General features: G+C 36.8%; 2 protein-coding genes, 2 long non-coding RNA genes and 1 other non-coding gene across 7 annotated transcripts; 3 read left to right on the top strand and 2 right to left on the bottom strand.

Moving 5' to 3' along the window:
* Positions 1 to 29,224: 29,224 nt before the first annotated feature.
* LOC134472088 (uncharacterized) lies at positions 29,225 to 36,812 on the bottom strand. Its single transcript, XR_010041920.1, has 2 exons — positions 36,653 to 36,812; positions 29,225 to 31,387 (listed from the first exon to the last, which is right to left on the bottom strand). It is a non-coding gene; the product is annotated as an uncharacterized LOC134472088 (long non-coding RNA).
* Positions 36,792 to 111,266, top strand: Hbs1l (HBS1 like translational GTPase). Of its 3 annotated transcripts, XM_063232974.1 has the most exons (18): positions 36,792 to 37,029; positions 40,181 to 40,246; positions 47,015 to 47,140; positions 50,162 to 50,356; positions 83,863 to 83,971; positions 85,695 to 85,954; positions 86,336 to 86,501; positions 89,363 to 89,480; positions 93,062 to 93,208; positions 95,070 to 95,144; positions 95,677 to 95,794; positions 96,334 to 96,402; positions 98,824 to 98,928; positions 102,057 to 102,147; positions 102,474 to 102,582; positions 106,856 to 106,956; positions 109,262 to 109,406; positions 110,647 to 111,266. In XM_063232974.1, exons 1-18 carry the CDS (start codon positions 36,987 to 36,989, stop codon positions 110,656 to 110,658), a joined length of 2,055 nt encoding a protein of 684 aa, XP_063089044.1. In that variant the 5' UTR covers positions 36,792 to 36,986; the 3' UTR covers positions 110,659 to 111,266. The 3 variants fall into 3 exon arrangements, with proteins under 3 accessions (XP_063089044.1, XP_003468500.1, XP_063089045.1); XM_063232975.1 differs by lacking the exons at positions 36,792 to 37,029; positions 40,181 to 40,246; positions 47,015 to 47,140; positions 50,162 to 50,356 and adding an exon at positions 51,892 to 51,964; XM_003468452.5 differs by lacking the exons at positions 83,863 to 83,971; positions 85,695 to 85,954; positions 86,336 to 86,501; ... (9 more) ...; positions 109,262 to 109,406; positions 110,647 to 111,266 and adding an exon at positions 51,749 to 53,901 and having other exon boundaries at positions 36,823 to 37,029.
* On the top strand, positions 76,528 to 76,600 carry Trnaa-ugc (transfer RNA alanine (anticodon UGC)). Its single transcript has one exon. It is a non-coding gene; the product is annotated as a tRNA-Ala (tRNA).
* Positions 111,267 to 121,156: 9,890 nt separating the features above from the next.
* Positions 121,157 to 139,848, top strand: Aldh8a1 (aldehyde dehydrogenase 8 family member A1). Its single transcript, XM_003468449.5, has 7 exons — positions 121,157 to 121,345; positions 124,420 to 124,567; positions 125,837 to 125,992; positions 127,514 to 127,663; positions 133,465 to 133,721; positions 136,914 to 137,075; positions 138,666 to 139,848. The coding sequence occupies exons 1-7, from the start codon at positions 121,208 to 121,210 to the stop codon at positions 139,116 to 139,118; spliced, it is 1,464 nt and encodes a 487-aa protein (XP_003468497.1). The 5' UTR covers positions 121,157 to 121,207; the 3' UTR covers positions 139,119 to 139,848.
* Positions 121,216 to 130,446, bottom strand: LOC134472087 (uncharacterized). The gene is made up of 3 exons (XR_010041919.1): positions 130,147 to 130,446; positions 126,462 to 126,555; positions 121,216 to 125,086 (listed from the first exon to the last, which is right to left on the bottom strand). It is a non-coding gene; the product is annotated as an uncharacterized LOC134472087 (long non-coding RNA).
* Positions 139,849 to 144,179: the final 4,331 nt, after the last annotated feature.

Below are 144,179 nucleotides of genomic sequence, written 5' to 3'. Positions count from 1 at the left end.
ATCTTTTTATTCTCTTGAAAAGTGAGCTAGAATGGAAACTCAGAAGACATCCTGTATTACAAAAGTGTAACCAAGTCTCATGTCAGACTTGAAAGGCTCAGAGTATTTAATCTTATTTACATTAAACAATGGAATAAAAATCCAACAAAGCCTCAAGGGTTTTAAAAAATTGTTTTTGGAAATAAGAAAAGCTTAATTTAAGTAGTAAAGATAATTATCACACTTAAAGAAAAATAAGTAGCAGTGAATCACCAAGGACTATTTTACTATGAGTCATAATGATATGTGGTCAGAGGTATACTTTTTTTTTCCTTTTTTAAAAGAATATTCTTCAGTGGTTTTCTTCTGCCTCCGGATTTTTCGTAGTTTGGCCTTACTTTCTGGGTCTCAGACTTTTCATCTCTAGAAGATTCACTACCCTACAAATAGAGTGCTTGTGGTTTACATGGTACAGCAGGGCTTGTCCTCCATACACGAGTCCCCTCAGTGTCATCTACTCAGCCTCTTTCCCCACCCCATCCTGTCTCATGTGCATACACAGAAAATGTTCAGTTGATAAACAGGATGGCTTAAGGTGAAAAACGAGACGGAAGAAAGGATAACATGAACTATTTCGAGGGTAGACGTATTACACCTTTTGTATTACACCTTTTGTATTAACCTTCCTCCAAATGACTACCACAGTTCCTTTCCTGTAACAGATCAATGAATAGCTGTCAACAAAGGGAATGAACAAATTGATGTTTGACACAGTTGTGGCCTATTTCGTGGCATTTAAGACAACAACTGAACTGAGACAAAGTTGTAGATGAGGATAAGAGATAACATGTACTGTAATGCTTTAAAATACCTATTAAACCTATCACGTGGTTTATCTCACTTGAATCTTGCAAAACCTTTGCTAAGGAGACAGATGTTCCTAAACATGGAAAAATACAAGGTTTGCAATTCAAAGATGACAGTATTTTCCTTTAGTCTGTCACTAACAAAGCACCAGCCTGTGGGAGTAGCCTGTGGGATAGCATATTATTAGTGGTCATCATTGGGTGAGCAACAAACCTTTCTGATGATTAGAATTACAGGAGAATAGGAATAAAAAATCAGTGTAACAACTAGCCTTTACGCATACATGAACAAAGTGTTGAGGAGAGGGCTGGAATAGCAGCTCATAAACTAATATTATGTAAGTAATAAACATTTAATGGGTTTCCATGCCAGGCACTTTAATAGACCCCTTTGCATACATTTTTATTCATTTTGCAAATGAGGAAATTGAGGTTTTTAAGAGATTCAGTAACTTTATATCCCAAGGCCATATAGCATGTATGTGGTAGGAACAGAATGCTAATATCCAAAAAGCTCAATAAGTATTTTATCTGAAGAACTTGAGGCCAGGAGCGGCAGTGCATGCCTATAATCTCAGCACTTTGGGAGGCTGAGGTAGGAGAACTTCAAGTTTGGATCCAGCCTGGGAAACTTAGAAATTTATAAAAACCTATTTCAAAATAAAAATTAGAAAAGGGACTAAAAATGCAGTGTTAAAGCCATGGGTTCAATTACCAGTACGGAGGGAGAAAGAGAGGGAGAGAAACAGATAGAGATAGAGAGAGAGAGAGAGAGAGAGAGAGAGAGAGAGAGAGAGAGAGAGAGAGAAGCGAGAGGGAGAGAGGAAGAGAGAGAGAGAACTGACTTTTGAAAAATAGTCAATAGGGGTTGGATAAGTTACACAGAGGGAGATACAATTATTTCAAGTGAAATGCATTAGTGAATTGCCAATACAGAGGTAAAAGCATTGTCAAGAGTTAATACAAAGCTTTGGAAGATTTCTGTGATCATTAGCAATGGTCATGATCTAGTGTGATTTAAGGCATGTAGGTAGATATGTCAGAAAACTAAAGATGCAATAGACAGATGACACAGGGTCAGAGCAACCATCAAGGACTAGGTTTATTGATAAAAGATTCCTTGAGAAGTGGACTTTTGTGCTCTGTAGTAAGAAAATTTAGGATTTAGATATGCATAGAGGGACACAGAGAGGAAGAGAATGGTCCTGGTAAAGACACACTGGGTTTATGGTGTGTCTGACAGGGAGAAGTATTGCTCTGGGCCTTGGATACCAGGCCAAGAGGTTTGCACTTTTAAGTCAAAATTAACAATGATTAAAAGTTTGGGGAAAGGTTGTCTACCAAGAAAGATGTGGATAAGGCTGTGCTTTACAGGGAAGCAGCAGCAGCCAGGGTTAGAATCATTAGGAGACTATTAAAATAATTGAGCATTAGAATGTGGAATCCACAGTGGGAAAGAAAAACAGACATGGAAAGATTTGGGGCCTACTAGTCATGGAGGACAAGAGGACAGAGGCAAGGAGAGTGCCAGGCCCGAATGATGAACCTGTGGAGTGGATATTGTTTTCTCTGTCTACGAAAGAACTGATAGTTGATCCAGGGCACATAAAACCAGTAAGCATTACAAGTGGCAAGGGGTGCGTGGAGCCGGAAGCCAATCCTAGTCTTCCATTTGTCGTAGCTTCTATCTGGTCACATTTTCCTTTACTTTGGAAAATTGTTGTATTTAAATGTAAATTTTAAAATTTAAATATATGTCTTTGAACAATCAGAGAAACTCCACTGTTAATGAATGAGCCTACCAAACATAGGTGTCACGTTTAGTCCATTGTTCCTATGAGAAATTTTAAATATTTTCCAAGTGGGGTGTCCTTCAAAGGAAGACTGTGGCCTAGGGATGTAGCTCAATGATAGAGCACTTGCCTAGCGCGTGTGAGATCTTAGGTTGCATCCTCCACAACACACACATGTGCATACACACACACACACACACACACACACACACACACATTCAATAAAAAAATAAAGGAGAACATCATGTGATAAGGTTTCTGAAACTGGAGTGCATTTTACCACCCTAGCTGTTTGTATTATGGCTGACTCAATGAAATACACGGGTTTTTGTTTGTTTGTTTTTGTTTTTGAAGCAGGGTCTTGCTGTATAGTTCAGGGTGGCCTTGAGTTCTCTATGTAGCCCAGGCTGACCTCAAACTCACAGCAATTCTCCTTCCTCTGCCTCCTGGGTGCTGGGATTACAGACGTGCACCACCACATCCAGCTCATACACAGTGATGCTACTGTTAATTGCCATAGATGTCTTTTAAGACTTTACTATTAGTTGGCATTGAAAGTAAAGTGTGTATAAAGAAAGGCTTAATGAACAAAGCAGTGAGGAACACATTTGATACTAATTACATTGGTTTTCCATTGATTCCATAACAAATTTATAGAAATTTTGTGGCTTAAAGTACACATTTATGATTTTTCAGTTTTAGAGGTTAGAAGCCAGACAGGCTTCACTGGGCTAAAATTAAGACATTGGCAGCATAGCGTTCCATTTTTCAAGCTCCCGAGGAGACTGCTTCCTTGCCATTTCCAGTTTTTAGGATCTGCTCACATTCTTTAGCTCAGAGCCTTCCCTTCGTCATCAAAACCAGCAACAGTGATTCCTAATCACACGTGTCTACCCCTTCTGCTATAGAGGCAGCTAAGGCTGATCCTGACTTTCATCAGGAAGAGTTCTTTGCTTTTCAGGACTCATGCAAATAGGTTGGGACCCCTCTCCCTATCTCTGGATCCTTAACCTTAATCACATCTGCAGACTCCCTTTTTCCATGTAAACTGACATAGTCTCAGGTTCCAAAGATCAGGATATGGACATCTAGGGAGATCTTTACTCTGCCTCCACATTAGGACATATTTTCTTTCAAAACACAAACCAATACTTCACGGATTCCCCCCTCCACACCCACAGGAAATTATCATTAAGTTGATGTTACTCTACTAAATTTTATTAGTGAGATACATGGAGAAGGTTTTATTGCAAGACAAGCATTACCAGTAAGTGAAAGGGAGATGGTCCACACCCTCAAAATGGAAATAAGGTAATTTCAAATCCAAGAGTCTCCCCTAATAGAGATGTACTTCATCAGAGGGCCAATGATTTTCTACCTAGTTTAAAATCTGAGCCATGTTACTTCTTAAAATCTTAGTGTCTAAATAGGTTCTTTTGCTCAGTTAGGTACTGAGGTTTCAATCTGCTCTGATAGAATTGTAAGTTGCCCTTTCTCTGCCCCTTGACCTCTTTTTACTGAAAGGATAAAAGAAAAATACGAGCTTTACAAGCTGGGGTATGTGTTATTCCTGGGCAAGGGTACGTTAGTGACAATTTCCAGTGTGGGTGGATTTGAGGTTCTGAAGGATGAATGAATATTTTCCAGTTTGCTGCTCTATCAGCATCAAAGACTCTCTTGTCACATGTGCCCTGTTGCTGCTTTGGTCTCATGCCTATTATGTCATATGTTCTCAAACTTAAGCTCTCTCACAGAAGTCTCATTTCATATATTTGTAGTTAATTAAAAGAAAATGTTTTGAGTAGCTACTTGTGGCAAAATTGTATAAGAGACTTTGAAGTGTGCAATGTATAGAATGTAACCCTTAGAATGTGCCAGGGGAATATACTCCAGTCCTGGGAGGCAGACCTCATTTATCCCAGTCCTATTTCCCCAGGTTTAATTGGCCCTTATGAAGCTGGCTATATCCAGCAACATCAAATCTGCAGTGTCAAAGATTGGCCAAATCACCAAAGGTTCTGGTAGATGTTAGATATATTATAATACTTATACAGGTTCCTAAACTAGTGTTTTTAAGAAAATGATAGTCAAGCTAGGTGTGTAGTACACTTCTGTAATCCTAGCACAGGAGGAGAATTGCAAATTTTTGAGCCCTGCTTGGACGACATAGATAGAATTTGTCTTTAAATTAAAAAAAAAATTTAAAGACAGTATTGGAGGTGTAGCTCAGAGGTAGAGTGCTCCCATGTTTGATTCCATGTAGTGAAAAAAAGTAGTTATTTAGATATTTAGATTCCGGTTCTTTCATTTTTAAAAAAGATCAACATTGTTATCTTTTAATTATATTTGTGTAAAAGTTATGAGAAAAGCTAACCATCTTTTAAATCTACATGTTTAACCTCTATAATTTTTTTATTAAATGTGAATGCTCCATTAATGTTAGTATAAACACATGACTGCAAAATAAAATATCAGGCATTACAAAAACAAAGAGAAGTAGCTGACTAGACTTAGCATAAATAGATAAAATAATGTAAAAGGATAGGTTGTTTTTGAGATGAAGTCTCCCTATGCAATTCAGGCTGGCCTTGAACTCACTATGTAGGATTGGATGACCTCAAACTCATGGCAATCCTCTTGCCTTGGCCTCCAAAGTACTCAGGTTTCAGGCCTGTATCACTTTGCCCAGCTGAAAGAGATTATTATTGCAAAATTTCTAATTCTCCTTCCAAACTTCTGCTCTAATATTTTTGGGCCCACCAACCTTGTTTCTGTTTGTTCCTACTCTCAATTATAGTGGATGTTGGCCAATAAAGGATCAAAATGGCAACTGACCATGTCAACTATTTACTTTTACAATGACTTGAAGCTCTAGTAAGGTTTTTTTTTTGTTTTTGTTTGTTTTTGTTTTTTTTTTAATTTAAGGCCAAATGATGTTAGAAGGAATATAAACTAGGGCATAAAGATTCCTATTAAGAGGGCAGGGACACAATTCAACCGCAGAGTGCTTGCCTAGCATGGGCCAGGCCTTGGGTTTAGTATTTAGCAGTGCGAGGAATCTTTATATGAAGTGCTTCAAATCTTCTTTGTTAGTTCCATATCAAGCTGAATTTTTAGCTACCCAGTCAATAGAGAAAAAACCTGATTTTATTCACATATAAGATGCTAAAATAAGAGTCAATATTCCTAAGTCATTTTTTCCTCGAGAGATCAAATACGAGTGTATATTCTACCAAACAGAATGAAGCTATAATTTTAATACTGTTGCAGATTTAAAAAAACAAACAAACACACGTTCAATTCCCAAGGAGGTCGAATTTTCCTGTTGAATCCTTGCTTGAGACTATTTCGTAGGGTCCTTAATGACACGCTACCACAAGATAAAAGGTGGTGTAGGCAGCCTTTGTGTCTACAGTTATGATAAACTGCGGCAGAGGTGCAATATTTAAGAAAACCCGTGGGTGGGAGGCGGTGGTATGCGAGTGCTGGTTCAGACTGGCTTGTGAGAGCTGATTGTGTGCATTTCCTCCCAGCTCCAGTTCTGTGACTTTATTTTGGCAGTTTGAAGTTGGCTGTGGTGGAAGTATTGACACCATGGAATCTAGCTAACCATACAAGTAAAGCGATCCATTTATTTGTTTGCTTATAGAGCAGGCTTACTATTCACAACTGGGGTAATTTATATCTCCAGTTAATAATTATTCATTTTATCTCAGCTGATTCTAAGCTGGGTCAGCTGAGTTATGGCTGCCAGAGCATAAAGACTGCAGGGCAATATAAAGATCTGTATTTGCTGATAAATACCTGAGTGCCTTATAAGCATTGTGGATACAGTGGAGACCAAATCTGGTACAGCCCTTGTCTTTCTGGAGTTATAGCTCAGTGGAAAGGAAGATGTTAATCAAAGACTAACATAAATACGTAACATACATTCATGGTTAAGAGCTGTGAAAGAGAGATAGCACTGTCAGAGTATGTAAGAGGAGGATGGATTTGAGTTAGGGAAGGAAGGAAGGAAAGAAGGAAGGAAGACAGGGATTTTCTAAGATACTGATGATTGCTGCCTGAGATTTAAAGAAACAACACGATTGCTGTCCAGATACGGAGGTGAATCAGCGTCGGCACATAGTAGGGGCTCAGTAGAGATTTAAGGTAGGTAATCAATTGCGCTCTGCCTGTGTACTGGAATCTCTGTTGAACTTTGATAGCAATTTCCTGGAAAACAAGTTTCTTTCAATTTCAAAAGCATATCATGCTTGGATCTTTTTGTCCCCTCAGCAATCTCTTTTAAAAAGCTGGTTTTCAGGGACCGTTAGCACCTGCTCGCTGGAAGAGCTCCAGCTCTCTGTGAGATCATGTGATAGGAGAGCTGTGGCCTTTGCTACACGCCAACCACACAAGTAGCTGTGGTTTACCTAGGTAAGGGGAAAAAAGCATTCTGCTTTAGCAGCCCAGAAACTGCCAGCCTCTGGAGGTGTTGTGACTGTCTGCCTTCACGTCTGGATATTTGTTCCCATGTGTACTGTGACTCATGGTTCCTCGTGTCCCTTTGCCATATGGTTTGCAGAGGTAAAAATCCCTCCAGGGAAGAAAATAACACAACCACATGATCACTTTTAAAGTAGCAGAACCCAGGTTTTGAATGTAATTGTATATAGAACGTCAGCACATTTTTCTTAGAACAACAAAATAAACTCTAATGCATATTAAAGGTGCTTCATTGGGTGGGCCAGAAACAGGTGTTGGGGCAAGGAGTAGAACCCAACTGTACTTCGGTGAGAATCACTGAGGTACATGAAATGGTATCTGTTGTGAAAGAACATGGTGGCCTCAGACACGAAGTTCACACTAGGGGCAAGATGTTCTAGGATTTGGAATTGGGAAGGGTAAGGAAGGTCATCCTCAACCATCTAGCACCATGTGGTACAGCTGTGTTAACTTAGTCATCACTGTCATAATTGCTTATCCTCAGAATTGCTGGTTGTTTATTTATCATTGAGTTTCATAAAGGGCTTAGAAGGCTACATGTCTGGGCCAGGAATTTAGCTCAGCGGTGTAAGCGCCTGCCTGGCAAATGTGAGGTTGTGAGTTTGATCCCCAGTACCAAAACAAAAAACAAAAACAAAACAAAAAAGCCTACATGTTTTAATTATGTCCACGCCATCCCTGTAGAAGCCTGTAGAATGATCATTTGCTATATCTTGGATCCTGAATGACCCTCAAAGGCCCATGTGTTGAAGGTTTGGTCCCGAGACTGTGGTTCTACTGAGAAGTGATAGAAGTTTAGAGATGGGATTCAGTAGAAAGAAGTTATGTCATTGGCAGCATACTCTTGGAGAGAAATTGGGTATCATTCTTTGACGCCTGGCTGCTATGAGGTAAACAGGAATTCTACACCACATGTTCCTTTCATGATGCTCTGTGTCACAACCGACCCAGTGCAACAGGGCCAAGAAACCATGAGCTAAAACCACCAAAACAGAGACAAACCTTTCTTTAAAATTTGTTATCTCAGGTACTTTGTCACAATAACAAAAAGCTGACTAGCATCACCATAACTACTCTGGTCTGGTATTTAACCACCATTAATATCGTGAACAGGAAAAAGCTCTCCTAATACTGACAGTATCATTTATTGAGTGTATACTATTTAACAAGTTTTACAGTTCAATTGTCTTGCTGTAATCCTGACAGTGATGCAATAGAGGTGGCATTATCTCCATTTTATACATAAGAAAGCTAAAGTGAAGTGATTGATGTAAAGTAATTTCACAGAATGCAATTACCCCATGAAGAATCTGGTGTGTGTGTGTTACTAGAGATGAAACATGGGGCCTTTACACCAAACTGTATCTGTAAGTCCACTCCCCATGTAGTTTTTATTTTGAGATAGTCTTTTTTTTTTTTTTTTTTTTTTTTGGTACTAGGGATCAAACTCACGACCTCACACTTGCAAGGCAGGCGCTTATGGTTGTTTATTTATCATTGAGTTTCATAAAGGGCTTAGAAGGCTACATGTCTGGGCCAGGAATTTAGCTCAGCGGTGTAAGCGCCTGCCTGGCAAGCTAAATCCTCCGCCCTTGAGATAGTGTCTTAAGTAACTAAGTTGCCCAGGCTGGGTATAAACTTGCCATCCCCCTGCCAAAATCCTGGGATTACAGGAGACTACCACCACGCCTGGTTGCCTGCATTCTTTCTACGTTGCTAACGTAGTGCTTTTGTTTCCCTGAGTTCTCCTCCTCCTTTTCTCTCCCTTCCTCTTCCTACTCTTTTTTCACCCTCTCCTCCTTCTCCTCATCTAGTCATTTGGATACAAATTTCAGAGAAATTATTTATTCTTTCCAAATCTCAGACTGTTTTTCTTTAGTTTCAATAGTATAGTAACCTTATTGATGGAATTCAAAATAAATTTTTTACCAAATATGGCTGAAATGGAGTAAAAAGAGGAGCCATTGATTTTTAAGTTTGTTTAAATTTTTAAATAAAGAAACTGGTGCTTATTTTTCATCAACCTGACATTCGTTTTGTGGAAGAGCAACTTAACACTACTCTGGTTATTTGTACCATTCACTGAGCTGCAGCCCAGTGTTCAGTGGTGGCTGGGGGCTCCAGTAGTCACTGGGGACCTCTGAACAGGTGCAGAGGGCCCCTGCCCACATTTTCAGACCAGTTAACAACCACTCAGTACAGAGGACAATTTGTGTTGTATCAGCATCAGTAGACAGGCTAATGTAAGGCATCTCTGTGAGAAGCGAGCAGTCAGTCTGGGACCAGTGACCACTGGAAGATGTGGCTCACAGAAAGCTGCTTCAGTTTGGTCAGTGTAAGTCCCAGCAGTGAGGTGGTCAGCAGCAGAAATGGTTCTAGTGATGGCAGCAAACTTTAGCACACCTCACTGACCAGGATTCCTGACTTCAACAGGGTTTGCAGTGGTTACATTGATACCAGAAGAAGCTTCTCCCAGATTCTCTTCAGCTTTATGGTGTAGATGCCAACACTTTTCCTTTTGAGGATGTATTATCCCATCGGGAAATCAAGGTAGGTGCTACCAAAGCAGGTGCTCACTGGGAAGAATCTGAGGAGATCCTTTTTCTTCATTTTCCAGACACTGTAGAAGTTTCCCTTTTAGTTGTGATGAGAATCTGGGACAATGCTGAATGGAATCCCCCTCCCTGGGTATCACAGATGAGACTGTTAAGGGTTTCTGAGAGCCTGTGGTATTCAAGTGAAAGTTATCCTCCCTGAGTTCCTGCTGATGGAATATTTACATAGAGCCCCTGATGATGACTGACTGTGATCATATTTGAGACTTTAAAATCCAGAAATGCATAACCACAACAGTAGTAACTGATGCAAAGTGTGTAATATAGAAACATGAAGTACAGAGATTTTACCAAATTCATAATAAACTTAGAACCTTGTCAATCTGGGGGAATTTACGACATCAACAAAAATAGAAAACACTGGCAAAGCTAGTTCACGTGAAAGCAAAGTGAAAGCAGTTGAAATTTATGGTGTGGCTGCTGTACAGAAGCTCGTGAAAGCATCACTTTAAATTAATGTATCTTGATCAATTCATCCTCACAGTCAGTCCGTGGCAGTGTATTCATCTATCTGTTCATCAGCACATTCATCCACCCATCAGTATATCCATCTTTTTACAGCCATGAATAACTCCAGGAGATAGGTGCTGGGGATGTCAAATCTGATTGTCTGGTCCCCCAAATAGTAAAGTAGACTTCTTGGAATTGGCCCCAAACCCTTAGGATTAAGCCAAAAGCCTAATTTTTTAAGTATTCAAAAATATTAAACACATTATCTATCATTGTTGCTGTTTTTTCTAGCATTTGACTGCAGACAGATATATTTCTTTTATTTAAATGACCTACCAAAATATTCTAGGAGTTAGCACTCAAAGAAAAGTTGACTCAATTTTTACATAAATTCATAGTGATTTTGAAGCCCAATGTCAATTGGGAAATGTGGGAGCTCCTAGTTTGGCTCAAAGACATAAACCATGGTTGCTTTTTCAAAAAAAAAAATGAGCTATAATCATCAACCCCCAATTTTATTTATCCTAGATGGTATAATTTGATAACCCAAAGTCAAAAACATAGATTCTGGGTTTTTTCTCAGTATTTTCTTGGCAAAATATGTTCAATATATGTAACTTTTAGAAGCACCTTGCTTTAAATTTGTAACATGCATAATTCCATTCTCAATACCCTGTGTAGAGTCTGGGTTGAATTTCAGAAACTGCCATCTATCTCTCTGTTTCTGTCTGTCTGTCTGTCTGTCTCTCTCCTCCTTTGCCATTCTTCACCAAATCATAGGTTCTTACATATGACTAATACTGTAAACACTATTTTTAATTAGATTGGTTTTTATATTTATTGCATTATAGTCAAAATACATTGATTTCAGCAAGTATTTGGGGGCTTTTCTTCTGAAAAGATGAGGTTAGAAAGTTTAAATTAAAACATATAATATATTTAAAGAACTATTTATTTACAGGCTACCATAACACAGATGAGCAATATAAAGTTTGTTAAGGGTTCCTGAGAGCTTGTAGAAGTCAAGGGAGAGTTATCTTCACTGACTTCCTGCTGATGGAATATTTAAGTAGAGCATATGATAATGACTATGATTGTATTCAAGACTTTAAAATCCAGAACGTATAACCACATCAGTGGTAACTGAATAAAATTACTGTCATAGTTGTCCTTCATAGCAGGAGCCATACTAATCGCTTTGATAACCAGGCTGAAGGGTTACTTTGCGTATTACCCCAATAAGTACGTCTAATAATTTGCACACTTTATAAGAAAACCTGGTAGCCTGGGATTGCTGAAGAAGTTACTTGTGTATGAAGAATGTACTTAGTTCTAACTTGCAATTTATTCTTAGATGAACTTTCTGGTTTGTGGTAAAAGATGGGAAAACAGTAAAGCATGTGAGAACTGAGTTCAACTGTTGAAATTCAAGATATCATAACAGAATGAAGATATTGCAATAAGAATATTAAGTTAAAATAAGTCAATTAAAAAGGGTTTTCATTGTAATTGTAAACTTTTTAAAAACAGGATAAGAAAGACATAACCAGCCTATTTTCCCAGTGCATGCTGGCTGCTCCTCTCTGAACCTGATGGTTGGCACCAGTTTGCAGCTCTGTGGGAACTTTTGGCACTGCTTCTGGCTTTACTCTTCATTGATGTTTAAACGATTCTGTGAGAGCATAAGCCATGTTCTCTGCAGTTGATGACTTTGCAAAACTAGCTTGTTTTGTTGGGTTTCTTTTATGTGAGTGCATTCTTTTTGCTAGGTCCTCTAGAGAGACGCTAGTCGTTCCAAGAACTTGCTATAAATCATTCTTCTCAATGTCAAGCTTTATGAAGATAACCATGGTGTGCTGTTGGTGGCCTTGCAAAAGATCTAGCCATAATATCTTTTTACTTTGCTGTTAAGCAAAAGTATGCATTTCTTTTAGGGCCAACATTGCTATACTGCATAGCAATGAAAATAAACAAAAGAATAGACATGATAGTTTTTTTTTTTCCAGTGTTGGGGATGGAATCCAGCGTGTTGCATGCTGTACGTAAGTGTACTACTACTGAGCTACATCTCCAGCTCTATTGTTTCAAGTGAGTAGAGTTTAAATAAATATATTGTTGTATATAAGTGGGTTGTGTTGAACAAGATGCAAAAAGGACTTGGCAAATTGGAAGAAAAAGTTAACTAGCTATATCAGTATGCCTGTCATGCCAACTTGAAAAGAAGTAAGGGACTGTGCAGAGTGTGGGTACTTCTCACAAGACAAAGCGTTAGAACAAATAAAGGAGATTTTACCCAACAGGAAGAGCTCATGAAACATTTTCGTTTTCAGTATTTATATGATTAGTTCTGAAAATGAAACAATATTGATGTACTATATAGTCTTTCTGAAATGGATTTTCTTCCTAATTTGAGAAACCCATTCAAACCAGCTTAGACAAAGGCTAACATGACATTGCCCAATCACTGACCTACTGGGACTCAACCCTTATGTTTGCAGATTTCTGCTACTATGAATGAAGACTGCAGTCAACATCTTTGCACATGTGTCTTTATGCTGGCTCTGAAACAGATTCCTAGCAGTGAGATAACTGAATCTATAAACACACACATACTCACTCACAGACACACACACACACACACAATTCAAATTTTGATAGAAATTATCAGAATACTTTCCAAAAAGATGTCAACAATTTTCACCTTCAAATACAATTTATTTTCTCATTAATAAGTATGTGTTAATATTATAGATTGTAGCCTCATCTGCAAAGGCAAAAACAAACAAACAAACAAGCAACTCTCCTAAAAAAACCCTGCTGTACATAATAAGTAAATTTGCCAAGGTTGTAGGAATTAAGGTCAACATGAAAACCGAATTTTGGCAGGGTGTGGTGGTGGAACACATCTATAATCCCAGCACTTGGAGGGCTGAGGTAGGATTGCTCCAAATTCAAGGCCAACCTGGACAAATAGTGAGTTCAAGACCAGCCTGAATCACAGAGTAAATTATAAAGCAAAACAAAAACAGAAAACAAATTTTATGTGTTTGCATGAATAATAAAACAGAAACAAATTACAATAGGATAAAAACATGGAATACTTGATGATAAATTCTGTTAGCTTTCAGTTACTTAAAAAAAAAACCACCTTAGGATTACTAACCACTTTAAAGAGAAAACTTTGCCTCATAGGTTTGGAGGTTCTGGTTCATGATCAGTTGGCTCCACTGTGCTGGGCGCGTGGCGGGGCAGCACATGGTGGGAGCATTTGGTAGAGGAAAACCTCTTACCTCGGGGCAGGAACCTAGAGTGAAGAGGCGATTGGGGTTCCATAAGCACTGATTTTCTTCATGGTATTTTTCTTTCTGTTCTTTGGATCATCAAATTAAATGATTCTCTCTGCTACTAGGTTGCTTTTAGTAAGATTCTCATTTTGGTTCGTTGCTTTTCAGTTTTACTGTTTCTTTTTCCTTTTTTCTTCTATCCTTCTCTCCCTCCCACCCTCTTTTCTTATTTTCTCTTCTCTTCCCCTCCCCTCCTCTCCCCTTCCCTTCCCTTCCCTTCCTTTCTTCCTTCCTTCCTTCCTTCCTTCCTTCCTTCCTTCCTTCCTTCCTTCCTTTCCTTCCTTTCTTCCTTTTTGCTGGCTCTGAAATCCTTCCAGATCACCCTGAAACTCCTGAACTCAAGCTGTCTTTGTCTCCAGTGAGACACGGACAACAGCTGTACACGATAGTGCCCAGTTTACTTAGTTCGTTTTCAAGTAATTCTTGCCTTTTAATTAATTTTTTAATTTGAGGAGATATTCTCATATTTTTATTTAATTTTTTAGTCTTAATTTTCTTTCTTATTTATAATAGTGATTTAAAGTTCTTGTATGGGCAGTCTAGTATTTGCTTTTACTCAGGAACAGTCTTAATAGACTACTTTTTCTCCTTGTATCAGTCATATGTTCCTATTTCTTTGAATGTCATGTGATTTTTGTTATTGTCGTTATTGAAGATTGAGTACAATATTTAAAGTACTTTAATGTGACAACTCTGTAAGTCAATTACCTTCCATCCCCCATGGTTATTATTTGTTCAGAAATTTTCAAACTAATTCTGTAAAGTGTGCATTTTGTTGTTGGTGTTGTTGTAGGCAGTCTCTGCTTGATTAAGTTAGTGATCAACTAATTATTGGTTGCTTTAATGTATTAGATAGTGTATCTTGTATCCTTTGCTGAAGTGCTGTATGTGTGTGTGGCCATGAAGGCATGCTTTCAACTCTGAGAGAGAGAGAGATCTTATTACGTAAAAAAGGAATTTCTTCTATGTCTCAAATTAAAAACAATGTAAAATCCCTAAAATATTTTCAAGCAATATTTATTCTCTCGACTCTTTATATTGTCTTTGTTTAAAAAACAAAGTACAAACACAAAACAAAACAAAACTCTTACGTGCTCAGACATTCTAAGGACCATGTAGCAATGCTTACAAACACCTTTTCTCTCAGCAAATGCTTCTGTTCACATAAATAAATGTGTCGGGCTTGCATTAGACTTAGAATATAAATAATTGAGCATGCAACAATCTTGAACAGATGGTGTGCTAAAATATCATTGTTAGTATAAGAAGTGTCAGAGTGAAATCTCATTTCCAACAATCCACTGTAAAAGTGCAATATTTCCTATAGCATATGGAATGGCAATTTTTCACAACATTTAAAAATATTTTATTGCATTTGGTGTCATTTTGTGTACACTCAAAATATGATTAATGTTTAATGCTCTTTATAATTGGTAAAACTTCTAAAGATACTGTAGGAAGTATCATAAAGACATATTTAATCTAAGGTAAGATGGAAAGGTTTTTAGGGAAATTCACAGTTAGAAGTTGATGGTCCAGCTTTTGTATTCCTTTTTAGACATCTTAGCACATCATATTTTACAACTCAACACACATTTGACTGCTGTCTTTCGCAGATGCCTACTTGAGAGAACAAACGCAAGGATAATCGCCTCCAAATAAAGGACACCATGAATACAAACACCACATTAATTTAGTCTCAATATTTGTGGCTTGTGTTTTCCATATCTCATCTAATTAGTAGCAATGTTTAATGCAATCAGCACATATTTAAAATTAATCAAAATTTCATAGCTCAGATATGCATTATTAATGTGTTCTTATGAAAGTTTCTAAATCTCATTCAAAATGTTGTGGTGTAAGTTAAAAGTGTCAACAGCTACTGCTACCATCGGTGCATGGGTGGTTTGGCAGCAGAATTCTCGCCCCCCATGCAGGAGGTCCAACTTTGATTTTTGACCCATGCAGTGCTCTGTTGCTTGTATTGCTGGGAATACAGCTCAGTGAGAGGTCCTGAGTTTGATTCCTGGTACACCTCCCCCCCAAAAAATACATCACTGAGAGATCAAAATGTAACTTTCAAATCCATTTATAAGGTACAGAATACTGAGGGAAGAATCAAACATTGAGGCATCTACTTATCTTCTGAGCTATACCCTTCATTCTGTTCCCTGTTGGACGCTTGTGTTTTCTGATTTTCAGTGCTATGGTGACAGCACTGTATGCTGAACAGCACCATACGCTGAACAGCACCATATGCAATTTTGCAATTTAGCTTTTAGCCTGCAAATGTGATGAAATATGCATCTCAGAGACTTTTGGAGGTGTGTATCTTTTTTTGGAGGGGAGTATTGGGGATGGAACTCACAACCTCACGCTTGTCAGGCAGGCACATATGCCACTGAGCAAAATCCCCAGCCCTCAGAGGTGTATCTTTTTGATACATTTTGCCATATAGGCTCCATATGCCTAGTGTTCCGAGTTTTAAAAAGATTCTCATGAAATGCCCTCTTCTGCCTGTTCACAGTCTCCCTCTCTTCCTATAAGGTTCATCAAGGTTTATCAAAGAGACCAGGCTAGAATTAAAAGCCACGCTGGGTTCTTTATTTTTCACTCTTTCTCCGTAACACTTGGTCGTCTATTTTGTTCTCTTGAGCCATTAAAACCAATTTTCTTTGCCTTGAGAAAAAAAAAAACTGCAGACAACTAAAATAAATAAGCAAGGTGTGACTGAATTGCTCTTCCTCCCTTTAAACACACTTATCCCGTTGTTCTTGCCCCTTTCTGGAGCAGTTCTGAGAGTCCTCTTTCGTGACTGTCTTTATGAGGCATGATAACAAAAGGTGAATACTGCTGCTGATCACGATTCAATGGAAAGGTGGGCTCGTAAAAATATAGCTGGTGTCCTCATCCACCATGTTCACTGTATCTGGCGTGGTGTGACTTCTGGCTCTTCCCTGAAGTCAAAATGACCAGGAAAGGCAAGTGTCTTGAGTTGGTTCAGGACACTGAGGCAGCTGTGACAGCACAGCTAAAGACACTCACAAAAGAAGACTTCTAGAACTGCTTCAGAGAGCGGCAGGAGTGATGTGATAGTATGGACAAACAGAGGAGGCATTTGTAGGTATTTTACTCATCTAAGGCTGTAAAATCGGAGGTCTTGGTGAAGAAGAGGGTTTAAGGTGGAGTCTGAGGAGGACTAGGAACTAAACAGGAGTTAAAATGGTGAGTAGGGTGAGAAAAGAAGAGAAATATGAAACCACTTGTTCTAAAAAAAATGGAGAAGAATATTCCAGATGAAGAACAGGTCACACACAATGAGAAAGTTCTCTTTAGACTGTAAACCCTCTTTGTATTATTGTGGTTTTGCCTTTTTACTATTTTTATATTATTTTTCCTTTTTTCAGTTTTGTATCTCTGATTTCCAAAGGAAATCAGCAGCTATGTGAAAAATGTAAGAGTGAATAGTTTTTCATTTTGCAGTTTTCCTGGATACTGATGTTCTAACTACTAGGTAGTCACATTTTTTTTGGTTCTAGACATTTTTTTTATTTGGGGAAGCCCAGTTTAAAATCCAAAGCTCTAAGGCAGGTGTGGTAGCTTGCCCACGTAACCTTAGCACTTGGGAAGCTGAGGCAAAGGATTGATAAAGATACATAGTGAGTTCAAGGCCAGCCTCAGCTACATAGAGCAATCCTGTTTTTTTCTTTTTTTAAAAAAAAATCCAGTCAGGTGTGGTGGCGTACACGTGTAATTCCAGTACTCAGGAGGCTGAGGCAGAAGGATCACTGTCACTTAGAGGCCAGTGTGGGCTACAAAGTGAGCTCAAGACTAGTCTAAATTGTTTAGTGATACCCTATCTCAAAAAAGAAAAAAGAAAGAAAGAACGAGAAAATCCAAAGATCTGGGGCTGAGGGGAGGGCAGTGAAGCACAGATCAGTGATAGATTATTTGCCTACCATGCCAAGAGGCCCTATGTTCAAGCTCTTGCACTGCAAGTAAATAGGTAAAATCCAAAGATCCTATCCCTAAAAAGAAAGATTGCATTAAGTCATATGTAATCAACAATAAATTTTTGAGATAATCTTAGCATTTGAAGGTTCACTGAGTCAGAACTTCTGTAGGTGAAATCAGATGCTGTCTTATTTCAGCATTGCCTAAAATATAAACCACTTAAAATATAGTTTTGTAGTTACAGATAACCATAAAATATCATTATTTGCTCACTTCAAGATAGAATTTAAAAACACTGCACTTAAAGAAAGAAAACAATGCCTTTAATTTATTTAACATTGTTAATGCTCACATTTTAAGTGGCCATAAAAGAAAAGCTATTTATTACTATATATATGAATGTAAGTATATATATATGTATGTATTTGTGTGTGTATATATATACATGCATATATATATATATATATATATATATATATATGTATGTATTTTGTGTTTGTATGTGTGTGTGTTTTGAGATAGGCTGTCAATTTGCAGTCCAGGCTGGCCTTGGGCTCACTGTGTAACCTAGCCTGATCTCAAACTTGGAATATTCCTGCCTCTGCCACCAGAGTGCTGGTATTACAGGTGTGCACCAATATATCTGGTCTCTAACAAAAGTTTTAAAATGTGAAATGTTGCTCTATGACTATAACACTAAAATAGCACATGAGCAATTTTACAAGTCTATATAGTCAAATTCCTAACTAGACTAATTAAGTACACATATTAACCAATGAAACAAAAACATTTTTAGTAAGTATTTTATATACATTTATTTTATTTAATTGTATGCAATAAGAAAGAAGAATGGAAGGAAAGAATAAATAAACAAAATTTATAGGAGGCCTGTTTTAAATTAAGATTCTGTTTTGGTCCCAAACAGATCAAATTAAAAACCAAAATGGAGTTACATGTGTTTAAATTCCGTATCGCCAAGCAAAACTAAGCTGTTTATCCAACTTTCTGTGAAATCAGGAATAGAGAAGTAAAAGCTAAATTTCCCAGACAGGCATAAAGCTGAAGTTGTCTCTGCTTTAATCTTTATACAAAAGAAGTAACCTGAAATAATCTGATGTTAGCAAATTGGCGATTTTTCTATTGTTCTGTCTCTGTCCACCAGAGACAGAAAAATAAATAATTTTGAAATGACCAGTCTGCTTTTTGTTTTTGCTTTCTTAAAATGCTTTTCTGTCTGTAAAACCAACAACTTTATCTATTTGTTTATTTATTTTTCAGTAGTGAGGATCAAACTAAAACCTATCTCTTTTCTTGGCTGTCTGGAACACTTAGCTTATTTTAGGGATAAAGTGTCTGATTCTAGTATCCAAAATAAAGTTAAAGTCAATTAAGATCTTTAAACTAAATAGCACACTTTTCTTTTGACATACTGAAGGAAGAAAAGAAAAGACTATTCTTGCCACATAGTATCATAATAGTCAAGCCAAGGTCAGACTCAAGTGAGAAAAGTTAGCTACAAAGTGAGAATAAATATCTGAATTTAGTATAATTAAAAAATAATTTAGATCCCTGGAATAATAGATCAGCTTGACCAACATATCAAATAATCTAACATTATTTTCTTTGACCTTGCATAGATCTAGTCTCTTAGGGAAGATCCAGTTAAGTTATTTTGGAAAATGTGGCTTTTAAGGACTATACCTTCCCAATTTTTAATATGTTCCTATCCTGGACCTGCTTAGATTTCAGAAGAAAAGGGTCTCATGTGACCTCAGACATAAATTAAAATACATTCATAAATTGTTAAGGAATGTATAAAAACTGTCACTTCCAGTTATAGGCTATTGAAATTAGATAATGGTTTCTACATGGTAAAAATCATATTGCACACATACTGTATTCACAAATAACTAAAGTTTGGAGCAAGAAAATCAAGGTAAAATGAGAAATGGTAGAGAGATAAAATACAGTTTATTCAAGTAAATTTAAGAGATAGTCCTCACTTGCAAACTAGTATACAGAACTAAAATATATTGTTTGAAGCAAGAAAGAGTTATATTTCCAACCTCAAAAGTTATATGTCAACTTTATTTAATAATGAGTCAGGACAATGTTAAATAGCCTCAATTTGAAAATAATGACAATGATCGAAGTAAATAAAACTTTCTCAGGTTTACTAATTTTCAGGTAAGTTGACAGTTCTCTTTGTATTCAATTCAGATAGTCTAAAAGACTCATCAGACAATTTTTGGCCTGGACTATATTTTGTGGCTAATGTCTTCCTATTATCAAGACACTGCATGTTTTTAACACCCACCCACTCCCATCACAATATTTTTCAGGGGGTTGAGGTCTGAGTGACAAGTACATTGATATAATTGAATCATCCTTCTGCAGGCATGTCTTTGCTATCAGATTGGTTTTCAAGTAGATTTATACATTTAAAAAGTGCATCCGTTGAACAAGATTAGTGTTTGCATGATATGACATTCAGCCTAGCAAAGGGTGACAGAACTTTATACTTTCGACATGTGAACCAGACTAGATAGTAGGCTGACACATTGCTAAGCACTTCTTTTCTTCCTGGTTATCAGATTAAGCCACCAGAATGAAGCTAAAAGAGGGCTGTCATGAAAGGTTATTGGATTATAGCCAAGTTTCCACCCTTCTATGATGCCAGGATTTTCCCACAACCAAGTCGAGTTTGGTCTTGCCTTATTCAATATAAAAAGAATTTTTAAAAACCTGGCAATTGAGAGGTGGCATAAAGCAGCAAGCAGAAGTTGATGTTTTCTTGGGTTTCTATGGTAACTCTAAAAAGCATTCCAAAAAGAACTACACAAAATACGAGAAACATGTCTGAGGAGGTGGTTCAGGGGCATAGTGCTGGCCTAGCCTGTGTGAGGCCCAGGTTTGATTGGCAGTACTAAAAACCAAACAAAAACAAGACAAGTTGAACAGAAGCATTCTAACAGTGTAACGTTATAAACTGTGTCACATTGCTGGATAAAAATAATCAGATTATACTCCTTAATCCATATGTTTTATAAAAATATATTTATGATAAATAACCACTTACAGGATTTTGCTGGTAAAAATGCAATCCCCCCCCCAATTTAAAGAACCCTTTTTGAGGGTTATAAAGAGTTTTATAAACATTAAAATCTAAGAATCACATTATAACATACAGTGTAATAGTACAAACAATTCTAGACATGTTTTATTAGCTTTTAAGGAAGTGAAATATGCCTTCTTTCAATTAAACAGTAGAGGATTTAGATAGGTAGAATGAAATTATTTGACTTGGAACTTAACCAGAATGTCGGGATATAAGCATACCTCCTTGAAAGAGTTTATAATCTCTAATGAGTGCAGATGTATAAAGTGTCTGAATTTTACTTACTTTTTGAAAGGGATTCCCTTTTGCTTGGTGAAGAAGCATTGCATAAAAATGTTATGTGTAACACCTCTGCAGGCCTTCTGGAAAGTTCTTTCCCCCAGCTTCACATCAGTCCTCGTAGTTCCTTATCTACTCATTTTTCCCAGTTTCCTCTTCCTCACATAGCATGCATCTCATTGGCATGAATTACCTGAAAACAAATTCTCAGGGATTCAGTCTACATCCTTTTCCTCTTAGGCTACATTTCTCTGATCTCAAAGGCACTGGATGCCTATCTGTAGTATGAGTTTTGTATTTCAATGCTAGGGCTCCACCTCAGGGCCTTGTACATACTGATAGATGCTGTACACTGAGCTACACCCCTAGCATGTTTTAACATTAACCACACGGTTTGGGGGCATCATACTCACTCTGATTTGTCCCTTTCTTTCCCAGTCAGTCTATCAATTTGTTGTAGAACTTTGGATCAAGGTTCCAACCCTCATTCTAAAAGTCCAAATCATTGATTACCCCTGGCTAATTTCTTTCCTGATCTTGCCTTTTCCTTACTCACGTTTCTGCTTCACTCCCCTTACATAACCTGTTATTTCCCTAATACAGACCTTTTCCTCACTCCTGATGCTTGAAATCCTCCCTGCCCTCTACCCCACCCTATACAATCTTTTGGCTTTTGGGAGCCCCGGGTCTTGCTATGTTCGGCCTCAAAACTTTACAGCCTCCTCCTCACCTTCCTGAGCGCTGGAATTACAAGTGTGTGCCACCATATCCAGCTTCAAAATGTCTTCTTGCCTTAGTTTACTCTTAATAGGAGGGAGAGAGAGACAGAGAGAGAGAATATCAAAACTAGATAGAGCTGCAGGAGTTCTTAAAAGGACATCTGGTTCAATATCTCCTCAAATGAAAATATTTTCTTGAAAGTTTCTTAGCAGAATGTCTTACACAATGGGAAATTCACTGCCTCTTAAGACTCTCCATTAGACTGATGGAAACCTTATTTTACACTGTCCTCATATTCCAAAGAAACCTTCCCCCTTATGGAGCCTAGCCTTCTAGGGCAACACAAAGGGATTGTGTATTAATGGGGTGCTTCTTAAAAATTAAAAAATTAATTTTAAAATAAACCTTTGTTAATCGCACAGTCTGCCCTTGAAATTGCAATCTTTCTGCCTCTCAGCCTCTTCAGTAGGTGGGACTAGAGGTGTGTGACACTGTGAGGAGCATCTAGTTCTTTTTTTTCTTTCTTTCTTTCGTTTTTATCAGTACCAGGGATCGAACTCCCGACTTGCTTGCAAGGCAGGCGCTTATGCCGCTGAGCTATATCCCCAGCCCTGAGCATCTAGTTCTTAAAGCATTTAATCACAGAAATCACATCTTATTTTGGTCTTTTATTCCTCTAGGCTAAATAAGGCAATGTCATTTTTTCTATATCATGATATTAATCTTATTTTGTGATTATTAAGTTTAAAAAATTATTTAAGTTTATTGGTACTTTTTAGGTATACATAATGATTACATTCATCATAGGGAATTTGCACCTGTAGATATTAATCTTCTTATATCCTCTTGGTTTCTAACTCTGAGTCTTCATGGCTCTGCATATAATCATCTGATTCTCATGACTTCCTGTCAGTCCATTTGGGCTGCTATAATAAAATACTGTAGATTGGGTGGCATAAGCAACAAATATTTAATCTTCAGTGCTGTGGAGGCTGGAGGATCTATTGGGTGCCAACAGATCTGGGGAGTTCTCTGAGGTCTCTTTTAGAAGACCACTAATCCCATTTATAAGGTTTCTCTTCCTATGACTCAGTTGCTTTCCAAAGTGTCTACTGCCTAATAGCATCACATTGGGGATTAAAATTTCAACATACTATTGGGGTAGGGCTGGAACCCAAACATTCATTATGTAGCATTTCCTTTCATCAATTTCCCAGTAAACTTTTATTTCAGTGCAACACTTGTTTGGGTTCTTTAATTGTTTTGTGTTTTGTCTAATGTTCAAACTTAAACACATTGTTTATTAACAGTTTTGGAACTGGAAGTATGTTGGCCCTTACATTTCATTTGTATAACTTGTATTGCTCTCCTTTCTTGTTGGAACAAAATATCTGACAGCCACAATTTAAGGAAAGGTTTTAGTTCATAGTTTCAGTTTTCACTCCGTGGTTGGCTGGCTCCAAGGCAGAACTGTCATGGTGCAAGGGTGTGGCTAAGGAAAGCTGCTCACCTCTTGGTGGTTGGGAAGAATGTCATAGAGAGATAGGCACACCCAAAGACACACCCCTGTGACCACCTCCAACTGGCCCTAACATCCTACCAGGACACTCAGCTGTGAATGTCAGCGGGTTAAACCATTGATAGTACAGCATCCTCATAATGGAGTCACTTCTCTGAAAGTCTCTCAATCCAGTGACAATTAACTGGCACGCACATTATAGGAGACAATAGGGCAAATATGCAGGGCACAATTTCAGTTCTAAAATAATCAAGGGGGATATCAGGATAAGAAACATTTCAAACAGCTTTCTATTCATGGAAGTTCACCTCTGTAACAGTTTATTATTTACTGTAATTAATAAGTGTTTTCTTATAAAAAGATGAGGTTGTGCTGCCATTCCTTGGCTTTGTAAGCAGTGAGGTTAGAAATCTTCTCACATGTCCAGACCTAACAAAGAGTCCCATATATGTACCTTCTGTCCTTGAATTCAGAGATGGTATCGCTGTGATTTAAAATCATGCAAATTTTGTGTCAGTGTTTAAGGTCTAACCTAGGGCACTGTGAATGAATACCAAGTGAGGACTCTACCACTGAGAGCTAACCCCAGCTCAAGAATAATGTAAATGTGGACCAGGGACATAGCTCAGTGACTGCTAGCCTGGCAAGTACGAAATCTTGAGTTAAATTCCCAATACTGCACCCCACCAAAAAGAATAATGTAGATGTTAAGCTTGAAGGAAACTTAAAGGTCATGTAGCAAAACCTGTTTAAAAACAGCTAACCAACCAAGAGGCAGGCAAAATGAGACAACATAAAGTTATTGTTGATTTACAACTAGGAGAAGAACCAGGGTTCCTGAATTATAGTCAGGGATTCTTTCCCTTGCCCTAGGTTGATCCTTCCATGCATTTCTCCATTTACAATATATTCTCACTGCTTAGACTAGTAAATGAAGAACTGTTTGAGGTTTCCTGGACATACCCTATGACAATGACATATAATAGAACTGTCAACTTGGTTGCACTGAAAAACACCTAAGAAACTAGTGAAGCATGCTTCTACGTGGTTCTGTAAGGTATTTTGAGAAATGATTGAATTATGAGGGTTTTAACTCCATCAGTGGATAAATCCATTCGTGACACACAATTTGATAGCATTATTGGGAGCCGACAGAGGGGTTGGGTCTTAGTTGAAGGTAGTGGTGCATAGGTGCATGACTTGGGGACTAATCTGGTCCTAAGGCCCTACCTCTGGCATATTTTTGCTCTTTGTGCTTTCCAGATGCCAGGAGATAAACCATTTGGATCTTCTGTGCTTTTCTGCCATGACCTTTCTGCCTTGCTATGGGCCCATGGCAATGAGGCATGGACTAAAACCTCTGAAACTATGAGCCAAAATAAATCTTTCCTTCTCTAAGTTTTGCGAGTTATTGTGCCACGGCAATAAAAAGCTGACCTGCTAAACACTGGAAATTTGCTGTTGCATGAAGGACACCAGAATTCTGTCCTACTATAGGTGCACAGAGTGGTCTAGATTATTTCTGAATGCCTGATTGATGTCTTACTCTTGACAACCTATGCTATACAGAGAATGTGTTGAGCTTCAGCACATCACCCAAAGCTTCTTTTGCCTCAGTAGGACCAGAAACTCAGGAGATAAAATTTCTATATAAGGAGATCAGTACCTAGAAAGGGCTCATTCATTTCAAAGCATTTAACTGAAGGTTTAAGAACTTTCTTTTAGAGAATGTTCTATGTTTATTAAACTTGATTAGGACTATCAATGACATAACTAATTGTAGGCTGCTCAATTTCCTGCTGTTTCTCAATCGGTGTTAAAAATCAACTTCAGGAACAAACAGTCCTTGGGATAAGTCTGAATCAGTACAATTGAAATATAGTAACAATAGGGTAATTTAAAAATTATAAATGACCCACATTAATATTACTTAGGAAGGGGACACTTTATCAAAAGTTTCTTTGTTAACTGCATGCTTTTTAAAAAAGCATAAAACTTTGAATAAAATATCTATTCTTTAAAGCTTTCAGGCAATTAATGTGTTGGGTAACGTGAAATAGTGGGGACTATCGAATTTCATAACGTGAATTTTCTACTCAGAGAAGCAAGTCCTTGTTACACTAGCCTTCCTGGGTCATTTCAGTATAAAGTTTCAATGGAATGGAATTAAAAAAGTCTTCTGTGATTTTTTTATGGTAAACCTAGGAGACAGTTCTCAGAATTATGACTAGTGACAAAAGAAAATCTTACTTAAAGCAGACTTTCTAAACTTTTATTCTTTGTCATACGATTATAGTCAATAATATTTGTCATTAATAATTTAACTATCATTAATATTTTTTTGAATGACAAGTATCCAAAGGCATGAAGCTCTTAATTAAAACAGAGGTATTTATTAATGTTCACATGAAAATATTTTTGAGGTGATAATTATTTTAGTTATCTATTGCTACATAACAAATCACATATAAGTTAACAACTTAAGATAAAGGCTTTATAATATATATATATATTATATATATATATTTCTTTTTTGAGACAGGGTCTCATTATGCAGTTCAGGCTGGTCTTGAGCTCACTTGCAACAATCCTCCTGCCTCAGCTTCGTATGGTGTATGCAACCATGCCCAGATTTTTGTTTTCGAAATTTGTGTTTGTTCATAAGCCTGCAATGTGGGTTGAATAAATGAGTATAGATTATCTTTATTCCACTGAACTTCAGCTGGGGAGTCCAGAAGGCTGGATGTAAGGAGTATCTGAGGCTTTATTTGCTCAGGTCTGGTCATGGATGCTGGCTGTCCTCTGGGACCTCAACTAAGGCATTGCTGGAATATTATATGTGGCTATTCCATGTAACTACATGGATTCCTTATAATATGGTGGCTGAGTGCCAAGGTTGAGGACATCCCAAAGGAGCTATGTGGAAGATGCATCATCTTTTATGGCTGCTATGGTTTGGATATGAAACGTTACTCAAAGGCCCAGCTTGTGATGCTACTGGGAGATGGTAGAATCTTTAAAAGGTGGGGCATACCAAAGGAAGTGAGGTCATTATGTGGGATGGGGGTGTACGAATTTGAAAGGAGTATTGGGACCTTGGCCCTTTTTTGTCTCTCTCTTTGCTTCCCACTTGCCATGAGGTGAACAGGCCTCCTCTGTCATGAGTTCCTGTAATGCTATACTGTGCTGCCAGAGGCTCAGTGCAATAGGATCAACCAACCATGGACTGGAATCTCCAAAATTATGGGGCAAAATAAGTTTTCTCCTTTTTAAGTTGATTTATCTTAGGTGTTGGTTATAGCAATGATTTCCTTGTCACTGAAAAAAATATCCAACACCCATAATTTAAAGGAAGAGACATTTATAGCTCATATTTTAGAAGTTTCAGTGTTTGCACAACTGGCTGCATGATGGAGGGGCTGGGCAGGGGAAAGCTGCTTACCTCACAGTAGCCAGGAAGCAGGAGCTAGGAAGGGAGGAGTTGGGTATCGAGAGACACCATTCCAGGCCATGCCTCCAGTGACCGACTCTCCTGACCAGATTCCACCTAACAGCAAGTCAGCTGTAATGCCCCCATAATCTAATCACTTTCTAAACCTGTGAGGGGTTGGGGGTCATTTGAGATCTAAACTATAATATCTGACAAATGCAATGTGCTTCAGCAGGCACCTAACATTGATTCCACAGACACAAAAGTCCAGTCTACCCAGTTTTAGTACATGCTGCTGAAGTGAGTGTGAGTCCACCTAGTTTTAAGGGGAAGAAATAGCTCTCAGTGAAGAAATATCTCTCACTGGAGGAGAGTCCTAACCTTCAAGTGGAGGAGGGTCAGTATCATATGGTGAAAACATATTGTATGGAAATACATTGGAAAATATATCTACATTTTAGGAAAATATAATCTATGCTGGTAATGGGAAATCCACCAGATTAACTTGCTCAGTATTCTGCTTGAAAAGGAGCTGTTCTATTAACATAAATGAAAATGTGGCTATAAATCTTGTATCAATGTGCCTATATGTATATCAATCAGAGTCAATGCAATTTTTGCCTAAATGAAGTCAGGCAAGAAGAAGAGTAGGAAGAAGTAAGAACAAAATGATCAATCACGTTGATTCCTTTTCTTTTTTATTTTTAAATCTTTTTTTTTTTTAATCAGTACCGGGGATTGAACTCATGACTACATGCTTGCAAGGCAGGTGCTTATGCCACTGAGCTAAATTCCCAGCCCATTGATTCCTTTTCTGAGAGATAAAAATCAGAAGCCAAAGTAATCTAAGTGACTCTTCATCAAATTACATAACAATAGTACCAATTCCCCTCCTTTCAGGTGGTATTTTTGGAGGACAGATGGCAAAATCTGTGGTCCAATACACAGGCAATGCTGTTGTGTGATTGACTCATATTCTAATTCTCAGGTTGAGCAACATCTCTAACCTTACATAAATATTGAGGTGAAGAGAAAACATATATTTCCTTTCTGTTTTTCCCAAATTCCAATTTGCCACTCTTAAGAAAATCTGAGAGCCATCTCATGTGGCTCAAATGGTTTTACCCTTATCTTCTCAGTTTTTCTAGATTTAGGGTCCTAAACAATACATTGACACTACCTATATATTCTGCTTTTCAAAGAAACAGAGCATGACAGGGCAGTGAAGGGAAATTCCTTACACAGTTCACTATTCTAAATGACTTCTAATGAGAGCCTTTTGTACCTTTCTAAACTCTGCCTTTCATGTTGATGCTTTTATTCTGCTTTAAATTTGAGTTGCAAATTTCCTTTGCTTTGAATTTTCCTTTGGGATTTAAAAGCATTTCACCCTTTGATTTGTCATGAATATTCCGTTAGTGCCTCACAGCATTTTGTACAGTGGGCACATGTCTTCTCTATGGGTAAGGGCTAAGTTATAGATACATAGGCAGCACTCAGGATAACACTCGGAAACTGAAAGCCTACAGATCCTGGAAGTTATGCATGCACTATCTAGGGATGTCCAGCCAGCCTGGATATCCATTCAAATCTGATAGATGAGACCACAAAATAAGTTATTTCACACACTTTAGTTTCTTAAAGATCCTTCTGTCAAAAACAGTAGATTCTCTGTGACCTAGGTTCTATTCAGCCTAGGTGGGAACTGTTGCATAAAAGACATCTAGATGGAGCTGGGCACAGTGGTGGGGTCCTGCCACTCAGGAAGCAGAACAAGAGGATCATTTGAATGTAGGAGTTTGAGGCTAACTGGAGCAACATAGTGAGACATCTCAATAAATGTTAATTAATTTAAAAGTTCCAGATGATTTGGATATATCCAGGAATATTGGAAACTGGGCTTTACTTGTTGAGCATAGGTGGTCAGCCTGAAGTCCTCATGGTGGGCTGGGCAGGAGGTGGATGCAGTATTACTGGGGTAGGGGCTGCAAGCACTGGGTAAGGGCAGACTCACTACTGCCTCACAGTGCTGAGAAAACACTGGCGAATCCTTTGTCTCATCCATGGAGCAAGAAAGGGCTGTAAGTTCTACTGGACCAAGAGCCTTAATAACAACCAGGCGGGGAGCTGTCATCACTGAGGCAGCGTAAAGCTCCAGGGTATCAGTGTCAGCACCAAGATACCAACCAGACCACCTCATACACTGTGTCACTGTAGCAGAAGTCAGGGGGCTGAAGAAGCGCACAAGCATTTCTGGAGCACTTTCCACACGTTGAGGACTGTTTGAGATGCACCTATGAATTAAGTCATTCAAATCCTCATTACTGTGCAAGAGCATTCAATTTCTATCCTTCATCTTGCAGTACAAAATGAAAGCATGCAGCAGAGAAGCAAGTGCCCCCAAATTCTACAGTTGGCAAGTGGAATAGAGTTTTTTGTTTAAATGGCTTTTAACCCTGACAGTAAACAGCACATGGGCCAGACCTGCCCCTTTCTGGGTGGCGGAGTTACAGAAGTTACAGAAGCTTCTCACTGCAGTCACACAGGTGGCAGAAACTCTGCCTTCAAATTGACTGAATGTTTGTCAAGCTTCACTGAAAGGGACTTTCTAAAAAAGATAACAAGACAGTGTTATTAATATATAATTAACATACAATACAACCCACCTATTTAAGTGTATCGTTTTATTGTTTTGTTTGGAGACAAGATCTTGCTATGTAATTCAGCCAGGCCTCCAACTTACAACTTTGCCTCAGCTTCCTGAGTGCTGAGAAATGGGAATATACTGGCATGCCTAGAAAACATATGAATTACATATGAATATAATTATACATGAAAATATATGAATATACTTTTGTAGTTTTTATAAAATGATTTTTCTTATATTTACAGAATTACGCCACAGTCAATTTTATAACAGTCCCATCACTCCCCAAAGAAATTTGTTCATAGCTGCCATTCTCTACTCAGTTCCAGTGCTAGGTGGCTGCTACTCCACTTTTAATCTCTAAAGATTTTCCCAGGCTGGATATTTTATATAAATGGAATCACACAATACGTGGGTTTTGGTGACTGACTTCTTTCACTTAGTGTGACGTTTTCACGTTTATATCTATGCTGCAACTTATTATCAGTACTTGATTCCTTTTTACTGCCAAATAATATCTTGCTGTACTGTATCTCAATTTTATTTATTCATTCATCAGTTAATGGCATTTCAGACCTACTTTTTGAGTACCATGAATAATACATGAATATTCATGTACCAGCTTTTATGTAGACAAATCTTTTCATTTCTTTAGAGGTACTATTCATAGTCTTCATCTCTCTGTTATTTACATTTTCATTCTCTGCAGTTTCTTTTACAGAATCTTATCAATTTTTCTAGGCATGAATTTTTTGTACCTTATAAAACATATTTATTTCACATGTTACATGTATTCTATGACCATCCAACAAAATTTATTTAACTCAGTACTGGATGTTGGAAAGACAAGATAAAGAGTATAGGGATCAAAGCAAATCTTGAATTAGAATATTTTTAATATGTATTATAGCACAGACAAACGTGGTGTTTTGAGGGTACAGAGAAGGGAAACCTTCTTGCCAGTCAAGGATGTATTACAGCATGTGTGATACCTGTGTAGCTCCTCTGAACAGTAAAGAGAGCGTGGGGACAGAAGGGTATTGTAGGATGAAGGACAATATGTGCTAATGTCCTGGGACAGAAAGAGCACAGCTGAGTTTGCAAATGTGGGGGTAAAAGCTGTGGCATACAGTGCCTCCAGTGGGGAGGTAGCGTGGTGGCAGGTAAAGTGAGAAGCCAGGCAGAGATGAAATCACAGTGGAACTCCGCGGTCTTTTTAGGGGCTTGGATTTAAAGTCTGAAAGACTTCACACTGGAGGATTAACTATTACTAGAGCATTAAGGGCAACATGAACTTCTGAAAAACTGAAACTTGCAAAGCACTTCTGAAATAGCTTTATTATTATATTTCATGATAGAGTGCTTGACAGCCAGACAGCCTAGGATGGTAGTTGAAAGAACCTCGTGCAGAGGAAGAAGGTTTCGCCAGGTGTGACTGCTTTGCTGGTATTCCCCATTTAGTAGTGCACGTCTCAGTACGGAGCACTTTAAGTTCTGTTTTGTTCTCGAGGGGATCACTTCGCTTAATAAAGTTCATGACCCCACCATTACCTTTCCACGGTTTTGATATGTTCTGCATTAAGCTCTACAGTGCCACACAGAAATGAATAACACCCATGGACTCTTCTTTGAAGATCTGTTTCAGCTTCTCCAATGCCTTCTTTGAGTTCTGCAGTCAGCATTTCTGTCAAACAGGGATCCCTGGACGGCCTCACATCCTTTAAGGGCAGAGCTCTGCCTTGACAGAAGGACCAGCTCACTGAATCTTGCCAATTTTTACTCAGAGTTTTGCCATAAAAAAGAGAAAGTCAGAAAAAGAAAGAAATATATAAGAATATCAAGGAAAAGTCCACAAAAGAAGATAATAATATAATTAATTCTGACAGAGGGTTGTAATTTGGAGATAAATAGAAAAATAAAATAATTGATTTTAAATTTTATAGACATATGTATACAATAATCCAGATGAGTATATTTTAGTTGTTAATATATACATTGCAAGTCCTAAAACAATCACAAAACTGCAAAGAATCCCCTGGCACTTTAATAGTTTGTAGCAAGGCTATGTATTCTTACTCATTTAATTAGAAAACTCTGGAATTTTTCTTATATGTCTGTCTAATATCATAGTTAGTATTACCTTCTGTCCCTTCCACTCTTCCTTCTTAGTGGTTAAGATCAATGCCTGTAAAAATTAAGATGTGTTATGGACATGTACAATCTCCTCACAATGAATGTAATCACATGTATTACATACATGTACTAGTAAAAATTTAAAAATCACAAAGATCATTCTTTCCAGTTTAATAATTATGCACTATAGAGTTCACTATAATTTATCAAAATTCATATGGATATTCAAGACTAATGCTGTTTCAGGAACAACAAAAAAATTTTCATTCAAATGCAACTAGATCAGTTAAAGTTCAGTTTACCCTGGAAAACAGAAAACAGTTTGCACCAATGGGAACTACTGATACGTTGCTGAATTTTAACCAGATGCATCCAAGTTATGTTTTTATTTATATCTTTAAAAGAGGACATTATGAGGGCATAGAGGAAATAAATGAAATACTTACATATACTTATATATACATATATTAAACATATATTAAACATCATTTAAATATATTTGCATTTTCTTATTTAGTATTTGCTGAGGCATAACTTACACAGGATGAGGTACACTAATCTTAAATACACAGCATAAAATTCTACATATGTACAAAAGCTTCTAATTCATGCAGATCAATATATATAATATCTCTAGTACCTCATACCTCCAAATGCATTAACTCACCTCAAGAGTAATTACTATTATGCCCTTAGTGTTTTTGCCTACTGTAGAGTTCTGTCTAAATGGACTCAAACAACACAGACTCTTAAGGTCTGACTTCTTGTGCTCATATTGTGTCTATGAGATTCACTTATGCTTTATTTATTTATTTATTTATTTATTTACAATAACACCTGGTCAGTTTAAGTCATTCCCCTATGATTTTTTTTTCATATAGTCCTGAATACTCTAGATCTTTGCATCTCCATTTAGATTACAGAATCTGACTGCAAGTTTCCATTAAAAAAAACCCCAAACAACTACCCCAAAATGGCTAGGATTTTGATTGGGGTATCATGGAATATAGACTAATGTCAACTGATATCTTTAACATAAAAATGGTGACTGTTTAATCCATGAACATGGTATATTTTCTCACTGAATGTGATTTTCTTCATTTCTCCCAGCAAAATTTTAGTTTAGGTCTTATAGATCTTTCCTTATATTTACTCTAGGTATCCTAGGATGGTATTTTCTATGCCAATGAAGGTAATTTATTTTAATTTTTTTTCTATTGTTTGTTCCTATGTATAAATTATAAAAGTCTTCATCATTTAATAGCATATTTTCTGGGTTTTGCTGAGGATTAAACTCAGGTCCTTGTACGTGCTAAGCAAGCTCACTACCACTGAGCTATATCTGCAATCCTAACTGCTTATCTTTACCTTGAAAATATAAAAATTATCATTTTTAATTGCACTGAAAGTTATCAAATGTTTAGAATCAAATTATCAAAAGTTGTATAAGATCAATCTTTGAAAACTAGAAAGCATTACTCATTTAAAAATTTAAAAAAACTATGTAAGTGGAGAGATATTTGTTGTACATGCGCCGACTCAAAGTTGTCAGTTTTCTTTAAATTGAACTTTAGAGGCAGCAAAATATACCACTTAAACACTCAGAAAGACTATTAATAACCGTCTAAAATTCACTTTAAATGTTATGGTTTGTATCTAGCTATCCCCCCAAAGCCTCAGGTGCTCATACGTGGGGTTTTTGGAGGTGGCTGGATCTAGGGTGTGTGAATGTGGATTAAAGGTATATTAATATGGATTAGGGGTGTGACAACTGGATTAGTCAACTGATTGGTTAGCATAGTCCTGGGTGTGGATAATGAAGGCCCACCCTGGGTGTGGGTGGCACCAACCAGTAGGTTTGTAGTATGAATGGATTTAAAAGGAAAGGAAGACTCACTGCTGTTGCTTTGGTGATTTCTCCCTGCTAATCAGTTGACTAATCCAATTGTCATGCCCCTAATCCATATTAATACACCTTTAATCCACACTCACCATATTATTGGTGTTAAACTACATAAATCACTACATGAATAAACAGAAAGGAGAGCCTCAAAATAGGCTCATATTGGACAAATAATTTTTAAAAGATGCAGATGCAATTCAGTGGATAAAGGACCCTTTTAAAATAAATGGTGCAGGAACAATTAAATATTTTTAAGGAAGAAACTTCGGTACAAACTTTATGCCATGTACAAAACTGAACTGAAATGTATACGTTATAAATAAATCTAAATGTAAAACCCAAAACTAAGGAGAAATTTTTTCCCTTGGATCAAGCAAAGATTTTCTTAGATACATAATCAGTAACACAATTAGTTAAAGAAAAATTGATAACTTTGCATCAAACTAAAAAAACTTCTAAATATACTGTTAAAGAGATTGAAAAGTTGAATTCATACTGGAAGAAATACTTTCAAACTATGTATCAAATACAGGTAATATGTTTAGAATATGAAAAGTACCTTTCGAGCTCAACAATAAAACATACATCTGTGTTGATGATATGGTTCAGTGACCCCAGTACTTGTGGAGAATGAGCAAGGCCCTGGGTTTGATCCCAGCACCACACACACACACACACACACACACACACACACACACTCAAAACCACGTTAAAACAAACAAACCACAAAAAACCAAAAACACAAAAGGGCTGGGAATGTAACTCAGTAGTAGAGTACTTGACCATTTTATGGGAGGCCCTGAATTTGATCTTTAGCACCAAGACAAACAAAAGACCCCATTACACATTAATGAAAGATTCAAATGGATTCTTCACCCAAGGAATATAGGATTCTCAGATAATTACAGCCAAACAATGACAGCACAAACCGTTCTTTTTGATGAACTAACACAGATTAGTAGCATAGTTATCATTAGTAATATAGTTATCTTGTACATATACATACATACATTTATATATGCATACCTATATACATATAATCTTTTCCTCTTTTCCTTTTCTCATTTCCCCTATCCAAGTTGTTCTTTCCTTTTGAGAACTTTCCCTTTTATTATTACAATATCTATTGTACATTTTGGATATTATTCTTTTGTTTTTAAATTTTTTTTACACTAGGGAGACTATGATAATTATAAATGTGAGTTTGATTTATTTCACTTATGAGCATGATCTCAAGTTGCCTTCATTTACCCATAAAACCCTCAAGATTATCCCTTCGATAGCGGAGTAATTCCATTGTATAAAAATACCGCATCTTTTTAATACTTTGTATGGTTGATGGACATTTGGGTTGTTTCCAAAATTTAGCTATTACAAATTGTGCTGTTAGAAACACAGGTGCACATATATTGCGATGGCATGAAGTTTTCGTGAGTAGCTTCTTAAAAAGCTAAAGATAACCTGTCACATCATCTAATCATTGTTTCTAGGTGTTTACCCAGGAGAAGTAAAAGTTTATGTTTACACATATATTTGTACACAAATATTCACACTAGTCTTATCTGTAATAGCCCAAATTGGAAACAAACCAAATATCTATCAACAGATTGATGGAAAAACAAATTGTTGTATATACACACACTGAAATCTTCTCTGCCAAAAGAAGAAAATAAAAAGGAATGAGCTATTAATTGGAGTACCTACATAGTTGAATCTCAAATAATGATGAGTTAATAAAGATTAAAAAAAAGAATACAAGCACTCTTCATTTAATGACCTGTTTAAGGACTGTTCCTACTTATGACTGAGGCATGCTGTTTGGAAGTCTGACCAGCCACTTGGGACTCATGACTCATCTTTTTTTGTACAATTCTGTACATCTTGTTTATATAGGCTCAAATGTTTTTTCACAATGCACCTTGTTTATACAGTACTGTAATATTTGCTGATCACACTATAGCACAGTGCTATAGTTTTATATTGTTATACATTATAACAGTGCATGTAAGTTATGCAAATAAAAGCACAGTCATCAAGGTGAAGTTCCGTTTGACCATTTCTTTGTTCTGAATATTGTAATGTAGGGTTGTATCATTGCTGACATAGAATCGAATTATATACCAGCTCCTAGGCAGGAACATTGTTTCACAACTGATTTACCTCAGTGATGTATTTAAATCGGTTATTGGCAATTACAGTGGGGTGGAAGCTGCCACTGCATGCTCAGGGCCTTGCACAAGCTAGACAGCCACAGGCTACACCCGCAGCCTTTTCTAACATTTTAGAGAAGGTCTAAGCTGCCCAGGTTGGCCTGGAACTTGTGATTCTTCTGCCTCTGCCTCCACTTCAGCCGAGATTACAGGCTTGTGCCACCAAGTTAACTAACAACAATATTCTTTCAAACACCTGTGTTTTGTGCTAAATCCTTTTATGTGAATAAATTATTATTCATAATGCTATGAGCTACATACATGGTATTACGATATTCACTTGGGATGAAATTCATTTGATAAAGAGGCTGCAATATTAAAATTACTTAAAAATATAAAGTAAACATTTAAAAGATACACAAAATTAGCAACTAACTGTCTTTTGTATAAAATTTTGTCTTGGGGCCATACTAAACAGCAATCAGTGATAAGAACTACCATTTGGTGTCATTCAACAGCATGTATAAATTTTTATGCAAATCACTAATGTGAATTAAGTTTGTATTATTCTTATTTCTATTGTAAATTTTAAAAAGCCGAGTAATCTCTCAAGTTATTGCTATAAAGTGACATCGGTTTTGACGTAAGTATCACCATTTCAAAATACAAGGTAAAATGAAGATGTTTATTCAGTACAATTTTTTTCCACAGAATTATTAATGTTCTAAGGAATGAGGACATTTAATAATACGTTACAATAACAGGTATCCACGTTTTATCACGACCACCTAATGCCAGTGCTATGTCTAAAGAGCTACATTTTATAGTGTTAGCATCATACACATGGTTACGTGTTCAATGAACGCTCAGTGAATAATTCTTCCTGCTAATGAGGATCATGTACATAGCTAAGGGCTGAGAGTTATTTAAAGATATTAATGCTGGATCAGGTTTATTCGTGAAGCCATACAAAAGCATGGTGACTTACTGTAGCTACATTCTAAATTTAATCACCTTGCTTATTTAAAAAAATCTTTTTTCTTTCTAACGTGTGGACTAATTGTTATACCACATTCATGTGTTTGTTGAATGACCATCACATCCCCAAATAAATGAAATAAAAAATGAAAGTCAGATAACAAGCCCCTGTTATTGAGCGCACAGGCAGTTTTTCCAGATTATCAGAAACTAAACTAAAAAAAAAAAAATAGTCCAGAATGTCAGCCTAGATCTAAAATACCCGCTCCCGACATTTAGTCCAAACCATTAAACTGTAGGTGGTGGAATTTCCCGATTTTGAAATCCAGTTCAGCCAACCTGCCCTTAACCCAGGAACCACAAAAAGTGTTCCTCCCGGCTCCCGGATCCCGCAGTATGCGCAAGAGTGCGCATGCGTACCCTGGGAGGCGCTCTGTGACCCTGAGAGGTTGCCGTCGCGCACTGCGCAGATAAGACGTCGGCGTGCGCAAGCGCTCATCGCAGCAGCCTGTCGGAAGCCAAGATGGCGCGTATGGGGTCTCCAGGTCGTAGTTGGCGCCTTATCGGCATCTGAGCTAACTAGTTTGGAAGGGGCTGTGGCAAACACCTTCTCCACCGTCATGGCCCGGCATCGGAATGTCCGAGGCTATAACTACGATGAAGGTAGGTGACAGGGCCACGCTGGGACATTTCTCCGTTCAACTGGTATCTGGATTGTTGGCATCCGTTTGGATCAGTGTTTCTTTACAGTGGCCGGGACTGATACTTCGGGTGGCTCCAAATTGGGGAAAATAACCAAGCATTTGAGAGCCAGTGAATGGAGTTAAATTGTTGTTTTTGCCCTCTGGAATCGATCTTGTTTAGGAAGAAGGAGGTGCAGTACAACGTATGGGACGGATACTTGGCGTATTTGGTATCCTGTGCTATTAGACACGAAGCACAGTCATTTATTTCATTGTTTTTTTCCGAGGCTGGCAACTCATGTGCCTAGTTCCAGCTTCTCTTCCCAGAATCTCTTAAAAACGTCCTGGAAACTTTTTACTTGTAAAACAGATTGACCTAGTGCCAGTGTTAGCTAATCTGCTGTAACCATGCATTTACATGTTAAAAACTTTCCAATGTCTCTTAAGTTTTTAGTACAGAACATAACTTGACCTGATCTTTTTTTAAACACGTTTCAAACTGGGGATGTAGAAGACAGTAGAAAAGAATTCCATCAGATAATCTTGAGGGGTTTACTCAGATTTTGACTGATAATGCGCAATATAAATATACGTTGAAATGGAAATAATCAACAGTAGAGGAAAAGACAATCAGAACACTGATTTTAAAAATGAAATAAAAACCTGTATGTGAATATTCTCTAGGAGTTTAAATGGAGTTAGAGGTTTTAGGAGGACATCATATAGTAGATAATTATAGCATCACCAAGCATCATAGAAACTAAAAATATAAATAATTATTACTAATGTAGGAGAGAAATACAGACCTGTTTTTTTTTTTTTGTACAGTGCAGAGCAGACAGTGCTTACTGTATTGGTAGTTATTATTAGTACCCCTGTTCTAAATTGTTCTAGAACATTAGTATTAGTGTACTCTACTGGTGGTGGGGGACCAGCAACTCAGGCTACCTTTAGAGATTGAACCAGTGTACCTGGTATGAATTGATTTTTCTGGTATTTGTTTTAGAGTGGAGGTACTTTTAAGTAAGTATTGTGTCTGTAAATATTGACGTAGTGGCCACATATCACCTGAGAGATGGTTTTAGACTGAGAGATGATTTTTTGTAAATGTGAAATAAAGGAAATGAATGAGGCTTATTGTTATTTCTTTAATAATTATTAGTTTCTCAACCAATGATAATTGAGTGCTTAGAGTACTGTTCCAAGGCTGGCAAATAATATTATGAGGAGGTCTCTGATGAGATAAGAGTAACATATGTTTGAGAGTATGAGTGATACTACAGAAAGTAATGACAGTGAGGGCTATTTAGAAGACCCTGTAAGGGTTATATAAAAGAACATCTGAACTGAACGTATTAGGGGTTTAAGAGGGATGTCTACCGCAAGTAAAGCTTGCTGGAAGAGAGGTGTTTGACCTCAGGGAATGGTGTAAAATGTCTTCTCACCTTGAGTACTTGAGATAAGATTGTCTTGATTCTTTGGAACAGTTGGTGACATCATAACCAAGTTGTCCTGTAGCATATGAGTTTCATCCCTTTTTTCTGCTTAGAAAATTTACTTATCTTCAGGGTCCAGTTTCTCTTCTTTCCAGTGAGGCTTTTCCTTGGAGTTTCAGAATAATAAAGTGAAAATCTGAAGAAATAATTTAACTTCATTGGAATCTGTGTTCTAAATTGTTAGCTTCTGATTTATAACTTTCACTTTCTTTTTCTCTGTAATTTGGCTAGTACTTTATATGACTGCCTCAGCTACTAGTTTAAAAGTTCCACTTTAATTTTATACTTAGCCTAGTAGGCTGGCATAATGTCTTCTATTTAGTAAACACTCCAAAATTTTGATGTAGAAATCAATCACTTTACCAAGATTGCAGGAGAAAGAATTTTATTCATCTTTTTATACTGTGGCACTTCAATTTTAGTATTGACATATTGACCTGGTAGAAATGATGCTTGTCTTAATACCTAACATACCTGTTTGTGAGTAGTCCCTCATTTATTTGCTAATATATTGTTTTTTTCTCTGCCCATAGCATTTGGTCTTAGCTTTTGAGCGTGCTATGTCTGCTGCACGAATACACTCAAATATTGACTAACTTGTGTTGATCATACTGGCATATGCCTAATAATCCCAGCATTTGGAAGGCTGGGGCAGAAGGATTGTGAGTTTGAGAGTTTGAGATCAGCTTATGCTATACATGGGGGTTGTCTCAGAAATCCAAAGTGGGAGTGAAAGAGGCAGGAAGTTTAATTCTGTTTTTGTGGTTTGTGGATGTTATTATATTCCTGGGTATCTTTTCTTAACCTTCTCATTACTAGTACTACTTTTGTTCATATGTTTTTAACAAATTGTTCAGTGTTTCTTATACTGATTGCTTATATGATCTTGTAAGTTGTCTATATTCTTAACTGTATTCTCTGTCAGAATTTTGGTTTGGAGAGAACTGGGAATGTGCCCACTTTTACACCAAAGGCCTCCCTCTCTCTGTCTCCGTCTCCGTGACCGTCTCTGTCTCTGCCTGTGTATCTTTCTGTCTGTCTGTCTGTCTGTCTCTCTGTCCCTGGTATTCATTTTAGAGTGTTAGTATTTGTTGAATCATTTAGTGAATAAATTTACATAATATTAATGCCAAAAGTGTGACAGGTAGTTTACTAAAACAACTCTTGCCCTGAAGGAACTGATGGTTTCACAAAGTGAAACAGGTGTGGTGATTCAAAGACAGTAGATTGGAGGAATGTGCTAGAAGGTAAAGATAACAGAAGGGCTTGCCACATTACACAGAATAGTCAGGGAGGATTTCTACAAAGAGGTGACATTTAAGCTGCATCCTTGACTGGGGGAAAAAAAAAAAGAAAAAACAGCTTTAGGAAAATCTAGGCAAAGAGCATATTCTATTAAATAAGAAAAAAGGTCTGTTAGCTGTCAACTATGAACACAAGGAGACTTAGGGTTCAACTGGCTTATGTAAAAGTTATGTGAAAGAATATGGAATATCAGTAAATACCTACTTTGTAGGTAAAATTCTTAGAATTGTTTGAAAAGTAGATCTGAGTTCCTTTAATTTTGATAATTTTATAGAGAAGCATATAAAAAAAGCTTTGTACATAAATTTGTCTCTTTTGTTTCTGTTTCAGATTTTGAAGATGATGATTTCTATGGCCAATCAGTAGAGGATGATTATTGTATTTCACCATCAACAGGTGAATTTTTAACAATAACTTGATTTCCTTGATTTGTGTTTAAAAATATCTGGTAAATATTGTTGTCATTCTAGGACCAGAGTGTTCCATAAGACTTAACATTTAAAAAGAAAAAGTAACATTTAAAATGATACATATATGTTAATTTTTAAAGATATGTATAGTAATTTCTTTAACCATGAGTTTTAAACATTTTTATTTCATCATTTAATTTTAAACAGTTTTAGTGCACATCTGTAATCCCAGGACTTGGTAGGCTAAGGGCAGAGGATTGCTCTGAGTTTGAGACCAGCCTGGCCTACAAAGTGAATTCAAAGCCAGCCTGATCTGCATAGTGAAACCTTGTCCCCAAAAGACAGCAGAACAAAACAAAAAACTCAAAAACTCCCCCAGAAAATTCTACAGACTGGTTTTTCCATATTTATTGCAACATAGAATTAATCTAAATGAACCATAATGGTAATTTAGTTGATAGTGAAATTCTAATACTTCTGCAGATAGATAGCAGTTGGTTTTGTATTCCCAAAATGGGATAGACTTTGCTTATAATGCAGGACTCTTAATTTTTTTAATTGCTATACATATTTGCAGGTTATAGTGTGATATTTAGTATTTTAGCTTAAACACTAACAGCTCTGTTGTTAAAGTCTTGTAAATACACTGTATATATGTACTTCAGGCTTCTGATAGATCCACAGATGTAAAATTTGAATTCCTGTGTGATTCTGCATCATCTACAACTTCTATCTCATCTTTCAGAGATCCTTCTGTCATCATACAAAGAAAACATCCATGTTCTTTGTAGCAAAGATTGAAGTTTTTACCTTTCATGCATTTCTCTAACCATATTTTTATTTAAATTTCAGCCTACTGTATAAAGAGTGAGTGGAAATGCCTTGTTAAATTTTAATATAGTATTTGAACCAAGGTACAGTTTACTTATAAATAGGTGTGGCATAAAGTATAGAACTCATTTTCTAAAAGTCTAAAAACTTAATATAATTAACATTACTCCCTGGGTCCAGTGCCAGTGTTGTATGAGAGTGAGGCTCTAGAGAGACTCCCTTTGCCTTTGTTCCATACGAGCACGCAGTAAGTCGGAACTCTCTATGAGCCAGAATCTGCCTTGATCTTAGACTTTCTAGCCTTTAAAACTGTGAAAAATAAATTTCTGTTGTTTATAAACTTTTTATATTGTATTTTGTTACCATCTTAATCTTCAGACATCTTTCCTATTGTTTTTAAATGAAATAAATAAATTTTTAAGGAATTTTACATGTAGTTCCTTTAGTGTTCATCAAGATCACTTTATTGAAGTTATCCTTGCTTGATGATAGCCATTGTTAAAAGAATGATGCTTTATGCAGTCATCTTATCTGCTCACTTTTTTTTTTTTTTGTATCTCCACTTGAATTATGGACAAACAATGGCAGCTTCAGAATTCCTGGAATCTTAAATCCAAATTTCTTCTAGCAATTTACACTTTAGGAACACTCAGGGTAGGTAGATCTGCCTTGCTGTGACACTGTCTCTGAACATGCATGAATTCATATGCATTTCCTAAGCTATTCACGGTGGAGTTTTATGGATTTCTAGGATATTCAAATATCTAAAGTTAAAAAAAGTTAGATTTTGCATACTTTCTTCTGTCTTGTGTGCCTTATCACAGGTCCAAGAAATAGACTTGTGGGCAAAGCAAAACCATACTGTTACTCTATAAGGCATTTCCAATCCTTCATATCTTACTTACACTATGGTCTGCTGGACTGTCCTATAATTTGTACCCACTTTGATCCTATTTTTAGTCCCTAAAGGCCAAATATATTCCTTGTGATTTTCATAATTTTTTTTTATTTGTAAAGTCATAGATGCTCTAGTACTTGTCTTCCATACTTCTTCCTGTCCTCTTTTTCCTACTGTATGTTAATCTGACACGTTCCTGGCTTTTTGGGTCGACTGCTTTTCTCGTTAAGCCTAATCATGACCTTTTGTCTTTTTCTTCAGTGTCTCACAGACATCAGTCAGGAATCTGGCCTGACAGACAAAAATTATATCTGTTACTAGAGGGAATTTAATATAAAACTTGTTAACCAGGTATGACAGAACAAAGACGCAAAAAGAATAACCAAAATTTCAAGATGTTTGTCACTTCAGAGAGTATTTACCATTGCTGGTTCTTAGGAAAACTCATGGGCAGGGTTGAAAGCAGCGTGTTAGAAGCTGTGGGTGCTTGGTGGGGCTGTGACCTTGATGACACGGAGAGGGTCCTGCTTTGCTCCTTTTCCTCTAACTTTGCCACAGGAGGGACTGTGGAGCTGCCACTTAGACCTCCGAGGAGGGAAGCACTGCCTGGCTGATGCAGGTGCCTCTGAAGGGACCCTTTGAAGCTGAGATTCAGTCTTCTGAAGAGAGAGCTCTAACTTGGCTGGTTGTGTGGTATGGGGAGGGAGTAAAAGGGCAAGTGGATGCTGCTGGTTCTGGTAATTTTGGAAAAACCGAAAACTGATATTAATTGCTGTTTACTGGAACAAGCTGCTTCTGCTAAGTGAACTGTTGTCAGGTTGATACTGACTAGAACAGGAAACAAAAAGAAAGATATGCCTTCCTTCTCTATCCTTGTTAAAAAGGAGTCAGTTGTCAGCATGATAACTCCAGCATGATAAGGATGATGCAAATATGGGTTAGAAGCTGAGATCGCTTAGTAAATGGCACTCCTTTAGAGCTTCTAATCGAGGGACTCAAAGGAGGGCAGTCTTGCAGATGGGCATAGTGGCACATACCTGTAATCCCATTCCTTGGGAGATAGAGTTCTGAGCCTGAGCCCGAGCTACATGCCAAGTACCCCTTCCCCGACACCTCTCTATTCCAATAAAAAGAAAAAAAGTCCACTTTTCCCAAGGAATCCCCTCTGACTTTCCCTTTGGAGTTTCTACAGTTCAGCATCATAGTTGGTGAGTTAACTTGCATTTTAGAGGCAACAAAGTGAGGTCTGGTAGCACTGCCTTCAGTCTCTGTTCAGGAGGGAAAATGGCATGTTCATGTCACTGAGGTCTAATATTAGAATTGGGTTTCTACAAACCTCTCTTCTACATGGTCGATAGGGTCGGAGGGGGCACACAAGTGGCTGGCAATAGACTAGATGACTATTAATATCTATCTAGAGGAGATAAGCTGTTTAGAATTGTGTTCTTTTTTTAAAAATTAATTAATTTGTCTTTTTGAGATAAGGTTCACTATGCAGGCTTTGAGGCTGGCTTTGAGTTCACTTTGTAGTTCAGGCTGGTTGTCGATCTTGCAGTGATCCTCCTGCTTCAGCTTCCCAAGTGCTGGGAGTACAGGCATGCGCAGCCTCCCAAGTGCTAGGATTACAGGCATGCGCCGTGACGTCCGGCTGTAGAATTGTGTTCTTGAAATGCAGTCTTGGTACCATCAGTATTACTTGAGAGTTCTGTTACAAGTGCAGTTTGGGAGCACCACCCAAGAATCAAACTTGTAGCAAAGCCCAGCAGCTGTTTTCACAAGCTGGCTAAATTGCTTGGTTTGGAAATTGTTTAGGGCAAGAGTGGTAGTATTGGATTCGGTGGAAGATTACCAGAGTCAAGGACCCCTGTAGGTCTCCTAGAATGATTACTGTTGCAGATGAACGTACCCTTTAAATGGGCCTATTTGGACAAATAACATTTAATCTTGAGCCAGTAGTACAAAGGTTAGACCTTTGGAAGGTGTTTTTCTAGGATTTGTCTTTGTAGCCTAATTTTTTGAGGACAGGATCAGATTTTGCTTGTCTTTCTTAAATATTATTGTGTGTTCTACATGTTTCTGGACAGTCTGACTGAGTGTTACTTTTTTACACATCAGAAAGTCAGCTGTCTTTACCAAAGCAGGAGATGGTTAAGTGGTTTTGAGTTTCTTGTTTACAAACTGGTATTTTAGCAAAAGTATCTGAACTTAGATTTATTATTTTTAAAAACATTTACAGAATTATAACATCAGATCAGAAAAGATGTTCCATGTTAGTGGTATGTTTTCAATTAAAGTGAATTGTTTTCAATACTTTCTATTAAGCAGTTTGCTGTAGCAGCAACAGTAAGATTTGCTGTCAAGGGATTCTTTTGCTTCTTTGTGAAATTGATATATATGCTTTTAATAACATTATTGTTGGTAGCTGAATACTTTTCAGAAGAATTTCAGAAGAGTTTTTATTTCTCTTGGGATTAATGAAAGAAGTGAAAGTTTGAGATGTTCAGTATAATAAACATTTGCCTATGTAGTTTTTTCTTTATCCCCTTTAAGGTGTTTTCTACTTCCAAAAGAAAATAACTTCCAAAAGAAAATACTTCCAAAAGAAAATACTTCCAAAAGAAAATAACTTCAGAGTAACACAAAAAAAGAAGTAACTATTATGTCATTGAAAAGATTATACTCACAGTCTAGTGAAGTCTGATAGTTGAGTTATGTTATCAGTTAGTACAGATTTTTATGTAAAATTTATCAGCACATGTATTAATTTTTTTAAGTATCAAGAATGATGGAAAGGTAATTTCCAGACATTGAGTCGTCTGTAAACCCAGCTGGTTGGGAGGCTGAGACAGAAGGATCACAAGATCAAGGGCAGCCTGGGCAGTTTAGCAAAAGCCTGTCTCAGAATAAAAAAATAAAGTGTAGGATGTAGCTCACTCATAGAGTACTTGCCTAGAATGTATGAGGTCCTGGGTTTAGACCTAGTACACCCCCCCCCCCCGCCCCAGCCACACACATACACACGTGCAAGTGATTCTAAATTGTATAGATTTTTGATACTGGATGTTGGATATATGTCAAAAGTAGGGATAGCTTATATATAGAACTTGAGTTGAATGATAATATGTTTTAAAGAATATGGTTAAAGATGTAATCCTTACTTGAACCATTCCTGCTTCAGCTGTTATTGAGTATCAATTTATGTGTTTAAGAATAAAAACCAACTTTGCTTAAGGTCTTGTTTGCACAGCTTGCTGCTACCTCTGGTGAGTGGAGACCGTAATCCTGACAGGAAGACTTTGGGAAGACTCTGGCAGGAGGTAGTATTGAGGCAGGTGAATTTGGGATATTGACATTCTAGATAAAAGAAAGAACGTTGCTTAACCAGTGGCCTCTGTGTGAGGCTTATTTTGAGAGATTCAAAGGATTCAGCAAATTGCAGCAGAAGAGGGTTAGGAAAGGAAATAAGAACCAGACTCTGGAAGTTGTTTTTGATTTTGTGTTTGTGATATCAATAACGTATACACCAATAAGGGTTTATTTAATAAGGGGGCTAGTATTTTAGACAGAGAACTGAGGACAGTGTGAGAAATATGCCACAAAAATGGTAGGACTTCCTGAGAGTGTGTACAGATATCTAGGATGATATGAATCCATATGATGGGAGAAATCGTTAACACAAATTTCCTGATCCATCCCAACACCACTGTGTCAGAATCTCCAGGGGACGAACCTGTTACCGTTAGTAGTGCACATATAATTTTCATTTCAAGATGTTTAGGAAACAATTTTAGGTAGTTTCAGTTGTTCAGGTATTGAACTCTTTGAACTTTTATGTTTGTCAAAATGCCTTAGTTAAAAATAAAAAGCCACTATGGGTATCTTTTCTTGGTAAGCACTTTATCAAAGCTTATGATTTAAAATTTTAGAGATTAACATTTTGTGTTTACTGTTTCTTGTACTTTTTCCCCTGTCATTTAATTTTTATTTTGTTTCTGCCTTTTGGGCTGCCATTTCAACTTAGAGGTTTGGACAGCTTCCTTCCTCCCCTCCTTAATGGGTCTTTTTCCTGTAGGAGTTTTTCTATCCTGCTTTCCTCTCTGGCAAACCCAACCCTCATGGCTTCTGAAGCCATGTCATAGTATAGGTTTATGGGTTAGATTTATATACGAGGGCGGTCCTAGTGGTATTTGGAAACCTCTTAGAGAAATTAGTTCCTATGCTAGAGCTTTAAGGACTCCTCTGTTAGTATTTCCTAAGTGAAACTTCTTGAGGGAAGTATCTATTTTCTTATTTTTTTACTGGTTTGATGGGTCTCTTCCTTCACAGTTAAAGGTATGAGAGGAAGTTTGAGGAGGTATATTTGTTAATTTTAGGCTAAACTGAATCTGACTGTTAGGTTAAACTTCCTATGTTGCTCAGGGTTGTCTTGAACTTTTTTATCCTCCTGCCTCATCCTCTGGAGTAGTTGGGATTACGGGCATGCACACCACACCTGGGCTAGTGCTTTTGGATTATATTAAGTGTAAGATTCCTTGGATTTTAAAGCATGTCCTTAACTTTATAGACCACTTTAAAATAAAAGGCTATCAATCTAAATATTAATGCTAAGATGTCCTTTGATCATATGATACACCTCTTAAGATTTTACCTGAAAAAAGCGATCCTCTTAGAGAATTTATGAGATAAAAGTTTTTATTTGCTATTTAATCATGATGAATTATAATACTTAGCCTGGTAGTAACTCCTTATACAAGAAGGGAGAAAGAAAAATTTAGTGAAATTGTCTTGTATGTTGGGGGAAAGAATGGAAATCATAAAATACTAAAAAGTAGAATGTGTAAGGGCATTTGAATAATATTTTGGCTACGTTTTGTGCTAGCTTATTTTTGTTTTTATCCATTGTTATGAAGTGTTAGTCACTGGTTGTGAATGGTAGATCAGAATCTTAAATTTTTAATTAACTTATATTAGAGATTAATGGGAAACAGTTATACTACAACATTCTTCAATCATTTTATTTTCTAGCTGCTCAGTTTATTTATTCACAGCGTGACAAACCTTCAGTTGTTGAGCCTGTAGAAGAGTGTTATGATGATTTGAAAGATTCTGCTAATTCTGTTTCAGACCAACAGCTAAGTGGACTTGATCAAGGTATAGTAAAAAACTATATATTTATGTTGTTTACTACAAAATAATAAATATAATACTTCGTGAATTTTATTGTGATTGTTCATAGTAATACAAATATCTTTTATCTTTAAAGAAAATTTACATTGAATTGAATGTATTTTATGAGTATTGTATTTAGCTGTGTGATTGCAAAGTTGGTTGTATGGATATTGTTCAGCATGAAATTTTTGATTGAGCTATTCCATTCTGTCATCTTTTCCTTAGGAAAAAAACACAAGTGATTTGTTGTAAAACCTTCCTAGAAATTTTTTTCCATAGGTGCTATGTGGAACTCCTGATAGATTACAGAAATGACTATTTGTAAAGAAGTTAAGTACCAAAAGGCTTTAAAAAAAACAGTGGAAGACCAAAGTGACAAGTATCTTAATTGCTTACTTCTGTGCAAATTAACTTTTAATATAAAACTTGTAAATGGTAGTGACAGTGGTTAAGTTTGCTTATTTTCAACTTGTATTTTGGCTTTCTTTTATAAGAAAGTTCCAAATGTAATATTGTTCCAATGGTATTCAAGCTGTGGATGGATAGCAGAACTGAAAAGGCCCAATAAATTAGGGGTTTTTTTGTTTTTGTTGTTACCGGGGATCAAACTCATGACCTAGCACTTGCCAGGGAGGCTCTTATGCCGCTGAGCTAAATCCCTGGCCTCTAGGGTCCCAGGGCCCTATCTGTTGAGCTGATTTCCTCTTACTCTAAATGTGACTTTTTCTATAAATGCTTTCAAATTGAAAATTTATTATTAATTTGAAAACAGAAGAAATGTAGAAACCTGTGAGCTGATTTTTGAATATGTTAGTGAACTTATACCAGTTGTTAAATCAAGAAAAAATGGAAAGCATAAATATACAAAATTAGAAAGCAGAAAGAGAGACAACAGAGATAGCCAGAATTCTTTATCAACTCTGCAATTACATTTGTAAATCTAATAAAGTTTGTAATGGAGGTATTCTGTAAAATTCTGAGTAGTATTTAACTGAATTTTTAAAGTGTTGTGTTACTGTTCTGGAATGAGAGGATAGGAGTGGAGTAGAAGCTTTGTACTTTTGCTGTTGCATTTGTCTCAGTGGATAATAAATAAGTAGTGAATGAATAAGTAATGAAATTCAGTCATATTTGAGAGGGAAGTTAATCTCTCAGCCAAACTTACGTAAGTAATTATGTGGTGACTATGCAATGATTATGGCTCCCTTTTAATAAACGTTGTCCATGTTTTGTTCTAGGGTGCTGTTCATAGTGCTTTAAGATATTTATAACAACCTTATGAGGTGGGATAGTTACTATTCTCATTTTACAGGGGAGGAAAATGAGACAGAAAAGAATTTGGCTGAGTTGCACCAGCTAGTAAGTGGTATTTAGGATGTGAACTAAGCCAGTCTGTCACTGTAATTTCTACTTTTCACCTCCTTAGTCCACTGCCTCTTTGTGTATGTGTAGAATATAGTATAATTAACTAAAAATTCTGATGCTAGCTGTGCCAAGCATTCTGTTCCAGTTTCAATATTCATGTTTTTATCAAATAGGTAGTATTTCCTCAATATACTTGCTTTTTAAAAACTTGCATTGAAGCAAAACAGAATTGCCCAACTATTTGATAAACTTGTGTGGTGTTTTTTTTTTGTTGTTTTTTTTTGGTTTGTTTGTTTGTTTATTTTTGAGATACAGTCGAGGCTGGCCTCAACTATCATGATCCTCCTGTGTCAGCCTCCCAAGTGCTAGGATTATAATATGCCATTATAATATGTACCTGGATCTTGAGGCATTTATTTTAAATAATTAAAAAGTGGAGCAAAGTATCAAATATTCTTTTTAAAAGAAGAAAAGTTATCACTAGTAGATTTCTTGTACAGCATGTAAGCATTGTGAAATACAATGTAAACTGCATTGTGGATTGGTTTTATGGAATAGGGAGTTCAAAGATCTCAGTCATGTTTGAGTGTTGTTAACTTAGTAATATTCTAATTCTCCCCTTCTTATCTTTACAAATTAGAATTCACCTGATATGTCTAGCTTGTAGAGTGATTGTGAAGTAAACAAAATACAAAAGGTTTGTTGTGTATGTGTGGAGTGTGTATATGTGTGTTGTGTATGGTGTGGAGATATGTAGTATTTAAATTTATTTTTATTGTTTTATTTTGCGGGGCTGGAGGTTGAACTCAGCTTCATGACTGCTTCATGGATGTAGATGCTCTACTGCTGACCATTCCCAGCCCCTCAATTTCTTATTTTAAAAATAAGTGTTCATTCTCTTAATTTACTGGAGTCCTTATTTTTATGTCTTTCTTGTTTTTAAATAGTCATTAAGAATGACTTTACTTGTCTGGAGAAAACTTAAGTTAGTGTTAAGGAAAATTTAAAGAATTTTTGAAATGTAAGAAACAGACTTAGTGACCAACTGTGTTCAGTAGCAAGTTAGAAATAGTCTCACATTGACTTCCTTTCTATGCAGGTGAAAAGTGGTCAGTGCATATACTGTCACCCTCCTTGTCCGTGAAAGTAGATATACTAGGGTAGTAGTGGCGAAATTATGACACATGTGTTACGTGTTTTTTCTATGAGTTGTTTTTTTTCCTAAGCAAAAACTTCAGTGTTCAGGTTTAATTTCAGTTTTAATAGTTCGGGTAAAAAAGTAAATTTTTGGTTGCAGTTTGGATTCTTGCTCTCTAAAAGTTTTACCATCCCCGCAATAGGGTATACCATTTATACTTTTTTCAAGTCTAAGGGTTGTTCAGGAGTGATGTATCATAATCTTGAACTGAAAATATATATTAAGATACACAGTTTATATTCTCCCCCAAATATTAGTGTCATACAGGAACATTTATTATAGTGACTTCTTCATCTGATAGGGGATATTTTAGGTGAAAAGAGTATAAATAATTTTTGCTGGAGAAAAATTAATTTTAAGTCCTTCAACCAGTTTTGAAGATTGAAGGTTCTTTCATGGCTCCTTTCAGTCTAGTTTTAACCTTTTGTTGTTTGTTCTAGCTCGTCTCTATTCCTGTCTTGATCACATGCGAGAGGTGCTGGGGGATGCTGTGCCAGATGAAATACTGATTGAAGCAGTTATGAAGAACAAGTTTGATGTGCAGAAGGCCTTGTCATTTGTTTTGGAACGAGATAATGGGCAGAATTTGAAGGACAAGAGTGGGAGAGTCATGTCTACAGGAAAGATACCAAAAGGTATGCCTTTACTTGTTCTCTTTCAGTTATTTTACTTATTAGTTAATGCTTAAAGAGGTGTTTTAATTTGCTCAGTGTTACAAAAATTTTTAATTTGCATGAGCTGTTAAAATCTTGCATGTTACAATTAACATGATTATTACCAATTGATTTTTCTAGTTTGTGAATTTTTAAATTAAGTACTGTGTTTCGTTCCCTCTGTCACAAACTATTTTTTGGTTATTTCACTACTTGTTTGAATAACTGATAGCACATAAGGGAAGTAAAATGGTATAAAACAAGACTTTTTTCCCCCTCACTATTAGTATCTTAGAAAACTTTATAAGTTTTTAAACTCTAATGATATATGAGATAGAAATTAGCCATTTAATGTTAAATTCTTTTGTTTGTATTACTCATATAGTTCATTTTATTTAAATCCATTAAATATTATAAGTATTATAATTACACTGCTGTTGTATTCTCTATACCTTTAGTTTTAAATTTGTAGGATTTGAGGTAATATTTTGAATATAGTTGTCAGAAGGGAAAAGGTATCATTATATTAATTGGCATGATATCTGTTGGTTAGAGCATGATGATTTGTTAACTGGGTGGATATTTATTACATTTATTATAACATGTGGTCTAGAATATTGCTATAATATAGTTGCATACAGTCTATTACCAGGAAATAAAAGTTTTTTGTAGGGGAGAAACCCAAATCTGTGTGTACTTTTAAGTGACCATTATGGGAATAAGTTAATATGTCATCTAAATTAATAATGTAACCCAGGTCACAATATAAATTACAAGTTGTTACTTGGGGATTGAACCTATGGCCTGAAAAATGCTAAGCAGACTATCTACCACTGAGTTACATTTCCAGCCTTTTAAAAATTGTATTTTTGAGACAGGGTCTTGCCAAGTTTTCCATGCTGGATTTGAACTTACGATCTTCCTCTGTCAGTCTTCTGAGTATCTGGGAATGACAAGCATCCACCACTGTGCTTGGTTCATGCTTTTTTTTTAATGTGTTGAAATACAGCAAAAAATGATCCTTTTTTTATTTTTTAAAGTTTTGAATTAGAAATATTTGTGACTGTCATGGTAAAACCTCATGTTAAATTTGTGAATAGTAGAACACTGACTTGGTACTATTCACGTTCATGATGGTAGTAAACAAAGTATGCAAGTCATATTAGATTGTTAAGGAAAGATAATATTCCTTTATTATGATTTTTTAGCATGTTCATTTAATGTTAGGTAATGATCAATGATTTATTTATGTCATAACTAAAAGAAATCATTTAGTAATTAAATGCCTTATTTCATATTTCCTTTTGGTTGCTGTGACTGTCTTCTGCGTGTGTCAACCTCCTCATTGAAAATTAATGGCTCTTGTAAGGTAAGGAGTCTTATTTTCTTCCTCTGGAGTTTTAGCTGATAATACTCAGTGTTCTTATCCTCAATCAGAAAATCATTTGGATTGCATTAACAAATCCTTTGACTTTTCTAGCTCAGTAGCAAAAGATGGATCTTACACTTCTTCAGTTACACCAAGTCAATACTTACTTCATAGGAAAAAGACACTTGACAGACCTAAAAGTGAAAAGGAACTAGAATTATGTAAGTTACCAAAAGAGTTTTCATTAGCTGACCTAATTCATGATATACCAAGAGATTCTTGTGAAAGTCAGCCATCAGTGAGACTGTCATCCACAGATAATTTGGAAAGTGTGCTTTCAAAGAATGTGGATGCTGAATTGTTAAGACCTCATGCATCTGAATGTGTTTCCAAAGACAATTTTGTTTTCAAAGAAATATCAGATTTAAAGTCTTTAGCAAAAGGGAGCGTAACAGACAATAGTTTATCTGATTTCCAAAGCATTCCAGCACAAAACAGCTTGGGAAAAAATCCTTTACACTTACCTAACTCATTGGAAAATACAACTCTTGATAATTTAAACCTTAGTAAAAGGACTGAAGTTGGAAATGTTTCTTTAGTTGAACAAAGAGCCAAGAACTACGTTTTTAAAAATGACAGTTTGCAGTTTTCGCACTGTGAAAGTCCATCCCTAATTGAACTGGTTCAGCAACACAAAGAAAACGATCCAAGCCAGTACTTTGGTTTAGCTGATCTTTGTAATCAATCTTCTGCCAGTTTTACAGATCTAAGTTTGGGAATTTTTCCCCTGTCACAGTTAGCAAATCATTGTCAGCCTTCTACTGGAATATCAGAATTAACAGGATCCCTGTCATCTTTGGCATTTCATAAAGCTTCTCCCACAAGAGACCTTGAGAATTTGTCCCTTTCTGATTTGATTGCAGAAACCATCGATATAGACAGTGCTCAGATAAAGAAAGATCCCTTTGAGTCCAGTTTATCTGAAATGAGATCTTCTGGAATAGATTCAAATATTGATCTCAGTGTCCTAATAAAAACTCCAGATTTTGTTACAAAGCCTAGAGTCAACCAATTGGTTGCTCCAACATCAGGAATTAAAGTTCCAAGTTCAAAGTTAGGGAAGAATTTCAATTCTTTTAAAGAAAGCAAAAAAAGCAGTAAAAGCTCCCTGACTAGGACACCACCTTTTTCTGTCTCTTGGACCAAGGCCCTTGCTGCTAGACCTTCAGCTTTTGCTTCAACACTGTGTCTTCGTTACCCACTGAAAAGCTGCAAGCGGCGCACCCTTGACCTTTATAAGACTTTTCTGTATAGTAGACAAGTTCAAGATGTAAAGGACAAAGAAATGAGCCCTTTTGTAGCAATAACACCATTTGACTTCAAATCAGCCTCTCCTGATGACATTGTAAAAGCTAATCAAAAGAAAGCATTTACTAGAGAATAGTAACAAAAGGAAAACCTGGTTATCATTGTAGAGCTTTTTATTTTAAATTAATTTAAAGCCTTTGTAGGATCACTATATAATGGGATTCAAATCATGGTTTTTATTAAAATTGTCTTAAGTTAGTTGAAAAATAATTTAAGTCAATATGTATTTTTGCACTGAAAATTTTTTACTATTGTCTTCTTTTAGTAAAAACTGGCTTTATATGTATTGATAGCCCGTAATGAGTGTATGTTTACAAATATGGCAACTTGATATTGTGAAGTTGAGCCTCAGATATTTTTGTTTGGCATTCAAGTTTATGAGTTTTTATGAGACATTTTCTCCTACAAAATATTTTTGTGCTTTTTTCCCTTAAAAATGCCACCATCTGAGAGTATTATAGTGTGTAGATTTTTCTTATAATATGTGGCATAGCAAAGCTGAGATGTAATTATATTTTAAAATGTTCTTGATATACTTTCCAATGTCTTTATTTTTCTGTAGGTGAATACTAAAACTTTTCTATTAGAAAATCTTAAAATGCCTAACTTTTGAGAGTACTGTGTTATAATTGAAATACATTTTTGATGGTAATAAACTGACAGTTTTTTTAAGGGACCATATAGATATGAAGTTGGATTAATACATAAACTATTTTTATACATTTTCAGAACCATTTGTCATAAAAACAAATATACTTTAAAAATAAATACAGGACGTGTTTTCAAGTATGGCTGCATGTTCTTTGAATAGACGATTTTATCCTTTCTCTTTTTCTTTACAAAAAATAATGAAATACAAAATTTTCCTTTTTTGCTAATGATGACTGTGTGCTCTACAGTGACCAAGTTTCATTAATGACTCTTTCCATCCCTAGAATAAGTATCTAATTCATCCTTTACAGCAGTGATCCTGAATCAGAATCGTTGGGGGATAGTTTTAAAACACCTTTGCTCCAGACCTTTTGAATCAGTCTCTTAGAGGTAGTGTGTTTTTTGGATGATCCATTGGCGATTCTGACATCTACTTCTTGAGAAAGAAATCAGTAGAATGGAATTAAGGCTAAAAATACCTGACCAATTTAATTTCTAGATCTCAAAAAAATTACTAAATAGGATTAAAGATCTTTGGCATAAAATAATGCAGATTTTATTAGTTTTTTTCAGAAACAATGCAGTAATATTTAAAGTATTATTTCTTTTTTTTGTCTGTTTTTTGAGACAGGGTTTCATGATACAGTTCAGGCTGGCCTTGAACTCACTTTATAGTCCAGGCTGGCCTTACCTCCCGAGTGCTGGGATTACAGGTGTGCACTAGCATGCCTAGCTTAAAGTGTTATTTCTTAATGAAAATAAAATAACTGGTCTTTTTCCAGTAAAGACAATACTTTTCTCTGGCAGCAGCTTCATTATATATTTGATACTTTTTGCATTTTATTTTTTGTTCTGTTATTTTTAAAGATAACATTCCAATATCTTAGTTCTGTATGATTTTCTTTTCTTTTTTTTGTACAGGGGATTGAAATCAGGACCTCTCACATGCTAGGTCAAGTGCTATACTACTGAGCTGTACTCTTTTTTCGTATTTAAACTTCTAGACTTTGAAAAGTGTGATTACCCTGCCTCTACCTCTTGAGTAGCTGTATCATGTTTTTATAGCCATTATTTTTGTGGGAATAGTTAAGATGCATATATCTTCATTGTTCATGACCAAATGCTTTTTGATTTCTTGTGATGCCTTTTTTATTTTTATTTTTGTTTTTAGTGTCAGGATTTGAACCTAGGGCCTTACACATGCTGGGTGAACTTCTTTATCACTAAGTACATTCCTAGTACCCATCTTTTTAAAAAATGTATTTCAGTTCCCATATGATAGATGCTTGGATAATTATAATAATTATAAACTGTATTTTATGATAGATTTTAAAATTTGAATTATCCTCAGCTGCTGAGTTTGTTTTTTTAGAATCTTAATGAATTTCGTAAATTTGAACTATGTACTGGTACTTGATTCATTAACTAGATTTATGTATAGGCACTCTCCAGTTCAGAAGTGAATTATAAGAGTTTGTAACCAATGAAAATTCCCTGTGGTCTTCCCACCCTCCCCCCTATAAAGTCTTACACAAGTGGTCCACTTTACACATGAATCCACAAATCTTAACCCACAAGAGGTGAATAGTGGTGTTGTTCCTTTACTTCTTTTATAACTGATTTTCAAGTGGAAAATACATTGCTTTTAAAGCCATGAGGCAGATTTTGTACAATGATCTGGATCTCACTTTGTTGGTTGAATATGATTGAAACTGCCACTTACGAGGTTCTTTCTGTGGAGAAAAAATTCTACAGAGAGAGAAAGCAACAATATTTAAGTAAGGCTTTAGTCTTTCTGTTTTCCTTTTCTTGGCTGGCTACTGGCCTGTCAGGCATGCACCTGACAAAAGTTTGCCCCATTGACTAAGGGAATGTCAGTTTTTGAGAGTCATAGGCTGGAACCAAGAAGACCCTTCCTCCTTCTACCCTTGTCCCTTGTCCCTTGGGAGAAAGACAAATGCTTCTTAGTTCATGGATGCACTCTTTGTGACAGTGATTGCATTGAGTGTATATTCTGTACCACCTGCTGTTGATTGGCTCCTGTCTTGAGAGCTCAGGTATGCTAACTGTTCTGGTTTATTGTTCTAGTTAAAGTCTCAATTTTGAGGTGCAAAGCTACTTTGTCTACATTATGATCAAGTGCATTAATATTTAGGGATAGAAATATCATAATTATATTCTTAGTGATACAAAAAGGACATTAAAATTATCTTTTTGCCCTTCACTCTTTTGTTCTTTAAATGATTTAATGTCCGTCGATGGTTTGTTGCACTCTAGTCTTTAGTTGACTGGATGTGGTTTTTCTTAAAATTAATTTCCATGAACCAGGGTTACATTTCTTTACAGGACATTTCTTTTATTGTTGTCCCCCCTTCCTTCCTAGTTACTGGATTCTGACCTATTTCCTTTCTTTAGCTCTAAATTTTCCCGTTGTGAACTTCACCTCTTTTCTTACCATAGAAATGGTAATTATTCTCAATATTTTGTATTTTAAGTTGTAGTACCCTGTGGGAGACCATACAGATAGCACACTGAAGATAAAACTAGCGAGGTACTTTTTTTGTAGGTAAAAATAAGCACTTAAGATAAACATACAGTTGAGAGAAAAATAATGAGTTCTTATGATTCTCTACCTTGTCTCTGATAGACTCTGATTCCAAATATGATCATTGTATATTGTGAAAATTGTATCAGCAAGCTTTTTATTTTTGTGTTCACAGAAGTACATATTTGATTATAAAATTGGTCTGATAGTTTATTGTTTTCTGTTATTTATATAAATAAAGACAGTGTTGACTAGATAGAGGAATCATATTCATTTCTATAGTAGTTTTTTCCTATTTGTATACGTAATTTGTGTAAGGCTCAGTTTATGCAGTTATGTAATTTTAATTTTTAGGTTGTAAAAGATTTGTGTATATAAATTTTTGTAAAAGTTGCTTGCCTGTCTGTAAAAGGAAATATAATTCTAAGATTTTCTTAAGTCAGGTATGAAAACAAAACAATTTATCCAGTCAAATTCTCTGTAAACATGGTTTTTCAAAATGGTCTTTTCATAATTTATGCTGAAGATACTGCCTTGTTTCTACAAACAAATTAAAAACTATCTGGTTGTACAGGATTTCTTCAATTTGTTGCTTTGCACAGAGTAATATTTTTATTTTTTAATTTTACATTTTGTGGGACTCCCATAGAAACACGATTCATTATTATATAGGTAATGTATAAGAATTGATAGACTACACTGATTTAAAGGAGACTAAATAAGGAGAGCACTGTATGTAGAAGGTATTCAAGATGAACAACATTACCAACATTCCTCCTTCAAAGAGGAGGGTAGATGTGGTCAGATTAACATGTAATTATGTTTAACACATCCTGACATATACAATACTACCCTCTAAAGTTGATGTCTTTGTCCTCATGCAAATTTACCTCCTCTCCTTATGTTTATTATTAGTGTCATTATCCTTCAGTTGTCAGAATGTGAAGCCAAGCATAGTTAGTCCTTTTCCTTTACCTACTACTTGCAATTGATAGCTGTTCCTGTTATTTCTACCTTACAAATACATTGTTTGTATGCACAGAAACATATGCATTCAGGTAGAGTTGATTCTTACTGGTTGGGGTAGTTATATTTTATAAGTCATTTCAAACAGTGAAACGTTGTTATAGGAAATACAGGGTTAGGTTCCTGTGAGCCTCTGGTTACATTTCTGTCTACCAATCACTGTATAGTCTTGTTTTATATATGTCTCTAGATGAAGATACATGATTTAATATGTATTGTTACGTATCATTGATTCATTAACATGAATCTCATGGACAGTAGTACCTATGTACCTTATCCAGCATGCATTTTTATTTCTAAGTAACATCACCACCACTTTGTGCCCAGGAACGCTAGGTAACACTTTAATACTGTACTTGCAAACCATCATAAGCAGCAAAATTACTAACAAAAAAACACAAAAATAGGAAAACATGACACTGAATACACCATGAAAAGTCTGCTTGTTGACAGTGTGAGAGCTGAAACAGGAAGGTAGCGTGTTGCCTATTCATCCCACCTGGGAACTTGCGTGTTGGTGATTCACATTAGTCCTTGCGCTGCATGTCTGCAAGTGACTGCAGAGAGCTGTATCGTGATTTTGGGTTACTCATACAGTGTGCAAACTCACAAACTTGGTATCCATGAATTAGTGAGGATCTGCTGGATCTACTGAACTTTTCTGGCCCACTCTTCTCCATTTTTACTACTTTTTTTTCTTGAAGGCGTTTAACTTTTGGTAGAATTATAGAGACATCTAATTGGTTTCTTGATTTTTCAGTTTCTATCTAAAATTCTTTATGCACTCTAGCTTGAGTCACTTTACTAAAGTGCAGGTCTAATTTTGTGTCTCCCTCTTGAAACCCTTTCCTTAGCCAGTTTATGAAATGATTTCTGTTTGTATTGTCTTGGTACCCAAACACACCCAAGCACACCTACCTGAGCTGCTTCTGTTACTACAGCACTTATCTCTTCCTTTTCCTTTGTCTCCAGCTGACCATTCTTCAGACTGCAGTTCAGTTATTACTTGACTTTCAACGTTGGGAATGTTATGTACGTCCATTCTACTGCTGTTCTCACCAGCCGATGTGAAATCGCAGTTCCTCTCCCCTGGCTCTTCCTCTTGTAACCCTGCTGTGTTCTTCACAGCACTTGTATCTTCTAACATATTATCATATGTACACTGTATAGTTACCAAAAGCTACTAATACACATGTTTACGCTAAAGAAATTAGTCCTTGTAATAATTCTTACATGCATGGAATTTCTGATTCCAAGTTTACTTCTTAAATCACTTTTGAGAAGATAATTTGTTTTTATATTTTCAAACTTGTCCAACATTTTTGATAGGTTTTTGTTTGAAAGGTCTCCTTCATTACAAGATAATTAAAATATAAAATCATTATTTCTTCTAGTACCTTTGATGGATTCATTTTTCTACAGTTGTATTTTTGATCGAGCTGTTATTAAAGGCCTATCATAGAAACCTGATTTCCTCCCCTTCTTTCATTTTAATGGAAAGGTGAACTTATGACTGTAACTTTTGTTGAATTATACATCCTTTATTTTTATTTTTATTTTTGGTACCAGGGATTGAACTCACGACCTTGCGCTTACCAGGCAAGTCCTTGAGTCACTGAGCTAAATCCCCGGTTCTATGCATCCTTTATTTTTGAAATGCCGTCTGTGACATATACTGAGTTCTTCTCTATTATGGAACTCTATTGAGAAGTTTTTTTGTGTGTGTGTTACTTGAGGTTTTTGTTTGTTTGTTTGTTTTTTGTCTTTTTGAGATAGGGTCTTGCTAATGCAGTTCAGGCTGGTCTTGAGCTCAGTTTGTTGCCCAGGCTTGTCTCGAACTTGCAGTGATCCTCCTGCCTCAGCCTCTTGAATCCTGGGATTAAAGGAGTGCATCACCAAACCTGGCTTACTTTAGCTTTTTATTTTTGTTAGATTTTAATATTTGTAGACTTCATCCCCCCCCCCGAGTTATCTTAAATAGCTTTCTCCCATTTATGCAGTAGAAAAAGCTAATCAAGTCACTGAAAAAAATCTAGCTGTGATTTTTATTAGGATATTTAATATTGAGATTTTTTTTTCAGAAAAATGCTGTATAGTTACCAAAAGCTTTAAATAACATTAAACATCCCATTGTCATCTGAGTAAATTTTCTAGTATTGATCTAGTTTTATAATGTTGAGACATCTCTGGCTTGTCATGGTAGATTATTCTTAATATGATAGATTTTATTTGGTATAATTTTAAGATAATTTTATCTTTCCATGAAATAAGTGTATAGTTTTATTACATACATTGCTTTTTATTGGGTTTTGGCTTTTCTGTCATGCTTTAATAGTACATACATTTAGAAAGTTTTCATCCTTGAATGATTTAAATGCACTGAAATTATATTTATCATGATGATTCATATTTCTGATTAGGACCAGTTTTGATAGTTTTAATTATTTTAGGAAACCATCCATTTTATACAAGCCATCGAGACTAACAAATGTATTTGTTGAACATTCCATCAAACATTGTCTTGTTCACTTAGATTCTTCACCACCTACGATTAATTTCCCTGTCTGATTTTAATATTGTTTTCTGTCCTTCAGTGTCCCATTTCTCTCTACCAAGTTTTTTCCTGCTGAATAGTGCCTTGTAATTTGTATTTTTTTTTTTTTCAGGCAGATTGGCTCTTAGATCAATAATTAGTTCTCATTTTAATTCATTGCTTTTTTTTTGTCTCTATGACTTAATCTGGTTACCTTTTCATTTTCAAAGTAGATTATTTAACTTAAATGCATTTTTCTTTCTTATAAAAACTAATTTAATTTATGAAATTTTAAACGGAAAGATACAGAAAATATAAGAAACACCCATGTAGCTATCACTTAGTTTAACAAACTAAACTTTTGCCACATATACCTGAGGTCTCCTTGTAATTTGGGAAATAAATTGTTAGATTGGATTTGTGCTTCATTTTATTTCTTCTTTCTTCCTTGAAATTAGTGTGCATTATTGCTATTTCTCTTGTATCTGTATATTCATTGTTTTTCTATGCACGCTGCATTTGCTGCTTTGTGTTCTTATAGAATGTTATTTTCTGGATAACTCCGTTTTGGTTGCCTCTTAAACCAAGATTCTGAGAGTTCAAAAATTTTCAGGTTGGTTATTTTGTTTTGATTACTGGTTTCATTATATTGTTATCATAGAATGTGCTCTGTACCCTTCTTTCTGAAATTTAGTGAGACCTTTTGTTTATGTGTGTGTGTGTGTGTGTGTGTCCCGGTCTGTCTGTCCCACTGCAGTCTTACAATAGTTCAGTAGGCACTTGTTAACAGTTCTCTTGTTTGCAGAATACAAAATATATTTCTGTTCCTTTATAAGTTGATAGAGAATTCAGTATTCTTCTTGTTTCTTTGATTGGTTATAGGCTGATAGAAATAAGTTAAAGTTGACACACTTTCATTTTTATTCATCTTATTTGCTACAAATTTTGCTCGATCATTTACGTAAAAATACATGATTTTTATATTGATTTGAATTATCATTAATGTAAATTCCTCTTTTTTGTAGGTTTTGTTTTGTTTTGTTTTTTTGATACCACGGATCAAACTCTCAACCTTGCACTTGCCAGACAGGCGATTAGGTCACTGAGCTAAATCCCCAGCCCTTTTTTTTGTACTTCTGTTTTTTTGCTTTAGTTTCTTTAATATTAATTATTTCTTTTTCTATTGTCTTTGCCCATTCTTTTGCTTTCACTGTTTCAAGTAGCTGTGTTTCTCATACTTGAGTATACTGTTAGTTTGTTAGATTCTAATAGGTGTTGTTTTCCTTATTTATGGATTTGATAAAATAAATATAATACTTTGTATCATTTAAAAGCTTGTGATATTCTGTATTTTCATATTTTGGTATATGATCTGTTTGTTGATCATTTTATGTTTGATAATAACACTTTAGTTTTTAAAATGTGACAGTTTTAGCAAATATATGCCGATCTCCTACTGAAAATTAAAGACATTTACATTTGTATTTTTCCTCCTGTTTCTTGTCATTTTTGTTAGTATTTTAAATTCCTAATCAAGTTTTTACCTTTAGATGTTAGTAATATACTTAAACCTCTACTAACTGAATTACAACTTTGTTTTTGACACAAGTTCAGGCCTTGAGTTCACTGTGTAGCCCAGGCGAGCTTCGAACTCACAGTGATCCTCCTGCTAGAGTGCTGGTTTTATAGTCATGCACTAGCATGCCCGGCTCTGAATTAAAATTCTTAGAACAAAGTGTCCTAATTTTTAAAATGGAACTCAAAGTCATGCTTTCTTACACATATTTTTCTCCCCCTTTGTCTTCTGAGATTTCTAGTCATTTTTACTGTCAGTATAGATAGCATGTTCATTTTGTTCTGTGCTTAAAATTTCCTTAGTTTTAAATTGTACTTATTTTAAAATTAATTATATCTCACAATTAGGCTTCTGTCTCTTTGACTTGGTTCTATCTTCTTACCTCTTACTCCCAAATTATGGATGTCCAAAATATTTCCAGAGTTATTAAGTGTTTGAAAGAGATTTTGTCCTCTTCTTTGTGTGACAGATCCATAGGTAATATATTAGAGCTCTGTAGATACTATGTACTGTTTTCTGTGAATGCATGTTGCCATCCAACCTGATTCTGCTGTCTGTAGGGTGGCTTTTATTTCTGTACTAGTTTTCCAGTCTTCTTTGTACTGAACTCTGCAGGCTTACTTTTTGACTCTCTCCTGTAATCATCTTTGCTGTCATCCTGTTTCTTTTAAGCTCCTCTCTCAGGGATAGTTTCTTAGCTGTGTGGGATATAATCTTAAACTATTTCCTTTCTCGTTCATATAGTATGTATTCCTCATTTGCTTTTAAATTATTTTCATACTATGAGTTATTCTTAGAATCTCTTTCTATAGCTTGTATGTCCTGGCCTATTGGAATGTTTCTTGTATTTGAATGACATTTTGATAGCATTGTTGGGAGAGTAATGTGGGAAGGAGTGTGGTGGTTGAGCCTGAGGCATCTTGAACTCTTGCTTTGCCCACGGGTCATGTTTCAGCATTGTTTTCTCAACATTTTTCTTGCTGAGGTAAAACAAACAAACACTAACAGAAAAATTCTCTTTTGAAGACTTTTATAATTTCCTTGTCCTTGTGGATGTTGTGAATAGGTTCCAAGATTCTTCCTCAGTCTTCTCACATTTCTTGAGCATCTTGATGTTCTCATTAATGCTTCCTCTTTTGTTGGGTCCTTCAAAGAAGTGTCTTGGACTCCAAGAGCTGTGCCCTGTGCAGTCAAACACAGTGAGCCCCTGGGCCGGCCAGTTTGGTCCATGTTCTGTTTGGGAGATGCTCTTCACAGTTTGTGCTTTGATATTATAACTTTGCTGTTTTCATGTTGGGAGAAGAGAAGAATGGGTTTTTAACTAGATTATCCCCCTATGACATGTTTCAATTGTGAAACCAGAGCCTTGTAATATGGTGAGCCTTGTTCCGAAGATTTAGGAGTTTGGTATAATGTGTCCGCTAACTATATCAACTTGGTACTGTAAAACAATGAAGAAGAAAATTTATTTTTCACTAAGAGAATCTTTCTTTTTTTTTTGCAACAATAGAGATTGAACTTTAGGCCTTTGCACTTAAGTTCCTAAATCTTCATCCTATTTTTATTGTTTTTAAATTTTTGAATAGAGTTTTGTTCAGGCTGGGTTTGAATTTGTGATTCTCTTGTCTCAGCCTCCCAGAGTGCTGGGATTGAATTTTGAATAGGAACTCACTATTTATATAAAAATTAGCCTTTTATAGTAATGTTAGAACTCTAATTTCTAAAATAATGTTAATGTGGTTTTCACAAATTTAGTTACTACTTTTTTACTTTATTTGTTAATGTACGTGAAGACCTCACAATAACCTTTGAATGGGTTGTCATATGGTTTTGTTATATCATACATTTGTATGAATGAGTTGACGAGTAAAATTCTTGATTATCTTTTAGTTTTCTTATGTTGTTTTCCTTACTACCTTAAACTTACCAAGGGAGGAGAAAATTAGAAAATGGAATAACAGTCCGGGGATTTAGCTGAGCAGCATAAGCGCCTGCCTAGCAAGCGTGAGGTTGTGAGTTGGATCCCCGGTACCAAAAAAAAAAAAGAATAACATACTAAATTAAAATACATTTAGCATAGTTTTAAAGGAAAATCTTGACAGGCAAATGTTAAATATGATTAAAATTTTATAATTCATCAGCCAGTTAGTTTTTGATAGGAGACAGTATTGTGTGCAGTAAGGTTTCATTCTCATGCTTGCTAATCCAGATTTTTCTAACACTTAATTTAGGTTCTTTTAGAAAAATAGCACCATTAAGAAAAATGAGCATTGAGAAAAAATAGTTGTTCTACAAAAAAAAAAGAATATAATTTAGCATTTTTGCAGTTTGGGTATTTCCATTGCCTTAGAAATAAATGTTTCTGATCAATGTTTACACTAATTAGATCATTAAGAGAATTGTGTTTAAAAGTGTTATAGACTTTGGAAAAATATACTTCACTATTGTATCATGTAGCTGTGCTGCAAGGTTTTTTTTCTTATGTTCCTGGAGAATCCATGGATACTGCACTACTGAGGTACATCCCAGCTGTTTTCTAGTATTTTATTTTTGAAATAGGGTCATGCTAATAAGTTGTCCAGACTGGGTTTGAACTTTTGATTCTTGTGCCTCAACTAGCCAGAGTTTTGGAATTAAAGACATGCACTACCATGTCTCTCTTGAGATTCTTTTTTTGTAGTGGGAATTGAACTCAGGACCTTGTGCTTGCCAGGTAGGCACCATGCTGCTGTGCCCAATGAGGTTCTACTTTTTATAGTTTACTTTAAGTAATACTTATTTGCCAGTACTTGGTTGGGAATCTATTGTGCATCATTTTACTTTTCCTTTAAATTTCAACCAGTTTCCCATTCAAATATAGCAAGTTTATATAAGGAGGTAATAGTTATTTTCTTCTAGCAATTTTTTATAATATTAGCCAGTCTAGCAGCCTTCACAGAATAACCTTATTCTGTGATTTGAATATATGTACAATATAATGTTTATAACTCTACTCGGGCCCTAATTATCATGGTAGGTTATTTCCCTAGAGTCAAGAAATTAAAAATAAAAAGAACAAGAATAAAACATAGCCACAGACACTTTTCCATTAGATTATTGTTTTTTTCTTACTGTGCTGCGTGGTATCTTCTGACATTGTCAGATTAACTAAGTGGGAGAGATGATGGTGTCAGATTTTTGTGAGGACATGCAGCCCCCCTCCGTCCCTTCTCACGTCAGATGTATTGTGAGATTTTTATCCTTATCTTGTAAATAAATTCTATGAATATCAGAAATCCTGTTATACATTAATATCAAATGTGGATAATTTTAAATGTATTTGAACTTTTCAATAATGTACTGAAATATGTGTTACAATTCATTTAATCTTTTTTTTTGTATGTTAACAGGCACATTTAACTGTAGTTTTTTTCTTTTTTGGTTCTTTAAAATACATCATCTTTGAAAAATTTTCACAAGTAAAATTATTATTTTTATTCAAACAGTTAGATGAGTTTTGTACTTGTACAGATAACTTTAGAGTTAATTGGCTTTCTGCCTAAAATTATGTGGGTATTTTGAAAGGAAGTGGTTGATTTTAATGAAAAAAGTTAAGTAGTTCAAAATGTTCTCAGATATGTTTTAAGATTCTCTTTGTATATACACCTACACTGGAAAAGTTGAAGCATTAATTGCTTAAGTTAAAAAAGTGATTTGCTTTAAAGCAGATTGCTTCTTCATGAATAGCTAGTAGAGTACATGGATTATATAAATGGCAATGCATTTTCCTTTTAATCTTAATTATCTTGCTTTTTAACCTTGAAAATTATAGATTGTAATACACTTACTTAGGTCATTGTTTTCTTCTTACTGTGCTGTGTGGTATCTTCTGACATTGTCAGATTAACTAAACGGGAGGGATGATGGTGTTAGATTTTTGTGAGGACATGCAGCCTCCCTCTGTAGGCAGTTACAAATCTTTTTAGGTGTTTTATTTTTTTTTCCCGGTACCGGGGATCGAATACAAATCTTTTTAGTCTTTTTGATTGCTGTTTTGTTTTGTTTTGGGAACTGGAAATCAAACACAGGACCTCGTGCTTCTCCTGCAGGTACCATGCCACTGAGCTATGTCCCCAGGTACCAGTCTTTTTAATAAAAAGTATTTTGAATGCTTATTTTATGTTAAGCTTACTAAGTACTTCAACAAAACAGAGTGGCGGGAGATGACAAACGAGATTCGGTTTAGCCAGCATTTATTGTATGCTCCATTTTTAATCAGAAAAGTGTGGTAGGCGTTGGGGACATAAAATTAAGGTACAAAGGTTTCCATAGTTTTATAGGAGCCCCTCAGGGTTTGGGTTTCTAATTTAACAGAATGCCAAATATAGCCAAGTGCTTTCACTCAGAACATGTATTTGTTACTTTTTCATGACTGTGTGTAAATTTTCTGTTCTGGGATCTGCTGCCTCTCACGGCAGACAGGGAAGCGAGTTCAGTAATGTCAGTGATGTGTCAAGCTTTGTGTGTATTCTGTTTGGTCATTATGGTAACTAAGGCGCAAGAACATGAGGCCTCATTTACATGGTTAGTAAGAGGCAAACTATATTTGAGCAAAATTCTTTGAGTCTCTAATGCCTTTTCATTGTTGAGTGTTACTTCTTGCCACAAAATTTTATTCTGTAATAACTTAAGCGCACTTAGTATTTGATAATGTGTCCTAAAAATGAAATAGAATTTCTTATTAGAGAACCTAGCTTTTTCATTAGAGAGATATTTAAATTTATTTTGTTTTCTGCTAGTATCACTTTAAAAAGCTTTTTTTTTTTTTTTTGTGGCGAGGTGTCACTGTGTTGCTCAGGCTGGCCTGAATTCACTGTGTAGCCCACACTGATTGAACTTTTAGCAGTCTCCCTGCCTCAGCCTCCCAAGTACTGGGATTAGAGGTGTGCACCACCCTGCCAGGCATAGCTTATTTTAAGATTTGCCTTTTGAGTTCATTTTATTTCCAGTTTTTCTCTCAGTGGACAGTGCTGTGCACAGGAACTTCCATATATCAAACAGGCCTTTTGTTTCTAACATGTAGATCCCTGGTAAAGGGTGAAAAGAGGTACTATATTGCTTCTGTCTTGTTACTTTTTACCTGTCGCTGAGACAAAATATCTGATTGGACCAAAGTTGAGAAAGGAAAGGTTTATTTCTTAGTTTTTGGAGGTTTCAGGCCATACTCTAAGGCTTTAAGGGAGGGGGCATGGCTGGCAGTTCATGGGGGCTACAAATAGCAAGGCGGAAACCAGTGAGAGCTGCCTTCTTCCTGCCATTACATTGTATGCTGGCTCCACCCCTAGGCGGGTGTAGCACAGACAGCATCAATCCAAGCGCTAGACAGTGAACCAATCACAAATGCACAATGCAAATGTGGGAGGCTTGGGGGGGCACCAGCATGAACCATGACACTTGCTTTCAATAGACGTGGCTTTTGCTTTAGGAAAAAGCCATTGGTTCCTCATTCTTAGTAAATGTCAATACTTAATTTTGAGCAGTGTGACAGATAAAAGTTTGTTCATTGTTCATTTACATCTCCATAACCACTAGTGAAGTATTGAGTAATTTTCGTATGTAGTCGTCATTTGACCTTTCTCTGTGAATAGCTAGTTGTATCTATTGCCAAATTTTAAAAAAACTGAGCTATTCTTTCTTATTAATTCAAAGCCTGTTTATATTACGTATGTTAACCTTTGTTAAGTCATATGCCTTATAAATAATTTTTTTAGTCTTAATTTTCTTATTATTTTTCTATAAGAAAATTTAAAACTTTGACGTACAATTGTAATTGCTGTGTGATTGAATTTTGGATCCTGTGAATGCTAGACAAGCATTTGGGTTTGGGCTACATACCTACCCTTTTTAAAATTTTATTTGGAGGCAAGATCTAACTAAGTTACCCAGGTTGACCTCAAACTTCAGATCCTCCTGTGTCAGCCTCCTGAGGAGCTAGACATGCCTCACCATGTTTGGTTCAAAATTTAGAACTTTTAATTCATCGTGTGTTTTTATTTACTAGTTTCTTTGGTTAAGAAACAAAAAAGCTTAATCTGTAGGTTGTACATACTCTAAATTTTCTTTTGAGAGAATTATTATCATTTTAAAATATTGTTTAATTTCTGTAGAATTTATTTTTCTGAAGAATATAATGTGAGTGAAAGTATTTTCTTCCAGCATTTCATTAGATTTTTAAGAATGCAATGGGCTCGGTGTGATTGTGCATACCTGTAATGCCAGCACTTTGGAGGCTGAGGCAGGAGATGTGAATTTAGGACCAACTAGGGCTACGTATGAGTTAAGGTCAACCTTAACTACATAGTGAGACCATGTCTCAAAAAAAAGTGTGTCAGCATGTATGCTGTAACTGGTAGTGTGTAGTTAAGTGCAAGGAAATGGTAGCTGTGAAATCAGATCAATAACTTCTTGCTACCTAGCTTTGCCATTTGCTTTTTTATGATTTTGATAAAGTTATTGGATTTCTGAGACCTGGTTTCTCTTGTAAAATGGTGACATTATGATTTAGTATTATCTTATGTAATGTATAATAATGTCTAATGTCTAGATAATATTAGCTGGTATTGTAAAGGTTTATTGTTTTTGTTTTTTTGGTTCCAGGGATGGAACTTCACAACCTTGCACTTACCAGGGAGGCACTTACGCTACTGAGCTAAACCTCTGGCCTAAAAGTTTATTCTTTAACTCAGCAGCATCTATTGTATAGTAGTCCCTTAATATTTATTTTTCTTTAATTTTAGTAGTTATTTCAAAATCCATTATATTTATTGATACAGAATTTTTTCTGGATCTTAGTACTGTTACCAGTCTTATTAAACTGTCTAGGCTTGACTCTTGGACCAAATACATAAATGAATGATGGCATTTAAATATAGTGTATTCTGTCTGGAGATGTGCAATGACCTATGGTATATCTTCTTAAAATTGAAATTTGTTTAGGGCTTTTCAAATAGGTAGCCTTGCATGTCATTAAGCTCATTTCTTGAAAATGCTGAAGTTAGGGGTGAGGTTGTAGCTCAGTGTACCCTGCATGGGGAAGGCCCTCAATTCAGGCACTGCCTTCGTGGGGTGCAAGGGACTAGGGTGAAACAGATATTAGGCTGGGTTTGTGTAGGCTTGGATGTGTATATTTTATTGTCACTAAAAACAGCATCAGTGGCTCCTGAAGAGAATATTAGTGAAATTCAGTGCTTTTTGTTAATGATGTAATTTTAACATGTATTGCTAGTTGGAATCCTTTTATTGTTGAAGTTTTCAACAAGGTTCTTACAATTTTTTTCTGATTTTGAGCACTGTGTACTGTGAGATTTTTATTTCTCATGCGCCTGTCCCTTTGTCTTAAATAGTGTTTTTCTGACTTTATGGCCAGAAGTTGTTAATTCTCATTCCCAGCAGTAACTTAGAAGGGCAAAGGTACTTAGGCTAGACTACTTGGTTTTAGATTCTAGTGGAACCAACTACTAGCTGTGGTGAGTTTAGGCAAACTAGCAATGTACCAGTTTCCTTCTTTGGAAAAGTAGGATAATAATACTTTTTCTTAGGGCAGTTGTGATGTTAAATGAGCTTGTATTTATTAAGCCATTACAGCATTTTTTGGCATAAAATAGGAACTCATTAAAGTTGGATTATTCTGCATCATTGAGGAGGTATTTCTCAAATATGCCTATAATGTTTGACCAGACTAATATGTCTAAGCTTTAAATAGAAAAGATTAAGAGAGGTAAATAATTCATGGGGGGGGGGGTATGCATGAGACCTGCCCTAGAATGTGTTAAACAGAATGAAGAACACCAGTGTACTTGTCCCTTTCTTTTTCTTGAAGGGTTTATTATAATTTTTCTTTCTGTAGCGTATAAAAGGCTGTTTTTTAGGCTTATTTCTGACCTAACCACAGTTTCAATGATAGCAGTAATAATTACAAATAAAGTGTAAGTGATTTCTTTGAGAAGAAAATTATTAATATCATATTTTCTTTATTCCCTGTTGAAGTAGTAGGAATTTTTTGCTGCTATAAAATGATCATAATATTATAGTTAGTAGTAGATTGTAGTTTTGTGTCAGACTTCTAATTCAATCTAATGCTAGTTAAAAGTATCTTCATTTTTTTTAATTTTTAAAAATTGCTGCCTCAGCAGTGCTTACATAAAATTGAAATCCAGTTTCACTGAATTCCTTTTGTATGATGGGCGATGAATGCTGCATGGTGGATTTCACGGGTAATTTATGCTATATGGGTGTGAATAATTTATACCGGATAAATCACAGTCAGGGCAACTGTATCACTGAAGGAAGTGGTATTCTTAGTAACTTAGTTTCTCAATACAAACGTAATAACTAGAATTTTAATGTTTACTTACATTCAGTGAAATGATTTCTTATTTGAAGTTTTTCCACTGAAAATTTATCACTAATTTCTGTGAAATTTTGAAAATCTTTATTTTTGTGTTGATATGTAATAGCATATTGAAATCTATGTATAGGAAAAATGATTAATAGCAAAAAGTACACTTACCTGGAAAACCCCTCTTTATTTTTCAGTCTTAGGTATTTAAACTCAAGGTATTTTGATTTCAGTGGCTAAATTGTGAATTTGTTTCACATTAAACTGGTCTATTATAAATTTATAAATATAAATATGAATGCATGTCTTTTTTGAAATATTTCAAGTCACTCTTGTGCTGTGTCAAAGTAACATTTTTAATTTAGATAAAGGGAGAAAATTAATGATTTTTCTTACTGAAAACAGGGTTTTTTTGCCATATTGTCTTTCAGATTTTTTAAAATTTTTATCCTTTACATTAAGATCACATTGCCTTAAATTTTATATTCCATATTTTCCTTTTCATCAAATGCACATATATGTATGAGTATGAATATGTGCATTTATACAGTCAGATACACACATTTTAAAATACAAATTCGGTTTTTAGATTCCAACTTGATTGAAAGAATACTTTCAAAACATTGATTAAAAATTAGAAAAGCACTTTAAAGCAAAACTAGTATTCTGTATTACTATTTTCACATCTTTATATATACTATTCAAATTGAACTTTTTCCTCCTTTTGGTCTTCCCTTTTTTTACTTTTGTAGTGCTGAGGATCAGACCCAGGGCTTCATAAATGTTGATCAAAGGCTCTATCAGTGAGCTATGCTCCCAGCTTCTAGTCAAATTTGAAATAGCTTAATGCCACAAGTTTATGTTTTAAAATTATCGCTTGTAACCTTGTAATATTTCATTTAGTTATGAATTTTATGTGAAGAAAAAAAATCATTTTTTTCTTTGAGTTTAAAAAGTTATTTCCTAGACAAAAATTTTTATTATGTATGAGTACTCTATCTTATGTTGATGGCAGTATTAAGATGTTCAAACATTTTGCACTTGGTTAATGTAGAGATTAATGTGTAAGTATGGGAATGTAGGAAAGAGATACTCTTACTGAATAGGTGAGGTAGTTGTTTTTTAAAATAAAATAAAATAAAATAAAATAAAATAAAATAAAATAAAATAAAATAAAATGTCATCAGAATGGGCCGGGGATATAGCTTAGTGGTGCAGCGCTGCCTGGCAAGTAAAAGGTCAAGTTGGATTCCTGGCACCAAAAAAAAAGCCAAAACAAATTTCAAACTCATCTGAAATAGTTTGCTGCCTTTAATTATGAATCTGAAACCAATCAACAAGGGGTAGGTATTCAAAATTTATAAAGAATGTTAAACTGGTATGGAGTTGGTTTAATTTATGAGCCTCACCTTTTCATCATTAAAATCAGTTTCATGGCAGATAGAGTTCTCCGTTGTTTTTTCCTGTCCTATGACACCTAAGAAATATAATACTTGTCAACATCAGTGTCTCTCAGTGATAGCAGTTTTCAAAGGAGAATGAGTAACGATGTCCTTATTCTTTTGATCTGCCTGCTGCCAAGATAAGAATCACTAGATTAGGAAATATGTTACTTTTTTCTATATATTGTTATATAAATTTATTAAATATTTGAATGTTTTATTAAATATTTAAATTAGCAGGCACTGGACTAGATGTTATGGAAAAATATAAAAATATAACGTTTGAGAGCTCAGGTTGATTGGACAGGGAAGGCACTACTACAGTATTTTATAATACAGAAAAACATTACATGAAGATAAACATCAGAGGCCTTGATACTCAAGGCATATCATTTTGGAGCTGGTATTTAAAGCAGTTTACGATTGTTATGTATGCTGTGATATACGGTTTCTCAGCTCTTAAAAATCAGCATAAGCAGAAGACAGTGCCAGGTGTTTAGAGGCAGAATAGCTTAGCTTTTTAGTTTTCCAATGAAAATTAAAATTCTGTTGAACAAAAATCTTTGCTTTGTTAAGCAGATAATGATCTGTTAAACTATAACCATGTCCAGTGTATTCTTAGGAGATTTTGAAATACAAACATCTAATCAAAATAACTAATTTTAGTGATATCTTGTAGACGTATCGGGGTATCTATTGTGAGTATCTTCACTAAACTTAAAGAATGTGATCTGGACAAAGCATTTTCATTTTTCCATTGTTTGATGAGCACTGTTTTGCACACAGTTCACTTGCTTAGTCACCTTGGGAACACTACCTCCCCATGACCTGAGGAGGTGCAGCCAGAAGACACAGGGATGTGCAGGAGGCGATGCCCCGGAAGCAGCTTGGGAGAAAACAAGAGCAAAAGTTCTATTAATCGGCTAACTGATCTTAGAAGTTTACTTAAAATTTCACCTGTGAAATGATGTACTGGCTCAAATCACCTCTAAAAATATGGCCTCAAATTGCATGATGTATGAATTTAGTTCCATGCAAGGACTTCATAGGGGAGGAGTATTATTTTCTGCTTCCTTCTTTATTGAATATTAGTTTCTTTAGTGGTTGTCTTTTCTCCCTTTATTTTCTACAAGCTCTCTAGATCTGAGTTGCTTTAAGTGTTTTAATGGCTCTCACATATCTTCTGTAAATATGATTATCTTACTGTTTTCTGTGGATTTAATCTATATATCCTAAAATCTGAGATCCTCAGTGAAAGTATTTAACAGCAGTGGATTAGTGTCTTGGCAGTCATTTAAGTTACTGTTTTTTAAACATTCCTAACATTTAAATCATAGCCATGTTCAGTTGTATTTTCTCTCATGCTTGTTTCATTTCCTATGGTCTACAAAATTCTCCTAACTTCCCTGTCTTCATTGTTTTTTCTATCTTATCTTGATTTTGATTGCACCTGTGAAAATACTACCTTGAAAGTGTTGCTTATCTTTGTGTCCTCTGTGCAAGAACATATAGTTAACTTGAAAAACTATGCAGACTTGAGATAGTGCTTCATAAAATGCAAATAGAGTTCTATGGCTTGCTATAATTTTGTAGTGAGTGAAAGGATTCTGTAAGAAGCAAGAGATCTTGACCAGCAAACTGAGTTCCCTGCAAGGTATTTTGCATTTTTATACTTTTTAATGCTACCGCCTCTATTCCTGGGCAGAAATTCTGTGGACTGTTCTTACCCCCAACATTCATTCACATATCCAAATACCAGATTTTATTTGTTAGCATCTTTTTAATCTCCCATGGGGAGGGATGAAAACTAGGGCTCCCGCACACAGCAGGCAAGTGTTCTACCATCGAGCCACACCCGCCAACTCATATAATACTTTCTGATACTACCTTCCCTCTCTCCTTCGTTTCTTAGGTTAATCCATATAATTACATACATTTGTATAACAGTCTTCTAAATGCACTCCCTTAAAACTTGCCTCTTCGATCCTTTTTTTATTCTGTAAAGTGTACAATATAATTCACTCAGACTTTATACTACAAAATCAAATGCTGTAAATGTTATGCAGGGCCCCGAATAAGTTACCTGCTGTGCTGTGTCTCTCCTGCCCTATATCTCAGTGTCGTGCTCCCTGTTCCTGATCCCCTTTTCCTTATTTTTTCTCCAAGATTTATTAGGAATCTTTTAAAGGACCTTTCCCTCTTTCTTCTAATATTAGTACCTTTTATCATTGCAGTTCACGTTGAAATATGAAAATGCGTATGTGGTAGCTCCTTTAAGATTGGAATTCCTTTTAGGGTCTGAATTATGTTTTATTCTTTGATCCGTTTGTCCTAAAACCTAGCACAGTGTTGTAGAGAGTAACTGTGTCTGTAGGTTCCCTTTTAGCAAATGAGGAAAGAGAAGGAAGTTGATACTTTGATGAAGTTGGAGAGGCACAGATTTGTGCTTTCTGTTGGTGGTGTGAAAACTAAGTGTATGCTTGATGTTTCTCTAAGCATTTTATGTAAGTTAACTCATTGAGTTCACCAAGCGTCTGATTAGTAGTGACTGTTACTGTTTTATAGGTAAGGAATCTTGGTTCAGGGAAAGTTAGATTCACTTGAGGCCAACGGGGCAAGGCCTGGCTTCAAACTCGGTGTGTAGTAGCAGAGTCTGTATCTTACTTACTTGCCAACTTCTGAGTAACTGGTAAGTTGGAGGCTTTGATGTGGCATGGTTGTTAGGGTTTCTCTGGGGGATCATGGAAGATGTAAACTTACGTGTCCTGTATTCTGTTGCCAGGTAAACAGAGGAAACAAGTCTGTGATCTTTGCCTCTCAGGCTCAGTAAATCTTTGTGGAAGTGAACCTAAGAATCTTTGATTATATAGTGTTGAAGCTGGCCTTTGTAGTTCTTGCATTATTAAGAAGTCTTTGTTCCCTTGTGTTATTAATAAAATTTTCCTTTAATAAAATTAAAACAATTTTCATGAGGGTAGTGGCATTTGAATAGTACATAGAGATTTCATGAGCCATAGCCATGTACCTAGAAAACAGTCTATTTGTGAATAGCAAGAAAAAGATGTGTCCTCAAAAGGTAAATTAGGATCACATTATAAAGAAGTTTATATGGCGGAGTTTTTCTGTATAAAGCATGATATATTTTAGCAGGTGAATGAGATACTGATAAAAAGCCTTGTGGACAGAGGTAGAACATGGTTTGTTGAACTAGAGATTGAAAGCCAAGTGGCACCAGATTCAGTACCATAGACATGTGGTTCTAAAGAACAGATCTCAATCTTTATTTATGAAAGTAAATTAGTAGAGCTAGTATTAATTGGATCAAAAATATTCAAGAAGAAAAATTAGAAGTAAATGATTTTTCTGTTTCAAACTTGGCTGGGAATTCTGTAGGCAGGAAGATCTGTGGGCAAGAGGATCAGTTTAGGAGATGAGGTATGTATTTGGAATGATGGTTTTATGTAATTATGTATTATGCAATTAATTCCTTTCTATTTCCTTATAAAAGCAATACTTTTCAACTGGAGCCACTTTTGCATCATAATGGACATTCATCAATATTTAGAGACATTTTTGGAATACTACTAAAAATCTCACAATACAGAGGCCTGCCCTACACAGCACTGAATTATCCCATGCATAATATCAGCAGTGCCTAAAATGCTTTTGGAAAATCTGATGAGTGCAGGCTAGATTTTATCATGAAATTCTTACCTGATAAAAAGATAGTATGTTCATAGTATTCTCTTTTCTTTATTCCTTTAGAAATTTATGAGAACAGCTCTCTGTCTCTTATGGTGTACGCGCACTTTTTTTTTGCCGCTATAAATAGCACCACAGTAAACAATCTCGTTTGTATTATTTTGGTACAGTAGTGTTAATACTTTTATAAACCACATTTCTTAGAAGTATAGTGTACATAGTAAAATTCTGATTGTAGCAAATTTTTTTTTTCTAAAGTGTACCACGCTGTGCTCTTGCCAATTGTGATGAACAGCAGTTTTCTCCTCTTTCAGCTTGGCAACACTAAATGCTCATAAAAAAGGCAGAAATACTTAGGTATCTCTACTTTCCTCCTTCTATCTGCTTCTTTATTCATTTCTTCTCTTCCTCTGCCATTCTTTCTTGACTTGTGTTTGTGACCTGACCTATTTATTGGCTTGTGTATTTATTTATGGTGGTATGAGGATGACACCCAGGGCCTTGTGTATGCTGGGCAAGAGACTGGCACTCAGTAAATCTTCATCTACTTTTTTTTTCTGAGTCCACCCTTCCCCTTACTGGTATATATTTATTAGCCACTTGCATTTATTTTCACTGCATTGTTTTGTTTATTTTTATTTTTTTGTTTTATGCTTGTGGTGTCTTTAATCAGGGAAAAATTTCTAATGTTAGGTTTGTCAGTCTTCCATACCTGAAGAGTATAAATGTACTTTTTTTTTTTTACTTTGTATTCATATCTTTAATCAGTAAGGAATTTATATGTGGTACATGTTTTCTTTAAATGAATTGCCATTATTTCTAGTACAATAAGTTGAAAAACACTTTCCAACTGATATGAAACCCTTCTGCATATACTGAATTTCTGAGTATATATAATCTATATCTATCTTCTCATGTACATAATTCATATTATTACCTTTATAATAGACACAAATGTATTCCTAATAATTGATACACTTATTAAAGGTGCTCTGTTCTAATTTATTGAGGTCTTTTCATGCCATTACCTGGTTTTAATTTGTTCCAGTTTTACATGGGGTTTTAATATCTGGTAGCTCAGAACCTATTCTTAAAGTTTTACTGGTCATTCTCTCACATTTATAATACAAAAGAACTTTGTCATTTGAGACACACCCCCCCCCGTCTCAGTGGATTTGTATTAACAGATCATTACCTTTTTGTTTTGTGCTCTTAAAACTTTTTAAAATGACATTTGACAAGAACACCAGATTTTCAAGCCATGCTGTGAACATGAACTGAGTGACCACTTCAGCAAATATTTTTGATTTTTCTTCCAAGGATGATGATATAAGGACAGTGATATTTAATTCTGTAGAATAAAACTCTTGGCTTTTTAAAGTTCTGTTTGAGAATATTTTTTAAGACTTCATAGATACAATGTGTATTGTAGCTTCTGTTGTAAGCAGATGGTACATTATGCAGATGGGATAAACCCAGTCTCTGAAATACTGTATAAAGAAAATTTCTTTACACAGAGCCTGAGGTTTGTAGACGTTGCAGTCTAGCTAAAACTGATGGGGCTGGTGATGTGGCTCAATGGTAGAGCTCTTGCCTTGCATGCAAGAGGCTCTGAGTTCAATCCCCAGCACCATTCACATGTATTCACAAACACACACACACACACAAAATTGGTTACTCCTGGGTAGAAGATATCTGTAGAATAGAAATGGATCTTAGGTTTAAAGCTTGGGAAGTGCCTTAGCAAAAGCACAGGAGGTACAAACTGGTAAGACATGGCAACATTTTATGGGGAAGTCACCATTATCACATGTAAGTTTCCATTAATTTTTTCTTAATGTAATTTAATTTGGCCATCCTTATTTCTGGACAGTTTTGGTAATTATCTTTCCTGAAAATATGAAATACTACTTTTTAAATTTTCTGCTTATTAAATGAGAAAAGAATACTTGAACAAAAGTCTACAAGAGATCTTTTTTCAAAGGCCTTTTATTCAAAACCTCAATTATTCATCATTGCCTAGGCTTTCTCAGAATTTTTGTCCTGTTCATCCATAAATTTGCTTTTTCTAATGTTATTTTTTCCTTCTTCTTCGTTTAAGTTTCAGTCAGATCACATTTTGCTTGTTAAACCTTTCATAATTACTCAGATACATATTTGGAATTTCTCTTGTCTATGTACTCATGTCTGCAGCTTGTGTCTCAGAATAGCATACAAGCTCTTTGAGATTAGCCACTGTGTGACTTAACATCGTTAAAAAATCTGGCTATGTCACAGGCCAGGGATGTATGGCTCCTGGCAGATCAGCTCCCCTAAGTGTCCGCATAGTTACGTGAAGGTAAAGATGTGTGAAGCACCTGGAAGGAGCATGGACAGTGCCAATGGCAAGGACCAGGTTTTCTTCTAGAATTCACATTGCCAAACATTAGGAGGTGGTTGGTATAATGTGCAAAGTTAGGGAAAAACAGTAACTTGAGGTTAGTACCTGGAGGAGGTCTTAGATAACTTGTCAAGGCAATGGTGCTCAACTTGTGGTTTCAGAATTTAAACCCACAGGTGTTAGCAATTAAATTGTATTTATTGAATGCTTATTATAGTTAGAGCAGTGTGACATGTGCAGTGGACTGTGTAAACATGTGGAGAAGGTACTTCCTGTCCATAAAGAGCAAGTAGTCTCATATTTACTGTGCCTAAAGACAGATGGTATGAGTCAGAAAGGAGTTCATCATGTGGATATGCAAGCGGAGGATTTCATGAAATTCACAAGAACCAATTATGTGATGCTGTAGAGAGTTAGTTTTGCATCCTTTACAAAGGGATATATATTGAAAATCTTCAAGAGACCTAAATCATTTCATGCTCAAGAGAAAAACATAGGCTCTTGTAATTGGATGCTAGCCCCAGAAAGCAAGCAGTGGATCTCTGGAGGAAGCAGCTCAGCGATGGGTAGCCGCTAGGGACTCAAGGCAGGAGTTTCGAATTATGCTTTGTTACAGAGTTTACTGAAGTATGAGAAATGGAAATTTATCAGGCAGGAAGGTAATTTGGTGTAGGTGTAGGCCCTGCCGTTAAGGTAAGATTGTGTTGTAAATTCTTTGCTCCTTGTTTATTAGTCTATAAAACAAGTGGACTAGACTTGATCAATTGGAAATGGTTATTTTTGTCTGATGAAAAATCTAACAGATAAGTAGTTCTCTATTATACTAGAGACTGATTAATATATAAATCTTCAGAATGTGTATCTTTCTGGTGAGAATGACTTGACTGATATATTTTGCTTGATTTTAGGAAGACATTGATAATTTTCTTTTGGCGTGGCACATTTTACTTTTACATCACAGTGGCCTGTTTCACTTATAGACATTTTAGTGGTTTGAGAGTTGTAGATATCTGCATTGACAGACCTACAAGTCATCCAATTCATTTTATGAAGTGGAAACTATGTCATATAAAACATCAGAGGAGAGGTGGGGTATGGTACATGGTGCTCTAGAGTTGAACCCAAGCACTGCCATCCTCACCTAAAACAACCCAAACTACAAAACCTTCAGAGAATACTAAAGTTAGTGAAATGAACTGCTCTCAGGTAACGGCTGATCTGTGGCAGGACAGGGACCAGATTCCAACCTTCCTATTTTCCATCCAGTACTCATGTCCTGCTGCTGTATTTTGGTACTCACTGAAAACATAGTACTCTATTTCTTAGAACTCTTTATTATTGTAGTAAAAGAATTTCCTATTGATTGAAAAGAATGAGTGGATATAGTGAACATTTTACATTTTTCAGTAAGATGTAGGATTTGAATACTCACATTTTAGTTTAGTTCATTTCTGACCTGTGTCAGAGTTTACTTCCCATCCAGCCTTGTGCTAGTTGAGGATGACTATAATGTAGTTGGATAAGTGGAAATGTATCACACTGCTCTAAACAATAGCTCAGTGGATAACTTAGTGAATGCAGATTTTTATCTTTGCCCGGGAATAATATTACGAATATAAATGAACTTGTTTTCAAAATAGCCTGAGCCTTAAAGAGAGAATTCTAGAGTTGGACTTAACTGAACTCGTTGAAATAGCATGCAGAATTTTAGGTGTATATTTTTTCGTCAAGAATATTCCATAATTTTTATTAAATTTTTAAAAGGGATGCCTCCCAAACGAATTCCCACCCCCCATAACCAGATCCATAATACTGGTCTCTCTCCTTTCACATAATCAGATTTTTGAAATGCTGCATCTAGTGTTTGAAGTCCTATAAATAAGAATCACCAAAAAATATTATTTCCTCAGACATTTTGCAGTCATACTGACGTTTCTGTATGTTAGAGACCTTTTATATCAGTATGACCCACTTTTAAAAAGTCAGAATTTCAATTTCAGTGTTTCTTTGTACTAACCGTGTAAATGGGGTAGGAAACTTTTTCAGGAATGTGGCTGGAAGATGTTAGAAATGAAGTTTGGTGGAACTTTGGAATTTGTCCCTTGGAGCCTGGTTAGAGACTTTGTATGCTTTATATTGTCCTCCTTTTTTGCCTGCCCTTAGGACAGAAGCCAAAATCCACCATATTTCCTTTGCTTTTTCTGCTCAGTTAAGGCATTTCCTCCCTCCCTGATACGCATACACACACACCACCACCACCACCACCACCATCCTCACACTGATACGGGCCCTAAGTATCCCCTTGTCTCCTCACTCTGCTTTACCTTTACTGTAACTCTAGGAACTGTTTTTCATGGAAAGCCAACCCTTCTGTGGTTCTTAAAAGTTTTTCTAGTGCTTTTTCACTTTCTTACTCTGCTTCATGTGTAGTTTAAACCCTAGGGCCTCGAAAGCCAACTTTATTTTTTTTCCTGCCTCTTTAACACCATTATTTCTCATCCTGTTTTCTTCCCTGAATCTCTGCTCCTTTGAGGTTCTTTTTCCTGAATCAGGTTTTTGTTAGTTCTGTTGCAGTTATCTGCTGAACAACCTCATGACTACTTTTGCTTATTCGTCAAAGACTGAAGCCACCCTGAGTTCTTTGTGATTGTAACTTACCCTCGACTAGAACATCTATGTGGAAAAGTACCAAGTCCAGCCGAAACAAGGACTTTTAGTTTCTCCTGTACCTCGTTTGCAGTGACTTTGACCTTTCACCAGCAGTTCACTGTGCTTGCCTCTCCTTCAGGTGGTAACTAATTCCCACGTCCCATTCTGCCCACGATTTCTCATTGTGCATCTCACACCATGACCTTATCTTGACCTGTATGAGGGTGATGAAAAATACAGGAGTGTTTTAAATTTAAAAAATTACTACAGTAAAAAGCACATCGCCATGAATCTCCATCAAAATATGTCCTCTCACTTTGTACACAGTTACCCTCTCTCTCTTGCCACTTTCTGAAGCACTTTTGGAATTTTCTTGGGCTGTCATAGCTGCCTTAATGTCTTAACTCTATTTGAAACATTTACCTCTCATGGTCATTTTAACTTTGGGGGAGAGCCTGAAGTCACACAGTGCCACATCCAGTGAATAAAGTGGATGATGACAGATACTGATGTTTTTACAAGCCTGCCTCTCTGTTGGATAACACTGTAGCCACATTCACGTAAGGTGTATTTTTTTAATTACTGCTTTTAAAGATGAAAGGTTTTCAGAACTGCTTCAGAAGGTAGCAAGAATGATGTGATAAGCGTGTGTTTGAAGCAAAAGGGAGTATTTTGAGGGGGATTAATGGCAATGTGTCTTTTATTATAATTTAAAAATTTAAACATTTACTATATGTTTGGATCATTCCTTGTAGATTCTTCTGCTTTCTCCTAGTGCATCAGTAGTCTTCTTTCATCATTTTGTTTACCTAGTTTAGATTTCATATTCTTTATCAATATCAATACTTTTTTGGGAGTGGGGGTAGGTATTTGAGACAAGGTCTTGCTGTGTAGTTGAGGCTGGTCTTAAACTCACTGCGTAGCCCAGGCCTGCCCTAACTCATGGTGATCCTCCTGCTTCAGCCTGTCAGGTACTGGGATTGTAGGCAAGTGCCATCATACAGTACTCAATACTTTGTGTGTGTGTGTGTGTGGGTGGGTGGGGCAGTATCTTCAACTGTCTCATTACTTTCTCCTGGTGTCTGTTGGGTAGAACTTAACCCAACATGAAAGAATTAATACCTTTTCCTGAATGGCTGAATATTGCTAGGGATAAATTACATAGAAAAGCAGGTCGATTCTACTATACATTCATTATTACAAAATTTAAATGGGCCTTCAGAACAGTATTATACTTCCCCTTAATTTTAAATGTTTAAATGCTTCTTTGTACAGTAATTATTGAAAAACTTACTTTTCAAATCTTTACTTTTCTGTCTCAGCAGGTAACTGCTATGTTAAGGAGAAAATAAAAGCCATTCATTGAGAATTAGCATCTTTGAACTTCTAAAATCTGTTTTCTTTCAAAATAAGAGAGCCTTTTCTTAACATTGGTTCAGTTTCTACTGCCTTAGAAACATTAAAATATTGATGATCTTTTCCTAATATATTCAGACTATCTCAATTTTATCTTTTCCATTAGCTTGACCTCACATCTCTCTTCTACTGACAGTCTACCACATTCTTCTCTTTCCAGACAAATATCAAAAATCATAGCACCAGGTTTGATTCAGAATTTCAGAATGTTTGGATTTAGAAAAGCATTAACATTATATACCGGTAAGGGCAAACCTTTTAGAGACTGAGTGCCCAAACTGTAAACCCAGAGCCCATTTATTTATCACAAAGTGCCAACACTACCCCTGCGCACTGTTACCTGATGCTGGGCTGCTGAGGCAGTGGGGTGACTTGGTTCACGTGCCGACAGAGCGGCCGGGCTGCTGTGACTCGTGTGCCATAGGTTCACCACCACTGTTGTGTAGTGTATGTGGTGTAATAGCCCCTGTTGGTTATGGAGCAGCATTCTATAATCAAACACATTATTTTCACCTTGAAATCTGTGGTTTTCACTTTCTATGGGATAGGTAAGGATTGTAGAGAAATATCCTCATGTCAGTTCATATCAGATTCCTAATGAGTTATTTTTAAAAATAACTTTAATATCTCAGTGCTTTTGGACATTGAAATTATAGATAAGAGGTAATGGACATACACTTCTGCGTCTTGTTTCCCAACTTTTTCTTTTTCTTTTTTTTTTTAACCAGTTATGGCTTTTATTTCCCTCACTTTTGCTAGCTCTACTAGTGGCATTTTTCTAAAGTGATCATGTCACTAGTGGGTGTTTTTATCCTCATCTCACTTGACTGACCAGCAGCTTCAGAGTCTTAAGATGTCAACACCATCAGAAACTCTTCCTTTGCTTCCTTGGCACCAGCCCCTGCTGGCCATCCTTCACCTTCCTGCAAGTGTGTTGTCATCTGTCTTGTGTTTACTTGTTGGCATTCTTCTAAGACTTCGTCCTAGGGCCACTTTCATTTTATCCTCTCTTCTTTATCTCTTGGTGGTCACAACTGATGTCTTTCAGTACCAGTTGTGTGCTCACAAATCACAAATACGTGCTTCAGCTCAGACCTCACTTTGAGCTTGACCAATCTGCTGAACTGCCTACTTGACATTCCCTTTTAGAGATCTTAAATGTTCTAGAGTCCTAATACATTCTGATCTCATTATTTTCCCACTCCCAAATTGGTTTTCGGGTGTTACACATTTATTTTATTTCCATTTTCTTTCTTCTTCCCACCACTTGCTTAGCTAATTTTGGTGGTATCCACTTCGGTGGAGCAAAGGTTAGGATCTTTGGTGTGGTATAAGGTCCAGTGTGGTTGGCTCTGCCCACCTCTCGTGCTTCAGTTCTCGCCTTCTGTTTTTTCTTGTTCTAAACTACTTTGCTTTCTCCCACAAAGGACTATTATGGGAGCTACTCTGTCTACAGTGCTTTTCCAGTGCTAGTCAATTTCTTTTTTACATCTTAGCTCTAATTCTCACTTTCCTAGAGAAGGCTTTAGTTCATGTACCCTATCATCAGATACTGTATATGAATTCTTTAACAGATTTAGTGTTATATTTGTTGATCATGAATGTATTCTTTCCACTAGACTGTAAGCTGAGCATAAGCATGGTTCACCATTGAATCTCGCATATCAACTGTTAACAGTAACAGACAATTAAATTAAAAGATAAATATAATTAAATTATCTTTCCTAATTTAGTAATTTCTTTCTGTGTATTTATGAAAGGAGCACGGACAGTTTCTATAGCTTTATATGGACCCAATCCTGATGGTACTTTCTGAAAAATTATGAAGAAACAATTTAAAAAATTCAGATAATTACATGTGACTTAATTCATATATTTTCAGTTCATAATTTATTTTTCATGGTCTTAATTCAATTATTTTGCTATCTTGGCCTCTTCCCATGTTCTTTGAGGGTATCAGATATGTTACCAAGTCTAGTGTTACGTTCAAGTAAGATTATATGCAGGGTTCCAGCAAAATTCAGCATACTCTCACCTTTTTTTTACTAGTTTATAAATCTCATGAGATTATAAATAGTTTAGCCATCTGTGAACTAACCATACAGTTTTAGTATTATGAAAAGGTGTGGTTGGAGAGGGAGGTAGAGTCTAGGTATAATGTTAGAACAGGCTCTTTGCTGAAAACCACTTTGTGACCTCTTAATACTGAAACTTAACAGTCAGTTCAAAATTAAGAAGAGATTTGGTGGAGGTTAAGCATAAGGTGAGTCCTGACAATAGGGAGTTTCCCAGAAGGTGATAAAGTTCCTTTTAGCATTTATAGCTCACTAAATTTTTAATAGAAAAGAGATGTATTTATAAAGACATGAGTTCTGTGAAAATTACCATTATCTGTAATTTTTATATGTTATATATTTCTAGGAATTTAATTAGCCTTTTATACTCCTTAATTAGGAAAATCAGTAGAATCACAGTCATCTCGAAGTGAATCTGAAATTGTGCCAAAAGTTGCTAAAATGACTGTATCTGGAAAGAAGCAAACTATGGGATTTGAAGTGCCTGGGTAAGATTTAAGCCTGTCCTCTTCTTTTTTGAAATTAGCGTCACCTGTTAATCTATGAGAAAGATGATCTGTTTTTGTTTTCCATAATGTGTCTCTAGCATTGAAGTGTCACATGTTCTCAATATAACACAGTGCAGAGAGAAGAGGAGGAGATATTAAGCTGGATTTTAGCTTTTATGTGTATTTCTTACTCTGTCTCACTTTTCAATTTTTTTGCATAAACAATGTATAGCTACGTTAACAACAACAACAACAAAACCTAACCCTAAGTTAATTTGTATACAACTAGGTTGCATAGGTAAGAATGTTTAGAAGTTGCATTTTAGTCAGTAAGATGCACAATCATTATTTTTTTTTTTTGTCGTTTTCCTTTTTTTTTTTATCGGTACCGGGAATCGAACTCACGACTGCCTGCTTTACAAGGCAGACGCTTATGCCGCTGAGCTAAATCCCCAGCCCCTCACAATCATTATTTTCAAATAATTAAAATATTTAGGCTCTTATCTTTCGGTAGTGAATAAAACAGATGTTAATAAAATTAAGCATACCTAGGATTTTGAATATTTGGTGAAAAGATATAACAAGTCATACATGAATAATACCTTGTTCTGTTTTTTTTAAGCTTCTAGAATTCAACAGTTTTTATAGAGAAGGGAAGCAAGTTTCTCAAAAGCAAAATTGAAAATAATTTTTTAATCTCTTGAAAATATTTTAAGATTTTTCAGTAAACCTAAGTATTAAAGTTATATGTATATTGTCTTCCAAAAAAGATGAACAATGTTATTAAATATAAACAGGAATAAAGTTTTTTTAACTTAAAAAATATAAACTCTGCATCCTTATTTTTTTCTCCCTTAAAAACATTCTTTTATTTGAATTCATGGGAGGATGACAAGTCTCGGAAGGGAAGAATCTTGATCACGTAGATCAGTGATGGTGAATCTTTTAGAGAGTGAGTGCCAAACTGCACCCCAAATCCCACTGATTCATTGCAACGTGCTAGCACTGCAGTTAAACCTGAGTACTGAGAATTTAGTTTAGGAAAACTACATTAACATCTTTTGTCTTAAAAACACAATAATGCTAGTGATATAGATTTGTCTAGTACATGTTAGAGTTATCAATAAATCAAGTGTTTGATGAACTATGTATAAAAAATTTTTTGTCAAAAATATTAAACTATGGACAGAGGTATTTCCCTTAAAATTTATTAATTTATTTTGGTACCCAGGATTCACCTCATGACCTTGTGCTCAGCAGGGCAGCGCTTATGCCACTGAGCTGCATCCCTGGCCTCCCGTAACATTTAGTATTTGAGCAAAGAAGATCATATTCTGTCTTGTTGAAAGAATGAGTTAGTGGTAAAACTAATTTATGTCTAGTAACACATTTGGTACGAATTTTACAAAATATCTTTTTGCCAGCTGTTTTGACAGGATTGCTTATAGAACCAAGACTATAGATTTGGATTTTTGAATTTTAGTTATTTTACTGTGTCTGTTTTTCTTAGTTTTGGTAGACTTTTTCTCAGGGGATCTTCAAGTCTGTATTTGGATGGTGTGGCTTTGGTTATTTCTTGCTTACTTTAAACAGACGCTAGCCATTTTGCAGAGATCATGTTTGGTCTAGAAACTAAATTATAAATAATCTTTTGTGCCCTCCTGACACTGCAGGACATCAGTTGAATTGAGTTAAAGACTCTTTTCCTGTCTGCCTTCTGTAGGGTAGCTGCTGAAGAAAATGGTCATGTTATTCAAACACCTCTAAAAGGACCTGTTGGTGAAGACACTGCCATTGCTTCTTCTGACATTCTTGAGACTGTTACCAGCTCAGCTCTGCCTCCCCACTCCAGTCAGGCAGAAGAGCAGAGTTCAACGCCAACAGCAGTGAAAAGGTCTGGCAAGCTCAGGCCGCAGGTGGATGTGAAAGCAGAGCTGGAGAAGCGGCAGGGCGGCAAGCAGCTCCTCAACTTGGTGGTCATTGGTATGTCCTTGCTCCCGAAACTCTCGTGCAGCGCTGCTTTGCTATGCTTTTTGGTAGCGAGGACATGGAAGTACTGAGTTCCTACACAGGTGCACCTGAAGTAAAGCAAGGAGGTGTTGCATCATAATGCTTGGTCCCCCTGGGTGACAGTGCCAATGTGGCATTTTTAAAAAGGGCTGCTTCCAAAGATCATGGGAAATTGTCTCATTCTAGAGATGTGGCTTTTTCCTCCTATTTAGGTTTTAACTGTTATTTGATAATAATTCATATTGGTTACTCTAAACACTGACCTGAAATACTGAATCACATACTCCTGCATGTCTCAATGTAAATGACATCCAGAAATGTTTCTGGTATTAATCTTGAATCAATTTTCCGTAGGTCATGTTGATGCTGGGAAAAGTACTCTGATGGGCCATATACTTTATCTCCTGGGTAATGTGAACAAAAGAACTATGCATAAATACGAACAAGAGTCTAAGAAGGCTGGCAAGGCTTCGTTCGCATATGCCTGGGTCTTGGATGAGACTGGTGAAGAAAGGGAAAGGTAGTCGTTATATTTCAGAATTTTCAGTTTAAAATGATATAGTCCTTTAAATATGTAATATATATTAAGTATATAAACCATATCATGAAATACTTTAGAAAAAAATTGTAATTATTATAGAATTGTTTTTACTGTTTTGCTTATTATAATTACATATTTTTCTGAAACTAAGTTAAAAGAAGTGTTCATCAAAAGCAAGATAAAGCAACAAAGAAAAAAGCAACACATACCCTAAGCTGATTATTCTGTGGGAGAATTTTCAATGGTTAGTTCCCTGAATGATGTTAGCTTATTTTGATTTCAAATTAAAGATATGAATAAGACTTTTAAGACTTCTATTAGGTTATAAAGAAAAGGAAACTGTAGTAAACTCTGACCCATCTGAATTCAAAATGATTAGTGAAACAAAAATACCAGGCTTAATTCATTCTTATACTTTTATATATTACATTTTTATGAGTGAACAAAAGAATAATTAAACCTATGTCCTTTGTTTAGATTTTTTTTATTTTATACTGGTACCAGGGATCGAACTCATGACCACACGCTTGCAAGGCAGGCGCTTAAGCCGCTGAGCTAAATCCCCAGCCCTAAATCTATGTCGTTTGTATAGATATGTCTAGTCACTTGTGTAGATGTATCTAATTTCAAAAGGATTCTATCAGAAGATAGGTTCTTTACATATCTCTGGCCAAGAAAGTATTTTGAAGTTCTTCTAGAGTGGCACTGTTTATATATTAGGGCTGTTAGAGATGGAGGAACTAAAGGACACTATACTATTACTTAAGTGAAATGACAGATGTACCAACAGAGTCAGAATAGTAACTAACAAATCGTGGAAGTCCTTCTACATTGTTAGTGATATTAAACTGCTCCTTAATAGCTTCAGTCTGGATGAGCTTTCAGAATATAACTAGATTTTCGGGCTGGGCATTTAGCTCAGAGGCATAAGCACCTGCCTGGTAAGTGTAAGGTCGTGAGTTTGATCCCTGGTACCAAAAAAAAAAAAAAAGAATATAACTATATTTTCATACTTTTTTTTGTGTTTATTTTTTGCAGTCTTAGTCTGTGCTGTTATAGATGGTTCTCGATAGAGCAGGCCATAATATTCATTAGATCTCTGGATAAACATGAATTTATAATGGTCTCTTTCCTCCTCTTTGGGATATTTTTAATTTTATGTAATATTATAATCCTGTTTTGTTCCTAGTAAAAGCTAGCTGAACAGTTGCCTGTTTTTGGAAAACAATGGAATTTTATATATGTTTTATTAGAAAGCGAAATAATTTCCACTTAACTGCTTTAAAAAGCAGCTTATTAAAGTATGTGGTATTTCGATTTTCTTTATGCCATCTGGCAAATAGATAAAGAGAGTGACAGCAGCATAATTTTAAGTTAGAGAGACTTGGTTGAATTTACTGAATATGTGAGTTGAGCTGGCAAGTGAGCTAATTATCTATTTGATTCCTATAATGATCAGTCATTTTAGTTTTTCATGGTACTATTTATGGTTGGCAATCATTTTTGTGACTGCTAATTCTCTGTTGTTCAGCTTGATACAAATTTTAGAAAATTTTTTCATTGTATACATAACAGAGGCTTTTAGGTGCGTAGTAGAAGTTCTAGCTTTTTCTGTTATATGTTCCTAGATAACATTTAAAAATACATATATTACTTACTCCACTATGTTAAATAAGTATTAATGATTTCTCTGTTCTTAGATGTCAAAGAACAAAAATTAGCAGGCTGAGTGACATTTTTATATTCTTAGAGTTACCAGTGGAGACCAGAAACAGGTCAAAAGAATGTCCTTAGGTCAAATAACTTAGGGAGGAACTAGAATGTGTGTCTTGGTTCATGACTGTTCTGAGGTTGCTCCTGGTTCCTAAATGATTTACAAGTTATTAAAGAGAATTAAACATCACTTTTCTAGATTCAGATGACGCATAGTTTCAAGTTAAACTCTGAGGACTTGACCAAAAGAGACCCAGTTACTTTACTGCTAAAAATAAACCTGTAGTTCATTATTGTCATTGTTGGGACTTTTTTGATAATGAAAGGAAATACTATTGTTTGTTACTTAGTGTGATCCCGGGGCAAACCTTACTTTTTCTGTAAATGATTTTCCTTTCTAAATTCCTAGTGTTTCAAATGACTCAGTATTCTTTTTTTTTTTTTTTTGTCTTTTTCATTTTTTATCGGTACCAGGGATCGAACTCACGACCGCCTGCTTGCAAGGCAGGTGCTTATGCCGCTGAGCTAAACCCCCAGCCCCGATGACTCAGTATTCTTGTGGACTTTCCTTGAACTTTCTTATAATCTGAATCTTCATTTTTGTGGCTGAAAAGAGGCACTATGTTAGTTTCCAAGAAGAATGAGATGGGAACTGCTACTCATCATGCGATTTTTAAAAAACTGGGGATCTCTTTTCATAGGCTTCTGGTTTTTAATTATGTAACATACTGATTAGCTTTACAAATGAACGTTTTATGAACTTATTTGTATAATTAATGAACCATAAACAGAGAACATGAGAATCACTCTCAATAGTGTCATTTTTCACTTGATCTTTTCTCATGTATTTTTCTCCCATCTCGAGATGTCCAAAAAAATTAGGAAATACTTACCATTTAGACTGAACTCTTGCTGCCTCCACAACTTTGTTTTAAAGCTGTGTGGATATAATTCTACTATAGTAAGTGTTCCAGACCCTGATAGCTTACTTATTCAAAATAATGACCTGAATAATAAATTCCCATTATTACTTAAGAATTTAGATTTGTTTAGCTTTTTATCAAATCATTTAACCTATATGTGATTATTTATATAGTACTTTCTAACCATTTAATGTTTCGTTTAAGGGGAGTCACAATGGATGTTGGTATGACAAAGTTTGAAACCACAACCAAAGTTATTACATTAATGGATGCTCCAGGCCATAAGGATTTCATTCCAAATATGATTACAGGAGCAGCTCAGGTACCAGATAGTTTCTTAACTATATATAGTACACTAATGGCACACACACTTCTTAATGCTAAGCCTGTAATTCTAAGATTTTAATTTTTAAAAGTAAAATTTTAACTTTTAAACAGTTTGAAAAATTGAGAAATACTGTGTTTTTCATGATTTCTTTATAAAACCTTGTCAGCGTGTTACAAAGAAGCAAATGTATAAAGGCTCTGAATTCCTTGTAATTTAAATTGATGATAAAATAATAAAGTGTTACTTATTATTTCATTTATTGATAGAGTGACTGTTTCAAGATGTGCTTTGTTATCCTGATTCTGGTTCTGTGTCTTTTTAAAGAGCTAATTATGTAGAAATAATAGTTTGGATTCTGTACCCCAGTGGTTTATTTACTTTCTGAAGCAATCATGTTTTAAAAGTTTATTCATAGAAGAAAAAAAATGCACATTAAAACTCTGGAAGTACTATTTACTACCAGTCTGTCTGGCAAAGGTCAGAAAGCTCCCTAAATCGTGGGCAAGTCTTATCTGTTGCTGATGTGACTGCTGGAGCTGCCTCTACTGAGGGTGGTTTTGGCTTTCAATAAAGTGAGTGCTTTCTTTAAGGGTTGAGAAATAATTGCAGTTTGTAAACTTACATGTTGCATAATAAAGATACTGAAAAAAATATTAAAAATATTTTTAAATAATGAAACTATTATATAGTAGGGCATTGCTTTCTTTCATAATGGGTGATTTCTGAGAAAAAAAAGTTTAAAATTTGACTTGTCATGTATGAAAATATGATTTTAAGCAACTGACCCACGGTTCTACTCACTGTGAAGGAATATTAATGAGTATTTGTCTACCTGAGAAGTATAGAGTGTCTTTGAAGTTAAGACTGTAATTTTAGAATTTTAATTTAAGGCTCATGAGCTGAACATTAAAGTATAATTATCACTGTTGATTGTTGATTTAGTACTTAACATGGGCCAGGCACTATGGTAAGGCTAAGTATGTATTTAGTGTAATATAATCCTTTCAAGCAATTCTGAGATATATCCTCCTTATTTTAATACCTACCCCTATAATATATCTATTAAAGTGTGTATTATCTTCACTGTATTTACCAGAGTATATAATATAGTGTTAATTTTTCTATATCTCTTAATATATTGGTCTACGCATACATGTGTGTGCGTTTAATTCATTGAATATTTATTGAATATGTGCTGCATGCCAAATATTGTAGGAGGCAGTGTGGGTGATGTATTAACTACAAAGCACAATTTAATAGAAAAAACAATAAAATGTTTTTGAAATTTAGAGCTAAATAATTCAAGAGTTATCATAAAGGTCATTTATTCCAAACTCCTTCCAGAATTAGGAAAGTATTTTAGATACTCTAATTGAATTCTATTATAATGAAAATAAGCCTTTGTGCCCCCAACGACAAAGAGCTATTGCATGGACAGCATGAGAAATTACTAAAGAAAGTGCCCAGCATTTTCTTAGAGATGGAATAGGAAAGAAGGTCAAGTGGAACACTAGCATTAGGTATCTTAATACCGATTTAATGAATTTTAGGTTTTAACCTAAAGAGGTAAATTTTGCAGTTACTGATGAAAAAGAGATTTTCAGTTATTGAGCACAGGAGTTAACTGGATCTTTTATATAAAAATAAATATAGTTTGTATAAACTATTTGACTCTTCCCTTTGTGTTTCAGTGAAATAAACTGGTAACACAGGTCATACAACTTGCCTGAAGTATGAGACCTATTGTGACTAGAAGTGTGAGTGAAAGAACCAGTTTTCAATTGGATTGTCCCAATGTATGGTCTTAACTAAGAATCTTTGATCAAAAGAACTAGATGAACTTGAGGAAATTAGAATTCAGCATTTATGAGTCGTGAAGGATTAAAAGTAGAATAAAGCAGGAGTATTTAGGTAGTAGTAGGAAAAAGAAATAATAAAGTGCCCTATGGACCAAAATGAATGATACTCTACTTTAAATTACAAAGTTCTGGGCCAGCGATTCAGCTTAGCGGTATAAGAGCGTGCTGGTAAGCGCAAGTTCATGAGTTCAATCCCCAGTACAAAAAAAAAATACAAAGATCTGCTAAGACCAAATTCTAGACTATTTCCCAATACAATGAGGATTAGATGATAATGTACATAAAGTTCTGGATAGCAAAATCGTATTGCCATGGAGGAAGCAAGAAAGAGAAATGCTCTTACAGACTCTGTTGTGACCAAAAGGCCAGAGCTTAATGATGTGAATGTAGTATCAGAGGACCCTTGAGGGAAGGTCCTCAGTTAGACACAGCTAAAGAGGGGAAGACAGTAACATTAACTGTTCTCTTCGGGAAAGCAGAAAAGCAGATTTCTTTTGAGAACAAGTATGCACTCAAGGAAAAACTTTTCCCTTTCAGGAAAATGAACATTCCTTAAAATAATGTCTTGACAATGAATTGAGAGAAATAATTGATAAGAATGAAAATGGAGGTATATCTCCATTTATGCAATCTTCTGTTTATGCAATAAATGCATGATAAAGCAAAGCACATTTGTTTAGCCTGCAGCCACCAGATGCAAATGGAGTCCCCTAAAGGATCAGTAACACAAAAGAAGTAGGAATCATCCCAGCCAGTATCATTAAGGCTAACAAGGAAAATGAGCTAACCTGACATTGGCCTTTTTCCTTTTCTTGTGTGTAATTGAATATGAAAGACAAAATATCTTTCTGATTCACAAAATCATCCATAAAGGTTAGAAAAGTTTATTATACAAGGCTCTTTTCAATAACTGTAGAGAATGAATTGCTATTATGCTAATTCATTCATAATTTTTCATTATTATAACAATAGTTTTATGAATATCTTTGTAGATCTATGTTATTTCTCTGGGGTAAATTCCTAGAGATGAAGTTGGTATAAATAATTTTGTGGCTATTTATCCTAACTCTGAAAAAGGCCTCCGGAAAGGTGTACTTCCAGTCCCATTAAGTGGGAAGCGAGAATGCCTGTCTCTGTAGCTTTGTCTAGGGTAGATAATTTTCTTTTAAATCTTTAACATTGTGACTTACAAAAATGGGAATATGTCAATATATTGTTAATTTTCTTTTGTCTTCCTGCTTTTTTTTGTTTCTTGTAAACTTAAATTTTTTCATATGTTTCGGTCATTTGTATTTCTTTGGTAAATTGCTGTTATCTTAACTAGTTTTCTACGGAGCTCTTCCTGTTTCCTTTTTTTGGTAAAGACTGTACATTGAACTTACAGATTTTACATTATGTGTTGTCCCTGTTTACTTGGATTTTAACTTGTTCACAGTTTTCCCCTTTAAGTTTTCTAATTATCATGTAGTCAGGTATGGACTTTTTATTATTCTTGATGTCATTACTTTTGATTGAGTATGTGTAAGTATATATCTTTTACTTTAAAATTTTAATTCACCTAAGGGATATGTTTGTTTCATTTTCTTTGTTGTTTGGTGTCAAGTTGGGGTTGGGTTCTCCCTTTAAAATCTGACCAAATCGTGAAGTGAGTAGTATGTCCTTTGAATTAAGGTGGCGTGACGTTATTTCTAGTTCTGAATATTTTTTCTTCCTTAGGCGGATGTCGCAGTTTTAGTTGTTGATGCTAGCAGGGGAGAGTTTGAAGCTGGTTTTGAGACTGGGGGGCAAACACGTGAGCATGGCCTCTTGGTTCGGTCTCTTGGTGTGACACAGCTTGCGGTTGCAGTCAATAAAATGGATCAGGTATGTAGGACTTTGAGAAAATTCATTTTAAATACTAATTAAGACACTGTTCTCCCCATGCAGATGCCCTAGCTGTGACTAGTTTACATTTTATTAATCAAGTTGCCAACATTTAAAAAATAAATTCGCTCTACTGTTTTTAAATAAATGAGATATTAGTGATTTTTAAGCAAGAATATGCACTCTTATTTTTAAGATGGATTTCTGAAAGTTAAATGTTATTTTTAATTATAAAATAATGTATATTGATTACAGCACAGTGAAAGTGTAAGACTGTTTCATAAAGTATTGAAATAGCATGACAGTGCTATTGATAATGCAGTGGTGTATTGCTATTCATTACATTATACTCCAACATTACATTATGCTCCAACATTGGGTTATATTCCTGTGCTGTCTGCTTTCTTAAAAAATGATAACATTCTTCTGTATGTTTTCTAGTAATTAATAACTTAGATTTTAAAAAAGTTTTCATGACTTTATTCTAGCTAGTTTCAATTATATGAATTATCCAAAGTTTCCTGCCTCTGAATTTTCTTTTGTTGTGTGTAAATGTGATTTAGAAATGATTTAGTCTTTGGAAATTTCTGAGCATAAGGGCATATATCTGCATCTTTTAAGACTTGATTATTGTGATCCAGATGCCTCTGAGAAATGTTCAGGGTTTGTACTCATGACACATATAATGTATTTTCTTTCCCAGACTTCTATGAACATTGCTATTACTAAAATTATTACCCCATTTGATATACAAAACATAATTTTTAAGAAAATGTTATCCTATGAATAATAATAATAATAATCAGGGGGCTGGGGATTTAGCTCATGGCATAAGCACCTGCCTGGCAAATGTGAGGTCATGAGTTCAGTCACGAGCACAAAAAAAAAAAAAAAAAAAAGAAATAATACTTAAATGTATCTTCTTTGAAGGGGATTATTTATATAGTATGTTCAATTTTGATTTTGTTTATGTTATGTTTTGAATATATATTCCTTATTTCCTTCTGACATTTTTGTATACATTTAGGGTTTTTTTCTTTTTGGGAGGTTGTGTTTTAGAGGCAGGGATTCACTGTGCAGTTCAGGCTGGTTTTATACTCACTTTGTAGCCCAGGCTGGCCTTAAACTTGCTTTGATCTTTCTGTCTTAGCCTCCTGAGTGCTAGGATTATAGGTGTGTGCCATCATGCCCAGCGTTTAGATATAGTTTTAACCCTAGGATGAGGTATTAAGCTATTTTTTATTACTTCTATTACAGTATCATTATTATATATATTTAAATTTTTTTCTAGCATTTTAATATGAAAAATTTCACATGTAAAGAAAAATTGGATTTTATAGTAAACACTACTATTGCAGCTACTTCTTGCTTGATCACACTTTTTATATCTACATTTTCTATCCTTTTATTAACTCATTTTTTTCGGCATGTTTTTCCACATAAGTTGTAGACATTAGTACACTTCCAAGTACTGCATATCATTATTTAATTATTATTGTGTATACTTCTGTAATCTGATTGGTTGTCATAGGTACCCATTATTTTATTTTATTCTAGCTTGATCCAAGTACAATTTAATAAATTACTCATTTTTTTCTTTTTAAATTTGAATTCATTTTTAGCTTATATAAGAAATTCTAAACATAATAAAGATTATTTCTAGGCTTCCTGTTTTATTTAGATTATGTTAATGGTAAGATCTTAAATTCTAAGATCTTAAATTGTAATATTAATTGACTTCATTTTAGTAGAGTTTGTATTTATATTTTATATTGTTTTGATTATATTTTATTGTAGAAATTAAAATTTTATATATCATGTTCTGAAACATAATTCTAAAAAGAAATTGGATCTTTATCAGGTTAACTGGCAACAAGAAAGGTTTCAAGAAATTACTGGGAAACTTGGGCACTTTCTTAAACAAGCAGGTTTTAAGGTAGGATAATTTAAAGTTGATTACTTGTATAGGTCACGTTATTGATATGATTAAAAAATTACTATCTTGGTATTCTTATTTTGTTAAATGTGTTTGGTTTTGATCTTTATTTCCTCCTTTAGCATTTCTTAGTTTTCTTCACTTTAGACGATTGCATATGTTGAATATTTGGCTTGGATTTTATATACTTAAGACTTTTCCCTCACCAATTATGTTAGTGTAGGTTTAGGAAAGTCATACAGGAATCTTAAAAAGAAGTTTTGTAGCAGAAATTTGTAATATACCTGTCTTACTAGGTAAAAAAATACTTGAGTGTTTTGGAGGAAATTTGCAAATTTCTCCCAAAATCAGAAAAGTTGAAAACTGTTGGTCTCAATAATCTCAGGGCTGTAGTTATATAATATCATCTGTTACTTTTAAAAAAAATTACATTGTTGCTTTTGCAAACTTAATGCAGTTATGTAATAGTGAGTCTTTTACCTTTATGAGAAACAAACTATATCAAAAGTTATACATTCATCTTTTTTAATAGGAGAGTGATGTAGCTTTTATCCCTACAAGTGGTCTCAGTGGTGAAAATCTAATTACAAGATCTCAGCTGAATGAACTCACAAAGTGGTATAAAGGACTATGTTTATTAGAACAAATTGGTAAGTCTACTTTTATTCTAATTTTAATGCATTGTGAACTTGCTATTAGTTACTATTAGCCCTTGCTATTTGGAGTTCTTTGTGTGAGGCAGTGATCTATATGCAAAAGCATAGAGTTTGTAGTCTGAGGTGCTAGCTTTACAGTTTTGAAATCATGTGCAGTATTTAATACTCTGCTTTCTTCACATTACTTAACAAAGCTAATCCTTGCCCTGTCTTACTTGTCTCATAGACTGTTGTTGAATACAATGTGTGAATACATCTTATAAATGTAAAGTACTATATGAATGATGGTTATTTGCTATTAGTATTTATATGGTACATTTATTTATTTCCTAGTAGTAGTAGTATTTTCTAGTAGATGTGGGAATATAGTTGTCTCATGAGAGAGAGTGAAAAGAAGCTTTCTTTTTGGTGTGTTTATTTTGGTGTGGGGATGGAATTCAGACCCTTGTAATTCCAAGGACATGCTCTATCACTAAGTTACATCTGTAGCCCCACATTTTGAATTAATCCTGCTTTTTGCCATTTTCTCTCAGATTCCTTCAAGCCTCCTCAGCGATCTGTTGACAAGCCTTTTAGGTTATGTGTGTCAGATGTGTTCAAAGGTAAGTGTTAATTGTGCAGGGCTTTTTCATCAAGCTTCCTTCCTTTTCATTCTCTCCTGTTCTCCTTTCTTAGACAAAGTCGATGTTTTCAAATTCCCCCTTCCCATCGCAATGTGTCAGATTAATTCTACAATGCCAGTTTCTAGTCATTGAGCTCCATTCCCTAGAGAAGCTTTCACCTGACGCGCCATTCCTCCTGCTCATCTTTTGGGTGTACAGGAATCAGTCTTTTGTCTTCTAGTCTTGTGGTTCTTTTACCATTAGACCTCTTCAGTTTCCAATATGCTGCAACCAAACTGGATCATTCAGTTTCTTAATAAGCTAGAGTCTTTGTTGCCACTATTTGCATGCTTTCTGTTCTCACTCTTAAGTGCTCTTTGCCTATTTGCTACCCATTAGAAGCAGTCTAGATCCAGCTGAGAGATCCAGCTGAGAGATTCTCACATGGGTAAATTGAAAATTTTAATATGAAGAATTAATGACTATGATGGTGTGTATAAGATCATATCTAGAAAACTACAAAATGGAAATCGAATTAAAGATTGAAGTCAGTAAAAGGGTATTACATTTATATAGTAGAATAACCACCAACAGAAAAGTGGATGAGGGTCTGCCCCAGGGCAGGCAGGGAGAGCAGCAATAAATGGAAAACAGGCAGCGTGCTCAGTCTCACTCACACCCCTAGGTGCCCTCCATGTTCTTGGTACCTCCATCGCCACATTTATCATGCAGTGTTATACTTACTTCCATGCTATTAATTTAACATAGATTATGAACTCCTTGAAGGACTTTTTTCTATATCTGTGGGACTTTGTGCAGTACCCGGCACATCACTGTCATTATTGTGTGTGTGTGTGTGTGTGTGTGTGTGTGTGTGTGTGTGTGTGTCACACCGGGAGTCAGACACAGGACCTTGCATTTGCCAGGCAGGTGCTGTGCTGCTGAACCATATTCTCAGTGCCTGGCACATAATTATTTATTAAAAACGTAAGAGGTAGTTACTCTTACAAATTGCTTGCTGACTTTAAATCCGTACCTTGCTCTCACTTTGAACTGCTGTTTGACTTGTGCCTGCACTGTTGCACTGCTCTGCCCTGTGTGTTTCTGCTGAAATCACCAAGTGTCCTCTTGGTTGCCAAAGTCAGTATACATCTGTCAGTCATGTCTTCTTATCTTCCGTGAACGTGCTGTGACTCCCGGTGCTGGGAGGTCCACCCACCGTGAGCGTTCTTCCCTTGGTTTCTGTGCCTGCTCTCTCTCTCCTTGCTACCCGTGTCTCTCATCGCTGCCGTTTCTGTGGGTGCCCCATCCTCTGACGTGCATGCTGTTCAGTTGCTGCAGTTTACATACTCCTTATGGTCTGACTTTCTTGATTTTCTCTATTTCCTGGATCTTGATGCTTCCCAAGTCTGTATTTCCAGCCCTGGCCTACTCGTTTGGCTTCCACACATACATGCTTCACTGCAGCTAGAGGCTTCCCCACGAGTGTACTCGTGAGGGCGCCGTGCCAGGCAGTGTGGTGTGTGGTGTGACTGTACGCCCTGGAACGCCACTCTGCCACCTATTTCTCACAGACACTCCGCATTTTCCAGGGCTGAGGTGGACCTTGTTTCCTAATTTCTTGTTGTCCACTTATGTGTAGTATTTTCAGATTCCTACTTTTTTGTCATTATCACTTACCTATCACTCTAAATTGTCATTTTTTATTCCTATTCTTTTCCTTCTAATAGTATGCATATTTCCATTAGCCTCTAATACAGAAATATCTTCATGTCAGTTCTGTGTTAACAGTTCTTTCTCGGCTTCCCATTACTGGATAGGATAAAATTTAGACCCTAAATGTGATTTGCAAGGCCCTTTATTATTTTCCCTTGCTCATCTCTGTTGGTTCATGTTTTACCTGTTGGAACCTTTTTTTGTTTTTTGTTTTTTCTTGATGATGCTGGGAATTGAATCCAGAGTTTTATGAATTTTGTGCTAGGCAGCCACTTTACCATTGACCCACACCCTAAGCATGCCAGCATGAATTCTTTAATGTACCTTTTAACATTTATTTTAAATAGCATTTGTCTTAGTTAAGGGTGATTGTTTTTGTCTTTCTCTTTACTAGGGTAAATTTCTCATAGATAGGGATCTGTATTTTCATGCCTTTTCCCTTAGTTTAGCAGAGTGCCTCGTACTTAGTAACTATCCATTAACTTTTTGAGAAAGAAATGAATTTCCACTTTTTGTAATTTGAGTATTTTTACTAGTGAAAAGAAAGAATGAATGCTGTATGCCATATTTAGTAGAGATAGTAAAAATCTGAAATGATTATTGGTTGATGGCCACTAAATTACTAGGATTTTAAAACTCAATATGACAGTATAAGCTTCAGGTAACATTGCTCTATGAGTCATAGGATTTTGACATTTTTTGCAGATCAAGGATCTGGATTTTGCGTGACTGGTAAAATTGAAGCCGGTTATATTCAGATTGGTGACCGACTGCTAGCAATGCCACCTAATGAAACTTGTACTGCAAGAGGTACGCATCTGCAATGTGATTTTGCTAGGCAAGCCTTCAGGCAGTAGATTTTTAAAAAACGTAGTTTAGTTATAACTCCAAAGTAAATAACCTCTTACTGAAATTGTAACTGACTGTCAAAATGATACTAACTGTTGAAGATTAAAATGTGAAAACATTAAACGATTTTTTCTACTGTGACTATATATAAATATATGTTCATTTTAACTGTGGTAGCATTCTGTTTTTGACACTGATTCAAGAAGCCTGGTTAGGATTGAACTAGATGTGTAGACACCTAACAGACATACAGTTAAAATCATATCTGTAGAAGAAGCAGAATCTAATCCAACCTCACAGTAACCAGTGGCAGATCAGGTAGTTTGTCATTTTCAAATATGTTTTTCAGAATAAAGTAACAATTTTGATCATGTTTATACCATACAAACATTTTAAATATAAAAAGACCTATAAAAGCTACAAATATAGGAAAACCCAATGTTGACAAAAGAACTAGAGTTGCCCTGCCACAGCCTCTGCTTTTGCACTGAGTTCTGATATGGTTTTTCATGATTGCTGATAATTATTTCTATCTTCTAGTGATTTACCATGTCCAATTATTTTTTTCTTAATTTGACTTAAAAGTCTGTAGTTTTGACTTACTTGCCTCTGACTCGAGCATTATCTGAAGATCTATTTTATACCATACAGTAATACTACCATAAAGTAGTATTAATTATATCAATTTTAAATTGAAATATAACTCTGTTGGGAGAGTTAAAACTTTAGTACTTCTCTTCATTTTTTTGTTTTTTGATACTGAGAATCAAATTCTGAACCTTGTGTTTGCCAAGCAGGTGCTGTGCCACTGAACTATATTCCCGACCCTACATTTATGTTGTTTATATACAGACTTACCCCAGACTAGTTATATATTTGAATGTATTTTTAATTTGGTTTCTTTTAAAGCAGATATCTTGATTATAGAAATTAATGAGTATGTGTTTAGTAACATGTTTAACTTGTTTTTAAAGACAAAATAATAAAAACAAATGTTGCTCTGTTTGACCTTTTTTTTTTTGCTAGTCAGGGGTCATGAAATTTCTGTTTACATAAAAGTCATGTACACTTTAAAAAATGTTCTTTTCCATAGATGTATTACTTGCAAGTACAGTACTCTTTGTTTTATTCCTTTGATTTTAAAAGGGGATCAAGAATTATAATACTTTCAAAATACCTATTTTTCTGCATGTCAGTAAGGTTTTTTTGAAAATAAGAACCAAAAAATCAATAGTCGTGACTTGAGATGATGATCTTAAATCACAGCATTTAGATATGTTCCCTTGTGACCTCTAAAATCCTTATTTGATCTTCTCTGGAAGTTCCACATTCTTCTCTCTTCTCCGTCTCCTTCCCATAAAGAAACGGCAAGCATAACTTTAATCAGTGGTGCTTAGAAGAGAAGCAGCAAGGAGAAGCACCCGCTCCCGAAGGCTTCTCCGCTCCTGCCAGCGAGAGTTCTCAGCCCTTCGTTCTGACCCCACTGCTCTGGCTCCATTTGCTTGTTTTATGCTTTTTTTTTCTTTTGGATATTTCAAGTGCTACTGTGATTCTAACTGGCTGTATCTCAAGGAGACTTGGCTGAATATGTTACCAATAAGTAAAAATTCCAAATCCCCTTTCACTTTATTAACATATTAAGTAGGAGTGTTAAAAAAAGAGCTTCTTTTTGTATTGTCTGTCCAATGAGAAAAGTCCTTAGGAAGGCAAATAATGGGACAACGTAACCTAGGTGGGAAAGAGAATAAGCAGGTGATATAACTAACTGGAAATTTTTGTATTGTTAATTGAACTTGTAATATGAAAGTCCTTCAAAATTTGAAGCAATCTCTGTTGTATAAAAAGTTAATTTTCAGTTCTGTATCTTACAGCAAATATCAGACATTATTGTAAATTTTGCATTTAAAAATTAGTTAACATTTCTTAATACAATAGTTGCTAACATTTTGGAGTCAGGAATCTCTCTGATAGTTGATTAAAGTTAGGTCTCCTTTTTTCAGATTAACGCTGATGTGTGCACTGGTGAAATTTTGCATAAAACTCTAGGTTATCTCTGAACCCCATAAAAACTAGAAATTCTTTCTCAGGAGTATGCTATATGGAATAAATGTATATTTGCATAAAGAAATGGGTGAATTAAACATCAGTCAAGAACTGTTCTAGTGTTTCACCTATGTGCTTCTTCATTATAACGTCCAGGTTCCAATGGGAAAGAACTTAACCAGTAAATGTAACCCATAAAATCAGAAAATATGAGATGACTTAAAAACCTTTGAGTAACTTTGTTACTCTAGGGAACTGTTCTCCAATACTGCCTCTAGGAGTGTTTGTAGGTAAATAGTGTATGCTTCTAGGTATATAGAAAAACTTGAATGTTTGTTAGTATTGGGGATTGAAGCCTGGGCTGGGTACATGTTTAGAGAAGTACTTTACCACTGAGCCACATCCTTAGCCTCTGGATTAATTTTTAAATTAAATTTTCTTACCACTTTTCCTTAATCTTTTTCTTCGCATAATCAGTTGTCAGTATACAGATCTCTTAAAAGAGGGTCTCCTTGAGCTCTGAATAGTTCAGAAGCCTGCTGAGAAGACCATTTGAAATTCTGACTGAGCACTGTTGGATTACTTTGAAAACATGAGCCATTTCAATGATTGTCCAGTTAAAAGTAAAGATCAGGAGACTGAAATACTACTACCTAACTTCCCCAGCACAGTGTATCATCAGGAATAATTTGAACTGCTTTACTATGCCTGCGTCCTTGATATAACAGAGGTGTTTGAATGAGGCTTGTTTCATGACTAGACCTTCATTGTTTAAATAATTTAAAAAGTCTTGATCGAAATAAGCAGAAGTCAGCCTTTTATGGACATGTACAAGTCTCTCATGTTAGGGTGGTGTTCTGGAAGAGTCAAGTCTAGAGGAAGTGTGTTTTCCTCAATGCTCACAGTTAAATTTCTCACTGTCAACCCATTCATATTGAAAATGATGAGTAGTGACTGATGAAGCACAAGCCAGTCAAACTCTCTTGGTTGTTATGGTTTGGTGTTGAGGTGTTTCACTGTATTCTTTGGTTCTTACTCATTTCCAGGAATCACTCTGCACGATGAACCTGTCGATTGGGCAGCAGCAGGCGATCATGTTAGTCTTAATTTGGTTGGGATGGATATCATCAAAATCAAGTGAGTAAGAAAATGAGTTTAGCAGCCATCATTTTGAATAAAAGATGTTAAAACACATAAATTTTGAACCAAAAATGGACAGCATTTGGCCAAAAATGGACAGTAGTGGAAATATTAGCATATGTTACTTAAGATTGGAATTAATACCTGTCAGTGCAAACATCTCATGTTCCTTGAATGAAAGGGATAATATTGTAAAGTCATGCTTTAACCTAAAGAGAAGAATAGCTTCCTACTATATTTCAGTTTCTTTATGAGTGACAGATCAGAGGTGTTCGTGTTGGATGTAAATTTATTTATCAGTTCCCTCCCCTCATTTGTTGCAGCGTTGGATGTATATTTTGTGGCCCCAAGGAACCCATTAAAGCTTGCACTCGTTTCAGAGCCCGGATCCTCATCTTTAATATTGAAATTCCTATCACTAAAGGATTTCCTGTAAGTTTCAAAATAGTTTGTTCTTATTTTTATAATTCAAAGTAGCTTTATGCTAAAAACTTGGGGTCTGGGGCTATAGCTTAGGGGCACAGCACCTGCCTGGCAATCCTGAGTTTGATTCCCAGTACCAAACAAACAAACAAAAACTTTATTAGATGTTATCTTTATTTTTTAAAATCAGTATCTTATTATTCTCATTTAGAAAAATAAAGTTAGAATTTAAAGATGATTTTCTAGCCAGGCATGGTGTCGTATGCCTGTAATCCCAGCCCTTGGGAAATTGAGGCAGGAGGATCATTGCCTGGGCTACAAAATGAGCTCAAGGCCAGCCTGAATTGCGTAAGGAGACATTGTCTCAAAAAAGACAAAAACAATTTGTTTTTGTTTTTATTTTGCCCATTGAACTTGAGAACTTTTTCAAAGAGGCATGAAAATATTTTGAAATTAACAAGATATAAACTGATGACGATAAAATTTAGGGGTAAATAGTAGATAAGTTTTCATTGTATAGTGGAGTTTACCTAATAGTTTTAAATTGGACCTTTCTGGATTTTTGTTTTGTTTAGTATACTTTTTTATAGTGTGTTTCTAGTAATAAAAATAATAGATTGTTTTAGGAAATTTTGGAAATCTCCAAAATACAGAAAATATTAATATATAATTGCGAAATCTGTAGAGATCTCTTTACATTTCAGTATACTTTCATGTGTGCATATTACCCTGTATGTGCACACACTGGTATTTATGGGTACATCGTGCGATCTGTTGACATACAATAACTTTCTGAAGTTACTTTTAGTGAAGCAGCATATTTAGACTCTTCATGCTGTGAAGTTGGTTTGCAGGTTATCACTGATCAGTATCATTTGAATATACACATTTTTTGGGAGGAAGGAGATTTTAATAACATAATGTTACTTGCCCAGGAAAGATTGCTTGTGAAGAGTCTGAATTTTTGTTTATGTGTGATTTTTTTTCACAGATATAGGACCATACTGTATAGTTTAGTACCTTGCTTTTGTTACTTAACAGATAAGCATTTTAGCCTTTTTTTTTTCTTCTTAATATCATTTCATGTTGTACAGATTCTGAGTGACCATTTTCACCATTTGATGATGGATCTTTCAGATAATAAGACAGTATTAATAACCTTTCAACTTGTTAAAGTTACTGATAATGTTTAAGAGATTGAGAACCAATTTATGTACCTCATTTAAATTCATCTTATCTGCATTTGAGATAACCATGTACTTTGTTTATAATTCTTTATTTCTGTGTAAACTCTATCATATAAATGTTGTATTCATAAGATACTATGAGGTACTTTAATAATTGTATCACATATCTTCTTTTAAAAAATAAAAATATGTCATCAAAAAGTTTGTTATAGTTGAAAATATTCAGCTTTTAAGTATTCAAAATTCACATATGATCAGCAAGTAACTGCCAGTTATTGCTGTTGAAGGGATGGAACTCATTCATAGAAAGTGATGTGTCCTGAGGGGAGAAGATGGGGAAGCTGGTTTCTGTATGGTTTTACTCATTTAGTAATAATATTTGCCAGTGAAGAGGTAGAGAGGTCAAGAGGTCGGTAGTAACTTTGAATAGTACTGCTGTCTTCCTGTCGACAATAGCCTCAAAAATATGCATGAATTGATAGTATTCAGCATAGCATTACGAGATTCTGCCTGTATATGTATTCACAAATACTAGGATAGAACTTGATACAGAAAAAAATGGCTGTTCTTGTCAAATAACTCACTCCCTATGGGAATAAAACTCCCATTAATTCTTTTAATTAAGAGAGTCTTAATTAAAATTTCACAATTTAAAGACCAGTTCCTCAATACTACATAAATATATTTAAATTTCTCTTAACTATAAACTCTATATGCAGTATTTATAAAAAAAAGTCCTAGAGGAATGGGTTACCTACTAAGTGAATTCATATTTGATTTTGTTTCATAGTGGCAAATTATACGTAACAAAATTTGCCATTTTGATCATTTTTAGGGGCAATAAGTGTCATATAAATGGAATGATGCATGTTTTTGTGTTTAGATTATTTCACTTGTCATAATGTTTTCAAGATTCACCCATATTGTATCATATATCAGAATCTATCCCTCTTTAAGGTTGAATAACATTCTAGTATGTGTGTGTCACATTTAGCTTACATAGTCCTTTATTGATTGACATTTAGTTGTCTTTTTGCTGTTATGAATGATGCTGCTATGAGTCCCTGCTTTCAATTCTTTTGAGGTATACCTAGGAGTAAAATTGCCAGATTATTTGGTAATTCCATGCTTAACTTGAGGGATACTAAATTGTTTTTCAGAGGCTGTACCATTTAATTTCCCAGCAGCAGTGTATCAGGGTTCTATTTTTTCCACATGCAAGTTTCTTGTCAATCCCATTTTTCTGGGTCAAAGATATAATTTTGTTTTTTATGTGCTAAACTATGAGTATAAAACAGTATGGTGGTTTTTATTTGTATTTCTGTAATGATTAGTGACATTGACAATCTTTTCATAGACTTGTTTGGTCATTGTGTTCCTTTGGGGTAATGCTATTGAAGTCCTTTACCCATTTCTTAAATTAGATTATTTGTTGTTGAGTTATGAGAATTCTTTTTTTTGTTCTTCATACTTACCCTTTATATCAGCTGTGAATTTAAAATATTTTCTTTTATTCACTGTCTTTATGATGTTCTTTGATGGACTAAGGTTTGTAATTTTGAAGAAGTCCAGTTTATTTATTTATTTCTTTTGTTGCCTGTTCTTTTTATGTCATGCTGAGGAAACTTGCCAAATCCATTATCGGGAAACTTGCCCTATACTTTGTTTGAAAAGTTTCATAATTTTACTTCGTATGCTTAGGTCTTTGATCCATTTGAGTGAATGTTTATGTATGGTAGTAGATAAGGTTCATCTTCATTCTTTTACACAGGGATATCCAACTTTCCCGACTATCATCATTTGTTGAAAAGACTGTCCTTTGCCTAATGAGTGATCTTGGAACCCTTGTTGAAAATCACATGACCATGTATTTGTTATTTTAAAAATACAGATTACTTAGAAGTTACTTAGTGTTTTACACCTAAGATTACGTGTCCATTACATTTTATAAAACACTAGCTATTTGATTCTCATGACTCCACATAGAGCGCATCTCCAGTCCTGAAACCCTGCAGACTAGTGAGATTTATTTATTTATTTGTTTGTTTGTTTATGGCACTGGGAACTGAACTCAGGGCGTTGTGCTTGCCAGGTAGACACTGTGCCACTGAGCTATATCCCCTGCCCTAGTGAGTTTTAGAATTCAGAAATGTTATGATTTTAGTACCGTAAAAACTCTGCATGTGTTATGTAAAACCCTAACACAGGGAGGCAACATCAACCTGTGATGAAACATTTTTGCTGCACCAAAAATTATTACTATTAAAACTATGTGAGATACACAAGGCTATGAATTGCCTCCTTTCAAGTCTATTTTTGTTAACTGATTAGATTTATAACAGACTTTGGGAAAAATGTTTGGGTTTTCACTCGTTTGGGATTTTGGAGTTGTCGGTGGGAGACGGTAGCCTGGTGTTAAAACTGCCTCTGTTAACAGATGAAGCGGAGCCTGAGGGGTAGGACTGTGTGAATGTTAGGGTGGTTAGGTCAGGATCGATTTTTCATCACTTTCACTGTGAAGTCCAGTGCTTTCATTGTTGCTGAATGTGACATTACCCCTCTCCCTTATGCTGAAGCAGTTCACAGTTGTTGAACATCTCCTATACCAGGTGCGTGAGCCATCCTGTTGTTCATCCCAGCGCTGTCAAAACCTACCTGTCTCACAACTGAGAAAGCCAAGCTACAGACTCAGCGTTGGGATTCGATCCCACGTTATTGTGTGCTATTCCTTCCATAAAAAGAATGGTACAGCAACAATAGCAATGGCTGTAAATGAGTCAGTCTCTTAATCTTTATAATTACCAGCTATGATGTTACCGTCCACATTTAGAAGAAAAAGCTGACAGGAAACTTGTGCAGTTTATTAAAGTTTATGCCATACTAGAAAGGTAGAAATCTGAATCGCCTCTCATGAGCTTTTTCTCTTAGAAAGTTAAGTATCGCCTGATTAGTGTGGTAGGACTCAGACAGGCTTCTGGAGATACTGACCAGCTCTAAGTAGTAATGCGGAATGAATGTACTTACGTGTACTTACCAGTGGAAGGACGAGAACTGCTGTGGAAACAGTTTTCAGTGTTAACAAGTTTTTGTTTTAGGTGCTGTTACACTACCAAACCGTCAGTGAACCTGCTGTTATTAAGCGATTGATTAGTGTCTTAAGCAAAAGCTCTGGTGAAGTCACGAAGAAAAAGCCTAAGTGAGTATTTGAATGCAGAAATCATAAATGCTAACCATTTAAGAAGTTCCTTCACAGGTTAACCCGTTTGCATAGTATTCCAGAAATAGAATTTTTAATGACTGGATTAATAAAACATTAAGAACAAATGTTTAAGCTCCTGTTTCAGTATGAAAGTTAGATATGTATAGTGGTGAGAGTTGTAAATTACATTTATCTTTGTATCAAGCTCTAGATCTTGATGATTTGTCGATGAGGACATTCAAAAACTAAACCTGTGCTTTTAAAGATGAATTTATGTTTAGCCACTGATTTCAGATTTCAGCTTTGTGCTTTCTGTAACTGTCCCCTACTTAGCAAGCTCATTTCCTATACTAAGAAGAAAGTGGTCTGTACATTTGATGGTGCCTTGTTTTTTTCCTACTTGGAAAGAAATTTCTCCTCAGAAGTCCATGTGGAGTCTTACTTAGCATTTGGTGATTTCCTCCATTCTAATGTCCAGGCCTACTTGTGGACAGTTTCCCTTTGGTGGAGATAAAGTTGTTAATTTTCAGAGAAAGTACTTCCTGCAAAACTAAGCATTGTAAATAAAAACAAAATTCAAAACGCTAGAGATGAATGTAACAAAGTATAGGTTTCCTAGTCTAGTTCAGCTAAAGGCTAACAATCACAGTTTGGCTTGGCTGCTTTAGCTTCGGGGTTTTCCTGAAGTTCAGCCCTGTGGGGAATCCCACCTAAAATCCCCTTATTTTGTCCTTGTGAGTTCCTCACCTTCTGCACCTGCATTCAGAGGCCCACAGTGGTTAGTGGGTTAATGCATTGGCTGCAAGCAAAAAAGAACCTTTACAATTCTCTAAACTCAGGCCAGCTTCTCAGCACAGAGGAAGGGCTGTTGACCTCTCTCTTTTGGTGGCTCTTCTGAACAGGAAGGGGACTTTAGATCCTATCGTGAATGCTTCTCATAATGTTGTGGAACATGTGATATTCTAAAGGACTAGCCTTTTTATTTATATATTTGTTTTTTTGATGCTGGGGATTAAAGCCAGCTCCTTACATAGTCTAAGCAAGAGCTTTACCACTGAGCTGCACCCCTAGCTCTCAGACTAACATTCTTTGAAGATTACATTATTCTGTACCACAAATGGTTTTATATGATTTGCATTCTCAGCAGGCATATGAAGAGCTAGGAGAGTGACGCAAAGCTCAGAAGTGGCAGAGCCTGGCTTCTAACCCACTTTTTTGGTTCCATAAATTATATTTGTTTGTGCAGAGGAAGGTTGCTTTGTCCAGATAATTGATTTAGACAATTTTCAACCTGAAATTGGCTCATGATGGCTATCCTGAGTTTCTCCTCCGTCTTCTGGTTATAGGGTCCTAAGCCAGTGGTGCTGGGGTTTACTGTGTTTTTACGGTGGCTTTCCCTGTCCTCTGTTTATGACTCTGTCTTCTCCCCTTGTTTTACCATCTCACCTTCCCCTTCACTCTAGTTCAGTCACGTCGTAGACTCGGGTGTTTTATACAGAGTGGAATTTAACTGTATAGAAAGTAAGTTAAGCATAAGTTTTAAATACAGCTTGAGTCTCTCTTCCATATGGATTTGGATTTGGGGCTGAGATCATCCAAAGCCAGTGTTTGAATTTTTTTTGAATGAACTTGTTTAGTTTAGCCTGTCTATGTGTGAACTAGCTTTCAGGAGAATTTATGTTTTCTGTCTCTTTCTAGAGTACATCAAAATTAAATTAGAAGCTATTTCAAAATGTCTTCTGGGTTCTGTCTCCTCCGTTAAGTATAGATGGGGTGCATGCACAAGGATTTTGTCTACTTAGTAATATGAAGCCATTTCTAATGTGCTCCCCTTCTCCTTTGCTACACATGTCGTATTGTGGCAGAGCCCTTTATGTCATTATGTTATTCTTATGCAGGGTAGGAAGAGAAGGGGTAGAAACAGACTATTTCAGAGTAATCTCGGCACCAGGGGATTGTCCTCTTTAAAGGTTAACAGCTAAAGAGTGTAGCTCCGTTGTGGAATGTGCTTAGCATGCATGAGCAAGGGTCTGGGTTTGATCCTTAATACCAAAGAATAAAGCAACGAAGACAACGTTCTTATATAGTCTGTAAGTTATATTCAGCTCACAAAGTTATAGACATTGTATTTCTCTTAAAATACTCATTTTCCTGAGTTTTACTCCCAGTACCAAAAAAAAAAAAAAAAAAAAAAAAAAAAAAAAAAAAAAAAAAACCAAAGCTCATTTCCCAAGCTGTTTTTATTCTTTTTTAACTTTTAATGTACATCTATTTGTTCTTTTTTTTCTCCCTTTCTTAATAGGTTGTTGACAAAAGGCCAGAATGCATTAGTAGAGCTCCAGACACAAAGACCAGTGGCTCTTGAGCTCTACAAAGATTTTAAAGAGCTGGGGAGATTTATGCTGCGGTACAGTGGTTCCACGATAGCTGCTGGTGTTGTCACGGAGGTATTTTGTAATGACTAATTATGTGACCATGCCTTTGGGATTGCTTTTTTTGTTTAACCTTTTAAGGATGATGACTGAGATTTTATGGCTTAAGGAATACACAAGGTATTGGAAACAGAAATTAAAACTTCCATTAAAAATTAAAAGAATGATAGAAAGCAAATGTTGGTTATAAACCTCACAACGAGTCTTCCCAACTGTATTCTTGACTGATCATATTGCTCAAAATTAAAGAAAAATTGTTATAAAAAGGATCCATCAGAATGCAGTCCATATTTTGAGTATCTAAGTGTTAACAGCCAATGATGGGGGTAACAATTTTGTTAAATAGCTTTCAGTAAAGTTTTTTCTTTAAGTAGGTGTTAGTATATTTGAAATGATTCATTCAAAAAGTTCAAATTAAGGTATTAGTAATATTTCTGAAATATGCCTACTATATAATGCAAAGCATAATTGAATTTTGGAGGAGAGTCAAGTGAATAAGGAAATATCAGTCAATTAAATTTTAACATCATAATATGAATTTTATGAATATTATCTTTTAAGGAGACTTCATATGACTATTCTCTGGATGAAACTATTGAGTTCATTCAATTGGATATATACTTTGAATACAGAGCTTTAAGTTCTATCAGAATTTACACATGGACCATGAAAAGTCTTGTTTCTAAAGTACAAAGAAACTTTATGTACATCATTTATATAAAATATTTGTGGGGATCAATATAGGGCAAAGGTGAAAAGAATAAGCTCCAGAGTTAAAATCCCCACTGTGTGCTTGCTCCACTGACTTCGGTTAGCACAAGTGCATTTCTCCTTTAACTTACTCATCTGTAACAATGGGTGATGGAATCTGTCTTCTTTGAGTTGTGGAGGGGAATGATCCATCCAAAGCACTTGGCACAGTAATTGTCTCTGCATTCAATAAAGATCAACTTTGTTATGGTCATCAATATCATATTTACTCTTTCAAGACATTCTTTATGAAACAGCATTCTAAGAAAGGAGTGTTCTTGTGGAAAATAAGGGAAAGAGTATAGTAAATCTTAGAAACAGCATGACTAGGCAGGAAGAAAACGTAGGGAGAACAGCATGCTCTTGAGATAATAAATCACTGTCATTTTGTGTTGTTATTTTTATAATACAATTAATTAAATTGTAGGAAATATATTTTCTCTTTACAGATAAAACAATGACTGATTAAATTATAACAAGTGTCTTTTTTTTTTTTTATTTACAGATAAAAGAATGATGGGTCAGAATTTTACCATGCTTCCAAATGAAATAACTCACCGGTGATTTTTAAAACTCCAGTTATGCAATTAAAGAAAAAATGTAGAATTGGTATTTTTAAAGGAGAGAGAAAATTTAAAGCTAAAATAGCTGTAAGGAAGTATTAATAATCATTTCTGCAAAATTTCAAGTTTCCATCAGGCAAAGAAAGGCTAATGTTGCACTTTCATTTAAAAAATTTACCTTTTCAATGGTAGTAAATGGATTATGATCTTTGAAAATATCAGAAATAGAAGATACTGACATCATCATGAAATAGACTACTTCCAACCAAAACAAAAACATTTTCAGTTTTTTCTTTGCATTCAAGTGTATGTACATTTTTTTAAGGAAAATAACTAAATTGGGCTTTTGAGGTAGTTCATATCAGACCTGAGGACTTTTTAAAGTTAACACTAAGCAAGATATACTGCAGGTTATAATAAAGCTCCTTCATAGTTAGCATAAGAATGCCCAACAAGTCAACTTTAAGGAAGCAAAATTTGGGGTTAGTGGAAGCTGTTTTGTTGGTAACTAAGATATTTAAGTTGTAAAGCTAGCTAATAAAATACCTTAGTTTGAGCATAATGGAATATGTGTTTTGTTGTTTAGACATTTTTGAGATTCTCACTTATTACAAAATATTACTTGTGGGTTTTGTGGGCCCTTTTTCAACTAAGAGTTTTCTGGCTCTTTCACATGAGTTCTTAAGGGACCAGGGATTTAGCTTAGTGGCATAAGCGCCTGCCTGGCACGTGTGAGGTCGGGAGTTCGATCCCCGGTACCCAAAAAAAAAAAAAAAACAAAAAAAACAAAACAAAACAAAAAAACGCCAAAAACAAACACATGAGTTCTTACTTTTTCTCCTAATGGTAAATCATATTTAGTCTTACCCATTTCTAACCATACCTTGGGTTTCCCAGTATCACTTTTAGAATTATATTATATTTGTAATGTCTACATCTGTATCTTGCATACTTTATAGATTGTGAGCCCTCTAGGAGTAAAATTCATGCTTTTTTCTTTACATTTTCAAGAACAAACTCCAAAGTTTACTTCTTTAACCAGTGTTTGTTGGACTTCCTTTTGGGTCTAAGAAGCTTCACAGCAGATTTGGTCCTTATCTGAGCCCAGGACTCTGATCTGGTGGACTGTTTATAATCAAATTAGAAGATGGCATGATTTTGTATATCAGTAGCATTTCATTTGCTTAACTGAACAGTAACAACCGTATTGGCAAATGCACAGATCAGGAACATGCTGCTTGGTGAGTGATCGCTAAGTGAACACACCCATAAATTTCTGTACAATAGGGTGCAATATTTGAGTAAATTTACTGAGACAAAAAAGTATTTTATGTATATATTATATAACTAAGACATGTGACAGAAACTTAAAGCGGCTTAAATAACAGAGAAGAATTTTTGCTGACATAAGAGGAACTCCCTGCCTTTGAATCAGTCTAGATTGAACAACTCATATGATGTTTACAAGGTCTCATATCTACTTTCTCTTGTCTAATGTTGATTTTATCCTCAGACCTGTTAAATCCCCCTGCAATGCCAAATTTTAGACAGATGCGGTCATTCTGATGGTACTCCTAGGCCCTCCTTGTGGGACAAAGACAGCCCAAATGAGCGTTTTCTCCAGAAGTCCTAGAACCATCTCATCATTGCTTTATGGTTGGGTTTTCTCTATACCTTGGGCATCCTCATGGTAAAGTGTGAAGAGAATGTCACCCCAAGCACTGAGTTCGAGAAGGGGCTTAAATGAAGGGTGGTTGAAATTTGGGTTATTAGAAGAGGAAATGGATTGGGGAGAGCACAAAGAAGACACATTCACTGTGTGTGTTACAACAAGGCCATGATAGAATTACGTGGGAATTTTAAAAATTTAGCATAAATAATTACTACTAGTAGTAGAAATCCATTTCTTAGGTTTATTGTAAGTGCAGTTTTTATATTTTGTTTATAGTTGATTATTGAAGGGAGTGATTTTATTAAAAGGATCCTTTGTTGGGAAGTGTTGAGGGTAGAGAGTTGGAGTTAATTAGAGACAAGTACAGGATCATGCCCAAGATTGACTGTGGTCTGATTTCTTCTGTCTGGGTACAGATCAGATCTCAGGACTAACCAAGGTGTGCTTATTACTGTAAACTGTGAAGCAGAGTTCATAGTATGAACGCCTCCAAGAGCAGTGTGCCCTGCAGATAGTGCAGCAGGGACAGCATGAGGAGGAAGGGAAATTAATGTGCTGTGTACTTACTTAAGAAAATTTCCCGAGTCAATTAAACTTGTAAATGACAGTCCTTCCCCTGCTCATTAAGCAATGTAATAGGGTGAAAGAGGAGGCAGACTTTGCATGGGTGATGTGGTCCACTAGGGCAGCTTTTAGCTTTCAAAGTGGCAACACATAAACTCCCACCAACAGTAGAAAACATTCTTCAGGACCCAGCCACCTCCAGTAAGAAGAGCCACACTACTGAGAACAAATAGCAGTGGGCCCAAAGCAGCATGGGCAGTGGAGCTGGATCCTGGATGGGTGGGCCACGAAGCAAGGCTGGGAGCTCGACGGCAGCACGGGCATCTGCTTGTCCTCGTGTCTCCTTCAGGTCTGGGCAGCTCCCGTGTGCGTCCTCTAGAAAGGGAACATAGCTGGTTGCCTGGGATCCTGCTAGCATTCAAGCGGGCTGTGAAGGAGATTGAGAGTAATTTGTACGGCTTGGAAATTTGTTTAGTTCATTATTTAAGTGTGAGTAAAAAATATAGTAACAGGCATGTGGAAAAATCTGTACTACCTGAGGAATATTTCTGGGTGCATGGAAGCAAAACTGGTGTTTAAAATGTAGAAAGGTGCTTTGCTGGGGAAGGAATTAGAAGAGGTTAGAAGAGACCACAAGGGGACCTCAGTCCTGGGTTCAAAGGCTCATTGAATTTGCTCCCTTGTATTGCTCTTGTTCCTTTGTCAAAGATGAGTGTATTACTTTTTAAAAAATACTCATTGATGGCTATAAAGAACAGATTATAATTCCAGAAAGTTGGATAAATGAAGCTGACCTTGGAAAACACTCCTGGAAAGCAGATAGTTGAAAATGAACAGGAATACTCCAAAGTTGTCCAAGAAGAAAGCATACCAAATTTTATATAAACACAGTAAAGGGATTACCGGTGTGTTTTCTACTAAAACTTTTTTAAATTAATTTTTTTTTGTCCTGTGAAACTTTTGTGATATTAAAGCAAAATCTGCCCTGAAAATTCATCCTTAAAGAAATAACTGATGAAACAACCGCAGGCTCTTCAGTTTTCAACCATAGGTTAAAGGAGGGATGACTTCCAAATTCAGTGCTCTGCTGTGTTAGGCTCACAGGGGAGGGTAGGAAAATCTCTGGAGGATTCAAAACTACTTCGATCATAAAGCAGTAATTCAAGATTTTGGAAATGATTGCAGGAAGTACAATCATTTGTTGATGCCATCAAAGACCAGTAGGACACGAATAATATAGTCAAAATGAATTTTACTGAGGTATGGTACAGCAAGAATGCAAACCATCCGGAACTGGAGGAGCTTCTGCGTAAGAAGTTGCGAGGGAGGGCTTGTTACAGAATTTGAGCACGTACAGGCAATTTGGGGCAGGGCCCGCGTGAGCGAGGGTGTCTTCTGGACTGAGTGCTATCAGAAAGTGGAGGTAATTTTGCTGTCCCTTGCCACAGTTTTAATGAGGGAAGATGGGATGGAAAGGACCTGCAGTGACACATGTGAACCACAAGAGGGGGTGTTGAGTAACAGCTTGTGCCGTGCTCTTTTTTTTTTTTTTTTTTTTGGTATTGGGAATCCAATTCACGACCTCTCCCGATGTCAGAGATTTGGAGATCACTCTTCAACAGAAGAGTGCCATAGTCTAGCTGTGAGTCCCAGGCCAGTGTTAAGCTACCAGAAGCTACATTTTCTCTCACATTGAAACCATGTAAATATGTAGAACTAAAACAATAGTGTAAATGTAATGCAGTGTAAAGTAAAATAATAAGTGAATTAAGTTATATCTTAAATATGAAGACAGGAAATGGGAAGAAAAAGCCTTAAGTTATCTAAAATCTATAAAGTCATTTTTTTCTGATAGTCACATAAAATTTAAAGATTTTAGGTAATCAATAATGGAATTAATGAAAGTTCATGTTGATTCAGAAGATAAGCAAAGAAATGTCTGTAGAGCAAAAGATAGAAAATAAAGCTAATCAAGTAAGGACAAAGGCAGCAACTATAATAAACTAGACTGTTCTCCTAAAGTGGTAGACTTCAAAGCTAATGATGATGCTACTTCCAAAGAATATACCTAAAATTAAATGTCAAATGGTATAGGAAAAAGGCACAGATATGTTAGGGGAAAAACATTGATTGGGTGTCTTAAACATGTTAGGCAATCTTCATCATATAATAATACATTTAATGTGAGGTTCTGTAGTTATATGAGGCATGGATTATTATCTGTAGAGAAAAATGAAACCTAGAGGGATTAATAAAAGTAGTAAATAAGTTACAAAGTCATGGTTGGCATTTAATTGTAAATCTGACCGAGGCATGTTCATTATACTATACTACCTCTCCTGAAGTCAGGATATCAAAGCAAGCAAACAAAACACATGAAGATCAAGAACATCTCATTATTAAAGTAAGATGCATAATGAGTACCAAATAGCATCAAAACGCCTAATGAAAATGTTAGAAATCAAGGTGCATAATTGGAGATTTTCATAATATTGCCGTATGGGTCAGGTAAAGTTTTTAGAATACTTAGCAAAGCAGAAGGAATGAAATATGTGCCAAGAGAATATACTATTATGTCATTTTCTTTAAGAATGTAAGCAAAGAACTAAATTTAGAAAATCAACTCAGTGGGTCAGCCCATAGATATCAGAGTTCTTTTTCAGCTTAAAAATAACAAATAGATTTAGCTCCCCTCAAATTATAGATCCTGAGATTATTGGCTATAGAATATAAAGTCTGGATAAAATATCTAACTCTTTAATATTTACTTAAGTGGGAATCTGAGTAAACAATATAAGTTTTAAAAGTGACCAGACATTTTAAAATCAACCAAATACAACTTTTAGAAATGAGAAAATATAAATAATTGAAACTAAAAACTGGTAGACTAGACAGATTAGATGCAGTTAGAAATAATCAGTAACTTGGAACATAGGTCAGAAAATTTACCTAGAATATGACACAGAGATAAAGATATGAAAGTAATTCATGTTTAGTAAAGATACCATGATAATGAATATATATAAAATTATAAGTCAGTGGAAATAAAGAGTATATATACAAGTAATTTCAAAGTCATAACTAACAGTTTCCCAGGACTAATGAAAGACATGGTTCCACGAAGAAGCATAACCCATTTCAAATATGATAGAAATTCACATCTAAATACAGTATAGTGAACTTGCAGAATACCAAAGGCAAGGATCCTAAACTCAAAAGCCAAACTCTCAAAGGAACACAAGTGAACAACAGAATGGAAGACAGAAGTAGCAGAATACACCTTCACAGAGTTAAAGAAAGTCAGTACTAACCGGTAAGAGGGTTTGGTTGCCCATGGCATCGGCAAGGTGTGCACAAGCAGTAGCCACCTCTCCAAAGCTCTGTTTCTCAGTTTCTCCCCCTGCCCCACTGCTACTCAAAATACCTCAAGGTAATTAGTTTATAACAAGAGAATTTTCTTCCTTAGCGTTCTAGAGGCTAAAAAGTGCAAGGACAGAGTGCTGCAGATGCAGTGTGGTAAGGGCTCTCTGCTTCAAAGTCTGCACATTGCAGCATCTCCACATGACACGGAAGCAACTTCCAGCTCTTCCATGAGGGCATGAGGACAAAACTGTCATTGCCTAATCAGCTCTTAAAAGGTCACCTCTTAATACGGCTGCACTGTGGGTTAATTTTCAACATGAATTTTGAAGGGACACAAACATTCAAGCCACAGCTCTCTGTCTATACAAGAAAAGCTCTCGACCAGGCCAGCCCAGCCCACATCACACTGATGCATCAAATTGTGCTGAGGTTTGATTTGTCTAATGTCTCTACTCATTCCTTGTTTGTACTGTAGCTGCCTGATTATGTCTGATCTTCCTAAGTTACTCTGCTTAATGCGCGAATAAATGTCATGTGAACTTTGGATAGTTTGCAAGTTTGGTTATTTGTCAGTTCAGAATCATTTCAGAGAAGGGAACATAGGAATGACTCAAGAATCTATGTTTTCTGATAGTCACTTCTCACAGAATATAAATAAGTTGGAAATTTGGTGTTAAATATAAATCTTATGCACTAACAAAAAACTAGGCCTCAAGGCCCAGAAGTCGAGAGTTGAACCAACATGATTTCTTTTTTTTTTTTTTTTTTGTCTTTTTCGTTTTTATCGGTACCAGGAATCGAACTCACGACTGCCTGCTTACAAGGCAGGTGCTTATGCCGCTGAGCTAAATCCCCAGCCCCGAACCAACATGATTTCAACAAAACATGTTGAAACTATGGAGCACCTGTAGAGCCCCATGGGAAGCAGCAAACTGCACCAGCACTGTGATCTGAGGAACTGTAGTTGTGAGGTTTATTTATTTAAACTTGTTTGCAAATACACAATATATTCATACTAAGGAAGATTTCAGGTTATCAACAGAATAATATTCACAGGTTCAGTGCAGTAAAAGGGTGCACTGTTTAAAAAACAATACCTCAAATGGAAAGTGTAAAAATATGCCTATATAACTGCTAATGGCAAGGAAAATATTTAAGATTATTCAGGAAAAAAATGAAAATACTACAATATTTGCTAAACCATCAGAAAGCTATACTAATGGCTTCCTCTTTGTTTTGGCTACTTAGAAAGCTTACAGCAAAGTTTGAGATTCAGCCTCAAAATTGTCCAAGCATTGTAAGTCAGACATTTTATAAACTATATCTCTGGTTTTATCTTTTTTGCAAGCCTTTATTGTCCATTCCCAATATATCCTTTTTCACCCCTTCAACTTACTGTAATTGGCGTATTTGAATATTTTTTATGTTACCACAAATGATTGTGAAATGCAAAATAATATAAATCAAAGTAAAAAAGTGTAACGCATATACGTATCACATATAATGTGTATATGTAATGCAAATATATAACATACATATTTGTAAATGTGTGTACTGTGTAGGTGCGCATTATAAATGCATATGATATAAAGCAATAAATACAGCCTTATTTTTATTATCTACTAGAGAAAAGTTAGTTATTTCACTACAGAAACCTAGAAAAGAAACAAAGTGAGTCTCAGGAAGTATAAGTCCATACTAATATAATTTATGGAGTAAATAAGTAAAGCAGTGGAGAGTACAGACAAATCTCCCTAGAAGAAACATTTCAATTTATTGAGATATTCTTCTGTCCTTAAAGAGGAGGAACATTACTACCCATTCTTTAGTGTGGGTTGAATGCAGTAACTTCTTTCTTGCAGGAAAATGTTGAAAAAGAAGGATAATTTTAAAGTGGAGAAACCTGTTATGTGTTACCTTACCAAATGCTGAAGGTTAACATCAACTGTGAGGTCATGCTGGTTGTGGGAACCATGCATGTAATGAGAAGGTGAGAAGGACACTTCCTCTCTGTCCTCCACCCAGAAACTCCTAACACCAGTCTAACTATGAGAGAAACATCACACAGGTTCCAATTCAGGCTTATCATATAGGTTTCTTGACCAATACTCATCAAACTTGTGAAGGTCATCAAACCCAAGGAACATCTGAGGAATTTATTGTCAAGAGGAGCAAATGCAGTGTGATGTTGTGAATAGGATTCTCCATCAGAAGAACTTTAGGTAAAAATCAACAAAAAATGACTCTAGACTTTGATTAAAATATATATATCACCACTGGTTCATTCATTGTGGTAAAGCTATGCTGAGTTAAGATATTAACAATGAAAAGCTGGATCTTGGTTTCTGTAAATACCAAATGTTCTTTAAAAGGTCCATTTTTCACAGTTTTACATTTCCATTATTTGATATAAACAAAATAATAATAATAATATAAATAATCCATAGAACCGTAAAAGTACATTAGAAAGTCTTCGCATCTATCCTGTGTTCTTGATCTCAGAACTGCTGTCTGGGCAGACAAAGATGCCTCCAAAGTGAAGAATGAAATAGTGGAATTGTAGCCCCATTCCTGAAAAGCTGTGTGCACAGGCTGAGATGTCCATGTTCTAAGTTTCGTGCTCCTTCTATTCCAAATGTGCTTGAAAAATTCCATGACCTTTCTTGGATGATACAAGTAGCTCTTGCTGGAGTAAAAAACCCCTTTTTGTGAACATCAGGCTTTGTTTCTTTCTACCCTTTGTCCCAGGTCAGAACTATCCACATAGCCTCAACTAATTGCAAAGTGAATACAGAACGCTTGAGACAAGACGTGGACCTTAGAGAAGATTTGTTGTGTCCAGCACAGAGGGCTTCTAACATTTCCTCAAATGGCCGAATGTAATATAAACCTATATATTAGGGTTCACTTTTGAAACCGAACCTCATACCCATGTTTCTTGAGCATATCTCTTTTCTCTTGTTCCTCCCACATCCTAGGTTTTCCAGTCTCCAGTTCTACCTTTGTGTTGGGTTTTCTGCAACCATCATATCACTTTTCTTGGGTAGAGACCCATAGGATTCCAGGGTCAACACCAGTGCTCCTATTCTGAGCTCAAACTTTGAGGGCAAAGACTCATTATCTGTTATCATTTATATTTAGGATGTCCCTCAGAAGTCTCCTGTGTCCAGAGTTGGGGCTTGTAGAAAGTGTTTGATTCAGATTGACCCACTGATGAGTACATAGCTATTTAGAGGTGCTATTTAGAGGTGGGGCCATGTTGAAAAAGTGTGTCATTAGAGGAGGTCTCCCTGCCTCTCTGGATCCTGCTTTCTGTTTCTGCTTCTTGGCTGCAACAGAGCGAGCAATTTTCCTCTGTCATGCCCTTCCACCACCTCATTTCTGCCTTCCGAGTTAGCCTACTATGGACTGAATCCCTTAACGTGAGCCAAATTAGATTTCTCGTCCTTTAAGTCATAGTTGTTAGGCATTGTGTACCAGCAATGGGAAACCTGACTAATAAAATTCCCAAATTATCCCGGAGCACAGCACATACCACAAAAGAACCTAGTGTTTCATACTGATCATCTTTTGCAGCATAATTCTAATGTGTGATTTTGCCACAATATTTCTTTCTCATAGGATTGAGACTAAGAATACTGTGGGAGGGTAAAGGAAAAAGGAACATCCTGCCACATGTAAGTTAGAACAGTCCTCCTTGTAATAATAATGCATTCATGCTGTCTCAGTCAATACAATGTTTTCAGCAGAAGGGGAAGCTTAATGACAAAGGAAGATAGCCATGGAAGAGTCTTCTACAACTTTATTATATTATATTGCTTACATGATATTATACTGAAGAAGCTAAAGCTCACAGGTAGAAAGAGCCAGGAGAGAGCAAGGGATGAGGAACCAGGAGATAAACCAATGATCAAAGTCTTGAGTCCTTGTCCTGACTACAGGACCTCGCATTAAAGCCACCCTCTAGACTATGGTGAGTACAGCCCAGCTGCTCCAATGGGATGTGGCTCATCTGCGGGTAGTAGTGAATTCCAGGGGACGGCAAGAATAGGCCAGTTTTTTGCTAGACTGTGCGCTGCAGAGCAGGTAGAGTCTACCCAAAGGGCTCAGGTGATGCAGAGGCAAACGTGAGGCAGATGGAACTACCTGGAGGTAGGGTCTCTGCCCTGAGAATCAGATACAGGACTTTGTCTCTTCAGGGGGAAAGGTTGGGGCCAAGTTTGGAGAAGGCCTTGAGGTCTGTAAGCCACTGGCACTCAGGTGTGAGGTTGGGTCAGAACACAGGCTCTCGGTGCATCTTGGTGCTATGCATTCCAGGTGGTGGAGGGGCAGTTTTTCAGGCAAACTGCAGCTAAAGTGAAAAATATCCCAGGTAAGCAATGGAGAGAGGACATGTATCTTCAATTGTGTCTCCAGGGACAAGGCAGTAATATGCAACTTGAAGACCAAAGAACTAAAGTTTATCTCTTGCTTGTCTAATCTCAGTGTCTTCTACAAAAGAGAAGAAGTAACAGTCACTTTCTAGAGGATCACTGTGTGGAATAAGTGCCTACATTAATGAATAGGACTTTCGTTATATTTTGGCACTTAAAATGTTTGAGTAAAGGACAATTTTCTATGTGAATCCAATTAAATCATACAGATGCCTTTTGATGAATTTAAAGGCTATGAACATGGAAGTTGGTGTTACTAGAACACTGTTCGTTTCTCACAATGTGCTGGAAGTCTGTGAAATGTGTGAGAGCTTTGAAATCTGGACGCTGAGGATGAGGCTCCTCCCACTTTCCCTGCTTGGCAAATGAGGACACTGGGGCTGGCAAAGAGACTAACTCAGGAACAGGGCAAAGTCGTGGGACCAACACCAGTGAGCAACTGGAAGGCGAAAGGCTGCATTTTTCCTTACTATGGCTGCACCAGGCGAACTTTTGATGCTGGAAAACTTCATAGATGGGAAATTTTTACCTTGTGACTCATATATAGATTCCTACGATCCTTCCACAGGGAAAGTGTACTGCAAGGTGCCAAATAGTGGGAAAGATGAGGTGAGTGCATTCACTTGGAGAAGACTGAAATCTACTTAGTATTTTGGCAAGCTCTGGGTAACTTGATTTTCTGAAAGCAAAAGAGTTTGCAAGAAAGTGTAGAATTGTTACATGCTAGTGGAAGGAAGATTCTAAGGACGTTTTCTTGTAAGGTTCCTCCTATATCCAGAAGCAAGCCGTTTTTCTAGCCAAACTAACACACACTTGTATGTGTAACATTTTGGGGGCTAAGTTTCTGACTCTAATAGGTGTATGGTACGAAATATTATTTGTAAGAATTATCACTATTCTTAAGGGGATCCTTTTATAGACCAAGTGTCACATAAATTTGCCACTAGATCCATAGATTTCTTAAAAAATGTGCCAGTGATCATTCTGTAATAATTCCTTGTGTCTTCAAAATACCTAGTGTATCAAACTCAAACATTTGAATGTTGAAACTAAAAATCAAATTCTTGTGTAATATTTTTGCATTTAGATTTAACTTTTATTATTCAAAGTGCTTGATGTCACATGCATTATGCTTTCTTTTAGTGCTGAAGAACTATTTTTAATTGGGTAATTTTATAAAATATTGAGACATGTTTGATTAGTTATCAATTATTAAGCTGAGAATGTAAATATATGTGGGGGATAAATGTCACTGACAAATGCACAGCCATCTAATGCTTAGTGGATTAGAATCATTCTTTTAAGACACAGAGAACTAGGCTATTTAACATACAGTTGTAGCCTTCATATATTATTAAAAATTATATGCAACGTTTTTTAAGAACTCAGTTATTTTTCTCTGTTAAAATTTCAAGTCTGTTTTGCATTAAAAAAAAACCCTTTAGACTTGTGGATTAATGTTCACAAATATTGGCTAATTCACTGGTTAAACTGTAATGTGAGGAATCTTCCTGGTCTCCCAGTGTTTTCCCAGGTGAAGTTAAAATGACAAATAAGCCAAATTCAGATAGAGTATTTTCTACAGCTAATGTCTTGGACCTTTTCAGAAAATAGAATAAAACAGAAAATATCAGTTGTTCCTACAGTAACAAGTAATGTTTACTTCTCAGAAATCCCACTCACAATGACCCCAATCTGATCCCATAAGTACCATATTTTTTAGATTGAAAAAAATAGTGACCATAAAAATACATGCAAAGTTCTCACTCTTCCACAGAACGTGCTCCTGTGCTGCCCCCAGGCCCTGCCATTTATTCAGCTTCACTGGTGCACCTCACTTTCACCAAGCTGTTTAACCCAGAGCAAGTGGCAGCAACCTAGAAAGTTGAGGCTACTATCATTCTTATCCAGCAGACCCCAGTGTGCTGACACTGCCAACTCTGATGCACGGGTCAGTGGACACGCACATACATGTACACATGCATGTACACACACACACACTCTTTGTTACAACCCTTTGTATGAGAGTATTGCATCCATAAACATACTGGAGTTAGACTGCTTGGCTTCAAAGACCATCTTCCCCACTTGGTGTCTGTGGCTTTGATTTAGAGCTCAATTTCTTCATGCTTCTCTCTACCCACTTATGAAATGAGAATATTAATGACACCTATTTCCTAGTATTTGGAGAATTAAATAGACTAACATGGACTGTTGTAGTGCTTAGTATATAGTAAACACTTTCTAAGTATCAGTGTGTAGTAGATTAATATGTATTCCGTATTGTGTACGTGAGATGTGTGAAGCGGGACAGCGTAGAGAATACGAATGGACTTGAATAGCTAACGATCAGTTCTTAAACTGACCACTGTAGGAGTTAAGGTTCATGTGGCTGCTCAGCCATGGACTTCCCCACACTGCATCTTGAGGTGGACAGCATCAGAGCCCACGTCTCTTCCCTCATCCCATCTACGGGTCTAAGATAAACATTTGGTCTTTGAGATGAAACTACCATCTTTCAAATCTTTCTTATTCTTTTTCCATGCTGGGGAAGAAGCATGGTTCTTGCTTGTTTTGGTCAAGTGATCTACCACTGAGGCACTTCATCAGTCCTCTTAACTTTAATCTTACCCCTTCAGCTCAGCTGAAAGTGACTTTCTTCCTTGCAGAAACAAAAAGATATAGATCAGCTTTCGATGCATGGGGTGGCACAGGGTCAGGAGGCTGATGCTCAGATCATGTGACAAGAAAGCTGCTCAGGGCTGCCTAAAGCTCCCGGCAAAGGGGGCCGAGCTGGGGCCCCGAGGCAGAAGACAGCTGTGACTATCATCAGTCATCATGCATGTGAGAGAAAAGGATTAAAACATGGGCTATGGATTTCTTGTTTCTGCAAAAGGGATAGCCTCAACATTGCCCAAGAGGGGATAAAGGCAGAAAAACACTGAAAGATTCATTTTGGTCCTAAATTGGTTCTACACATACATTATCACATGCTGTTTCCTCTTGGATGTAGCCCCAAAACTGGACCCCAGGATTTTGTTCAACTTCAGATCCACCGCTGTCCAACAGAGACCCCTTCTGTTGGCAGGGAGCAGAGACAGTGGTTATGCCATAGTCTGTTAGAGTGTGGTCTTGGATGCCACCAACAACTGGGTATGAATCTCGATTCTGCCACTTACTACCCCTGTAGTAAGGTACCTGAACTTTCTGTTCCTCAGTTTCCTCACGTAAAATGAGCATAAAATACTTGAGGGACAGGATTTTAAAAGAGGTTAAATGAAATACTTGTGCAGTTAGTCACACTCTCTTAGCTATAAAATTTAGTCAATAATAGAATTAATCGCTGTAAGTGCTAACGACAGTCAAAAGATATGATTTCACACAAAACTTTAGCCTTCGTGAAATGTTGGAGCTGGATGTTAGCGCTCCTATACCTCTAGACCATGTTTCTTCTGCACACAATATTCATTCCGGATTCTTTGGTGGAAGTGGAGCGTTTTTCTTTGTGTGGTGTCTCGACTCACATAAACACCTGTGCTGACTACTCAAGGTAGCTCAGAATCGGGGCATGTTGAGTAATTGAAAAAAGAACAGTCACATGTGTAGGGTCGTGGGGAGTCACTCTTCCTGCAGCCTCTCCGGAGCAGCAGCTTGGTGTGACCTTCTCCTGTCTTTTCCTCAAGATTGAAGCCGCTGTCCGGGCCGCCAGAGGGGCCTTTCCTGGCTGGTCGTCCCGGAGCCCCCAGGAGCGCGCACAGGTGCTGAGCCGGCTGGCCGACTTGCTGGAGCAGTCCCTGGAGGAGCTGGCCCAGGCGGAATCTAAAGACCAAGGTGTGAGCCGCATCCGCAGGACTTGTCTCTCTTCCGTGCTGTCTCTGGCAGAGCCGAGGTTTGAGTGCAGGTGTCTCTTACGACACCCCCATGAAAGCAGCAATGTGTGACACAGAGTCTGGTCACTGCCACCCTCATTCCTGTGTGTCAGATGATGGTCTGCACCCTAAATCTAATGAGTGAGACTCAGGATATTTGTGATTCTTCCTAGGATGCAAGGCCGTCCCTCAAGTGTGCACCTAAGGCCTCACGAGGTCCAGGCTCGCACTGGCACACTCCTGCCCCGTTCAGAGTGGCTGAATCCAAAGTCAAAAGGCAGGACGTACATTATGATTCGATGAAAGCAACTGCCAAGATGTGTGGCAAAGGGCAGAGGAAGACAGGAGCCAGAGCTGATCGTGAAAGCTTCCACCCACACTGAGTAGAGGATCTCAGAACCAAGCTCATAAGCTATTTAAAAGTTTTCTAGTGTATCAGTCACTAGTTTACTTCCAACACAGTCTCCCGGCTGTTCCAGACCTTTAAAGGGTGAGGGAAGAGAATAAATATGTGTAAATCTTTGCAATAATATCTGTTAAGAAAAGCAAAGAGCTTTAAAACCTTATGCGTGTTATAAACCAACCTAAAATTAGGAAACAGCCTCAGGGTAAGCCCCTAGCAAGAAAATGCTGGTCTTTCTGGTTGCAGAGTCCTGCTCCATTACTGAAGGGCACTGGGTCACGAGCATCCTTTTATTCCTCCGGGACCCAGGATGGCCTGGGCATGTGACAGTGGAGCAGGCGGCACAGAGCATCATGTGCCGTCCTGCAGCCTTCTAATGACTCCTCCACGTGTTGGGAGAAGGCTTCACGTGCCTCGTGTGTTTACACACGATGCGCAAGCACCACTGTGTCAACAACCCTTACTTCAACCCTTTCACAGCATTTGGGGAGCCTGGGGATTTTGAATGGCAGAGCTTGTGTGTGTGTGTGAAGTGGTAGCATCTGGAAAGCTCACAGCAAGAGCTAGAAAGTGTTCGCCTGCAAAGCAAAGAGGATCTGGGTCAACGTTAGCCCCTCTACCTCATTTTATAACCGCAAACCTGGTTGTCTTATAGTTTCACCCAACTATAGTCAACTCATGGTGGCGAAAGAATGTCTCCTCCAAGCTGGAAGACACCAAGGCTAGACCAGGGAGAGCTCCGTGGGGTGTATGTGGGGTGGCAGCAGGGAGGGTTTCCACTGCTCCATGCAACACACCGCAGAGCTGTGAGCTGTTGATTTCCCACAGGGAAAACCCTAACGATGGCAAGAACCGTGGACATCCCCCGGGCTGTACAGAACTTCCGGTTCTTCGCTTCCTCGGTCCTGCACCACACGACAGAGTGCACACAGATGGACCAGCTGGGCTGCCTGCACTACACGGTGCGGACTCCCGTGGGAATCGGTAGGTGCTGTCCGCGGAAAGCCCGCACACCGTGATTATGCATCTAGATGCTCGGAAAATTCTGTAGGTTTGTCTCAAGGAACAGACTAGTGAAAATGTGTTGACCTCAAAAATCTGTTTCTCCTTAACTTTCTTTGCGTTTAAATTCTTTACTTGTAGCTAGAACTTTAACTTGGAAAAATTACAGAGAAAAGAATGATACCACGAGTAAATTCAGATCCCAGCATTTAAAAAATGCTACTACATATAATTAACAAAAAGAAAAAAAAATCCAGAAAGTGCTCTGGAATTGATGGAGAATTCACAGCTTAAATTCTGTGTGTTCTTTGTATCTCCTGAAAAATTGAGGTAAATTTTTTATTTAATTTTATGCATATTTTAATAAGATATATAAATTAAATTCTTAATTAATAAGCGTAGGGCGCTTGGCCAGGTATAAATAAGCCTAGAGCGAAAATGATGTACTTACTTCTTTGCTTGCCCTTTGACCTTTGAAGGAACACGTAAATGACTGCTATGACTAAATATAGCCACTAGATGCCGCTGTTTCCTCGCAGAAGAAACTGCATACGTCACAGGTTACATTTTTATAACGCATGTGAAAGAAGAACATAGGAGACATTTCACTGTTTTGAGTCTTTGAATCCTTCAGAAATAATATTTTCAAGGCATTATGGAAATCTTTATCCACCTCCTCCTAAGAAATATGTGAACATACTTTGCTGAAATGGTATGGAAAATTTAACACTATAAAATAGACATTTACTTTCTTAGCGAAGGTTTGAGGGCAGAGTAAAAAAAAGCAAATCTATTACCTTATTCATAATGTAGCTTTCAGTTTTGCTATGGTTGGAAAACTGCGCAGTTTCAGAATATCTAGAGTGCAGACACACTCTAGATATTAGGTGTACTACTTATCTAACAAGTATCTGGTCAGGATGCAGGTGAGAATCCGCAAAGAATTTTCATTTAAAAATCTTCTTTATAACTAAACTGTACTTTATGCTCTATGAGTTAAGGTTTGTTGACTTTACTGAGTCTATGGCTCTCATCAGGACCAGGAGGAATTGCTTTGCTCTAGTTTCATAAATAATTCTGTGAAGCTTGAGATTTTATGTCTTAATCTGCAGCAGTTGAGAAGCAGAGGTGGAGAAAATTGTTAGAAGAAACCACAGCTGCACAGCTCAATCATGAGAAGAGAACTGTTTTTTAAAATCAGTTTATACATCTCAAAATGGAACTGTTTAGTGATTGGTGACAAGTCTTTCAGCTTTGGACCTTACATTACTGTTGTCTATAATCACGAGCCATTGTGAAGTGGCTCCATTGTATTGATCTTTCTGTTTTACTGGGTACCATCACATATTTTGGGGAGATTTCCTTTAGGTTAGCTACAACTGAGCCAAGTTTGGAATTTTTAAGGGGAAATGAGATTTCTAAAGCAGGAGTTCTGCTTCAGGAACCCTGCCTGGCCTCTGAGGAGCATGTCACCATGGCCGCACCTCTTTTGTGGTCCTTTAGCTGGGCTGATCAGCCCTTGGAACCTGCCCCTCTACTTGCTGACTTGGAAGATCGCTCCCGCCATTGCTGCCGGGAACACCGTGATAGCCAAGCCCAGTGAGCTGACTTCAGTGACCGCGTGGATGTTGTGCAAGCTCCTGGACAAAGCAGGTAATGAGCTGCTTGGGTTGGAGGAGGTGTAGAGTTGGAGCAAAGTTATATGGACATGTTCCATTTAGCAGCAAAATCCATTCCACTGACATCTTTGGACTTTGTCTTTTTGAGCTTTCCTAGAAAATCCTCTTCACCTTCACACGGGATTCTCTTGCACTGCTCCTTCTTTTTTTTTTTTTTTTTTTTTGTCTTTTTCGTTTTTTATCGGTACCAGGGATCGAACCCACGACTGCCTGCTTGCAAGGCAGGCGTTTATGCCTGCTGAGCTAAATCCCCAGCCCCGCACTGCTCCTTCTTTTCAAACCCGAATGGCCCTGCTGCAGAGTAGCTGGCGGTGCATGTGCATAACAATCTTACAGGCTCGCATAAGCCAGCTTTTCACTATTGCAATGAATACCTCTGACAAAGTTGCTGGAGGAAAATTTTGTTGTGTGAGTTAATCTTAACTTGACAAGATTAAGGGGCTCCTGGAGAAATGATTGGCTCATAGTGAGTGGGGACTATCCTCACTCCCCGATGTGTTGATCTACTGATGTTCATAGCTCAGTGTGCTGTAGGGGGCAGGGCCCAGTCAGAGGTGAGTCACTGGGCTGCCTGTGCAAGGTATCTCTCTCTCCCTGGCACTTACACACTGTATTCTGCTGCCAGGCTGCAAAGAATTGAGCAGCTTTGCTCCATTGTATCCTTCCGCAATCACAGTGCTCTGTGGAGGCAGCTGCCCATGAACTGAACCTCTGAACCCAAAAGCCACGATTAGCCTCTCCTCCCTTAAGCTAAAGGTATTATCTATTTGTTCCAGCAATAAGAAAGCTGGCTGACATTTTCTGTCTGACAGATTTGGAAGCTTCAGCCCACAACAGTTTGACCTTATTGCTTTAGGCCTATGTGGCAGAGTATAGGACAGTGCAAATGCATGCATGGTGGGGGAGACTTGTGCACATAGCCCTGGCTCGGAAGTGAAGAGAGAGGGAGAGACCAGCATCCCATGATCCCTTCGTGGTCAGCCTTGGTGACTTAACTGCTTGCCTTTATGCCCCACCTCTTTACAATTCTTCCACCTCCCGGTGGTGATACAGGCTGAAGACCAAATCTTTAACTCATGGCCCTTTAGGGAACATCTCAGATCCAAACTACAGCAAGGCTTAACAGTTTCAATGAAACTAAAGACATCAATTCACTCCTGGTAGTAACTTCTAGAGTTAATTTAAATCTTAGGTTTGAGCCACAAGTTAATCGTGATGAAAATAAAAATGTAGCTGGGTACTCCTGTGGCTTGTAGAGCTATACAATCTTTGGTAGACATAGCCATGTTTAAGGCAGTTGATTCTACATGTCTCAATCCTCCGTACGGGAGACCACTCCTCAGAAGCGGATGGGATATGGCTGATCGCCAGCGTATTGCATTTGCTCCTTATCCTCTTTCTACTAATAGTTTAATAATTCAAAGTTAATAGTTCAATAATTAGGACTTTGTTCTGGGTTGTAACTCATACAGGCACAGCCTGACTCTGCACTAATATTTGGAGAGAATAGACAGGAAGCCCAGCAGGAAGCCCATGATAAGGAGCCCCTCTGCTCATCTCCTGCTAAAGCCTGGGGGAATGATGTCTGGACGGTGGGGACAGGATTACCATCCTTCTGGATGTGTCACCTTCTGCTGTACTTACCACCTTTCAGCACATGGGAAAGGTTCTTTTGCACTCTCCTATAGCCACAGAATGGGCAGTGGGCAGGAGTCAAACTCTGCTTTTTTTTTTTTTTTTGTTGGATACTTTTGCTATTAAAGCAAAACCACACACACTAGGTTCCAGAGAAGTTTAGCCAGTTCTTTTTTCTTTTTTTTCCTGTACTGGAGTTTGAACTCACAACCTTGTGCTTGCCAGGCAGGCGCTTATGCCATTGAGCTAAATTCCCGGCAGTTTAGTCAGTTCATTATGATTTAAGGCATAGGCTAAAATGGTGCCTGTTTAGGAAAAGGCGTGGCCTCAAACTTGGTCTCCCCACAGCGGAATCAGGCCTCCTAACCCAGGTCTTCAGGATGGTGTCTGCGATGCCTTAGGCCTCTGGGCGAGTACATGACTACATGTGCCATGCTCAGAAGGTCTCAGCCCTCTCTTACAAAAGTCACCGTGTTCTAATCCCATGCTTTCCAAAATCGAGTGTCTGGTGTGTGCAAATGTGCAAGACATTTCTTCTTGGGTTGGTGACTGCAGGTTTCCAGTGGAGGATGGGATTGGAGCTGTGTTAGTCAGCTTTTCATTATGGTAACAAATATCTGAGATAAACCAACCCAGTAAGAAGAACAGTAGATTACTGCACAGTTTTGGTTAGCTGGTTCCCTTGCTTCTGGGCTGGTGGCAAAGCAGCCTGTCATGGCAGGAGAACATGGCAAAGCAAGCTGCTGGCCTTGTAAACAGAAAGCACAGGCAGGAAGAAGAGGGATCTCAATATTCGCTCTGGGGACACCCTCCATGACCTACCTCCTGGGATCACCACCTCCTGGTGGCACCACCGGCTGGGAAGCAGGCCTTCAACTCATGGGGCTTCGGAGGATGTTCCAGAGCCAGACTGTAGCAAGGGCTCTTCCTCTGCTTTGATCCCAGGTAGGGAAAAGGACGCGTGGAGGTTGATGTGGAGCCATGCTGTGATCTATGATGAGTATTGTTCCTTTACCACTCATCCCAGAGCCTGCTCTGTATGAGAGTTTTCCATTTCCACCTAGTTGCATAACACTGACCCTATTTCCTGTGAGCTCACAGACCCGAAATACCAAGGCAGCCCTCTTTTCTCCCCGTGCTGGCTTTACAAAGCATCCGCCTCCTGACAAGCAATGTGAGCATAATTCTGCTCGAACTGCCGGGAATTTAGCTCAGTGGCCTTGACTCTTTCCACCTCTCCTGGGGGATGGAGCCTCTTGGTTTCTCCACTAGGACTGGGGATTGGGGTTGGGGATATGTATGAAATCCTACTTTACAACACTGCAGCAAGGACTTTTGGACGACAAGGGGAAAAAGTGAAAATGAACAGCTAATACATTCGGAATATTTGAAAAGCCAGGTCCTGTGGTTCTGAAATGCGTGTATCCTGATCCATGACCTTCCTTTGAACTATAATCGTGTGAGAAGAACACAGTGGATATTTCTTCGGGAACATTAGAATATTTTGTTTTCTTCTTGAGGATACTAAATATTTGCCATCAGTCTTAGAGATTCCATGAGCTATGGCTTTTTGGCCTTTTCCATTCATTTTATTTTACTGATCTACTTAAATTTACAATCCTTTGTTTTGCTTCCCTGAGAGCCACCTGAGTTTTGCTGAATTTCTGTTTGCCAATTAAACTGATTCCCTTCTCATATAAGTGGAATCTTCTAAGGGTTAGAGGGCAGAAGCTGTACAAAAATTTCATTAATGCGTGGATCAAATGGCAGAATGGTTACTGAAAAGTCACAGCCAGCAAACACCTCTGAACATATTAGCATCAGACCCCAAGAAACGTAATCAAAACTTTAGCACTGCAGGTGGGAAGCAATCAGCCTGCTGGAATGAGCTTACTTTCCTAGTATTTGTGCATTTTTTTTCCTTATCTTGGGTTAAAATGCCACTGTAAATGTTAGAAGTGACTCCACTCATTTTTGCCTTCAGAATCTGTGAATAACCCCCAAGCCTTCATCCACATCCAACTCCACTGATGGTTGGTGGAGAGGCCACACCCCATCCAAGAAACGGTGAAACTGGCCTCTGTTTTCTTGCGCTCAGAGCCTCTCCTTCCAGACTTTGTTGCTCCCACATGGTGCAGGCGTTCCCTGGTCACTACAAGCCAAGACTGACCTTAGCTGGGCTTAATAAACCTCACACTGAGTCAGGGGCTGGGGCTGTTAGAAGTGCGTCTCTGCCAGACACATCATGGCCTTGACTCTTTCCACCTCTCCTGGGGGAAAGAAACCTCAAGGTGAGAGGCTCAGGCCTTGGCCCCGTGCAAGGGCATCCTGGATGATGGTGGATCGCTGATGTGAAGTCATGATTTATACTTTAAGGGCAGAGTCCTGATGGGCTTTGAATCCCAAGAGAGTGTTTCTAAGAAGGGCCGAATATCTAACCCAGGGCAAGGGAAGGAGATCAGTGGCCTCGTCAAAGCTTCCCCTCTCTACTTTCCGCCCTCTCTCTTCTCTCTTTCTTTCTTCTTTCATCTTTCACAATTGTGAAAAATTAAGTTTATATCTTAGAGACATCAGTTGTTTCTGGGGATGTTGACTCATTAATACAACGAAGTAGGCTGGCCGATTCCTTGATTAGTTGATCACAGCAGTAAAAATATCTGTACATGACTCTAATGCTGAACAGACAAGTTCTGTTTTAGTCCAAGTATACAGTAGTAGAGTACATAAATCTTTCTCATTGGAGGAGTTAAGTCACCTGAACAAGTGGCCTCAGTCCAGCTTCCCCCAGAGGAACCTTCTTAAGAACCTTCTGAGCACATCTTGCTTGTACAAGTGAGGGTTTTTTTGAACCCTTGGAGCTTCTGAAGTTCACACACTCTTTCTAATTTGCAACTAAGCATCCATGTACTCATTTATTTACTCAATAGTTATTTACTATCCTGCTCTGACCAGTTTTTCTGCTTTTTGATTGTAATTCAACCTTACTTTGCCTCAAGTTTCTCACGAGTGAAGTAAGGATAATATCAAGTGCTTTGTTGAATTTTTGTGAGGCCTAAAAATGTACAGTAGTCACCCCTTATCAGTGGGGGTTTATATTCGAGACTCTTTGTAAATACTCAGAGCTGTAGATAGTATTAGACCTTCTGTATATATATATATATATATATATATATATATATATATCCATAAAATTTTTAATTTATGAATGAGGTACAGTGAGAGATTGATAATAATACCTACTAATACAACTGAACAATTAGAACAATATGCTGTAATAAAAGTTGTATAATTGTGGTTTTTCTCTCTGAAAACAGTCAAAGTGTATACTGTTTTCAGATTGTGAGTGACTTCAGGTAAATGAAATAGCACAATGTGACTCTGAGGCAGGAGGATGGTTAATCAGTTATCGCCCTGGCAGCCCTGCTGTGCACCCAGTAAATGTGACCATCTACTGTTTAGTTCTAATGTGCCAGACTAGGGCAGGAAACAGATTCTGTTTGCGTCTTTGGCTAGTATAATTTCTAGTAGTGAACAGCGATGAAGAAATTAATCCAGAAAACAAGTCAATACATACATGTAGATTTAGGACAATGGGATTGGTGACAGAAAAGACTGAGACACTTATCTTGAGTTGTTCTTGGAACTTATAAGTTAGTTTTAGAATGCAGTGGAGCTGTCTATAATTATGAGATGCAGAACCTCCAACTCACGACTCACCTTTCCTGGAAAGTCTTCCCCTGATTCCCTGGGCCAAATGACCAATCTCTGCATCCCTGCAGATAAGCACATCTCTACTTAATGTTTCCATCCTGCATTGCCACTGGAGGAGGACACTGCATTCCCACTGGACTTGACCTGCTTGGGGATCTCTCTCCATCTCTGAAGCATAGTCAGTGTTATGAAGTTAATTATGTAGAATGTGTCCTGCCCTGACTCTTCCAGGGCAAAGCATCTACAGAAGTCCCACCCGGGGGGTTCAATAGGCAGAGGTGATTCTCTTGTCTGTGCTTTGCTATTAAACTGCAGGTCTCTGCTAAAGCTCCAGTTGTTATTAAAACCATCAAATGTTCCTTCCACGTGATCTATCGGACTTGCAAAGAAAGACTCCATGTGATCGGAAATATCCTGTTTCCCATACAGGTGTTCCACCAGGTGTCATCAATATTGTGTTTGGAACAGGACCCAGGGCAGGTGAGGCCTTGGTGTCCCACCCAGAGGTGCCCTTGATCTCCTTCACTGGGAGCCAGCCCACTGCTGAGCGGATCACCCAGCTCAGTGCTCCCCACTGCAAGAAGCTCTCGCTGGAGCTGGGGGGCAAGAATCCTGCCATCATTTTTGAGGATGCCAACCTAGAGGAGTGCATTCCAACAACCATCAGGTCCAGCTTTGCCAACCAAGTATGTTCTCTGCATGTTCCCCTCCCCCAGGGGCCTACCAACCTGCATCTCTTTCACCAAAGTGCAAAGCATAGCAGTGGGTAGGGCAATCCAGATATTTTTGTTAAGGAGGATCAAAAAATGTATCATTCTAGCGTGAACCAGTGGCCTTGCAGAGTCACAATTTCTGTTCATGAATCTCGTTTCCTTGAGTCACAGACCTTCTGTCAGGTACCTGCCTTGGGCAAAATGATTGCTTGTTCTGCACAAGCTCCTCCATTTCTTCTTTTATTTGTTTGGTTATTTTTGGGGGGTACAAGGTCCTTGATCTCATGGCAGTCCTTCTGCCTCATTCCTCCTAGTGCTAGGGTTACAGGCATGGGCCACCACACCTGGCTTACATTTCTTGATTAACAATCTCCCAGTCTCCCATTGCTGCCCAAATGTCCCATTCCTGGTAGAATTATTCTTTCTCCAAACCCATCCCAAACACGTTCATGCACTGAGTTACCATTATCTCTGATTTTCCAGAGCGGGTTTCTCAGCCAGGAGTCATGTAGGCTCTGGTGGTTTTTGTCAGATTCTTCCGGTTCATGACACCTCAAAAGGCTAAAACACAGACCAGTCCAGCTAGACTGCAGCTTCCTGAAGGAAGAACACTACCAACCTTTGTGCAGTAATTTTAGTGTCAAGGCTTAGAATACTGCTAGGATCTAGCAGGTGGGCATACTAGATTTGCTCCAAATAACATTTTTATTTTAGCAGAAAACAAAAGCTTACACTAAAGAGCTAGAATTTGCATAGGAAGATGGAGGAGTGAAATTAGGTTAATCTGTATTTTCCCAGCACAGGCAACATTTGTTGGCATGTAACCTTCGGCACCTGTATTTCTTCAGGTGGTGCATCATAACCCTTCCACTCATTTGATCAATCCTAATCTTTCCAACAAGATTTTGTGGCTAAAGTGAGACATACTACTTTAAGTTATGTTCTTCATGATAGTTATAATGGTTATTTTTAATTTCATGATTATTAATAGTGATTCCTCTTACTGTAATTTCTAGAAAGGTTGGTTAGAAACATTGAGGAATTTTGGATCAACAGACAATACCATTTCATGATACACCTGGTTTAATTATGGAAATAAGCAAATACAAAGTGAACAACTAAACTAAGAGTTTTGACAGCTTCCAGACAAGCTAGGCACAACCTCTGCGGACTGAGACTTGAGATGAGAGGAAGTGAGAGAAGCTCTGTGTTAAAGTGATGGATGCTGAGCATGTAGTTAAGGAGAGTAGGCTGTTCTACTGGAACGGGGCAGAAATTTGCATTTGCTCAGAGAACCTTTGGGGAAACTCAAATTCAGTGGGAAAATGGACATGGCAACCCAAACGACAGACGGATTTTAGGTAAAGTAAATAGCACAGCTTGATTGCTTTGCATAGCTGAGTGATGAGTTCCATGGAGAGCATACTTCACACGTCTTTCTTAATTGAATATAATTGACTTTTGGAAAGCGTCTTTGCTGACCCAGGGGCATGTATTATCTCAAAATTTAATTTCCCAATTGCATACTGAGAATATAACCTGCCAGAGAGCTGTTGTGGGGAAAGTGCCCTACACAGTCCCCGCAATGTAACAGGCTCAGAGATTGGTACTGTCTTTTGCTCATCCTGTCACTGTCACTGTCCGGGGGCTCTCTGGGCTACCTGTGCTTTCTTGGCACTGAGGAATGGGAAACATGGGAAAGGCCGCAGGTCTCTTGTCATGTCCCTTTTCCCCACAGAGCACAAGGAATTTGTGCCAAAGAACCTGTCAGGTGCTTAGATGTTTTCCCTGCCAGATATACAAATAGTTCTGACAGCAATCTCGGTGGCAGAAAGAAGTTATTATTTCAGAACATTTAACTGTTCTATTTGAATAATGAACCTTTGTGCAGACAAGTAGAAGCCTTCCATTTGCTAGGACTGTTGTGAAGATCGAATATAAAGGCGAACAAAGTAGTTATTTACACATTTATGAACTCATTATGCATACAATATGCCTTGAAATATGTAGAATGTGGTTGAAAACAATTATGTGCTATATTGAAAGGATGCTAAGGACTGTTTCTCACTCAGAATTATGCAGAACCTCACTCCTGAATACTTAAAGTCTCTATTGGATGTTTGTCAGGCTTCTGAACTGAACACATCTCCCGCAGAACCCCCGGCCGGCTCCCTGTCTCTCCCCTCCCCGCAGCCCGGATCTTCTCCCTGTCTCGTTACTGTGCAGGCCCTGGCCTAGGCCTCTTCCTCAGTCTTCCCTTCTCTTTCGCTCCTATCCATCAGCAGATCTGGTAGGTAAGATTTATCCTGAGACCTAATACTTTTCCAGGACTTCTATGCCAATCTCCCAGGCCTTTGTGCCCATCCTCTGTGAGAATTTTGAACTCAGTAGGTACCCATTGCTTCTCTCCATCTCCAGTGGTGTCGCCCTGGTCCAAACTCATGCCTCTTTTCTGTACTTTTAGAATATTCTCTTAGCTCTCCACTCTGTTTCCATTCTCATTTCCTCCTATTTTCCACACAGCTGCTGAAACTGTCACTTAGAAGTGTAAATCTGATGATCTCGCTCTGTTGTTTAAAGCCTTCCATTACCTCTCTGTGATGCTGACAATAAGACGTGAGCGTCTATCAGCCTGCTAGACTACGTGATGTTGCCTCGGTGACCTCCCAACGTTGTCACCCACCACACATCCTCTCCCAGCCTCTGCTCCCATCCTCAGCCCTACTCACCTTGCCTCCACCCCACCCCGCCACCAGGCTTCTTCCTGAAGCAGTTCTGCATGCTTGCTGCTGAGAATTCCCTCCTCCAGGTCTTTGCCTGTTCAGCTCTTCTAGCAAGAGTCCATTGAAATGCCCCCTCTTTGCAAATGCCTTCCATGTCTCCTCTTAGTAAAATAACTGCCCCAGCCCCAACAGTTTGTATTCCCCAGGATTGCTTGATTTTCATGTATTTCTTTGATTATTACCTGGAGTTACATTTCCAATGTTTAACTTGTGTGCTTTTCAGTCTTCCTACAAGATTGTGCATCCCACACGGTGGGGGCTTAGTCTCCTTTATCACAGGTTCCCATTGCCTAGACCAGGGCCTGATACATGGCGATGCTCCAAAGAACTGTCCGTGAAGGAGAATGTCCTCCAGTCTTGTCATTGTCCTCATTCTTGACAGGGTGAAATCTGCCTCTGTACCAGCAGGATCTTTGTGCAGAAGAGCATCTACAGTGAATTTTTGAAAAGATTTGTAGAAGCTACCAGGAAATGGAAAGTGGGTATTCCTTCTGACCCATCAGCCTGCATGGGTGCTCTGATAAGTAAAGCACATTTGGAGAAAGTAAGTAAATCTCTGCCCTGTAACTTATAGGAAGTTCTTATTTGAGGAGAATCTCGGTGCGAGCAGAGCACATATCAGGCTTTGACATATTATAATTGCTTTTGAACTATGGGAAACTGTTTATGGATGGAGTCTGAACATTTTAGATATAACTATGCAAATGGGGTTAAAGCAGTACCCACCTGCAATGAATAACTTGGAATAAAGTCAGTTTGGAATATCACCTGCAGAACGGAATTTTCAAAACATGACAGTTATAACAAGATCAGAGTAGACAAATAGTAGCAGGGGTTCTGTTGGACATTTGCTTGGCTTTCTCCTCTGTCTTCTTGAATCAAATGCCACCCTCTGAAGTGAGGATTTTCAACCCTTTTTTCTTGAAAACCAAATATTCTAGGTCTTTCCCTACCTCTTTAGTGCTTTTTTCCCATCATCTTAACACCATCTAACATGCAAACAATGTAAGCTCCATGGTCAGATTCAAACCCTAGAAAAGCACCTGAGACATGGTAGGTGAACAGTACTAGTTGAGTGATTGAGTCCACACTATGTTGTATAATCCAGTTATGCTATTTGTCTCAGACTTGCTGTACTCATTTTGAATTCTTTTTGATCCTTGGTTTAAACTACCTGGAATTGGGTCTAAAGTGCATAGGTAGGTCCTGGCCATCTGTCCTGCTAACATAACTCAGCATTAAGTTTCTGAGGGAAAAACAAACACAAAAAACCTTTTAGCCTCTTCAAGAAAAGTCATCCATCATTATCTCTGAGTCATTGTGCTATTATATAGTTAGTTCTCTCTCTCTCTCCATATATATGATATATAATAGAATAATGTAGTGTAATATAACATTATCAGCTATATTTTCAAAATAAAATCAGTAATGATACTAGAGATTAGAAGTTCTTTGTTCTAGAGGCTCAGTCTTTAACTTAATCTTACACGTAATTTACCTCCCACTTTCTACAATGGGCACAGTTCTTCATCCCAAAGAGAATACCTTTTTGTGTATTTAGCTACAGAATATACCTGAACATGAACTTAGCTTTACTGTTCATTAACTATATGAACTCTGAATACTTTCTGTCTCTCAGTCATTTCCTCAGCAAATAGAGGATAGCAAGAGATAAAAATAACTGATAGAATTGGGGGGGGGGATTGAAAATACACAAAAAACATCTGGATGCCTGGCACTTCGACATTAAATAAATTTTTCCCCTCCCCCTATACACCAAGTCTGAATGCCCAAATGATGGTTGGAACACCTCTGAGCAGCCAAGTATCAAGATAATCATAGATTTCTGGGAGCCTGAAGCAGGAGGATTATAAATGTAATCATAGCCTGGACAATTTAGCAAATTTGTGAGACCCTGTCTCAAAATAAAAAGTGAAAAAGGGCTGGAGATTTATCTCAAGTGAGGATTCTGGATTTAATCCCCAGTACTACAAAAAAAAATAATAATAATAACCTTAGATTCCTTAGCTATGACCTTATATTGCTTTTGGTGATTAGAGAGCTTTGATGTTTTTGCTGATTTTTATAAAACCAAATGATAAAGAGTCACTAATTGGTTTTTTCCCCTGTCCAGGTCAGAAGTTACATCAAGAGAGCCCAAGCTGAAGGGGCCCGTATTCTGTGTGGAGAGGGAGTAGATAAGTTGAATCTTCCCCTCAGGCATCAGGCAGGCTACTTCATGCTTCCCACGGTGATAACAGACATTAAAGATGAGTCCTGTTGCATGCAGGAAGAGATATTTGGCCCAGTGACGTGTGTCGTCCCCTTTGATAGTGAAGAGGAAGTGCTCAGAAGGGCCAACAACGTTAAGTATGGGCTGGCGGCCACTGTGTGGTCAAGCGACGTGGGCCGTGTCCACCGGGTGGCGAAGAAGCTGCAGTCAGGTTTGGTCTGGACCAACTGCTGGCTCATCAGGGAGCTGAACCTGCCTTTTGGGGGCATGAAGAGCTCAGGGGTAGGAAGAGAAGGCGCCAAGGACTCTTACGACTTCTTCACAGAAATCAAGACCATCACTGTCAAACACTAATCATTGCCCATGGAGCGCCTGCTCCAGCCAACACCCAGCAGCAGAGAATCAGTGTCCAGTGTGGCAAATGGAAATGCTACCATACACGTCAGCCCTGTCCTGACCCTGCAGGGTGTCATCTCTAGTTTATCCTCAGCAGGTAATGTTCTTCACCAGCTAGTGAAGAGATGTTGTCTATTTTCTGTATGCACTGGAGCAAAAGAGACTTCTGAATAGGATGGTGCAACAACGAAGCCCAGTGATCACCAATCTCCTCTCAGGTTATATCTTCATAGTATTTTCGCCATCATCTTGATTGACTTCTTGGGGATAACTAATAACAAGACACATTCATTTGCAAAGATAGGGTTAAAAATCTATCAACCTGAGAAAAATCAATTTACCATTTAATTTCTGCTTTTGAGGAGGCTGTGGAGATGGGCTCCTGCTCCATCTAGTGTGGTTAGCTGATCTCTTGTAGTTCATTACGCAGAGGGAGAGTGAACATCTTTGGAATTTGTTAAAGGGGCTTGCACTATTGATCGTGCTAAATATACCTGTACAAGACAGAGAAAAATGAAGCAGCTACTCTACTTTTGGATGGAAAATTTGGAACACAAAGAGAAAATAGTGTGATTCATTTCTACTGTTAATTGTAAGCAATTCTAATTCTGAGTGTAAATGAGGCTTACAGTTTACTACTCCTACAAGAAGTAATAAATGTTAAGTAATTTTCATAACAAGCACAGCATACACGTTCTTGACTTGTCTATTATTCCTCCTTATCCTCGTTCTCTTTTATGTATGGACTTTTACTAGTAAATGTATAGTGAATGCTTTATTTCTGGATTGCCAAATGATCTGCGGAGAAAACTGAGGTTTATGGAGGTTAAATGGCATATTCAAAAGCATGCAAATGCTATGGGGAAGAGATGGGATTTGAGCGTCAGACCCGAAGACTCATGATCTCTGACAATCTCACACCCGTCTTGGGTTGTGCTATAGAAGCCCCAAAGCAGTTAGGATTTAGGGTGCATACTGTGCTGGGTTCCTCCTCCAAGTCTGCTGCTTTTCCTCTCCCCGTGTTACTCCTCTCTGAAAATCTCAACTCCCAGTACACAGAAGAATGCAATGAGATCTCCCTGGTGCTCTGAGTGTGTGGTAGTGGGAAGAGTAAATTTTATAATTTTACTTAGGATTTAAGATGTCGGCTTGTTCACAAATGTTGAGAACCATCAGTCAGCCTTGTTAATATCCAGCAATGGTACTGGATTGTACAGATTCCTAACTTTCAACTCTCCACCGTGTCCTTTGCTGTTCCTGTGCTATAACCACCCCAGCAGCCAGTGGTTATCACTTTTGCCTGTAATGTTCTGGCCTCCTGCTCCAGTCTTTTCCAGTCTGTTCCAGTCCATCAAAGTGGGTGAGTTCAGACTCCAGACTTTACTCTTCCCAGGCCACCTCATACTTTCTAAGCTCCTCACAGCAGCAGGGCCGGGCATCTTTCTGGTCTGTACTTAAATGTCACAGAATCTTACTGGACTGATGCATCTGTGGTTGTGGGGCTGCCATGCTATATCCAGAAATGATGATGAGCATTCTCAAGGGAGGTGATTACATTTGTACAGCACTGTTTCTAAGCTAGGTTATGGGGTTACAGGTATTTATTATTTCATATGTCAGAGATATTTGCTCACTAAGAAAGGAAAGTAAGGGCTGGGGATTTAGCTCAGCGGCATAAGCACCTGCCTTGCGAGGAGGCGGTCGTGAGTTCGATCCCCAGTACTGATTTAAAAAAAAAAGAAAGTAGATCATCCTGATGGACACTGAGGAAGAAGTACCTGGGGCAGAATCTGCGGGAAAGTGGGGTGTCTCTTCCTGGCTGAGCCCCAGCCATCTTGGAGGCATCAAAGCTGGAGAACAGGCACTTCTGGGATAGAGACAAATTGTTGACAAGCTGTGCTTCATAGAGTTGATGCTCTGGGTCACCAGGAGCACCACTAAAATGTAGGTTCGGCTCCAGTAGGTTTGAGGTTAGGCCTGACCTCCCATTTGGTGTGATGAGGAATTAGAAGACACTGGAATTTCTGGCTCGGGTGTCTCTTCCTTACCTCTCAGATCTCAGAAGCAGCCGGCTACAACATTTGCTCTGTGCTAGTGACAAAAGAAGGACTCAACTAGGACATCTTCCTGGATAAGACTAACATGGTTGTTGGTGCAAATAAATCCTGAGTTAGCTCTGGGGCTTCCATGCAACTCAGGGGAAGAGGAAGGGAAAGGCTGCTCCACTGAGGAGTAAGAGACCATGGTTTCTCTGTGTCTGTGGAGTTTGGTTCCAGGGTACCTGCTACTCCCCCACCTGCAGATCCCAGAGTCGAAGGTTGCTCAAGTCCGTTATATAAAACGGTAGAGCATTTGTAGGTACATGCACATCTCTGGTACATTTCAGTCATCTTTAGATTACAGTGTAAATGCTCTATAAATAGTTGCTGTACTGTATACCATTCAGGTCCATGTTCAGAGTTATTTTCCATGTAGGTTGGTTGAATCCAGGGATGTAGAATCCATGGAAATGGATAACTGCACAGAGAATCTCATCCTCCTCTCAGCGTTGTCCTTATTTCGGGGTTAATGAAGATAGAAGCCTAAAGAGAAGCTTGTCGCTGATCCACTCACCCACGGAATGTGGAGTTAGTCCCTGTACCACGATGACTTATGGGTAAACTGCTCTTCTAAGCTGCAAAAAAATCATTTTGTCAGCTCCCTATATGAATGAATCAGTGTGCTTTTTACTAAGAATGATTATCAGTAAACTAAGATCTATCAAATATTTGGTAGAAGAGAAATATCAAGATATGTGAAAGAATAACTGAACCCCCCCCCCTAAAAAAAAGGTAGCTGAGGAAAGGAATTTGATCCCAGCTACACTGGAGGCTAATGTAAGAGGACTGCAAGTTTGAGGACAGAATGGGTTACAATGAGACTGTGTCTTAAAAAAAAAAATAAAAAAGGGCTGGGGAAGTAGCTCAGTGATAGAGCAGTTGCCCAACGTGTGAGACCCTGTGTTCAGTACTAGAAAAAAACAAAAAGGAAAGAGAAAGAAATATTGAAATCGAATTGATCTCAGAGAATTTGAAGGAATAGTGTATTCATAAATAGGAATAGGCTACTATGAAAATGGAATAAACTGAGAATGTGAAAGAGGTCTTGAGAAATTAAACACTGATTTTTCCAAGTAAATTTTTAAAAATGAATAGAATCAAATCATCCATATGGCTGAAAACTAAATTAGTGATCTGGAAGATGAAGTTGAGATAATAGGTCAGAATGTAGAGAGTGACAGAAAAAGAAAATACACCAAAGATGTTGAGATAGAGATTAGATCTAGAAAGTTATTAATACACAGATAATAAAACATGGGAAAACAGAAAACAGAGGAAAATAAAAAAAGACATAATTTTGCTGAACAAAAATAACTTTTTTTATGCAAAATACTCAGAAACACTCAACTGAAATAAAAAATATTCCAATACTATAAGCTTACAGAGTGAATTATTAGAATACCTACAAGAAATAAGCTTGAGATTGTCATCACACGTTTTCTTTTGAATATTGATACTAGCAGACAGAGGAAGAAGGCTTCAAAGTTCCCAGGGAAAGTTCTTTTGAACCTAAATTTTATAATTATATTATTCATGAATGAGGCAAGTTTTTTTTTCTTTTTATCTCTCCTCCTACAAAACATGAATCCAATAAATAAAAGAATTGACTAAAGAATGAAATAAACAGTTCCAAATTGTCAAATCTAAAAAAAGGCCTAGAAAAGCAATTGACCCAAATTAGCACAGGGAAGACAGGGCATGGTGACTGAAAAATGTCTTTAGGAAAATTAACAAAATACACGTAAGTATCTGGAAGATCTTAGGTATGTGAAAATGTTAAAGGGCTCAGAATGTGACAACCCCAGAAAATGGCACTTGAGCATAGCAATTACTTAAGCAAATACAGTTAAGAAAGCAAAAGCAGGGAAACCCATTTCCTTCTCCCCTGCTGTCTAAAATTAGCACATAAATTTCTTTGTTAAAGTGTCTTGGCTTTTGTGTTAAGAAGACATTCTTAACAAGGAGATGGAGACGGCACCAAGATGCATCTACATAAAGAAACCTCACCAAAATCATGTGTCTACCATTAATTTTGACTTCCCCTAGGTGTGTGTGGGATGTACATGTATATACTTTTTTTGTATCGAGAATCAAACTCACGACTTCACGCTTGCCAGGCAGACACGTGTGCCGCTGAGCTATATCTCCTCCGGTCTCCCATATATTTATTTTTCATTAGTTTCCTTCCTAAGCAGTATTTATCTTCCCACAATTTATGACTCCTAGAAGCTGTTTTTTCACTTCTCATAATTTTTGCCATTTTAAAAGACGACATAAAGCCGTCTGTAACAGCTTATTTGGGTCCCCCCTTCTTTGCTAGGAAGGACTCTGAGCATATAGCAAATAAAACGTTAACATCAAACACAATCTGTATTCCCTTTTTTCCTGTTAATCTATCTTCTATCAGTCTAATTTGCAAGCCCTAGCCCCATAACTTAAGAAGGTAGAGGAAAATGTTTTCCCCTCTCTTACAAGTTAAATGTTTATCCTGTCAAATAAAATAAAAGAAACACCACCAACAACAGCAAAACTTTAGGTCTTATGATGAAGCAAATTGAAATGTGATATATAACTTGGAAAACAGAAGTAGTGTAAATAAAAATAACGTTCACTGTTTTTGAGTGGACACTTTTGGTAATGTATAATCCTTTTTCCATCCTACGGGCCTTACATTACTTGATTTGGCGATTCATATTTATATAATTTTAATGCTATGAGCATTTCTCATTTTAATGTTTTCAATTTCATTGTCAAGCTATAGTCACAATGTAAAACAACTGACTTAAAATTACAGGTCCAAGTGCAAATTCTACAAGCCTGGACATTAATCATCTGGAATTTGGGCTGGAGAAAGAATGGGAACTAAGGTTTGTGGCTGTGAATTCCTTTCCTCATCTTACAGAATCAGTATTTTCAAAAG

The sequence above is a fragment of the Cavia porcellus genome, unplaced genomic scaffold (assembly GCF_034190915.1).
Source record: "Cavia porcellus strain 051 isolate PalLab524CR breed Dunkin Hartley unplaced genomic scaffold, mCavPor4.1 scaffold_22, whole genome shotgun sequence".
Taxonomy (NCBI): domain Eukaryota; kingdom Metazoa; phylum Chordata; class Mammalia; order Rodentia; family Caviidae; genus Cavia; species Cavia porcellus.
The sequence above is the reverse complement of the archived record's forward strand: the minus strand, read 5'-3'. Positions and strand labels throughout refer to the sequence as shown.

Excerpts from the sequence above, each read along its gene's own strand:
- Hbs1l (XM_063232974.1), top strand. The coding sequence starts at position 36,987 with ATGGCCCGGCATCGGAATGTCCGAGGCTATAACTACGATGAAG. Across the intron at positions 50,357-83,862 it reads TACAGGAAAGATACCAAAAG|GAAAATCAGTAGAATCACAG; the intron begins GTATGCCTTTAC and ends CTCCTTAATTAG. Across the intron at positions 102,583-106,855 it reads CTATCACTAAAGGATTTCCT|GTGCTGTTACACTACCAAAC; the intron begins GTAAGTTTCAAA and ends TTTTTGTTTTAG.
- Aldh8a1 (XM_003468449.5), top strand. The coding sequence starts at position 121,208 with ATGGCTGCACCAGGCGAACTTTTGATGCTGGAAAACTTCATAGATGGG. Across the intron at positions 121,346-124,419 it reads CAAATAGTGGGAAAGATGAG|ATTGAAGCCGCTGTCCGGGC; the intron begins GTGAGTGCATTC and ends CTTTTCCTCAAG. Across the intron at positions 133,722-136,913 it reads GGTCCAGCTTTGCCAACCAA|GGTGAAATCTGCCTCTGTAC; the intron begins GTATGTTCTCTG and ends CATTCTTGACAG.